Source organism: Tinamus guttatus, unplaced genomic scaffold (assembly GCF_059628265.1).
Source record: "Tinamus guttatus ecotype Peru unplaced genomic scaffold, ASM5962826v1 Tinamus_guttatus_pri_ptg001027l, whole genome shotgun sequence".
NCBI classification, from domain to species: domain Eukaryota; kingdom Metazoa; phylum Chordata; class Aves; order Tinamiformes; family Tinamidae; genus Tinamus; species Tinamus guttatus.
This window is the reverse complement of record NW_028289561.1, coordinates 6052-150230: the sequence shown is the minus strand read 5'-3', so window position 1 is coordinate 150230 and position 144179 is coordinate 6052. Positions and strand designations below refer to the sequence as shown.

Here is a 144179-nt window from a genome sequence, read left to right as displayed (position 1 = left end):
CTCCATTTATCACCACCCTCTGGGTTCTGCCATCCAGCCAGTCCTCAATCCACCTCACTTTGCTGAAGTCAAGGTAGACAACATCCACAGCTCTCCCATCTTCCTTCCAGCCTGTCACCTCATCGTAGAAGGCTATCAGGTTCATCAGACATGACTACCCCTTGGTGAATCCATGCTGACTACTCCTGATCACCTTCTTTTCCTTGACATACCTAGAGATGGTCTTTAGGATACGCTGCTCCATCACCTTTCCAGGGATGGAGGTGAGGCTGACTGGCCTGTAGTTTCCTGGCTCCTCCCTCTTGCCCTTTTTGAAGACTGGAGTGACCTTGGCTTTCTTCCAGTCCTCCGGTACCTCCCCCGGTCTCCATGACCTCTCAAAGATGATGGAGAATGGCTCAGCAATGACCCCTGCCAGTTCCCTCAGCACTCTTGGGTGCATCCCATCCGGGCCCATAGATGTATGGGTGTCCAGTTTGCCTAAATAATCCCTAACCCAGTCCTCCTCGACCAGCAGAAAGTCCTCCTCTCTCCTGGTTCTCTCTCTTGTCTCCAGGCTCAGTACATGGGGACTGGCCCTAGCAGTAAAGACTGAGGCAAAGAAGGCATTTAGTAACATTGCCTTCTCTGCATCCTCCGCCACCAAGGCACCCTCCCCATTCAGCAGCGGGCTAACATTTTCCCTAGCCCTCCTCTTGCTGCTGATGGATTTGTAAAAGCCCTTCATGTTGCCTCTGACATCTCTCGCTAACTCTAATTCCAAACGGGCCTTGGCCTTCCTCGTTGAATCCCTGCATTCTCTGACAATGTTCTTATATTCTTCCCATGTGGCCTGGCCCTTCTTCCACATTATGTACGTGCTCTTTTGCTCTTTGAGTTTACCCAACAGCTCCCTGCCCATCCATGCAGGTCTCCTGCCCGCCTTGCTCGACTTCTTTCTTATAGGAATGCACTGATCCTGATCTTGGAGAAAGTGGTGCTGTAGAGAAATGCTGTACTGAGGATCTGCACCACCTGCGCCTTGCTGATAATGTACAGGGGAGTGTTAGCGAATTGTCCTTGGCCGGCAGGGAATGAGGAGCTAGCCTCTTCGGGTAAACAACTTTGCAGAACTGAGAAGAGCCTATGCAGTCGGGACCTAGCAACCCTCCTAGCAACCAATCATAACGAGCCTGGAAATCCCTCAGATGCTTGTAGGTATAAATATATGCGCACTTCGGCTAATAAATGAGCAAGATTCTTAACTCATATTGAGTGTATGTCTTGGCTCTGGCTGACTTCCTACATTTGGCGCCCAAACAGGGACCTTGGGACTATCTCTTAAATGCGGATGGGGAACTCTATCGGGTAAGCTGGAACTCGCTTAAATGCGGATCGCTTAAATGCGGAAAATCCCCTCGAATCTGTATCCCGAAGATGCTGGTTAAGGAGGCAGACAGAGGGGTGGTTGCTTAAATGTGGAACTGCGCTTAAATGCGGATTGCTTAAATGCAGAAAATCCCCTCGAATCTGCATCCCGAAGACGCTGGTTAAGGAGGCAGACGGAGGAGTGGAAGTCAGAAGCAGGCAGGCGTCTGCAGTAGCAGATAAGCTGGCACGGACCTGCACTGGTAAGACCGCTCTCAAGAATGGATAGGGAAGCGGCACTCACTTTGCTGGGAGAAATTCTCGCTAAGCGAGAGGCCAGCGTGAGTACAAAGAAACTCCATGAGTTGTGTAAATGGGCACAAGAGAAGGGACATCTGCAAACTCCGGAAGTTATGTTTAGTGCCACCGAGTGGCGGAAGATAGGGCACTATCTCTGCGACGCCACCATTGGGGGTAGCAAAACAGCCAAGAACCTGGGTTGTACGTGGCGAGAAGTAATGATAGCGAAGGTCCTCCTCACTCCCGCGCAATATCTGCTATGGGAAAGGGAGTGGGAGAAACAAATCCAAAAGGTGGTGAACGCACATAACATCCCAGGAGATCTGTTGCATGGTGTGACTGTGCAGATGCTTATGAGACGGGGTCTTTATGGTGACCCCGCGGCCCAGCTAACCTACTCGATGCCCATGTATAATGCAGCCGCGGATGCTGCGAAGCAGGCACTGTTTTTAGTGCCATCAGAATGAAAGGCCCCATCATTTACGATGGTGAAGCAGGGATTGCAGGAGTCCTACGGAAATTTTGTGAATAGGCTCGTGCAATTCCTGGAGCAAGCTACTGATGAACAGACCCTCTGCAAGCTTTCGATCTGGTGCAGAGAGAATGGGTTCAAAGCCAAGCCCCACCTAGTATTTGAATCCGATGTGAAAGCCAAAAGGAAAGTGCCCGTCGGAGCCACATCCGCCTTTGCGAGCACTTCAGGACCGGGACCACCGCGCCACCGAAAACCGCTGGTGTCTGGAGATCCATTGCCAACCCCCTCACCCATGTCCTTGCCTGTGCCTGCGGCACCTGCACCATCTGTGCCCCGGCTTCCGGACCCGCCCCGTCGAGCCTGAGGAATGGCCTGGCTGGGTCCAGGACTTGTTAGATCATCTTGAAAAAAAAAGGGAGAAGGGGGGCCGGGGAAGAGAAGGAGTTACGTTGCTGAGGGCTTGACACCAGCCAGGGGGGAGGTGCAGGGGAATTTGATCTGTCTTTTAAAGTGGGGGTTGAAGAATTGTAATGCTTAAAGTGAGGACAGAAACCGTTATTAGGGCTATTATTTCTATTTGCTGTGTTCATCTCTATTAGGTGTTGTATCCTTTGTATATTGATGCTGACGCAAGGTATGGTTGAAAGGTGGAAATTTGTATGATCTGTAGAGTCATAGGACTATTGTGCGAAATAGAATCTAGACTTTGAGAGAGAAGGTGTTTGCCTGCCCGGGCTGAGCGATAAAGAGCGCGGAGGCGGCTGCTTAGCCAGGTTCACAGCCGACCTCCTCCGAAAGCAGTTGAAGGCGGCTGCTCCACCGGGCTTGTAGCCAACTTAACTGAATCTAAACTAGTCTATCCTCTAAACTATCTAGTCTATGCTCTAGTCATCCTCTAAACTAGTTTGAAGGTCAAACACCCGAGAGGGAGGGAGATGAGAAAGGCAGGACCCTCAGACTGACGGCTGGGACCACTTACTGGTATGCGCACCTGCGCAGCCAGGAGGGAAGGTTATGTGACTGAAGGTGGAGTTTGTTCACCCCCCGCTCTGCCTGCTGGCACGTACTGGCCCTATGTGGCAGGATGCACTGGGCATAAACAGACAGTGCAGAGAGAGGGGGGGTGAGACTCCTAACACCGAGGCCTACGATGTCTCTGTGGGGACGCCCGCCAAGTTGGGAGCCTATAAGCAACCCTCTAATCTGCCAACCCGAGAGAATGTTCAGTCTCAGTGCCCTGCCGTCAACCAGTGGAACTCACTAGTGGAGTGCACAGCTACGTGAGGTCGTGCCACTGGATAGAAATTGTGTTTGTGCTGTTTGTGTCTGTGGTCTTTAGATCTTTATTGTGTAATATATATCAGCAGAGAGGGCTGAATAAGCACAACAAGAAAGTGCAGAATTTGAAAGCGGGAAAGCCAGGAATAACTCAGACTGCGGCACGCCCCCCACCTCCCCCGCTCACCACCCCACCAGTGGAGGACTGGGAGCGGCCTATGGAAATCCCAGGAAATTTCTGGGGAGGAAACCAAATTGAAGCTATGCAAACATAAATAGAAATGGAAATAGAGAACCTTCCAAAATGATTGGGACATCTTAATAATCGATTTAAAAGATTGTTTTTTCACCATACCATTGCATCCTGAGGACCATGACATAGTGGAACGTATGAACCAAACGCTCATACGCCAGCTACAAAAAACGAAAAATTGGCAAGAGCAGTATATGTTTTAAACTTTTTGAGATTACTCCAGGGCAGCCTAGTCCCTCTGATGGTCAAACACAGGGCTGGGCTAAAGGGAGCCCTGACAGAAGTAAAGTCGGGTCCGTGTAAGGTGATGCTGAGAGACTGGAACACGGGAAAATGGACGGGACCTTTGGACTTGATAACCTGGGGAAAAGGGTATGTTTGTGTTGTTACAGATACTGGAACCAGATGGGTGCCAGCAAAATGGGTGAGACCTTGGCTGGAAGCAAACTCGCATACATCAGATGTAGCAGGCAAGCAGCCGGTACCCTAGCTGTGGAAAGCGTGAGCCTGCAGAAGAACAACATGGGAGGAAGAAGTGTTACTGTTATTATTAGCTGTATATTGTGGCCTTTAGGAGGTAATGTTGCTTTTAACGCTATTATAGAAGCTGATGCTACTTTTAACAATAATGGATATGTTATGCTTCTTAGGTGTATTGTTAATTATACCCAAATTAAGAGTTGTTGGCTTTGTGGGACAGCAGATCAATTTGATGCACTGGTGTTAGGTATTCCTCTAAGCAACTGGACAGGCCTGAATCCATATAGCCTACTCAATACATCATATCAGTGTAAAAATAAGGGGAAATTGTGGGAGCATATCTAAGTAACGGAGACTTCCCCATAGAAGACGGATACAATGAGCCAGACTAAGACCAAGGCGAAAAGATCGTGAGAAAGTCACCAGCTGCAAGAACACAGAAGTAGGAGAGGAAGAACCTGTGAACAAGCTTATCAGTGCAGGATAGAGACTGTGTGCGGGCCAATCATGTAAACGTGTGCCCCGATATCCAGGAACAATGCATCCATTGCCTAGGACAGCTCATCTCCACCCGGTGGGCAGGACGGCGATGCCCTGAGCTTCCGATATGCCTCGTGGTCGTCTCCAACCCAATCTCCGTGTTTGCCCTCATCATGCAGTGGCAAAAGACAAAAGGAGGGGTGTTGGGCTTGATTTATCAAGAAGAAGCAAGCAAAGACAAACCACTGATATGGGTATATCAAGGAGTACAAAAAACAGCCTTTTGTTCACACCTGAAAATGGCCTGCAAGATGATTGGTAGACTGCGAGAAACCTGCTTGATGGCTACCGGACATGAGCCGGATATATTGGCACTCCCATGGTCAAAATCCACATTAGAATGTTTAATGCCGTCTGAAGAGGCCTTGCAAATTTCGCTCAACAACTTTCCAGGGATGGTTCTCACCGGGGCTGAACCACTATGGGCTGAATATGCCACAGTAGTAAACCTGCAGCTGGAAACCCCCATAGTACTCCAGCTTGGGGAGGGGGAAGGATATACAGGTGGCATACCTCAGAAAGAACAGCAAAAACTTTTAAGTCGAGCCCTTTATGTGTTAAATCCCCATTGCCGTGGGGAAGAATCAGTAACACCTATAAGCGCTCATTTAGGACAAGGAGAAAAAGATAAAAGACCGCTGCCAAAGGTGCGGGTAAGATTTCCTGGAAATGCAGAATGGGAGGATGGTTGGGAGTTGAGGTTGTTAGGAAGGGGATATGCAGCTGTGCAGTTGAATGATCGAACAGAATGGGTTCCAGCACGATGTATTAAACCGGGACTAACAAAACAGAAGAACAATCTATCTCACACAGGTGCACGCTGGAGTGATGATAACCTTCCTTCTAATAATGATCAAGATGACTGACGGAGGGTCCTGAAAAGATCCAAGACTGTACAACCGTCACTATGTGCAACAACAGAATGTCTGGGTAACGCTTGCAAACGCACTTAATACCACACGGTTTTGTGCTAGCCTATCAAGCCCTAGCACTCCCTTTATAACTTGCCTAGTAGGAGTCCCTCTGAATAACGAAACTTGGGGCTCATTTGCAACAGCAGTCAAAAAGATGACAGGCAAAAGAATGTACCCTAAAACCTGCACATCGGGATGCCCGGATAATTGCACTATGGTTAGCCGGGATATATGGGATGACCGCTTGCTTATTAGTCCAGAACCACAAGAGCTTGAGCTAATAGATTCACTAAACGCTTCTCGCTGTGTATATGTTAATAGTACTAGAAAATTATGTATTGCTTCCCCCAGGCTATTTCCTCATCTGTGGTAACCGAGCTTGGAATGGGGTCCCCACCAAACCAATTGGAGGGCCATGCACAGTTGGACAGGTCAGTATGGCTATGCCTTGGGTTCACCCAAATGCAACACAGCGGGTGAGGACCCGACGAGAAGCAGGTAGTGCAGTATTGACAGAACAGTACAACAACACCGTAAAACTATGGAATTGATGGGAGGCTTTCTTTGCGTCTCTTTTTGTACCAGGAGCAGCAGCTGCGCGCGCACACAAGAAACCTCAACACTCTGGCCTGTTGGACAGTAAAGCAGGCTAATGCAACCAGCCTGGTTCTTTCTGAGCTCGCGCTTGACCTCTCGCAAGTTCAGCATGCTGTACTACAAAATAGAGCAGCAATAGACTTCTTGTTATTGGCGCATGGGCATGGATGTGAAGACTTTGAAGGAATGTGCTGCATGGACCTCAGCAATCACTCTAAGGCAATACATCAGCAAATTCGACACTTGATGGATCACACCAAAAAGATACAGGAGTGTTGCAGTTCAAATGGCTGCAGCGACCTGGTTCAGGGATGGCATGGCGAGCACCCCCAAACCACTCGGGCCATCAGCTAGTTGACACCAATGTGGTGGACGGCAAATGGCGTTTATTGATGGGTAACAAGGTGTTATATAGCTAGGTTTACAACGTCACATCCGTCTGCTTACACCATAGACTAAACACTATTGGCTATTAGGGGCCCTATCTTTCCGTACAGCACGATATCTTCCGGCCACCGTTCCCTAACTATCTGCAACAACTTCCCCCCTCCCTATGCATAACAAAACTAGCTAAAATACAACTATCTTATTCTTATTACTATCTTATTCTATTCTTATAGTTATACCAATCTTAAAATTACATATCATAAACTTGATATAAAACATAAGGCACAAAGAAGAAGGCGCGTAGAAGGTAGGGGATGACAGGTAATACCAGGGTGTAGGAATAGGGTGTACCTTGGGATAACTTGGGGGTAATACTGAGTGGAAATATTCTTAAAGCAGTTGTTGGTGTTCTACTAACATGATGTTAACCTTCTCTAGCCGATTCTTGACAAACGGCATGAGCTTATTCAATATACAGGGTCCAAAGATTAGCGTCATCATGATCATTGTGATCGGCCCTATCAAGGTGGATATCAGGGTGGTTAACCACGGCGAACCGGTGAACAAATTTTTGTACCAGCTGCGTTTGGAACAGGGTTCAATGGGTGCTAGTTGGCAAGGCATGGCACTGAAAACTGGTGGCCCTGTAGTTATTTTTGTACTAATTGCTCGAGATTGTTCGATCTGTTCAAGTACCCCATTTAAAGGGCTGGTGTGACTCTACCTGTCCTATAGTGACAAGCTGCAAAATTAAGATAACGCAAAGGCATCGCGGCCCCCTCTTGCGGAGGCTGTTTTGTTGTTTTCTGGATTCGGTCAGCGTGGAACTCGCAGGCTCGGGCGGGACGCTTGTCACCGGGGTGTACGGGTTACGGGGGTGTCCGATGATCCGGTCCTGTGAACAGAAACTCACAATTTTCATTAGTTTTATTTTGAAGGTAACAGCCACCTGAATTGGGGTCAGATGCTCTTCCTTTGCAACATGCTTAATCATGAATGCTCCCGCCGGTTTTTCTTTAATTCGGATGTTTACCTTCTTTTTCTCCTTCCTTAAGTTTGAATCGATTGTGAGCCACTCGTCCTGACTAGTGTCTGATCCGGAGTCGGAACTCGACTGACTGGTCACTTCCGGGCTCCGGTACTTTTTCGTTGGGCTTCGGCGTTTTTTGAAATGTCCGCTCTGATCGGTTCTCGGCCCCTCCCTCGGGCCTTCTCTCCGCCCCTCCTTCGGGCTCGCTCCAGGTCCCTCACTCGGACATCCTCTCCGCCCCTCCCTCGGGCTCGCTCCTCGCCCCTCCCTCGGGCTTGCTCTCGACCCCTCCCTCGGGTCTTCTCTCCGCCCCTCACTCGGACTTCTTCTCAACCCCTCACTCGGACTTCTTCTCGACCCCTCCCTCGGGTCTTCTCTTCGCCCCTCCCTCGGGCTTGCTCTTCGCCCCTCACTCGGACTTCTTCTCGACCCCTCCCTCGGGTCTTCTCTTCGCCCCTCACTCGGACTTCTTCTCGACCCCTCCCTCGGGCTTGCTCTCGACCCCTCCCTCGGGTCTTCTCTTCGCCCCTCCCTCGGGCTTGCTCTCGACCCCTCCCTCGGGTCTTCTCTCCGCCCCTCACTCGGACTTCTTCTCGACCCCTCCCTCGGGTCTTCTCTTCGCCCCTCCCTCGGGCTTGCTCTCGACCCCTCCCTCGGGTCTTCTCTCCGCCCCTCACTCGGACTTCTTCTCGACCCCTCCTTCGGGTCTTCTCTTCGCCCCTCCCTCGGGCTTGCTCTCGACCCCTCCCTCGGGTCTTCTCTCCGCCCCTCACTCGGACTTCTTCTCGACCCCTCCCTCGGGTCTGCTCTTCGCCCCTCCCTCCGGCTTGCTCTCGGCCCCTCCCTCGGGCCGCCCTCAGGTGTCCGGTCACTCCCATTGGTTTCCGGCACCTCACTCGCGCCGGGGGCACCCTCGCCCCACCCTTCCCCTTGTGGCTCGGCGCCATATTGAGGGGCATAGGGTGGTGGCCTGGCCCAGACGTCATCATGCTCTGACTTCTTTTCAATGTTCCTAGCTTCCTCGGCTAGCTCGCTCCAAACAGATTTCGGCTGTTTCTGCTCCTCTGTAAGCGGGGCGGGGTTCGGGGATGGAGGGGATGTTTCACCCTCTTGCTGACCTTTAGGCTCAGCAGAATTGCCATCATCTGGGGGGTCCAAAGTCTGCGCAGTTGTCCCGATTCCCACTTTGGACATGGCCAATAAACAGTCTTTTACTGCTACCCAAGTCTCCTGCTCTTTCATAGCTTTCTGTAAGGCTTGTACAACTTTTCCCCAAGCCTTAAGGTTTTTCCCACAACCTGAGAACATTGTCTCCTCAGCTAATGCCTTAGTACATTTGTCCCACAGTTCAGGGTGGAGAATATCCACTGGCTGGTCTATAGCCTTAATTTTCAAAAGCCTTGTAACTGCAAGAGTAAAATCTTTTGGCTTACAATCAATCCCCCAGTACTTATGTAATTGCGATACGACCTTTATGAGGGCTTCCATCCTCCTTGTTGATTCGGTAGTGTCCCCTTCGCCGGGGTGGTCCACTTGCTCTGGCTGCTGCTCACGCTGCTCGCTCATCCAGGCGATGACGTTCCCGGGTTTCGGCACCACTTGTTGCAGTTCAAATGGCTGCAGCGACCTGGTTCAGGGATGGCACGGCGAGCACCCCCAAACCACTCGGGCCATCAGCTAGTTGACACCAATGTGGTGGACGGCAAATGGCGTTTATTGATGGGTAACAAGGTGTTATATAGCTAGGTTTACAACGTCACATCCGTCTGCTTACACCATAGACTAAACACTATTGGCTATTAGGGGCCCTATCTTTCCGTACAGCACGATATCTTCCGGCCGCCGTTCCCTAACTATCTGCAACACAGGAGGATCTGGGGTTTTTTGGTCTGGATGGACTCACGGACCTTTTCGAACTAGGGGGATGGCTAAAATCTATAGTTAAGACAGAAATCATGCTCTGTATTATCATAATAGTAGGCGCTGTGATGCTTAGCTGTGCTTTACGCTGTATAAGACAATTAATAATCGTCCACATATCACAATTTCTGTTAATTCCGCAACGCAAGAAGCAGACACTGAATAAACACTTGCATGGGGAGGGGGAAATGTGGACGGATATATAGATATAGCAATATGGCTTTGTGCTTGACATAAGCTGACTTGGCCTGACTTAGGCTTAGGGCCTGGCGCTCGGAAGATCTCGCGATGTTACGGAAAGCAAAGGGTTAACAGAAATCAAGGCGAGTCAGCTGTCTTTGAAGAATCAGTACCTAGCCATGTGGGGTGGCAATGTTGCTGATTGGTGGCAGAGCAAGCTTCCGCATTCGCAAGGAGTATAACTGTAGTGAGCGGTAAACAATAAACGGCACTCCAACCATATTGGTGTTACGTGGTTTGTCCCCTAGCGGGGTAGGATGGCCCCGGAGAGCCCGACCTCCGGGTAAACACGTTACGTTGCCGAGAGCTGAGACCGGAGACTGCACGGCCAGAGACAGCGAATGGCAACAGGTATTTTTAGCAATGCAACCAAAAAAGAGTGTTCAAACTCGGATGGAAGCGCTCGGTGAAGCAATCAAAAAGGGACGTTCAAGGGTCTTGGCGATCCATGCCACCTGTGTTAATGCAGGCACTCCCACTAAAGAAATGATGGTTAATTATCGTAACCCTAGAACAGGGATCTGGGAGGGCCCCGCCACTGTCATATTTAATGGTCAAGGGCATATGTGTGTTTCCACCCAAACAGGTCCACTGTGGGTACCCAGCAGGTGGACTCGAGCCGTACCAGAGCGGAACGACCATCCCGAAGTCTGCCACCCCTTGACAGAGACCACACCATGCGTCGCCTTATATGTGGCAACCGGGCTTGGTCCGGAATTCCATCAAAGCCCATAGGGGGTCCATGTACGGTAGACCAAGTACGTATGGCTTTGCCCTGGGTTCATCCCAACAGCACCAGCGTCAAGAGAAGAACTTGGCGACCGGCGCGTAGCATAATCCAGACGGAGGACTGTGATGACGAAGTCTGCCTCTGGTCCAAGTGGGAGGCCATTTTCGCATCTTTTTTCGTTCCAGGGGCAGCGGCAGCAAGAGCCCACAAAATCTTAGACACCCTGTCCTGCTGGGTAGTTAAACAAGCAAATGTCACCAGTCAGGTCCTCTCTAATCTGGTGCTGGATTTATCACAGGTACAACACGCGGTGGTACAAAATAGAGCGGCTATTGACTTCCTGCTACTGGCCCACGGACATGGATGTGAAGACTTTGAAGGAATGTGCTGCATGGATCTGCAGGACCATTCCAGAGCAATCCACCAGCAAATCCAGCAGCTGATGGAACACACCCAGAAGATACAGAAAGACGTGGGCTTCTTTGGGCTGGATGGGTTAACTGATTTATTGGGTATTGGTGGGTGGCTAAAATCCTTGCTTAAGACAGGATTGATGCTTTTGATTGCTTTTTTGTTTTTTTTTTTGTTGCTGTTTTGATTGCTTTTTGTCCTATGCTTATTCAGCTGTGCCTTCGCATGCTTAAGGCGAATGCTATCCTCCCTTACTAATAAAGCCTGGCCATTGCAAAAGAAAAATGGAGGACTTATAGAGGAATGGCTTGAAGATTGAGGACACTTCATGGCTCCAGGCGGTCTGCACAACCCCGGCCTTGAAATGATTGAGAGTCCTTGAACTGTCCATCAACAGATCAATAAACAACGGATGCTGCGCAGCACGACGCCGGACTCTTCAGCTGGAAAGACTTTGCAGACCAACATGGACTTGGGGATGGATGCACGCATTAGTAAAATCGGGGCTAATGTTACTAGTTTTACTGTTTATGCTTTGTATCTTTAGCTGTGCTTTTGCATGTATTAGGCGTATGATATTCTCACTCACCATCAAGGCTTGATTGGTGCAAAAGAAAAAAGGGGGAATTGTAGAGAAATGCTGTGCTGAGGATCTGCACCACCTGCGCCTTGCTGATAATGTACAGGGGAGTGTTAGCGAATTGTCCTTGGCCGGCAGGGAATGAGGAGCTAGCCTCTTCGGGTAAACAACTTTGCAGAACTGAGAAGAGCCTATGCAGTCGGGACCTAGCAACCCTCCTAGCAACCAATCATAACGAGCCTGGAAATCCCTCAGATGCTTGTAGGTATAAATATATGCGCACTTCGGCTAATAAATGAGCAAGATTCTTAACTCATATTGAGTGTATGTCTTGACTCTGGCTGACTTCCTACATGGTGCTTGAATAGTAGCCAATTCTCCCGGACCCCCTTCCCTTCTAGGACCCCTGCCCAGGGGATTCCTCCAAGGAGCTCCCTGAAGAGGTCAAAGTTAGCTCTCTTGAAGTCCAGGGTTGCAATCCTACTTCTTGTCCAGCTTCCTCCTCGCAGGATCGTGAATTCCATCATCTCATGGTCACTGCAGCCAAGACTGCCCTCAACCTTCACATTTCCCACTAGACCATCTCTGTTGGTTAGTATCAGGTCTAGCAGCGCCCCTCCCTGTGGGAAACTGAGAAACCGTGAGAAACTGTGGGAAGCTGTGGGAATGGTGAAAGTTAGGAGTGAGAAACTGTGAAAGTTAGGAATAACAGATTAGCAGATAGAGAAACCTAAAACACAGGCCGGACGCACCAATCTCTGGTTGGTTACCTGTTGTCTGTTAGCAGGATTGGACCCAGATAGCAATAGAGTCAAGGAATTGGCTGGAGGCAGGGGGAGGGAGAGCGTGGACAGCGCGTGGACAGTGTATGCTCACATACTCGGAGAATTTATGTTTGGTCTGATGCTCAATAAAATGGCTTCTGGTCCTAAACCTTAAGCCCTTGCTCCTTTCGATGACTCCCACACCTCCTCTTGTTGGCTCATCAACCACCTGCATCAAGAAGTTATCTGCAATGTTCTGCAGGAACCTTCTGGACTGTCTGCTCCTAACTGTGTGATTATCCCAGCAGACGTCAGGGTGGTTGAATTCCCCCATAAGGACCAGGTCCTGGGATGGTGCGGCTTCTTGCAGCTGCCTGTAGAAGGCCTCATCCACTTCCTCTCCCTGGTCAGGAGGCGTGTAGTAAACTCCCATGACCGTGTCGCCCCTGTTGTCCTGCCCTTTAACCCTCACCCACAGGCTCTCAACCCGCACTTTGTCCTCCCCTATGCTGAGCTCCATACATTCCAGTTGCTCTCTCATGTAAAGAGCAACTCCCCCACCTCGCCTTCCTGGCCTGTCCTTCCTGAAAAGCCTAAAGCCATCCATGGCCACATTCCAGTCATGAGAGCTGTCCCACCATGTTGCAGCTTGGAGCAGGTCAGGAATGTCAGACAACAACTTCATAGAAGCTGGAACTGACTTCATTTATTTCTCGTTACGTATCACAATATATAGCAATTCGCATAGCAACATCTCGGTAGAGCATCAGTAATTGGTTACAAGCATTAACGTGCTAACATATCATAGGTTGCTAAGCCGTATCCAAGCGCCTAACTGCAAGATTTAAAAACAGCATCTCAGTCCTAGGAACTTCCTCAAGTACAGGAGACACTTCCTTAAAAGTTGTTTACCGAAATTCAGTGATTCTGCACGTCAGCCTTTTCAGTCCAGGTTAAGGACGGTCAAAGGCACCCCCCTGTACAATGTCCCCCTACACCACCATGTCTCAGCAACTGCAATGAGATCATGGCCCTGCAATTGCACACGCATCTCCAGTTCCCCTTGTTTATTCCCCATGCTGCGTGCATTTACATAGAGGCATTAGAGCTGGGCACCCAACGTGCCTCTCTCTCTAGCTGGGGCAGCTGGAACTTGACCATGTGGGCCTTCAGAAGTTCTCTTATTTTCCCATTTAGCCTCTTCAGTCTTAGGACATCCTACACAGGCTATGGAATTAGGCGACTGAGTGGCATGACAGGCCATCGCCTACCCCATAACCTGTTTCCTCGATGATACCCCCCCTCCCCCCTCAAATCTAGTTTAAAGCCCTCTCGATGAGCCCTGCTAGCTCATGTCCCAGGGTTCCCTTTGAGAAAGATGGATCCCATCAGATTCCATCATGCCTGCCGCTGCGTAAGGCTTCCTGTTATGGAAGAAACCAAAGTTGTGGCGATGACACCAGCCACGGAGCCATGTGTTAATGGACCATGTCCTCCTATTTCTTTCTATATTGCTGCCAGCACTGGGAAGAATGGAAGAGAATATGGAAGACACCAGACACCAATACAGGCTGGGGAGCGACCTTCTGGGTAGCAGCTCTGCAGCGAAAGACCTGGGTGTCATGGTGGACGACAAGTTGACCATGAGGCAGCAGTGTGCCCTCGTGGCCAAGAAGGCCAATGGGATCCTGGGGTGCATTCAGAAGAGCGTCTCCAGCAGGTCGAGGGAGGTGATCCTGCCCCTCTACTCAGCCCTGGTGAGGCCACATCTGGAATATTGTGTCCAGTTCTGGGCTCCACAGTACAAGAGGGATGTGGAACTGCTGGAGAGAGTCCAGCGCAGGGCTACAAGGATGATCAGGGGCCTGGAAAATCTGTCCTATGAGGAGAGGCTGAGGGAGCTGGGCCTGTTCAGCCTGGAGAAGAGAAGGCTGAGAGGGGATCTGATCAGTGTCTATAAGTACCTCAAAGGAGGGAGTGAAGAGGATGGGGCTGGTCTCTTTTCAGTGGTGGCTACTGACAGAACTAGAGGAAATGGCCGGAAACTGAAGCACCAAAAGTTCCACATGAACTTAAGGAAAAATTTCTTAACAGTGAGGGTGACAGAGCGCTGGAACAGGCTGCCCAGAGAGGTTGTGGAGTCTCCTTCTCTGGAGATCTTCAAAACCCGCTTGGACGCAGTCCTGTGCCACGTGCTCTAGGTGACCCTGCGTGTGCAGGGGAGTTGGACTAGATGACCTCTAGAGGTCCCTTCCAACCTTAAGCATTCTATGATTCTATGATATGACCTGTGCGCCTGAGTTCCTAATTGTCTTCCCCAATTCCCTGAAGTCCCTTTTGATCACCCTCAGGCTGCGCGTTGCTGCTTCTTCTCCTCCCACATGTAGGACCGTCAATGGATAATAGTCAGTGGGTCTAACCAGGCTGGGAAGTATCCACATGACATCCTTAACTCAGGCCCCAGGAAGGCAGCAGACCTCTCTTAGAGGGGGGTCGCGCCTACATATCGGACCCTCCGTTCCCTGACCTGAGGAATCGCCCACAACTATAACCTGCCTTTTCTCCCTCATACCTGTGGTAGCGATACGCAGGGTTTGTCTTTCTGATTGTGTTACAATTTTTGGAGGGGAGGGATTCTTGCCTGCCCTATCTACTGAGTGCTCTTCCTCCTCCAGGGCCTTTTATCTATTGGCCAGGGGTACTAGATTGGGTAAGATGGGAGGCGTTTTTTTTCTTACCACTACGAGCCTGGACTTTTATCCATCCCTTATGGGGTTGCTTTCTTTCCTCTTGTGTTAGCTAGGGGATGGAGTCTGTGGTTGATTGTTGTGGTGCGCTTCCAGGTGCCTGTCCCTGTTTCTCCCTCTCTGACTTACAGATACTTCTTAGCCTTTCAACCTCCTCTCATAACTCAGCTACCATGCTGAGCAGATCTTCCACCTGCTCGCACCTCACACAGTTGCTCTCCCCCAGGCTGTCCAAAGGAAGTGCCAGGCTATGGCACTCCTTGCAGCCTGACACCTGGACAGCCTCATGCTTTACCAGTCGATCAGTCTGGGTGCCCGTCTCCTTCTTACTAAGTGCTGGCGCGGCCCTCTGATGAGTAATTGCCATGGTAGATGCGCCCGGGAGCTCGCTGCTGCACACCCAGCCTGCGCTAACTGCCGCGCCACGCCCTGGCTGCCGCCCCACGCTCTGCTCCTGGTCGCTCTGGTCGCTCGCGCTCCCTGGGGGCGGCTCTTGTAGGCGAGGGGCTTGAGTCGTCTACCCTGCTGACTTCGCCGTGCTGGGGCTAGGGGTGCCTCCCTCTCCCTGCTCTGGGGCTTGCGCTTCACTACGTGGCTTCTGGCCGACGATTTAGCTCCTCTCGGAAGGGTCTCACGGCACGAGCGTCCGCTCCGGAGACGTTACTTATGAGGAATGAGATTGAAGTGCTTATGAAATACTTCATAAGTACTTATGTCCTTAAGTACTTATGAAGTACTTCATACTTCATGAAGATCATGAAGTATGAATTTCATACTTCTTGACATTCACTGAGCCATTCATTTGCACATGATTTGTAGTTGCATGAAGTTGTGAAGCAGTGACAAGCCAGGCTGTCTGGACAAATGTGTGGTTTTGCCACAGATCACTTACTTGACTTGAGAGAAGAAAAGTAGAAGGAAACAGCACACACTTCACATATACCATAACTTGTTGACTAATATCTATATTCATCAGCCTGCTGGAAAGACAAATTCCATCTTGATAACAAGACCATCCCCAAATATGCAAGTATCAGGGTGATCTTTCTGGAGACTGGCTCATACCCAAACACAATCACCAGTGTCACCACCTATCTCAATGTTAAGAGTAGTCTACCACCACCATCCTGGTAGAAGTGTGTTTTTATTTTCCTCCAGCTTATGACTAGACTGTAATCAGCCTTAACCAGTCAATCGCTTTCAAAATGTTTGGGAACTTTGTCAATGATCCTGGAGAACATATGGAGAAGCTACCATCCTTGACTTTTCTGATTGTGCCTATCACTGTCAAACTAACAGTCTTCAGAAAACCATCAAACTACAGCTTAGCAGAGCTACTGCCTCTGAACTTGCAGCACTATAGCTCTGGGGAGTGACCTATATTATGCTCTGGAGAGGACACTGCAGTTAGTTACACCTACTCCAACCACCTGGCCATGAGACAAAATCCTCCCATTCTCCACTGCAGGAGCAGGAAGATGAGGCCCAGAAGGCCTCATCTGAAGAGGACATATTGAGGAATGGTAGCCTGAAAAGTCAGAGAGGACATAAAATATATAGATACAAAAAAATGTATCTATCTCCTGACTCTGACAGGTAAGTGACAGTGTCATGGCTTCACCCAAGGAGAAAAACATTTGGAAATCTCAAGTGAAAAAAAAAAAGCTCAGACTAAGCCATAAGGCACTCAAATTCAAAGATTTCAGTGAGACACGTGTGGGAAACTGTGGAAAACTGTGGGAATGGTGAAAGTTAGGAGTGAGAAACTGTGAAAGTTAGGAATGTGCTGAATAACAAATTAGCAGATAGAGAAACCTAAAACACAGGCTGGATGTGCCGGTCTCTGATTGGTTACCTGATGGCCGGTAGCAGGATTGGACCCAGATAGCAATAGAGTCAAGGAATTGACTGGAGGCAGGGAGAGGGAGTATGTGGACAGCGCGGGGACAGTGCATGCTCACATACTCGGAGAATATATAATTTTTGGTCTGATGCTCAATAAAATGGCTTCTAATTCTTAGCCTTGAGCCCCTGCTCCTCAGTGCTCCCACAGACATGCATCAGTTTCAGAAGTGTACAGTCCACAGCACAGAAATAAGGAGTGTACTAATTTGGCGTCATCCACTACGGCTTGCTGGTGCAGAACTGTTATCTTTAACTTGAAAGTCCAACCCTGAATTTTGTAGTTGATGTATATGTATAGTTTATGGACAATGTTAGTTTTATGGGTTAGGGTTATGTTATATTATGGTCGTGAAGCTAAACTCATAGGACTCCTGGTTTTTGAAGTAGTTGAGGGAGGAAAATGTTCCATCTTTCTGCTTTCTATCTGTGTTCCAAATAGCTTTATAATTTTGGCTTTTAGTTTTTTATTTGTTTGTTTTTTGCAGACATATGTACATTAAGTTCCTCAGGTCTCTTGACATGACTTATCAGATTGTCTTCCATCTTCTACGCATTCCAATGGGTTCATTTACACATCAGCCAAGTCTCTTGGCATGACAAAACTAAGGCCTGTATGTATTTTCCACTAAAAGAATAAAGCAAAAGAAAAAAAATGCTGAATATTGCTAACAGCTTTCCTAAATATCTTGTGGATAAAGCAAACATTTCTACTTTATCATTTCTCTGCCTTCTTAATAAAAGAGATGGAGATAAAGATGATATTTTGGAGATCTGTGATCCTATTCTGCTTATCATATTGTAGATTTCATTCTCTGTCACTCTGGATGTGTTTAAATCATCAGTTGTATTGCTTAAGTGAAACTTGCTCTTATTCTGCACTGTTAGATTTCTACATTCCTCAAGTTGCTGGTGTGAAGGGGAGGAAAGTTGTTTAAGGTAAAATCCATTTTATTTATGTCTTAAAGGAGAGCAAGTAATACATAAACTCCAATTCTTCACTATTGTGTTACCTTGCTACATTTTTGCTTCGTTAGTGGATAGGCAACTGATTTTCCAAGACTACAGATTTTTCTAGAGCCAATGAAAAACTGAGATACTCCAAGCTGAACTTTTCTTATGTATTGTTGAACTTGCTGAGCTTGAAAACAATTTGTTTGCAATCCCCAGCAGGAACCAACCCACTAACAGTTAAAATTATTTATATCCGTTATTTCTGTGTGAAAGGCAAATTTGGATTAGTATGCTGTGTCTGGGAATATAGTCTATCAATCAAGGGCATTTTTTAGAACTGAATATGGTTTGACTTTACTCACCAGGCAGCATAGCAAAGAGTTTGTTGTTAATAAGTGAGTGACACCCAAGGTCCCAAACTGTTTTGACCTTTGGAGGAGTTCCAGGGTTCCTTCTTCCTCTGGTCTTTCCTGTAAGATAACTTATTTATAACATTAGGGATCATTTGTTGTGTTAGGTGCAAAGATTATTTTCACCTAAAAAGTAGAGATTCTTAGGTTAAAGTCTGTTCCTAGGCAAGGAACCTCAGTTGGAGTGTGTCCAACATTCTGGAAATAATGTTTTGGCTCCTGGCACTAGGCTGATTTTAAGCTAAGATGGACAGACAAAGCCTCATCTCAATGCCCTTGTCTTAAATCTGCCTGGGTTATCCAGAGATTTAAAGGCCTTGATATGAAATTCTGGCTGGGAATATGTCAGCTCCATTTGACTAAACAGAAGGATTTTTTATTTCTTTCCTTTTTTTCAATTCAAATAAAGAGGCCAGTAGCCCAGACTCTCATTTTTAATTAGGTAGAGGAATCTTTTCCATCTGTATTTCAGGAAATGCTTACAGACTGACCATTTCAAGGAGGAAGTGCAATAAAAGAATCTTCTTAAGAGCTTGATACAAATCTTTGAAAGATGTCGGCTGGGTCACAAGGATCATTTGTGAAGTGCGTAGTCATTCTTCATCACTATCTTACTATGAAAGTATCCTCAGGAATAACATGTCAAATTCAGTTACTTGTTCTTCACGCAGCTTGATCATCTCCTATCTTTTCCAGCACTGAAGAGAGAGCTAGTTATGTGCGTGTGTTCCCTCACCTCCCCAAAGATAAATGTCTGACACCCTTTGCTCTCAAACCTCATTTGTTCTTACCTGGACACTTGGTTTCAGAATTTGAGTTTCCCTTTCATTTCTATATATCTTATATATCAAAAAAATTTTCTGTTAAGAGAATGCTTTCTTCATTTCTTTGCTCAAGTCAACCATAAGATTAATTGCTATCCTATCATAATATTTCCATTTATTTGAGATAGATTAATACAATATAAATTCCTTGGATATTAATATTTGTTTAATTAATTGCACACAAACTAACAGACCTACATCTCTGCTACTAGATCTTTCAGACTTGTGAAAAATAAAACTACTAAACACTGGAGGAAAAAAGTGTGACTTCTACAGTACAGTATAAATGGCTCTGCATCAGAAGTATTAAATGCAAAATGTTATAGCTTTAGCTCCTAGCTCATTGGAAAACATGATCCTAAATCCATTTTAGAATCTGGTGTGTTTTTTAATCTTCTATGTTTGTTTGTCAGATATCAATATCAGCATTAATTGCTGATAAGAGATTGTCATGAGGACAGCATTCTGCACACACTTTCTGACTACTATTGCACACTAAGAAACTGGAGAAAGTGCTAGAAACTAAGCAGGAATTACCTTTTTTTCTTTAAATAAACCAAATTTGAGGGGTTTACATCTCATTTGTAGAATTTTCATGTCCAACTCTCTCAGAAAGAATGAGCACTCAGTAGAAAATAGATGCCACCTTCCTTCAGTTACATTTTGGAGGTGTTAGCACATGGAGAAGGGGGTAGAATATTAAATAGATAAGATAAGATAAGATAAGATAAGATAAGATAAGATAAGATACAGTGAAATAAGCTTCATTAGAAGCTCAGCTTCTCAGTTTAACTCAGAGATTAATTGTGGGCATCTCCAAATAAATGTGGAATAAAGACTTCTCATTTTATCTACACAGTCTTGTTATGGTATCCCAAAATTAAAGCATGAATTTTGAGATCTGGTATCTGCTGAAAATGACAAGGGTAAAATCTAACAAGGATTGTGAATCCACGGCATTACAAATTTCAGTATAATTGCTCAAAAGACTGAATGCTACTATCTCCAGAAGTAAAACCATACAGACATTATCCTGCAGGAAGGTCTTCAGAAGTTGTACAAGGTAATAGTGTGGGAGTGCAAACAGGTCTTCAGACTCTGATAATACCAGCACAGTTGGTGCTTTTGTAATTCATTGCCCTCAGCAGACTAAACAATAAACAGCGGATTGACAACACTCATTTCAGGGAAAAAAAGCAATTTATTTTACACTGTCTTCTGCAGCTGGTCACCCCCTTTGGCCCCTTGGAAAGATGCAGTCTGAATTCCCTGTACTCTTTTAGGGCTGTAATTCACACATTATTGCATTTTTTTATTCATTGAAAAGGACTTTCCACAAAGTGCAACAATAATGCTACAATGCATAATATCTAAGCTCTTTACAAGTCATATGGACCATGTGCAAGAGTATTTCTGCTTTAGATGTGGAGAAAAATGGAAAAAGTAGTTTAATTTGGAAAAAATTAAAGAAACAATCCATGTACACTTCAGTGTGTACTTTTGACCCTGCTAGATACGTAAAAGCTAGAGGCATGCCAATTGAATTGTAATAAGATTCAAAGCGTGGTTCCAGCTCACTGAAACTCTATTTAGTATTCAAAAAGCTTAAGACTTCTAGAATATGTAAGACCTATGTTATAAGGAAATGTAATAGATTTGTGCTTTCCTGTTCACAATAGTTACAAATGTATTTGGATTGATGCCAGTTACTTATCCTTAAACCAGTTATTGCTACACAGAGCACATTTTACAAAGTCCAAAACATTCTTTATTTGCCCTGGTATTATAATTGACATTATTTATAATTTGTCAGCAACGGTAGATGAAATAATAGAAGCAGAGAGTTTTATTCACTGCATTACCAGTCTAGAGCTAATGTCTATTCCATTGCTGATCTTTGCTACAGATGCATTTATCACTTTATTACTTGCCAGTAGGTTTGCCTTAACACATTAATAAGATGCAACTATACTGCTTAAATTCTAACAGAGTAAGAGAGGAGGAAATCAAGAACAGGGCACTACAGTCAGAAGTTCAACAAATCAGAAAGGAATCTCTCTGAATGTAGCTTATTATAAAAGTTACATGCATAAAAGCCATCACCTTTATGCACAGGTAGTCTTAAACAGATTTGGTATAAAATCCTCTAAAAAATGAATTTTATGAAATGCATAAGATGATAACTTATTATCTACTTCAACAGATAATCTGTTTCCTGGTCCAGGCATAACCTGGGGTTGAGCTGGGATGGTACTTTATTTTTAATACCTGTAAATAAGGTAGTCAGCGTCAGTGAGAATCACCTAGCTCGTACAAGTTATCTATCTGCTTCAGCACTTCATAGTGACAATGTATTAGCTGAAGTTTTCTGCCAGTGATTTCTTGTGGCTTTTGTTTGCTTTTGTTGAATTTTCTCTGAGGAAGTTAACCAAGTGAATTGATTAATCCATCACTTCAAGGAAATATTTTCCACAAGCAGGTAGGTTAGTAAGCCCCTGACCAGGTGCAGGAGGCCACTGTCAAACAACCAGCAACTGAGAGCAATTTGCAGCTGTATCTTTCAGGCAAATTTCCTGAACCTCTCATAGATTATGGGTAAAGGAAATATTTAATCCTGTAAACCTCATAATGATACTCTCTCTTATTTTAGAGCCATGCACTTTTGACATATAGGTTTTGAGCACAGGGTGTCTTTGTTTGCATATGGTGATATGTATTAATAGCCTACTGAGAAGATTTCTGGAAATTGGATGAGGGTCAGCAGTACAGTTTTTCCACTCAGAGGGAATAAAGGTCCCAGTGCAGCTACACAGAAAAGATGAGGAGGCACAAAAATACAGTGATTTGTTTTAGTCCCATGCAATGACTGCAATATTAACCAACTTGATGCCGCTATTGCTGCTGCAGTGCTAGTGGTTACACTGAGTACTCTCCAAGATGAGGGACTTTAAAGCTGGTTATTTCTTGCCTGTGTGTTTAAGAGGGGATTTACTTTAAAGCAGAATGCTACATCAATCAGGGGACTCACATCCACTGCATGGCACTTCAAAGTCAAGACGGTGGAAATAAATACACCCACACTGCTGCCTTGTTAGTTTGGGCTTTCGCAAGGGAGGAAGGCACTCTGTATCATGACCTAAAATTTAAGGCATTCATTAACCTCTATGCTTTTTTTTCAGACTATGACATTATTTGTGTTACCATGTCTTTAAGCAGTATAAATCTTTTCTTTCATCCTTGCATTTAATTTCAATTAATTAGAAGTAGTGCTAATGCTAGCTGGATTATGCATGGATTAAAAACATAGTACAACCTCCAGTAAGAAGGCTTGGTGGCTTTCAATGCCACACTGCACCACCCAATGAGTGAGGAATCCCTCCCCGATGTACATCATCTGACCAGCACAGGGTCATACACACGAGGCTAAAGCATTCAGCGGGATTTAATAGGAATGATTTAGACCTAAAATTTGATTATTTTTGTACTAATTAGATAAGTTATCAGTTTTGTACTGATTAGATAAGTACAACTTTCACTTTAGTGACAAAAGATCGACTCATTCCCAGAAATGAAGGCAAAATCTACTTAAAAAAATCATGATAAATGAAAGAATAAGTGCTTAGTGAGCAAAAAAAGTAACATTTTCCTATCTGTGTAACTGTTCTAGGAGAATTTTGCTCTTTCATTATCCCAGCCTATTTCTATTTCTAGTTTTGCAAGTACTGCTGTTTGGGAGTCTCACAACATTTGATAATTTACATGTTGTCCCAGATATGTCTTATTTTATGTGCTAAAATATATTTTCAGTGTTGCATTTTTTTCTACTGACTCTTAATACAATAGCAAAGGCAGGTGCATGCAGAAGTTAGATAAGAAAGTTGTTAACTACCCTGTAATATTCTTTTATCATTAATATATTTTTTGTATCTATAGAAATATTTTCAATATTTTTCCCAGAACAGGGGGCTGAAATCTGCAACGGCTTAAAATCTCCAACTAAGATACATTTAATCGGAGTTGCTTTAATAAAATCTCATGAAGTCATTTGTTCAGATACATTTAATTATTTTGCTAGGGATGAAGTGGATGTTCAGAAAAAGACTGCTTGGGTGGTTGATCTTAGGTTTGTATTACATTCTGCAAGATGCTCTCTAGACCTTTATATTAATGCCCCTCACTGTAGGAAAGGGAGAATGAGGATATATGCCTTGTAAATTGCTGTAGAAAGATGGAAGTAATTACTAAGCCAGAGCTAGTCCTCAACATCCTCAACACTGTTACTATTTTAGTTCATCTTCATTCTTGAGCCAGATCATCTGATATATAAAAATTGTGGCTTTAGCCCCAATCTCTTTAAGCGCTGTCACTGAAATCATTCATCTTTCAGAGTACTTTCTGGATAAGGATATCTGATTATTAACTTGTTACATTTGTGTCCTATTTTAGGTGGAAAAAATCTGAGTGTGGCTAAATCGGATGCCACTGGAATGTCTTTAATCAAGCTGATGATCAGCAAACCTGTTCAGGCCTGTCACCATAGACAATGTAAAATTATCAATTTAAAATGTATTGAGCAACACCAAACCTAAAAGACAAAACACATATTTTTGATCTAGCCTTTTAAGCAGCATTCTCCCACAAATTTCCTGCTCATTAAAAAAAGCTTTGTCTTTGTATTAGCAAGGAAAAAAAAAAAGAAAAAAAAAAGAAAAAAAAAGAAAAAAAAAAAAGAAGGAATCTTTATTGGTTATAGCAGTATTTGGAGTAACCTCCCCTTCTTCACCTCTCCCACACACACATGCTTGGCTCAGGTTCATCCTAATTCTCTTACATGACAAATGCCTAAAGCTTCGCAAGGCCACTGGAAAGGAGAGAGGTAATAAAGACAACAGAGGAGAGGGGAGGACATTGGGAATTAGAACGATGTTCCCAAATGGTCCCCTGAATGCGTTCCTGAGAAGGGGTCCATCAGGCTGCTCATCTTTTCCCACTATATGCCTGAAGTTTAAGATTAGATTCACAGTAACAGACTAATAAAGCGAACAGAAGAATGCACACACACAAATCTGGTAAATGCAACAAATAATGTAGCACAGAAAAACTCATGATCACATTGGTCTGTCTTTATATTGATTTACCCAGTAAGATTTGTACATATACAACAATTGTGCCCCTTTGTAACTATCCACATATAACATTATGTAAACCATCTGCTTGCAGGCTTTTCCAAATTGCTTGCTTTAGACCCACCTGTGCCTGGAGGTAGCGGCTCCTTCCAGATCTGGGCACTTTGTCATCTGGCTTGGCTCACCTACCATGCAGTGCTGAAGTCACGGAAAAGACAGATTCTACTGTAACAACCAATTTGTCCATCTCTGTGCTACTAAATCAGCTATTAACTCAAGGGATATAGGTGAACACTAAAACTCACCTTGTCTGAAGTAGGTACAGAAGGAAATTGGACCTGAAAAAGAGAATATGACACAACTGAAAGCGAAGAATGTCAAGGTCAAAAAGAGATATCTGTGGAAATAGTGAACTTGGGGAAATATTTAGAAATAATAGAAAATATATAGGAGATGAAATACTGCATAATTAAAGTATGAAAAAGCATTTTTTTTCAATGCTTATAAGTTTCAGAATCTATTAACTGGCCTATCTGATTCAGTGCTAGATAAACAGTCATAAATATTAAGAACATTTATACGGCCACTTTAACCACTAAAACTAAATTCTATTCTCAGATTGCACTAAGAGATTTAGACTATTATCTTTATTCGTGAAAAGAAGCATATATTTCTACAGGCAAAAGTTACTTGCAGCAAAAATAAAACCTTATTGTTCTGTTAACTAATTAATATGCCATTTTACTGCATCTTTGTTGACAGACAAGGAATTTGTACATGAACAAAAGAAAAAGTAGCCCCTTGATTTTCTCAAATCTTATGACATTTCTATTGGAGAGACATAGAATATGAGACCTAAATGTGATGCAAACAATGAATACACAGAGAATACAATACTCATATTTATTAAAGAACACTCCTGAGGAGGGAAAACCTATGAATGCCATAGTCTCACTAAAGCTTGAGAAGACATATATAGTAGTTTCCCCTTTTCCTGGTTTCTCCTTATTTTTCTTAGAAGCAAAATAAATTGAATGCATGTAGTACTTCAATACTGCACCTTATCTATGCCATAATTCCTTATGAATCCAGGTAAAAACAGATCATTCTCAGGCCTTCGTCTTTTATGATGAAATTATGTTCTAATGGCTTCACCTAGACTCTAGTTAAGGTGCAATTATATCTCAGACCTCTTCTAGGAGAAAGGTGCAATTTTTACTGAGGTTAATCAATACTAGTAATTAAAATCCTAGTGAAGATAGTGAAATAAGGTTCTAAAATAAATTATGAGGTTTCCTTGAACCTCAACCTTTCTAAAAACTACCAATCCCCTTGTCTTCTTTAAGACCTTATATGAACAACTAGGTTTTAACTAATACAATCTGGGGTTTGTTGTTGTTGTTGTTGTCTTTTTTGTTTGTTTTGTTTTTTACTGGTGAAAAGACATGCAAATTTTATTTTTACTTCTCATGCAATCCTAAGTAATGGAAACTTGGTTTTATAAATGTAGCTGATATTTGAGTTAGAGTTTAATGTTATAAAACATTTTGAAAATATATGTGTTCATCCTCTGATGGCACTGTGGGAAGACTGATAAAGCATCATGAACTGAAGAAGCAAAGACAGATATAACTATTTTTAATTGTGTAGGGCAAGATACTGGTCAAAAATCCATATAAATGGTCGGTACTCAGAGCTGGGGATAAATTAGTCACTTTTGGTGCAAGGATTTATCTGTAAATATTTTTCATTGAAGTAGCACATTTTATGCACTACTAAGTAGCCTGGGAACCATTGCTTAGTTTGAAAGCATGCTATTTTCTTTATTCCAATTAAACATGTTTTCATAGATTGTGAACAGTTTAATGACAAGTGATGTGTTACTACCTGACAAAATAAGGATGATGACACTTCTCTTAATATACCTGTGAGAACTCCCTCGATTACAAGCATTTGGAATCTGTCCTCCTTCAAATACACAAAATTCTCAATTCAGTGGAATATACAAATTTGCTTAAATAAAGGATTACGTACTTCTAAGATGACATCTAAGACAGGGAAAGATAAGTGTAGCTCCTTGATTTTTCATGTTTGTGGTTTTCAGTTGTTGAGGTTTGATAGGGGGGCAAATTTGTTAAGAGATGAATTCCCTTGCATTCCAGTTGATCCTCAAAGGTTAGAGAGATTGGGGATGGCTGGACTCATCTCTTAATAGGTATACCAAATACTGTGTTAGCTATGTGCCCAACTCTGGCAGTATCAGATTCACCAACACTCTGTTGACCGTCGGTCCGATCGACTTCCTAGGAGCGAATCGATTTCCCCAATAGTGTGATCCACTATAAGCTTGATTCTGGCCGTATCAGATTCACCCACAGTCTGTTGACTGTAGGTTCAATTGCCTTCAAGACAAGTGGTCGGGTTCACGAATAGCACAATTTATTCAAATTAAACATTTGGAAAACAGGTTTTGGATGTCAGTATAGGAAATTCTCTACTACAGCGTGGGGTCCTTAGCTAGTGCCTAGTGTACAAATGTGCAATCATCACTCACCCAGAAGATGGGAGAGAGCTCTCAATCTTGAGGAGTCTCCTCAGGCAGTGTCCTGACCCGAGGTGAGGAAAGGGGTTCAGCATGTCGACTGATTCAGAAGTTATGATGGAATCTTCCCTCTCTCCTCTTCCTTCTTCCTTAGTTCCTCTTCCTCCATTCTTACCGTCCCATTCTTCCTTTTCGTTCTTACCCCATTCTTCCTTCCTTAGTTCGCCTTTTATATATTTTCTTTTACATTTAGGTGGAGCTTGAGTGACTCTAGTCATACTTACTTTTGTTATTCATTGATTTAAAAAAAGTCTCTCGAGTTAATTGAAAATCTAGAGAGCATGCTCAGTGAGGAGTGGTCGTTCCTTGGAAGCGGGTAACTGTCAGAGATTGCAGCTGGTCTGTGAAATCCCTGGCTCCCTTAGCAGAGAATGTTAACCTTGAGAAGATTAGAATGTATCTATGAGATAGGGAGTTCACACCAAGACAGCAGACAGTTGTTAACAAGTTTAAGGAGGTTTGGCCACGGAGCAGAAACTGGCCAAGCTAAGAATCATCCAATCATAAATCTGTTACTAGCTACTGTCCTTTATAGCCCTCACCAATAAGCAGCAGCCACGACGAGGAGAGCTGGGTATAAATAATGTACCTAAAAAACAATAAAGCGTAGTTTGCGTTGCATCTACCCCAGTTGTTTGTGTTTTTGGCCACCACGACTGCGACAACTGGTGACCCCGACGTGATAATAAGAAGTGGACCGCCTGGCGACTGGCGGTGGTGGCGGAGCCCAGCGGAACTTGAGAGCAGCAGGGAAGCTGCGTGGTCCGGACCTGTGATTTGACTCCTTGTGAAGGTGAGCCGCCGGGAACGGGATTGACACCTCTTGAAGGTGCGAGTGGGACTGTCACCTCTTGAAGGTGCAAGCGGGACTGTCACTTCTCGAAGGTGTGCTGCAGAGAGCGGAAATACACAGATATGGGGCAAAACCTGACAAAGCAGGAAGCCCTAGTTTTATCTACATGGAAGACCTTACTTGCTCAGAGAGGTATTAAAGTTACTGACTATGAGTTACGCCGCCTGTTGCTCTGGTGCCGAGGACAGGGGTTTGAAGCCACTTCAGCTGTTGCATTTAATGTGAGCGCTTGGCAGGTCGGTGATAAGCTGTGGGATGCCCTTTCTAGAGGCTCTAAAGAGGTAGAGGGTTTACCTACTACTTGGCGACTGCTGCAGGACACTTTGGAGGATTGGGCAGCGGAGCACAACCAGGAGAGCATTCCTGTGATGCCAGAAAGTACCCCTCTATTAGGGGAAGACAGAGAGGACCAGGAGAAGCATCCTTCTCCTATAGAGTCTGTTACGGAGCAAATGGACGCTTTGCAGTGCTCCACGGGCGCCTCTGGGTCGTTGAAACATGAAACCAACTTGAGTCGTAAGTACCCCTCGCCTGATGAGCTGGTTAAGATGCGGCGACGGGGGAAGTCTCCCAGTGAGTTTTTGCCCCCCCTCTATAAGACACCTGCGCAACAGTTGGCCGAGTGGAACGCTTTAAATAAACCTGTGCTTCCCTCTGCTCCTCCTGAAGAGGGGGAGAAGGAAAATGATGAAGAAATCCGCAGTAAAAAACGTTTCCCACCCCCTCTCCCCCAAGACTCCTCGGATGAGGAGGAGGAGGAGGCGGTTTCTGCTGTTCGTCCTTCTGTGAAAGAGACTATAGGGAGTTCTCAATGTCGGACCTTGAGATTAGCAGCTGAACCCTGGACTCTCCCCCCCGTCACGGTGACTGTGTTGCCGCGACAGCCTGGCAAATTCTGGGATCAGGTAGCCGAAAGGCAGCCGAAATGGGGCAATGGGATTTGTTAGATAAGATCGGTTACCCCTCAGAGGCCTCCACTCAAATTGTCGGCTGTGGTTTGGAAGCTTTTCCTGTGTTTAAGGCGGCCCCCAACTCGGGAAGAAGGGATGAACATAGCACGATTGCCTGGAAAGTAGTGCAAGACCTGCAGACATGTACATCAAAATATGGTATTAACTCTTCAGAGGTAATGCGGCTGATCCAAATTATTAATGCGGATCTTTTAGCCCCGTATGATATAACCCATCTTGCTCAGATTCTGTTCCAGCCTGTAGAGAATCAAGTGTTTATGGAACACTGGAGGAGATTAGCTGAGCGGGCTGCACTAGATAACATGCGATTGCCGCAAGGAGATCCGCAGCAGGGAGTTGGCGTTGACGCTTTGATGGGAACGGGTCTTTTTGCTAACCCTGATCTTCAGGCTCAATGGGACCCTAGTATTCTTGCACAGGCACAACGTTTAGGTATGTCAGCTCTGACACAAACTATGGAGCTGGCCTCGCCCCGTCCTAGATATACAGCAATCAAGCAAGGGGTTAAAGAGCCATTCTTACAATTTGTTGAACGGATTGCTACATCATTAGAAAAACAAGTAGAGGATGATGATTTGAGAGAGAGACTGTGCACTCAGCTAGCTAAAGATAATGCTAACGAAGATTGTCAGAAAATAATTGAAGTGATGCCAGGGAATCCAACTATTCCTGATATGGTAACAGCTTGCTCAAGAGTGGGAACAATAACACAATAACACAACATCCAATCATAAATCTGTTACTAGCTACTGTCCTTTGTAGCCCTCACCAATAAGCAGCAGCCAGGACGAGGAGAGCTGGGTATAAATAATGTACCTAAAAAACAATAAAGCGCAGTTTGCGTTGCATCTACCCCAGTTGTTTGTGTTTTTGGCCGCCACGACTGCGACAGGTAACTTCTGGGATGGGGTTGTGTATTGGTATTATAATGAGATTAGAAGGAGGAGAGTTTGAGCAAAGTCTGTTGGAAGGGACTGATCCGCCACCATTGTTGGCCCAGCACCAGACATCACACTATGTGGTTTATCAGCTGCACGGTACCACCAGGCTGCCACCTCTGCAGGGAGTACAACAGAGTTTGGCCGCCATGTCTTCACTTCACTCCACCCTCCATTCTCTCGTCGTCTGCACGGCACCATCGGATTATCCCTTCCGCAGGGAAGCCAACAAAGTTTGGCCATGGTGTCTCCGTTCTGCTCCACTCTTCGTTTACTCTTATTAGTACGTGCTAGGAGGGCAGATTGTGTTGCCTAGGGAATCGTGGAGAAGTAGATTCCGCACGTACCAACCATCCTGGAAGTGGTAACTGTCTCTCACCTCAAGCAAGCCTCTGTAATGCCATAACTTCTGTTAGGCTCTATTTTTCTCTAAGTTCCCTTTTCTCGAGAAATTCTCTCACATCAGTTCTTCAGTCAACTCAAAAATTATATTAGGACCTTCAGAGATCTGTTCATCAAGTCGTTGGGCTTTTGAACACCACAATGACTATTGGACAGTTAAAGTTGTGTCAGGTGTATTGTGACCCTTAGTCACAATAGTTCTGCTGAAAGTAAGTTGTCAGGAAGAGATAAGAAGAGAAGAATTTCGGAAATGCACTTAACGCCCTCTTTAAAGATCAAGGAAAATTCAAAGGAAACTTCATCGGAGAAAAAAAGCAGTAACTTTGTGTTCTATTTTTATTTTCTAGCCAAGACTGATTATCTAAATCTCTTTGTTTCATTTCTGTTCTGAGATTCAATGACAAAAGATATTATTAATAAGAAGAGGAAATTAGATATTTCAAGAAATTCTTGCAAATCTTTAGGTATACACATTAGTAAGTGTAACTGCCCATTTTCTGTGCATGTATCATGAATAGAAAAGCTTTTTATACAAACATCAGGAAGAAATGGATAAAATGAGTCATAAATACTATCAATCAGCAATAATGTGTCATTTTATTCAAATTACTTGCATTTTTACGTTAGTGCACTCTTTCTTTTACTGAACAAATTGTTCTATCAAGATGGTCAAAAATTTTCACAAAAAACAGCTTCTGCTATCTGGAAGTGAAAAGTCGATATATATTAATATGTGAAGAATGAAAAATGTAAAGCAAAAATCAGGGCAGCAGAAAATAGATTTGAATTATTGAAGTAGAACGTTTTTTAAGAGTCAACACCTTAAGGAGTGGTTTAAGGACTGTTTTCCAAAACACTTAGAAAACTGTAAGATATAGATACTGTTCATGTACATAAAGGTACAAGAAAAACAGTGTCTGCTTATTGTTTCTTCATTGACAGAGCTGATGCTCAATGAATCTGGGGGTCTCATTACTGACATTTATCACAGCCCAAGGGCCAAAGCCTCTGGTTTTGAGCTGGACCTCACCTACATTTGCTAAGTCTGCTGTGCAGGTGACCACCCCTGCCTTTCACGCAGACTTCCCAGCACATGTAGTCCTCTTCTGAAGGCACCGCTTCAGATTATGAAGTACAGACACACTGCACACTTTATACACCATAATCTTAAATGCTAATCTGGAACAGATCTCCAAATCTGAATAGGCATTGTCTATGTTTCAGATATAAATTTTGTTCAAAAGTAACCACATCACTGAAAGGAATATTCTTTTTAGGAATATTCTTTTTTTCTGCTCTGTAGGTTGCCTTACTTTGAAAAATAATTAAGCAAATGTAATTGAGAGGAACTCAGCAGCATTCAACAAAATTACAACTAAAGGAGACATACTATTTTTCTGTACATGTATTTGAAATGTGCATCTCAAAGGAGATGTTGACTTTTATCGTTTCGGGGCATCATCTAAAGATAATAAGATAATGCAAAGCAAACAGCCATTAACACTCAACATTTAGAGCTATTAAAATCTGGGAAACTTTCTATGCAAAGCTTCTTCACACAGAACACATAAAAACTGACATAAAAAAAGGGTGAGGTAAAAATCTAGCACATCATAAACCAAGCAGAAAATCTGTAAATTGTACTGAATCAAAAGCCACTAGCAATTGTTGGCTCAGCTATGTGATAAGAAAAATCAGATTTCAGGTCCTGTCCAAGCATATTGTGTCATGTAACCAATGAGGGCAGCATCTTTGAATGCATGATTAAGTAATAATTTACCTATAATGCTGTTAATTGAAGCCTTCAAATCAGAAAAAAAAAATGTTCGCTTTTTGACAACTGTCACTTCGGATCAAGTATGCATTTTTTTCCACTGAAAATGGGGCATACTCTAAAAAAGAAGCAATAATCAAAATCATGCACTAAGAAGAGGTATTGCTGCACAGAGATGACCAGTTATTGATCGGAACCTATACAGGGGTCCAATATTCATCATTTGTGATGAACTGATGCAGAAAAGCTGTGACGTACAGAAAAAAATATGTTTGCTAAAATTCATCCTAACTTCTGAGCTGTGTCTGAAGAGCACAGAGTGAGATTCCTGAGGGGTATATGGGTGCTCAGTCCTACACACAGACCCCAGTGCTATCCACAAGAGCCTAATCATAGAATCATAGTGGTTGTAAAAGACATTTAAGATCATCAAGTCCAACTGTAAACCCTTCGCCACCAAGCCAACTAAACCATCTCCCTAACCTTGCTGTAACCTCTTGGCTCCTCAGCTAAGGTTTCTAGGCTCTTAGGCTTCTCCCGCTTATTTTCCCCATGAATAAATTCCTGGTGATGGGGAAACCCATTGAAGCATCCAGGCTATGCATCTAATTCGCACTTCAGCCCTAAGAGGTCAGTAACAGAACTGCATGGTGCAGTCCATGCTATGGCACAGGAGGGAGGCCCAAGTGCCTTGCGCACTTACACGTTGGTGTAGTGTGCACCACTGCCCATTTGGGATATGGGAGAGCCGGGCTCCACGTTTCCCTTGAAATGGAAATTTTAATCTAAATTTTGCACCTCTTAGGAAAATGCCTTATGTAGCAAGCTACGAGATAAACACAACAGAGCAATTTCAACTGGAGGTGTTAAAATCTCACTCTGCAATGCCCCAGGGATGGAGGTGCTCATGGTTATCCAGTGAAGCAGGACATCTCTGTCATGCTGCTGCTCAGTTAGAGGAGATGGAGTCCTTTATATCCCAGATGATTTTTTATTCATTTATCTGGCAGAAAGCCTTAGGTTTCAGCCAGAAATGAAGGTCTATCTTTGTATAGGTGCCAGATGAGGGTTCTCTGCTATGAAACCTGAATGATGGAAAATGTTTCTCTTTGGCCTAGGAAGAAATATGTGGCTCAGCATTGCTTTCTCTGGCAAGAGCTTTGGCTTTCTTTTCTCCTTGAAATTTTCTATAGGGTCAAGCCTCCCTCTGCTCAGTCACAAGTTGAACAGGAGCCTATTCCTAGGCAGCCAACTCTCCTCATATATGACAAGAGAGTCCAGTCAAGGTGAATTCAGCGAAAAATGGCCTAAAACAGTGAATTAACAGTGCTGGCTTCCATCTCAGTGAGATCACCCCAAGACATTTTCAAGAGTCTCTGCCAAAACATGTCATCTAAAGTGATTTAGATTGCTAATGAAATGAATGCCAATGAGTATCGCACTTCCTCAGTCTATCAAAGAGATGGTTTCTAAGTGTATGTAAGGATAATGCATACTTTAAAAATATACATAAAATTTTGTAGCAGGGAAGGAGTCTGAATTTGACAAGCTCACCTCACATAAATAAATTTTCATTACTTTGATTTTTATTAACTTGGGTTTTTAAATATGAGTCTTAAAATGCTGGGAGAAGGGAATTCCAAAAACAATGTGCTTTCCCACATAGACAGCTATTTGAAAAATGATGATCACAAGGGGCTACAAAGTTTTTTCTATGATACCATTGTGCTTGATAAAAATCAAAAATTTGAGTCGAAATCTCTAATTCTGGCAGACATAAAGAATATCAAATGCTGACTAAGGAACACAGTCAATGCAAAATTCCTCCATTCCTCTCACATAAAATTAATAGACAAATTTGAATAGACATTCAAAGTTAATAAAAGCAGATTTTTTAAGCTGTACATGTAGTCTTACATTTGTATATGACAAAGCTGTCTGATCTATTTTCCTTGTTCGAGATGAGTGAAATAGGGGGGAGGAGGGAGGAACAAATTAAAAGCATGAATGCTAGGAATCAGCTTTATTATTCACATTCTAACTCTAAGCTGTTATTACTACCCCAAAATGAAAGACTGAAAAATCATTTCAAATTCCTGGCAAGCTATTTTTTAACACTATATGTGGCCAAAACCATATTAGTTTTAAAGGGGCAAGACTCCCACAGTCTGATATCTGCCTGCGTAGAGATGACTGTACTACTGCACAGGCATAAAGGTTTCACAATTTATTTACAGTTGGGTTGCACTGAAATTATATGTCAATTGCTCACGTATTCATATACAGCTGGAGCAAAGGAATTGCTGGTACTATTTACCAAAAGATGCATTTAATAAAAGAAAATGAAGATTTTGTGCTCTTGGCAGTGTATAAAGGTATTACAAGATTCTCCATGATTTACATTTACCAATATTTTGTTAATTGTTGTTCTACTTCTGACTTAGCTGGCTGCATCCAATTTCACGGTTGAATTCCTAACATAATTTCTGAGCTTTATTAGTAGTGATCTAGTTATTAAGAGCCATATGGTGAATTAAAAAAACAACAAAAAAACCCCACTAACTTGTTAAAAGAAAACCAGTCTATTAAGTCAATGGAAATTTCCTTTTGACTGTGGATCAAGCCCAGCATATAGGCCTGCAGTTATGCTGATAACTACCTACCTTCAAACTGCCTTCTTCCAGTACTGTCCTGGAAGCAGTTTCTTCCTGTTTCTTCCCTGCTACAATTTTTCAATCGTAGTATTAAAGAGGGCCATTCTATTTTGTTATTTTATTTATGATTTCTCCAGTTTCAAAGCAGACCTGTTATATTTCAAAATAATTCTCAGCAATTCATTTTCCCTCAAAAACCTCCCCACGAGATCCCACAGGTCTACCTATTGCCAACACTTTGAATCATTGCTTGTCCTTTAATCAACTTTCTTCCATTAAATCAATACCACTCCCAGCAGTATATATTTATTTTGTCATAAAGGGCATTGATATAGAAAAACAGTGACATTAAACAACCATGTTACTGCAGTGAAAAATGAACTTGTGTAGTAAAAAAATAGAGACATGAATTATATATTATACAAACCAGTATGTATTAAAGTCACATGAGTCTCATTTAGGATACTAGTATAGACATACATATTTTATTGTTCTAACTTAAATCCACTATGCTGGATTAATATCACTCACCCCTCTCTATAGCAGGAGACTCAGATTTTCAAATGCTCCTAACTAGATTTTTGGAGGATTTTACTGCAATGCCTAAGTGTATTGGCAATGAAAATTTCTGTGATCTGTAGAGTCATAAAAATGTCCTGTGGGAAGCAGAGGCCAGACCTTGAGAAAAAAAATTTTTGCCTGCCTAGGCTGAGCGATAAGGAGCACGGATGCAGATGCTCAGCCCGGTTCACAGGCAGACCCGCCCCGGAAACCTGTTGAAGCCGGTCGCTCGGCCGGGCTTGTAGCCAACTTAACCACGGACGTCCTCCAAACTAGCTTTGGAGGTCAAACACCCGGAAATGAGGAAGAAGAGGAGGAAGGCAGGACCCTCGAATTGAGGGCTGGGACCTCCGACTGGTACGCGCGCCTGCGCACCCAGGGGGGAGAGTTGCGCAACCAGAGGCGGAGTTTGTCTGCCCCCTGGGCTGCCTCCTGGGTCGTACTGACCCTACGTGTGTCACAGAAGGAGTGGTGGTGGGGGTGAGTGACACAATGCACTTCACTCATGGGAAAGAAATAGGAATAGGTTTTATTGGTAATGACAATGGTTTCACGAGATTCTATGGCAAGGTCACTTATTAGTTACTGCATGGAGGTTCAAGATACACACAGAATTATCAAGGACACCCTCCCTTTGGGTCACGAGGTTCAGATTGGACCCCCTTGCTTTCCAAACTCCTTCTGAGAGGAACCTGGGTGCGGCTGGATCCAGTCCTAGTCCCAGACCTGGTCAACGGTTTATGTCTAAGGGATTTGTGCACAGTTACAAAGTAAGGTTTACAAATTCAGAAAGAGAAAGGCGCACTATAGTCACTTACCACGAATCTGTAGTGGGAAGGATCTCTTAACCTCGAGGAGTATCCTTGAGAGGCGTCCCTGAGTCCCTGCTCAAGGGGAGATCCTGGCATGCAGCCCACTGCCATGCAAGGAGAGCTCAATGGGCTCTTGGGCTGTCCCTGTATTTATGGGATAAGATGATGATTGACTGATAGTCATTCTTTCAATTCAGAAATGACTGTTGGCTGGTGTACTCACAGTTGGCCTTATCTCTCCATCAGGAAAGGGCCATCAGGACTGTTATTGATGGTTAATGTCTGGGTGGGGGAAGAAATCAGGGAGGCAACTACCAGGATCAGATAATGTGGTAGTTAACACCTGAACAGGGATATGTGTGAGAAGTCAGGATGAGCTGGGGAAGGAGCATATCCATCACACTGTGCCAGGATGCACCAGGCATAAAGAGGACAGTGTGGAGAGAGTGGGGGGGGGGGGGGAGGAACTCCTAACTCTGAGGCCTATGCTGTCTCCGCGGGAGCCGGTCAGCAACTCTCTCTGAACTGCCAGCTCGAGAGGATGTTCGGATCCAGTATCCCGCCGGCAGGTATCACCTCGTGAGTAGTTATCCATACTTTTCTTCTTTTATGTGCTTTCACCTGAATAAATGCTCGATGTAGTCACCTCGTTCTGAAGTGGTTATTGCAGAATCCCGAGCCTATCCAGAACATAATTGGCGACGAGGATGGGATTTGGTAATTAAACAGTGGAACTCACTAGTGGAGTGCATAGCTAGGTGAGATCGGGCCACTGGATAGAAATCGTGTTTGTGCTATTTGTGTTTGTGGTCTTTATTGTGTGTGTGACATGCGGTGGTTCTTTTTCGAGAGAGCTGCAGGCAGCACTGGCGACTGTAGGGAGGCTGCGCCTCCGAGGGAATGCCCTGAATGGGGGCCAGAACCTTGGAATGTTCTATGGGACCGATGGGAGACCTGCACCCAGGTTTCTCCAGAACCATGGACCCAGAAGGACCCCATGGCGGTGTTACAGTATTGGGGTCCGTTTGTAGAGACTGACTGTACTAAGAACTCGGTCTGACTGGAACATGCCAGTCAGATGGGAGGTGCTCTGCTGTATGCATGTAAGATTCTAGCGGGGCAGCTAAAGGAGGAACAGGAGAGGAATCAGCTCCTCCAAGAGCAGTTACAGGCAGTCCGAGCCACCCAGGTGGTGCAGAGGCAGGCTCTGCTGGAGACGAATGATCAGAGGGAGTTGGATCAGGCAAGGAAGAAAACTGGGGCAGAAGGGGAGCCGCGTGCGGACTATTATCACCGACCCTGAATGGGACCTGGCGACTTGGGATGGGGATATTTGGGAATCAGACGAGGAAGTCCCCACACCAGAGGAGAAGGGCCCATCGCAGGACGAACCAAAAAGGCGAGCCGCCCCGGTAATGCAAAGGAAAGCTGTGCTGCCAGGGCCAGGACAAGTGGTGTGACAGGATGAACTAACCAATTTTACCCCCGAAGATATTAAGAATCTGCTAGCAAAATATAAACAACAACCCGGGGACAAACCACAGTGCTGGATGGTAAGATTAATGAAAGAAGGGGCCGATTCGGTGATAATTGACAATGTCGATGCCTCGAGGTTTTGGGGGTTAACTAATGACATGTATGTACAGTCCGCCCTGCGAAGCATGGACGGAAGCAGCAAGAGTCTCATTGCTGTGATAGCCGAGGGTCTCGCTTACCGCCACACTAATGACGGCGATTGGCCCCCATCCAGCCCCTCCCGTGTAACTATAGGACAAGCATGCCAGATGCTTAAGGCAGAGGCCATGAAGATTGCTATAGAATTGGGAAGTCCAGAGCTTTATCTACAACAGCTGTTGCTACCCCGGATGCAAAATAAGTTGTTGGAGGGCTGCCCAGGAGCGTGGCGCCCCTATCTCATTCCACTTCTGATGTCAGAACAAGGAAACCCTATTGAGAACGTAATTGAAAAGTTGCAACAGATAGGGGACCTTCCAGGATTGGCGTTAGAGGTGGATGGAAAAGGCGGCAATGAGAAAAGAGGGCTGAGTGGGAACGTGGGGTCGGAATCCAGGGAGCGAGCTCGGATCTTCCGTCTGCTTTTACAGAAGGGCGTTGATAGACAGGAAATTGATGGGAAACCAACAGAAGTATTATGCCAGCTAGCACGCCGACATAATGTCCGTGCGGTCCAAGCTGTGAAGCAACGCTCAGGAATAATGTCCAAGGCTGATAGATCACAGGTGTTGCACCCATGGGAGGATGTAAAGCAGACGGTGTTACAATTCAGACCGAAGGAAGAACTGGAACCAGTTTTTCTCCCTCAGGAGGGGCTTGGACGTCCAAAACAAGAATGGGGAGGCGGGGGGAGGGGCAAGCTCCAGTGTCCAAAGGGTTCCAATGTAACATCGCTCGCCGAGATGATCGATCGTTCATTACACGTGCCATTTATTGTTCGGAACAAAATAGACAAATGGTTCGTGCCTTGGTGGACACGGGAGCGGAGGTCACAGTAGTGCATGGGAACCCAGAAAAGTGCAAGGGGGAAGTAATTCCTGTTTGGGGTTTGAGTGACCAACCTGTCAAGGGAATTCATGCATTCTGGCGTGATTATTGCCGAATCCCAAGCCCATCTGGAACAGGGGTCCAAAACTGAACACAATACTTCAGATTCAGTCTTACTCCTAAATAGAGGAGAAGGATTGCGCCTCTCTGCCCACTGGCTATGCTTCTGTAAAACAGCCCACTACCCCAATTGCTGCCTTTGTTGCCGGGGCCTAACCCTAGCTCAGGTTCAGTTAATGTTGTTCTCCAAGACTCTAAGGGTCGTTTCTGCAAAGTTGCTTGCTACACAGTCAGACTGCAGCCTTAGTGTTGCTTAGGGTAACTTCACGGCAGGTGCAGGCCTTTGCATTCACTTTTGTTGGTCTTCATGAGGTTCCTGTCAGCCCATTCCTCTGGCCTGTCAAGGTCCCTCTGCACAGCCCTGTCCTCCAGTATATTCATTCCCATTCCTCCCCCCAAGACTGAGGTTTTTGGAAAACTTGCTGAGAGTGCACTCTGTCTCACTATGGATGTTGTTAATGAAGACATTAAACAGTACTGGCCCCAATACCGATCCTCCAGGGACACCACTAGTTACTGGCCACCAGCTGCACTGTGCACCTATCCCACAACCAACATAGTGTATGCATGTGTATCATTTGAACAGTTTGAAAATGTACATGAACACTGTGAATAACCTGTGTTTGTCCTGGAAAGAGAACAAAACCCCACCTGGTGTCTGGAAAACTGGATAAAGCGGTGCAGGACAGCTGCATCTAAGCTGAAGGGCTGGTACCATAATGACAGTGTGGGAGCAGATGTGAAGAAGTGTTGTTTGTAGTGCATGGAAGAGTGTGAGATTTCTTTATTCTGTCTCTTAAAGAGATCACTCTCGTTCTATCAGATAAGGATTTCTATTTTTCTTTTAAACAGTACTGTTGATTGCCAACAGGAAATATAAGAATTAAAGGTAATAACCAAAACTCAACCATATTGATGAGATTTCAATCTTAGAATAAGGAATAATGAGGGTGATGGATGCTACTTGCTGAAAAAAAAAGTCTAAAATGAGATGTCTACAGTATTGCATTTAATATTTTAACATCTGGCAACAATTTAAGATTATCAAACACTTTTGGCTAAAACATTTCCCTAGGCCTAAAATTTGGAATCAATAGTTTTGATTTTCAGCATTCTTCTGCTTGCTAAAAAACTGTCTTGTCAGCTCCTGAGTCTGGTACTGCATCCACTTAGCAAAGGTGAAGATCAGAGAGAGTTTTAACAATCCACCTAATGTGTATTTTTCACATTCAAGATGTAGAAATCTGTGCTACAGTGACGTCTGCAGAAAAGACCACCCAGGGATTCTAGATTTACATTACTATGTGTTCGTTTTCTTTCATTCATTATCTTTTAGTTTATTTTACTTTCTTTATACACTACTGGATAGGTTCTCATCTTTTTGCTAGATGGGCATACCTTCAGAGTGCTAGTGCCAATACACTTTTAACAAGTTTTCACAATGTTTATCAATGGAAGATGCTTTATCACAAAACAGAATGTGTATGAGTGTTCTTAGATGTTAATGGGGTGGTAAACATAGTGGTAATATATTTATTCATACTAGACTTGCTCATACTATCTCTAATGAATTCCGCTTTTCCCCAACTGCAAAGTTAAAACACATTTTAATGTACAAACAGATAAATTCAATTATATTCTCAATGTTGTTTTCTAGATAGATTTCAAAATAATGCTCTGTTTACCCCTAATATTTGCAGGGCACACTATGAAGCAAGTAACCTGTTCTGATTATACTCTGTGGCCACCAAAAACTCTGAAGATTATCGTATTTCTGCAGAGTACTGTCACGATTTGTTTTCTTTCACCACCAGTTCAGTGATGTTCTGGTTTCACTCCCAGAAGCCAACAAATGACTTACAGGATGTGCAAAAAAAGAAATGGGAGATAAGCTGGCCACAGCAAATGTGGAAGATAGGGAATGTGTGGGAGGGTAAGATTTGCTCTGAGTTAGAACAAATCTTTGGAAAACACATATTTGGAAATCTTACATGCTGGTTAGGCTGTGTTGCAGCTTCTGCTATGTCCTTATCAGCAGTATTTTTTGGTCATCTCTGAGGCTTTTGTACCCTCTCATAGTCATATTTCACCAGCCTACCATGGAGTTTAATTAGCTCTGTGGATAACACTTGCACATATTTTCCATGTTCATAAAAGTAATTTTTAGACATATAGGGCAATGCTATTATAACATGATAAAAAAATTACCACAGCATTTTTCAATTTGCACCAAGCATGCTAAAAGGATGCATGGGGCCAGGGATGAAAAGCACCCAGAATACCCATCTCTGATATCAACAGAAGGCAATCAAAAGGTTCTATTTGCTTTCAGTTCTCAAAGGAAATTGAATAAATTTCCTAAAAGAAGTCCATATATTTGTGACGGAAGCACAAGAGACACTGACTTCTCTCCTACTCCTTGTGCTTTATTGTTACTCTCATGACAGAGCAACTTGGCAGCCCTAAATAGAACATGACATGTTGTTATCTTCCTTCCCCTATCCTTTCATGTCCTTCAGGGAACCAAAATACAAATGCCTGATTTCAAGGAAATTATTCCATTGCTGGCACTTCTCTTCACCTTTCTTCTATTCACTGTTACTGTCACTTTTGCTCTTTTCATTGCTCCTTGGAAATGACTTCGGTATGTACCTATTACTATACCTATCATCCCCAAAATATCTGAGAGACCATCCTGGAAAAAAAAGAGGACAATAATTGCACTTGGCACAATGTATCTTATCACCTATCACAGCTGAAATTATAAGAAACTGTTTTAAGGCAGAAAAAAAATCTGCAAGTTCCAGATATCTAGTACGTCTGTCTTGCACAGGATTACTTGGAACAGGATGAGGGAGCAAGAAATGACCCAGAATAGCACCACAATAAACAATACACGACCTCCTTGGCAACAATGGATCTGAAACAGCTAGAGTAACTGGGACCCACGCAGATGGTGCTGTGCTCAGCGCTGCCTTCTGTAATAACACTGCCTACACCACGGAAGTTCACTCCAGATATGTCAGTTTTAGCCAACTATTAACAATGCCAAATATAAAATATTCATCTTGCCAAACTCCAAATCTAAGAGATGTCTTCTGTGAGACATCTTCATTTAGAATAATTCATCTCATAAGAGCCAAAAGCAATGTACTTGTAGTTCTTATAGATGATCAAACCTAATGGATTAATAAACTCACAGACATTATATTTCTAATTGGATTTTTTGTTCTGAGACATTGCATACAAATAAAAGAGATGAAAAGCCCAAAAACTCAGTTTCTTACTTGCTGGCTCATAGGTTATCTTTCCTCTAACCCAAAAAACTAAACCTTATTGCACAGGGACTAAGGACACATACTATCTTCATTTATTTTTACAATGGTCAGAAACATTTTTTTCCTTATACCACTGCCTAAAAGCTTTTTTTTCCCCTGATATTATGTGCCAGATGATGCATTTTCATCTGCTCTCTGGAGGACGTTTGTTTCTCTGTTTGGTAATTGATTAGTTAAATCAAGTGTTTAACTACTACATATAAATCGTGTCCATATTTTTTGTCTTGAAAAGGAGCTAGTAACAGAAGCAAAATCACTGAGATGGCCAACCTAGATTCAGAAGCATCTGGTGAATCTAATAAATGACTTCTTGCTACTGGAGAAAGGAAACCAGATGTGCCATTTATTCTCTTGATTTTTTTCACAGCATTCACCATTTCTGGCAAGAGACCAATATCTGAGATATAAGACCAAAAGCCCAAGTGAATAAAATTACCCAAGATCAGCAGAATAGTGATTGGTAAAATGAACCACAATGCGATTCCTTCATAAGGTTTTAAAACACACTTTTTTTTTCTTAATCTTTCATCAACATACAGCTATCAGCTAAACTGAGTGAAATACATTGGAGATACAGTGCTGACCCCAAATAAAGGTAAACATCTCTTGCAAAGATGACTTTGCATAGGATGAAGACAACTTGTAAGCAGAAAGGACACTGGTTGCCAGAGCAAAAAATTGAAAAATTGAAGCTTTGCAATAGCAATATAATCTCCTTTGATGAAGAATTCAGACACCAGCTGATCAGTTCAGATCAGACCATCCCTAATATTGCTGCCCCTCTTCTCTACTTAATGGGAAGATTGTCTGTTCCAGTGACAATGTCTTAGCACCAGTTAATCGTCACTCACCTCTTGGATAGACTATCTTAATAGGACATAAAACCTCTAATACTTAGAACAAAAGTAATTAATCTAAAATGCTGCAGGCATCTCCTAAACAATTCAGACTATGTTGGTGGTATAACAAGCATGACACATCTATTGTGTTCATTGACTTCACAGAGAAATCAAAATCAAATTCATAGAATGCCTGGGTCTAAAACTCGGAAATGACTAACTGTCCAGGATGAGGTCTACATTTACTACCCTTTGATACCTTGGAGCTTTTGGCAGAAAAGTTCAAAATTGTTCTCTACTTCAAAGCCAGGTCTCTCCCTTTAGAACCCCCACACCACACCAACAAAACAGGACACTCATTGCATATTTGGCTCCCTAAAGAAAATGTGAAGTAAATCCATAATGATGGTTATGGTTGGTATATAAATCAGTGGAGGTCTCAGATTTTGTGTTGACAATCACAATATGGAACCTATAAAGTGCAGAATAGTCACTTAATGTAAGAGAGAGAAAATTCCTAGCTAATGCAATGAGAATTATTGTCTATGGTCATATAAGCTTTTTAGTAACTGGAGTTCAGAAGCAGCCAACATTGGAGATGTGTTTTTCCCTGGACTTTGGGTTGCTGGGCACCATGATGCAGTATCAAGATCTTGGTAGGGTTCTGGAAAGGGGAAGATGATTCAAGTACCGGCTTCCCTTTCATATACAGGCTATTTTGAAGAATGACTTTAAATTTGGCATTTGGCATCTTCTTTAACTATTCCCTGTAGTTTTGTTCAATTGAATTTTGCTACTGTCCTTTCAGCAAGAACTACCTCAGCACTATATGCTGTCTTCAAGGTGGAGATGGAGGGAATCATACTGCAAATATGATATGTAAAGCTGGAGAATAGTAAGAAAAACAGTATCACCTGCAAATCGTTAAAAGAACATCCCTTATCTGGAGCTATTTTCAAGGGTAGGGCAAAATTTAATTTCTGTTCATATGTGAACTGGAAACTTTTAGACCACAGGCCAAAGATCATCTGAGTCACACTGTATAATCTAGATCATCTAATGGAGTTGGTAAATGTGGTTTTCATTCACATACAACATGTGATTTGTATAAATTGGGACATATGCAAGTATAATTAAAATATGTAAGGTACACAGATTAATTTAAAGTCACTTCAGGAAGCTTGATAGCCTGCTTAACTAGTACCTCTTGTTTCTGTTTCCTACGTTTCCTTGTTTGATCTGAACATTCCAGTGCTATCGTAAGTTCTTAAAGATATAGCTTGGATTCACAGAAGTGATGGAAACGTCATCATAGGCCAGAAATTAAGCCATCTGACTCTATGACCCACCACACCAATAAACGTACTGAATATGCAAGAGTGCAGGGTGCTGATGATTGCTGGTTAACCAAAAAAAAGTATAGATTCAATGAGATTTACAAATCATATTCTTCACAGACTATGTTCTAGAAAAGTTTTAATACTCTTATTCTTCCTTGCAAAAAAAAAAAAAAAAAAAAAAAAAAAGTGGGGGCAGACAAATCTGCTCAACAAAGAAACTGCATATCAAATTTTCAGAAGGCGTCCTAGAATGTACCACATTACGCTTATAGCTTAGACCCAGAAGTTATAAGGAAAAACAATTTCTGTTTCTATCTTGAAACATTTTTCTTTTGTGAACAGTGGACTTTGGAACAGTAGAAATTATTAAAAAGATTGCATATTCCCAGAGCAGTCAAGATGCAGTTGCTTAAAAATCCAATATCTTATTTTTAAAACAAAACAGTTTTCTTCACTGAACGATGTCACCATGTTATATGAACGACACCTGTGAATGAAAAATAACTCCCATGGATAGACATACTAAAGTCAGTGAGAGAACTGAATGCAAGTAAATTTTGAGAAAGAAATATTAAGCTTAACTCTTGATGTCATGCATCAAGACATAGTAATTTCCTGTTTAAAATAAAACTCATGCTAGTTCCAGTTCTGCTGCCATTGCCTAATTCAAATTCAAGTACAGGTCAGCTGAGGTAGCGATAGATATTAAGAACATATAACAGACATTTCTATACATTCATTGGTGTATACGTATATATATATGTGTATCATACATATCATATACAGCGGTATAAAATATTGTGTGAAAACAACCCTTTTACTTTTTGGTTTTGAACAAAAATATGTATGAAATAATACAACTGAACCAGAACAACAAAGTATATCCTGTTATCTACTCCAACACCTGTGCAGTGTTAGAATGGAGAATAGGATTTTGCTGTTAGTCAGGAAGTTTCCAGTAAAATCCTCATCCTTATTACTGCGGGTGGATTGGATTTATATCACAATGCACTTCAAGTTGCAATTTGAAAAAGCAACTATTCATGCTTGCTTATAATCACAGTTTATCAACGAAGGATTATTTAATATATTGCTACTAATGAAGTTGATACCAAAACACATACTATTGTTTTGAATGGATTAAGCTTTTTCATTTACAGTGACCTAAAGTGTCATTAATGAACAGTCATTTCACACAAATATTCCCTTGAAATAAATCGTAGATATTATACAGTTCAGAGGTATATCACTTGGGATTGGCACATATAGTGAGATACGTGTTGATGAGATTATGACAAAGTGCATTTCTCATAAATTACACCAACAATTACATGGTATTCTCCACTAGCATATTTTAGATTATATATATATATAAACAAAGTCTAGGTTCTAATATTTGTGTTCACAAAATATTACAGTTTATTGATAGTGGATTAATCTGAGCTTTGTGGAGATAATGTTTTATAGCACAATGAATTCCTCAAATCTACAGAGGAAATATTGCTTAGGAATTACTTGAGTATTTCAGGTAGTATCTTCAAATTTGCCTATTTTTCCTATGGTGCCCATAATTACTCCAGCAGTTTTCTCCCCACCTCCCCATAGCTAGTGCATATAAATTTGGGCCAAATAACAATGAAAAGACAAAACCAAACAGTTCTTCTTTCATAATAAGGCAAAACTTGCTCAGCTATAAACATATTGGAACCAGAAAATATTAATGGTTTTATTTTTTATATATTTTCTTCAATTTATTAATAATCTTTTATATATATTTATTTATGGCTTTGAGCAAAGACAAAAGAAAAAAAAATCTAACTCATCCCTGATCATACAGTTGTAAGAATCAGATCTATAGTCTTTCCAGCAGGAGTAAGATCCAACCTTTTTCATTAATACATTTCATCCTGTACAGATGTGAGATTCCATACTTATGGGCTTACTTATGTACAGAGAAAATAAGTCAGTTCTGAAACTAGCAATGGACCTTTATATTACAGGAATGTGAGTAATTTGTTTCTTAATCTAAGTATATACATTCATTCATACATACATATATATATATATACACACACATATATATTTTTTTACCCTGTACCATTTTTGTTGAATTAACATACAAATTCTAGATATTGTCCACTCTGTTACAAAGTCATTAAAAATTATTTATGGTTTCACTGAAAGACCATGCGAGTTAATATTTCTTTATAGTGCTTAAAATTAAAATATATATAAAAATATTTCGCTACTAACCCTTCTGCTATCAAATGTAAACCTTAAACAGTTTGAAAGATCAGAATATGATCTTAATTGACAGGATTTGTTAGTATTTAAGCAAAATAAGGGGTATTTTACTGATAAATAAATGGTCTTGCAGCGTAGCCATAATGTTCCAAACATTTTTAAACAATTGCTTCCTCATATAATATTCTGGGCCACTCAGATTAACAGCAGCAGCATGCTAATGGGTTAATTACATTGGTTTGTACTGGGAAGTAGGAGTCAGCAAAAACTGGTGATTTTTTTTAAAATTTTTATTTAATGTACCACTTCAATAAAAGGTGTAACAGGCAGCATGGGCTGGAGCTCTGTTAGCTTTAGAATATTTACTCGTCTGTCAAGTACATCTGGATTCACTGCATTACGTAGCCCGTGATGTGATTTAACTTTTCCATGCATCATTAAACTCAGCATTAATGGGAGAAGACGAATGCTTTTGCATTTATTTCCCTAACATGATTCAGTTGGGTGTTAAAGAACAGAATAAATGCTTACATCATAGCCATAATGCTGATTTTTCAATGAGTTAAATCATGACGCACTTAGTTTCAATCTCTATTTAATGTGACAAATCAGGCACAAATGATTATGAAAGGACTTCTTTTGTATATAAGATAATGTGAAGATTTGAGCAAAAAAAAAAAAAGTTCACAAAACGCTATGCTTTCACTCTGCTTTCTGTCACCATTTCCTTTCTGTTTTGAAGACATAAAAAAGAATAAACCTCATATCTATGGGCTATGTTTGAAACTACATGCCTTAGGATATACTATCCATTTAATTACGATATACACAGAGCAAATAGTGCATTTCCAGACAGACTTGGATGCTATATTATATATATATTTTTTAAATTAACACCACAGCCAACTACAAAACTACAGTGAAGACACGGAAAGCACCTGAAAGCCTAAAACAAGCTGTGATTTACAAATAATCCTTTACATGAAAAACCTCACTTCTAGCCTTAAACCAGAGATTCAATGTCAGCATTATAGGAATTTTAAGGTAGACACAATTAATTAATGCTTATTATTTTCTAAGATACCATAAAACCTTTTCCTACAATGGCTGACTGAACCTATTTTTATAGCCTTTTTTTTCAAAGCATGCATGGAATATTTTCAGATACTATTTAGGGCAAGGAGAAGAAAAGTGATGGTATTGGTGAAGTACAAGTGGTTTACAGGATCAAGCGTACAATTTTGCATAAAACATTGCATGTAAAAGTAACATTGTAGGTTTTAAGCCATTATATTACAATTTAAGAGTTGTGTTGTACTTAGCTTCAACAAATTTTAAAACTGTAAATTTTGAAGTGAAGAGCTGAACCTAAATTCCTAAACAAAGACCTTGCAATGGTACCCCACACAGCAGCTATTTTTGTTTGAGTCTAAAAAGTTATTTACAATGGCAATTATAGTCTTTGTAAAAGTCTTTAGCAATGCGAAGATTGAAGTCCACCCAGTTTTCTGAAACAACAGAATGGTTTACATGGTTGGAGATTACAATCCATCCAGAGCAGTGCTAGTGCCAGCCTTCGGACTGCAGATGCTTGCAGTATATTTATTTTTCAATCTAATCCTGAATGGAAAGCCTTAAAATATGAAATGCAATGGGAAACAACAACATAAGAAATTAATAGCAATGTGTACGAATAAATGAAAGGATGAAGGTTTCAAAATATCACTCAGTAAGTGCTGTTTTAGTTTGATCGATTATTTTTGTGTTTTGTTCTTGTTAGAAGCTTGCTATTGTGTTGAAAATTTCCCATGAAAACAGGAAACCTTTTTATAAACAGTGAAATCTGTTAGACTGGTTTTAAAGTTGACACATTAAAAATAAACAATAGTTCAGCAGAATTTCGACTCCTTTAATGGTTACGAGAAAGGAAGACATGAATTCAGATAGGTTTTCTTAACTCCTTTTCTGGATATATATATATATATTTTATATATATATATAAATATATATATAATTCTTACATTCGTTACATAGGGCAAAGCTGTCTAAAATTCGTAGTAGACTGCTGGGGTACATTAGGAAACAGGCTAAAAGAGTTCCTGGGATGATTCTCAGTTCATTATGAAGTCTGTTTTTTTTTTTTCTTTTTATTATTTCCACAGTTTCCAGGGATCATAAGTTTGATGCAAATCGCGGTTTGTCTCCCTCGGGATCTGTGCTTAAGACTGTGGAAGAATCCCTTGGCAGTGGGGCTGCGGGCGGCGTGGAGTCCCGGTTTGGCAGGATGGCTCCCGACGACATCTGGCGGAAGAGTGAGACCCGCTGGGGCACGGTGCTGCCGCGGGCGGTCAGGGCCACGCCAGGACCCCCCGGCGCAGGCTGCGGGAAGGAGAGGAGCGACTCGCCCATGCTGGGGTGAGACCTCGCCATCAGCGTGGAGATCTCGTGGGGCAGGGAAGGCTGCGAGGCAGACAGGGGCCGCACATCCCACGTCAGGTTGGTGTCGTGCAGGGTTTGCGTGCTCTTGTGCACCTCGCTCTTCTGCGACGAGCTGGGCTGCAGCAACGGCGGCTGTGGCCCCTGCTGCATGAGGGAGAGCTGCGACGCTGTCGGCAAGGCGTACTGGAAAGTTCGGCTTGCCAGCGAGCTCTGTACGGGCGGGCTGCAGACGGCCATGGTGTAGGAGCATGGCGAGAGGATGACAGCTTGCTGGGGGGTCTGTGTGCTCGGCGAATGCAGGTTCCCGTGGGAGAGGCTGGTGACCGTGTAGACGGGAGGAGACTGCGTTCTGAGGCGCGAAGATGACGACATCGCGGAGATGCTGGTGTTCAGTGTGGGCAGCTGCTGCAGGCTAACGGGCGTGATGGTCTGCACCATCTCTCTGTCGTGCTTCACGATCTGCTTCAAGATCTCATTCTCCTGGTTGTTGAAGACACCCATGTTGAGATCTTTCTGGAACTTCTGCAGGAGGATCAAATTCTTCTTGCCTTTACAAAGAAGCAGAAGGGTTAGAGAGCCCCAAACGCAGATTCTCACTCTGATTTAGCATCCTAGCTCCTACTAGAGGGATATCTCAGCAGCCTAAAAGCTAGGAAAACACCAAGCCAAGCACTGGGCACACAGCATAACCCAGCTTGGCACTGAGATCCTTGTGGCACCAATCATCCCAAGCGCGTGTTCCTTGACACAGAACAAGCTGAGCCGAGCCGAGGGGCCGCACGTGCAGCTCTCACCCACCAGCCCTCCTGCACATCTCCCTGCTGCGCTCTGCACCAGAGCTGCATGCGCTAACACCCTGTTCTTCACAGATACCTGAACTCTCGGGGCCTCTTCACTTATAGTGCACTTCTATTACTACAATTATTTAGAAAATGTAACCATGGCAATTTACTGAACAACAGGGTGGAAAAAGCAACTGGGCTCTGCATGTGTAACATCTTCCTTTCTCATTACAAAACTGTCCTAATTCCCTGCACACTAAACTGTTACATAAGTTATAAATACATCTGCCATTTAGCACATTCCCTGGAACTAATTATTAGACATTAGTAACCAGTGACCACTAGCTTGCAAGAAATCATCTTTTTAAAGTGCTGGAGAAGTAATATGAATTCACTGCTAATGTGATACCTGGCTGAACAATAAAGATTTGCTATAAACTGTATCCTGATGTTTTCTCAAAGGATGGTGTTTGCTTGATGATTCTTAGTATCTGCAAGATGCCAACACTTTTCTGTATCATCAGACACACAGGAATACAATTCCACATTTTTTTTTTTACATGAGACAGTTTATATCTTTTTTTTTTTGTCCTTGTGTAACTTTGTTATTGTAACCACAGCAGTTCAGATTGGATTACTGCTCCAAGAGTAGACTGGACTTGACTACTAATATTTTTTAAGTACGTAATTCCAGATAATTTTGAGAGACAAATTGTAAGAGTTTGAATAGTCTTGATTAGAAAACTTAGTTCATTGAAGGTACACAATCTCCACAATACCTATACAGAAATCTATTAAATATGAGAAATCTGCATATATATATATATTCAATTTATATATTTTCTACTAAAGTTACTTTTTCTGCTTAGCAGAGACAGCACATAGCAGTATCATGCAATTCTTTACGTATTCACTTAGAAGAAACTGCAAACACGTTTGTATCGAGAGTGATATGAGAAAATCCTTAAGTTAGCAGTGATCACAGCATACTCCATTATCCACAATGTGTACACTTCTGCCTAGCAAAATTCAAGTATTTTATCTAGTATGTCCTGTCAGAGGTATCCAGAACACCTGGTTGCACAAAGGCAGACTTTGATAATCCACTGTGTCACTCTGTGGTTCACTTGGATTTTTTTAGCCTGCTTTTCTGCAAGCAGATCTGAGTAGCTCCAGTGTGCAGTCGTCAATGCTAACAGTGCCCATGTTGTGAGGAAAATGAGAGCCCTGCTGCAAAGGATTAATTCACTTCAATAAACATGGATTTTATGTGTCCTGAGAAACATCACCTCTTCCCAGCATTACAGACATAATCTGTAAACTATTTATGTAGGAAAATGTCATCTACTTCTCACTAAACTGCATAAACCCTATGAAGTAGCAAAAGACATATGCAGTATTAATAAATAATATTAATTATTATCAAAGTATACAGAATAAACCTCTGAGGCCCATGAAGTATAAAATACTAAACATCTGAGGAGTAGGAGAGCTTTCTAAAATTCAGTTTTATATTATTTAAAAGTGATATTGCAGAATTTCTTCTTTGCACAAGTCATATTCATAGAACAACAGAACTTTTACTTTATTGTGACAGAAATGATTTTTTTAAGAAGGGTTTAAGGCATTTTATCTTTCAAATTAAGGAAAAGAAAAAAAATGGTTCTAAGGATTCCAGTTACAGAAAAAAATAATAATACCTATCCTGTCCAGTCTATCAATCGCCACTGTTTCAAAGGCCCTTCTCATCATGGGGTACTCTTCCAGAACCTCATTGAAGTTGTCCACGGAAAGGGAGTACAGGCGGCAGTATGTGTCAGCTCGGACGCTGGCAGTTCGACGGCCCTTGGTCAAAAGGCAAATCTCTGGGGAGGCAAAAATTCAGCACACACAGGAAACAAAGAAGTTAGTCAATCATGTGAAACTTAACAGCTAGGAAGTGACTCAGTGCTTACAAGTTATTATTCAGCACTCAGCGGCAATTTTTCTATTGCTGTTTAGGCAACACTGCAGGGACAATTCTGAAGGTGCTTGATTCTATTTTTGCTATTCTGGAAAAATAACCAATATATTTTGAGACTTGCTTATAGTTTTTCTCAGTCTAGACTCTGATTTTACCAAACTTCTTTTTTTTTCTTTAAGTTGTAAGAAATAATCTATCAGCTGTCAAACATGGTTTGCTGACCCAATTAACCCAAGTGATTCTCTTGATATTTGGAAATCATCAGCTGACATAAAAGACCAATTCATTTAATGGTCTACCAGAGTTACTAATCTAATACAATATAAAATGATACTTGAATATAAAAACTATTCTAAGAAAAAATACATTCAGCATGGAAGTGCCTCTCTCCTTGCTTTTTATGCCCTAGGTATTTTTAGAGAGCAAGTTGATCATTGTGGACATTTTTTCTCATTTGGCTAAACAACGCAACCCTTTAACCTCTGTCACAATAAACCCCATTTGACTGGTCTAGTAGACTTTCCCTGCAAGTGCTTCCAACTGGAATTCACCGTTGTGGAACACAGGTAACCAAGGCCAAATACAGAGTCCCCAAAAACCTGTCCCAATCTTGCAATTGATGATTCTTGAACCCACACAGAGATTTACTGAATAAAGTCCAAAATCAGCATCACATGCTTGTAAAAAAAATTAGGGTGGAATGAGAGATGCATGAATTCCTCTTAGGGAAGTTTTCCAGTTAAAGTATTCAGCATTCAAACATGTTATATAATTATTAGTCCTCTCATGTCTATAAAGTTAACAAGTGCACAGAATTGCTGATATGCAACCTTTAAAGTGCACGATTCTTTTCCTCACCTTCATCCTTCTTTTCAATGAAAAATTACATTAGTTAAGTGAGGTTTATTGTTGTCTGAAATAACGATGTTCAACACAATGTTATATAAGGTGAAGTTAGTTAGAAATATATTTCATCAAATATTTCAGTTAGCTAAAAGTGAAGCTGATTGCAGGAGACTTCACAATTAAAAGCAATTTGATTTTTTAAAAAATTGTCTATCCATGCCCTCTAAGAAGTAAAATAAAATATTTTCTTTCAGATCAAAATGGGTATTTTATTTAAACATTTAAGCTATTTTATATTAAATTATATAAAAAAAGAGTTAGATGCATTAGAAATGTTTGTTTAAATCCCATTTTCAAGTTTGGGATGAGAAAACACTGAGATACAAGAATTCTAGGGTTCAGACAGGGTGGGAAATAGTTTCCCTACCCAATTCTAGTGGCTATGTTCAGTAAGTTCATGTTTAGTCACAGCTCTTTAAGTAAGTACTAGGAATAGACTAGGAAACTGTCTCCTATACTGCTTGTATTATCTATCAGAAACTAATTCTCCAGGAAGTGTGGAAATATTTTTAATTAGCAAAATAATGAATTCTGCAGGCTTTACTTCAAATACAAAGTATTAGTATAGTGTTTTTTTTTTTTTTGGTACGTTCTTAACAAAATACATTTTTATTGAACTAGAATCTAAAGAACCCTGATGACTTTTGGTATCTCTTTTTTTGTTGACAGATTTCATCTGGAAAGTATCTTTGTCAAAACTCTGCAGATTTTGCATACCAAAGTTGCAGTTCTAAAATCCTCTGAAATCTAAAGAAATATTCTAATTAGCTTCTACAAGCTTTGAAGAAAGCTATGTGGAACATATATGCATTCTATGTACAATCTAACATGCATTTATCTCCCCATGATGTGTAGGTTCTTCCAGCTGAAATGAGAAAAGAGTAAATTTCATTCCCTCTACCTTGCATACTTGAATACAGGCTTGATAATTTTCTGCCCACAAGCTATCCTGAAGGCTTGGAGGTAAGATGCTTAAGTAAGAATGGATAAACCAAAGTATATCAATGGGGAACTGGAACTAATATGCAATATACTTAGAAACTCATACAGCTTTGGGAAGAAATTATAATGACCAAAGGCCACTGTACCCCACAAAACCTAATTCCCATGAAGCAGCTACAGACAGTTTATTGTAAAGAATAAGCCAGGCCGAACAGATTTTGGTACATTCTTCCTCCATTCCCTAAATCTGACTGACCCCCTGTTTCTTCGACTGAAAGCACTGCATTCTAGTTACAGAAAAGACCATTTTGCCCAAAGAAAGCAGTTAAATACAGCAAATGTCTGCTCCACTTCCTAAGACATTCTTTATATCTCATACACAATAAAGTTTTACAATTCATGGTTGAATTCATGAATAACTAGCTGGAAAATCTGTGCGACTAATAATGACCTCCTGATTTTCATCTTTCCTCATTTAAAATAGCTGCAGACAATACTAAAGACATACAGAGGTGTCTTTTGCTGTACTCAGCAAATAAAAGTACATGAGTCCACATGAAAAAACAATGCAGAAACTACTGGTTTCATCACTACTGTTCTGTTTCTGATTGTACTTTAGATGACTTCAGGAACAACAAGACTGGAAGGAAACCATTCTGGATTTTAACATGGGACTGTGGAATTTGTGGATGCTACTGCAGTAGATATCATTATTTTTCCCCTTTCTCCTGTTACTCTTTTTTAAGTAATGATACTTGAAATAATCACTGTTCTGAGAAACCTATTCTTCTGGTTGAAGAATACCTTTTAGGAATGGTTCTAAAACCTGTTTTAAAGTCCATGCAGTCAACAAGAGATGAAAACACATGAAATGTGTTTCTGACAATGTTTCTTGATGGATTTGAGTTTTATTATAGTCATCAATACATCATCTATATTGCTTTGATATACATACCAATTATATCATTTGTACTCTATGCTTGTTTTGCATGTTTTAGAGTTAACATGCTTGTTACTTATGCTCTACATTTTATTTCATGTCATCTTATTAGCTGTGTGCTTATAGCAGAAATTCTCAAGCATAAGAAAACAGATAATCTATAAAATCTCATTTACTTGGAGAGGAGAGCAAAAACACAGAAAGCCAAAGTATTTGTTCTATTCAAACATTTGTGTTCTGTTAAATAAATCAAAATATTTTTAACAAATAAATAAACAATAGACTTTATGAAGAGAAATGAGTAATGAAAGTATCCAAGATGTATTTAAAATAAGCCTTAGTGGCGTCAAATACACCAGGTGCCCTCAACAATTATGCTCTCCTTGATGTTAAATTGATTTGAATGGACTAGGAAATACAAACAATGGCACAGGAGTGGGCAGTGAAACACAAAGGCCATGAACTATTTTTGCACAGCTTGGACAAGCGACGCGTTTTATTAGGATAAAAAGAAAGTGGCTGTAGCATATTACTCACTAATATTCCCATCTGTGGTTGGCATGGTGCATTGACTTCATGCTGACTCTTTAAAAGTGTCAAACACTTTTATCTTTCCTTTCCATATCCTTTATCCTTATCCTTTATCCTTTCCTTTCCTTTATCATAAAAAAAGTTTTAAAAAATCACATGTACTTCCTTATGTCCAAGATACGTGAAAGCACTTAGAAAAAGATCTTTCTTTGCAATGTGGGTTTTAGTTAGTCTACAAATTGAATTATTGAGTTACTTCAAGTGGCATAATACCAGAAAATTCTGTATAAACACAGGTGGGAAAACAGATGGAGAACGGAAAAGGTAGTAGGGACAGAAGCCTTATCTTGTATCCTTTGTGGTAGAGGGGGATTTTGCCAGACTTCAGCAAGAACAGGATGAGACCTACAGTGAATAGTCAGACATTGCATTGGAGATGGAAATTTCTGTGATCTGTAGAGTCATAAAAATCTCCTGTGAGAAGAAGAGGCCAGACCTTGGGAAAGATGTTTGCCTGCCTAGGCTGAGCGATAAGGAGCACGGATACAGCTGCTCAGCCCGGTTCACAGGCAGTCCCCCTCGGAAACCTGTTGAAAGTGGCTGCTCGGCTGGGCTTGTAGCCAACTTAACCGCAGACATCCTCCAAACTAGCTTTGGAGGTCAAACACCCGGAAATGAGGAAGAAGAGGAGGAAGGCAGGACCCTCGAATTGAGGGCTGGGACCCCCGACTGGTATGTGTGCGTGCGCACCCAGGGGGGAGAGTTGCACAACTAGAGGCGGAGTTTGTCTGCCCCCCTCGCCCAGGGCTGCCTCCTGGGTCGTACTGACCCTATGTGCCAGGATGCACCGGGCATAAAGGTGGACAGTGCGGAGAGAGCAGGGGAGGGGAGGAGAAACTCCTCACTCTGAGGCCTACGCTGACTCTGTGGGAGCCGGTCAGCAACTCTCTCTCTCTTTTATCTGCCAGCTCGAGAGGATGTTCGGGCCCAGATCGGCAGGTATTACCTCGTGAGTAGTTATCCATACTTTGCTTCTTTTATATGCTTTCAGCTGAATAAATGCTCGATGTAGTCACCTCATTCTGGCATGATTATTGCCGAATCCCGAGCCCATCTGGAACAGACATCCATCCACCAGCAAGAAAGCAAAAGCAGTGACAACAAAGACCTGAATGTGTTCCCAGAAATTCTCCATTTGGAAGTTCTACTTAATGCTCACTGGTTGGAAAGCGGTGGATTTATTCCTTTTTTTTTCTCTTGGTAGGAGCCTCAGCCCCAATCTAACGCACCATTTAAGCACAAAATGCAGTTCTGCTCATGCTTAAGTGGATCGGGACTGCATGCTCAGATTATTTCTAATTCCACAGAGCTGGCGGCTGAAGGGGAAAGGAACATCATGCAACCAGTCCCGTACATCAATGTACTTTGCAGTAGCTTTGGGACAGCTTTAACCTTCATGCCAGCTCACAGTGGTAACAACCCAGCGAGTTATAAAATGGCATAACGCATCTATTCACATTTTTTTCCAAGTCAGAGCCTTGCATTCCCTGTAGGGGAGCGATGTGAACCCCTAGGGACCCCAGGACTGGGGCTGGGCACACGCAGAAGGGTGGCGGGTGGCAACCTGCCAGGGAAAAAGGCCTTTCCGAGGGGCCAGGAGGACGTGCAGAGCCACAGGCTGGTAGGAAGGGAAGACGGAAACAGAACATTTTGAGCCACAAACAGGCAGAACAGTTGTTTCACTGTTTGGGGCAGGAAGAGGCAGCTGTACAAAGAATGGTTTTGCAGGGAAAATACAGTTTTGATCACATTTTTAGAAGCTGGTTGCATTTTCTACTGAACTGCACCAAACTGTGGCCTTAATTCTGTACAACAAAAAGCAAGTAAGTGTGATAAAAAGAGAAAAGATTGTACTGTTTTACATACTTGTTGGGAATAAAACTGAGCTGGCACATTAACTTACAGATTTTGACACTATTGACTGAAAAAAGTGTCTGGGTCAGGAAGACAAGATCTTACTGCGATATTTAAGGAGCCCTAAGAGCCATATGCAGAACCAGCTGAGTAAGAGGAAGGAATTGTTAGAAAGACAAGAATTTTACTAAAATAAACTTATCTTCAGTAAGTGGGTATGACAACACTCTCATGTTTATTGCTGCTGTTAATCACGGGACATTTTGAATCATCAACATATATAATATTATTATGCAGTCATTCTGGTAACATACTACAGCAAAAATCAGAACTCATTGGTATCAGTGGTATCACACTAGTTTATAAAAGTGAATGCAAGTAATTAGTATTAGGCTCTAGCAATATTAAGCATATTTATTTCTGCTCTGAAAACCACAGTAAATGATGTACTCTGTGCTTCTCTATAAGTCACTAATATTCTTGTGCATCATCTGTAAAGGCTTCAAAACCTTTGCCTTTTATCAATTTGATATTTGTCTAGTGAGGAAAAGATAAACAATCTGTCGAGTCAGTCCTCCTAATATAAAAAGGTCTTTTAGTAATTTCTAATACAATCCTCTGGTACTCAGAGAAAAGATTTGATAAGATCAAAACCTAGCAATTTCCTCCCTACCATTTCCTACTCATTATGTACTACAATGCAGAATTTTGAGTATTGTAAACTCCAGATATTCAAAAAAAAAAAAGGGGGAACAAGATGACAAAATCAAATAATCCATAAACCATGGATGTCAGAACATCCTCAAAATACGATTGCTTACAGCTTTTCCCCTGCCTCCTGATTCTTCTCCTTCAGAGGAGCACTGAATTCAATTGTGTTCATCTCAGTTTTACAATTCAGTTTAGTTACAAACACACGTGTCATGAGGCTCCCTTTTTTGTCATTTGAAAGGGGAGCTGTATGCTCCCTTCTGCTCCCTCCCTAAGCGTATGTCCAACTTTCTGTCCTCTGCAGGTTTTCCTCCTGTTCACATGCTCCATTGCTCCCTGCACTTTTCTGTCTTTCCCATCAACCTCATGCCCACATTGCCCTGCACTCCTGCTTTCTCTGCTCCCAATTTTTTTGCATCTCTCACAACTTGACTTCTACCCAGAGTCCTCATCTCTCTATTTGACCCCAACCTGCTTCCTAGTCTCTTCTGACCTCCCCTATCTATGTCTCCTAGGTACTAACACAGACAACTTTCTCCTGACTCTCTCCTGACCCTCCTCATTCTCATTTTTATGTCTCGGCCTGTCCTACACAAGAAACTAAAAGTGAAGGTTATAATTTTCATTTTTCCATTTCAGGGTGGCCACCTTGTTTCACCTCAGCTGCAAACTCTTGTCAGTCTCAGTGGGAAATGTTCCATTCCCTCTTATTTATAAAGAGAAAAGATGTATTCACTGCTTTGCTGATGGTAGCACCAATTGATTGTTATTACTGAGGAAGTGGAGGCCACTTTAGAAAATAGAGGAGAAAAATGAAAGAAGTCATCTGAAATTCTCAAAGATCTTTAGGAAAACTGAATATTGCCATATTTGCTTGAAATACCAAGATGTGGAAATGCTGGTACCTATGGTTTACCCCATTTCACTTATATAGAAATAACTATATAACTGAACAATGTAGTGAAAATTACTAACATGTACTTCATTCCCCAACTCTTGCCCCTTCTCTAAAACCCAGACAAGCATGCCACAGTAGGACAAGGTCTGAAAGAAAGGGCACTGAAGAATAGAAGTTACAGTTTTTACAAGTTCTAGTAAAAGGCAAAGGAAACGACTTGCCTAAATCTTTATGAAACAATCCTTCCACTGATAAATGTCTACTCAATACACAATTTATGACAATTTCTTTAAAAGATTTTCTTGTGGTCATTACTGTGTTTAAAAGTAGTGTTACATAATCAAACCCAAATCACACTTTTTTTTCCCCTAATATATTTATCATACTTTACTATTCCAAAATTCAGGGGATATTATTTTTCAGTATCTTGACTTCAGATTTGATAGAGTATAGATTGGTCAGCATTTCTGCCTTACTCAAAGCAGTTTTCCCTGTTGCATACTTCGTATATCCATCAAAAGGTGGGAGGAAGACAGGGAAGGCCTAGCAAAAAGAATCATAACAGAAATTACTTTGAAATTCCTACTTGTAAATGTAATAAATTTGTGGGATGATCGTATCCTTCAATTAGCAGCATGAAAAAACTTGTTGGGATGAAAACCAGCATTGTACATTGTGCTGGGCTTAAAATGCTCCTGCATCTAAAGTTCAAGGTTAAGCGATGCTCTTCCCAAGGAACTAACATAATGTCACTGTGGCTGCTGCCTTGTACTTCTTCCATCCTCAGGAGAGAAGTCAGCATGCCCCTGTGGAGGCCCGCTTCGGAGACGGGAGACGGTAGTGCCAGATGCCTTGGTAGTGGACAGGTGACCACAAGGACGAATGTCTTATCAGCGAGGAGCAAAGCAGGAAAAGGAGGAGGACTACAACCGCATGTGGAATGTCTTGTCAGTAGATGAGGAACAAAGCAAGGAGAAGAAGATAACCACAACTGCACGGCTGGCAAGATGCTGACCGGTTGTAATTTTAGCAACACTTGTGTTAAGAGAGTATAAAAAGAAGTTGGTTTGAGAATAAAGTTGTCTCACTCTGCATCCCAGACTGAGTCCGTTCTTTCGCAAGGTGCAATAAGTGGTGCCCAACATGGGGCTCGAAGACTAGCTGTCTCTCCGGTTGCACTGCCCAGTTGAACTCCCGGGATTCACACTGAAAGGCAGTGTCCTTTGTGCGCACATCAACGCCTCTTGAAAAGAAAGAGGTAAGCGGCTGGGGACTATGGGGTTACACCTAACGAAGGAACAAAAAGATGTCTTAGAAATCTTTCTTAAGATCTTAAAACAACAGGGCAAGAAATTAGATGAGGAAGATCTACAAAAGGTTCTTGCGTGGGCATCTAAAAACGATCCTTCGGTGAACAGTAAGAATGTATTTGATCTGGAGAAGTGGGACCAAATTGGGGTCCGATTGTGGGACTGTGCCACTCGCGGTGATAAGGCTGCTTCTGGCCTGTTGCCACAATGGCAAGTTGTATTCGAAACATTTAAATCTCACAGTGGGTCACAGTCGAACACGAATGATGGGTTCGGGGCCCCTGCCATCTCCTCCGCGCCTCCATTACCTCAATCATGTCCTGATGAAAATCAGAAAAGAAAACCCGCTGCAAAAGCCTTTGCGGTACAGCCACCTGATGACCAGGACGATGATCCTTTTGACCCATGACCTGTTGACCCTGGAAAGGAGCCAGACCTATACTCCCCGAATCCGCATGATAAATGGGCCTCAGTGAAACAAGGAGCAAAACAGGCGGGGGATGTGGGGATGCTGAAAGCCTTCCCCGTTATCTATGCGCCGGACCAGAATCCGCGTTGGGAAGGTTTGTTGTATAATCTTATTAAGGACGTGCGGCGCACGATAACGGATCATGGCCTTGGCGTACCATACACCACCCATCTTATACAATCTCTTTGTGATACTTCGGTTTTTACTCCCCATGATTTTAAAACTTTGTTTCACCTCATTATGACTGATATGCAATATACGATGTGGGAGTCGAAAATGAGACAGCTTGCTCGAGCACAGGGGGAGGAAAACCAGCGGCTGTCGGGTGGGGGGGGGGAGGGGGGAAGGTCCCTTAAGGGCTGTTACTGTGGACATGCTAATGGGGGAGGGTGACCATAGTGCTACAACAACACAAGCAGGAATTCCCCCTGAGGGCCTGCAGCAAGTTAAGGCACTTGCTCTCCCCGCCCTTAAGGCCATCCCAGAGGCTGGTAAACAATGACAGCCTTTTGTTAGTATAAGGTAAGATGCGAATGAGCCATATATGAAGTTTTTAGATTGGCTTAATGAGGCTCTGGAGAAACAAATTGATAATGAACAAGCCCGAAGCTACATTTTTAAACAACTAGCAATTGAGAATGCCAACCCTGATTGCCAGAGAGTTTTGTGGCCACTAAAGGATCCTACTATTGATGACATGCTGAAAGCGTGCATTAATGTCGGCTCTAAACTGTATGAATGCTCTCTGATGGCCGAGGCATTTGCTACAATGTCTATGAAAAATCCATGTTTTGCTTGTGGTCAATTTGGGCATATCCGTAAATACTGTCCAAAAATGCAAGCAAACAGAGGAGGAGCGCCCGGAATATGTCCGCGCTGTCACAAAGGACAACACTATGCTAATCAGTGTCGATCAGAATTTGATAAGGAAGGTCGACCGCTGACCCCTTCGGGACACTTCAAGCAGAGCGCGACGAGGGGTCGTGCCATGACAGCAAATCGCCCCTCAGAGTGGCCTCAGCGGGAAGCAGCCGCCACCTGTGCGCCAGCACAGGTGGCAGCCCTGGGGTGGACTTGGCCACCACAATAGAAGTGCTAATTACTGATACCTCAGTTGTGCTAATTCCAACTAGCATCCGTGGCCCCCTGGGGCAAGGAATGGCAGCATTGTTGATTGGGCGATCTTCGACAAGAAGACAACGGCTATTTGTGCTACCTAGAGTTATGGATGCAGATTTCAAAGGAGAAATTAAGATAATGGTATGGACTCCGATACCACCATGTACTGTGCCAGCGGGGAGCCGAATAGCACAATTAGTATACTTTTTACCACAGACACCAAATGCTGCAAACACTAAACGCGGCATAGGCTCTTTTGGGTCCACAGGACAACCTGAGATTTTCTGGACTCAACAGATAACTACGAATCGCACACAGATATCCTGTACGCTACAAGCAGGAATGATAAAGTTTAATGCACAAGGAATTTTATATAGCGGAGCGGTCGTTACAGTCATCGCCGCCTCGCAATGGCCCAACAGTTTACCCCTAATGAATGCACATACATCGCATTCGGGAATTTGTGGGCAGAGTACCCCAATGCAAAGCGAAAGACTGATGAATATTATTGGCCCAGAAGGGAGAACCGCAACCATTAGACCATTTATATGGCCTGGATCCATCACCTTGTGGGGGAGAGACTGTTTGAGTCAATGGGGCATGCAGTTATGTACGGATTTTTCTTAGGGGCCACTATCCAGCAGCAGGTCCCACCCTTGATCTGGAAAACGGACAAGGCGGTGTGGGTAGATCAGTGGCCCCTTCCACGAAATAAACTGCTGCAGTTACACAAGTTAGTAGAGAAACAATTGCACGCTGGACATATAGTTCCTACTACAAGCCCATGGAACACACCAGTTTTTGTAATTCAAAAGAAAAATAATTCCTGGAGACTGTTACATGACCTCAGGAAAATCAATGAGGTCATCGAAGATATGGGAGCCTTACAGCCCGGACTCCCTTCTCCAGCAATGTTACCTCAAACATGGACTTTGATAGTAATTGATTTGAAAGACTGTTTCTTTACTATTCCACTTGCACTGCAGGATGCACCTCGGTTTGCATTTTCTGTACCTTCTATCAATGCTATGGAACCCCATAACAGATATCATTGGAGAGTTTTGCCACAAGGCGTGAAAAATAGTCCTACATTATGTCAACAATTTGTGGCAGCAGTCTTAAGCCCAGTACGCAAGTATTTTGATAACGTCCTCATCTATCACTATATGGATGACATTCATTGCTGCAGAGCAAAAGAAACGGCACAAGAGGCTCTGCGTCGGGTTACGTGAGCAGCATCGGCTGAAGGACTGAAAATTGCAGAAGATAAAGTACAGGAAACTCTGCCTTGGCGATATTTAGGATGGAGAATTTCTGATCATCAAATTCGACCACAATCGCTGACCTTAAATACAGACATAAAGACTTTAAACAGTCTTCAAAAACTTTGGGGAACTATTAATTGGATCCGTCCCTCCTTAGGGATTTCCACAGAAGAATTACATCCTCTATTTAAGCTTTTAGAAGGGGACATGAGTTTGACATCCCCGAGGAAGCTTACTCCTCCCGCGCAAGCTGCGCTTGACAAATTTGTGGACAAACTAACCACTCAGACTGTTCACAGACAAAAGCAGAATCATCCTATCAGTCTTTTTGTTTTTTATTCTAGCTTCCAATCTTATGGCCTCTTAGCACAATGGATACCACAGGATGCATGTCCATTAATAATCTTAGAATGGGTGTTTCTACCTCATAATTTTGGCAAAGCTGTCACCACCGCTATTGATATGATTGCGATGGTTATTCAAAAAGGAAGAGCGTTTGATGTTTCTAGATGGCACAGAGCCTGATATTATTTCTTTACCACTCAGTACAAAACAATTAACCTTTTTGACTCACCAGTCTTTTGTTTTACAGTGTGCCTTGGCAGATTATCCAGGACAAATAAGTATCCACTTTCCAGGACATACAATTATACAGTCTTTCAACTCTCTTTCTCTATTACCTGTTTCCCATTTGAGCCTTACGCCAACACCTGATGCTCTTACAGTATTTACTGACAGCTCAGGTAGGACAGGTTGTGCAGTTGTAGTTTGGAAAAATGGCGAAGGGCACTGGGAGAGTGACATACATGTCATCACAGGCTCACCGCAAATAGTGGAATTATCAGCAGTCGTCCGCGTCTTTACACGATGGCCCTCTGCAGTTAACATTATAACAGACTCTGCCTATGTTGCAGGGTTAGTCCCTAGGTTAGAACACTCCTTTTTAAAAGAGGTTTCAAACGAGACCCTCTTTGAGCTTCTCTGGAAGCTTAGATGGCTATTAAACAGAAGGATTTATCCATACTTTATCCAACATGTACGCTCGCACACCTCGACCTATTAGTGAAGGTAACGCTCAAGCAGATAGCCTTGCAGGGGCTGTAGTTCTGCCGGATCGCTTTGCACAAGCACGTTTGTCGCATGACTTTTATCACCAAAATGCAAAAGCGTTACAGAGGTCGTTCCAATTGACTCAGGAACAAGCTAGACAAATCATACAGTCTTGCCCAGACTGCCAGCACATTTTACCAGTACCATCCATCGGAGTAAACCCTCACAATCTTTCGGCGCTTGAAATTTTGCAATCAGATGTAATGCACATCCCTGAATTTGGCAGATTTAAATATGTACATGTTTCTGTTGATACCTTCTCGTCTTGTATTTATGCCTCAGCACGTACGTCAAGACGATGGTTTCACTATTTTTGGGAATCTTTTTGGGAATTTAGGATTAGCCGCGTGGATTAAGGGAATATTGCAAATAAGTTTGATGTGCTTGATAATCTTTGTTTGCCTTTTAATTTGTATCCCATGTTTGTTAAAAGCAGTCCAATGTTTAATAGACCGTGCCTTGAAACAAGCATTCTTTATAAATAAAGAAGGGGGAGGTGTGGGGGTCTCAAGGACAAACTCGAGAGTGTTGGTGGAGAGACCTTGGGAAAAGGACAGTGTTATGCTTGTTGGAATCAAACCATGGGAGTAAACGTGACAAACTAAACAATCTTTTGCTTAGCCATATTAACACAAAGTTTCGAATTATTGTATTAACTGTATTTTGTTCATTTGTACTACCCGTATTTTGTACTAACTGTATTTTTTTATTGTTAGTGTATCATCATCTGCTTTATTTCTTATTATGTGTTCAACAATTGATTGATTGATCATTTAACTAAGTCATGACTATTCAACTAAAAACAAATACAGAAGGGGGAGATGTGGAGGCCCGCTTTGGAGACGGTAGTGCCGGATGCCTTGGTAGTGGACGGTTGACCCCAAGGACGAATGTCTTATCAGCAAGGAGCAAAGCAGGAAAAGGAGGAGGACTACAACCGCATGTGGAATGTCTTATCAGCAGATAAGGAACAAAGCAAAGAAGATAACCACAACTGCACGGCTGGCAAGATGCTGACCGGTTGTAATTTTAGCAACACTTGTGTTAAGAGAGTATAAAAAGAAGTTGGTTTGAGAATAAAGTTGTCTCACTCTGCATCCCAGACTGAGTCCGTTCTTTCGCAAGGTGCAACATGCCCCGATGAGGAAAGGGGCTGATGGCAGTCAAGCCCTGACCTCTGAAAGCTGCCTAGAGGCACTACCCTGTGTTTCCCTCAAAGTCAACTGTGTGCACTTTGGCTGGTACTGACGATGCTCTTTATACGATGCTCCTTGACTAAACTGGTCAGGAAGCTCCCCTTAGACTCTGATACATGGTTCTCTGGAGATAATTTTTTTTTTTTAAGGATTTTTTTTTCTTTGATAAACTGAATCTTTTCAATTAGCAGTTATTAGATGTGTAACTTGTTTCTTCTCTTTTCAGCTGCAATATTTTGGGCACTTTTCAGATGCATTTGTCCTCGTTTTTACACCCTGTGTCCCTATGGTTTGCATGAGTAAAGCTCCTTTGGTACACAGTGTAATAAGTTCCTGTGGTGTCGGGATATTGCAAATGGCTTATTTTTATATGCATTTGGTTAAGAAGGGTAGCAGATGAACAGGATGATCTGAGCAGTCGTTTGGACTGTAACAACAGGCTGACAGTTATGTAAAATACTTTCATGGGGCAATATCATCTGATCCTCTGCTGGTTCAGAAGAGTATTATAGCCAGATTCAGAACACAGGCACTTGCAAACTCATTTTCATAAACTGAGGCACTGCTAAGCATAGAGGGAACAAAGACCAAGGTCGCTCTGTTTCTTCATCCTCAGCATTTATCTTCTCTTTCTCCTTAATCTCCTCTCTTCAGCATCTACAGTTTAAGTCCATGGGATAAGCACAAGACTCATTTATCAAAATGCTTCTGCAAATACTGGTGCAAATCACCTTGCAAAGGCTACTATGAAATGACAAGGCCTGTTGGCCAGATCACCAGGAGTTTTTTTCAGTATATTATTCTAAAGTGGGATTAGTCGAGTAACTCTACAGCCCAATTCAAACACTAACTGAGCCCGATTCACTTTTCTAAGCTCTCCACTTCAGTGTACCAGTTAAATGCCACTGATTAGGCTTTCAATTTAACATTTTCTAAAAGGCTTTGGACTCAATTCTGAGATGATTCATGCTATTCAACAAAAATTAACAAAAAAAATCAGCTAACTGTAACTGTCATGGGCTGTACACACAAATGTTCGATCAGCTTCTGGAAACCAGCCGTGCTGCTACACCAAGATGCAGACACCTGTTCTGCTTTGCAAAGATAATTTACAATCACAGGAACATGATTTTCATATTGGTCAATTGCTATATGTAAAAAAATATATATATCCAAATATGAATATTCAGATACCTTCATCTAAATGAAAATCTATTTTTCATTAGGATTAAATTCATTAGGATGAATTTAATTTCTACTAAAATTCATGTCTGTTTCTCATTATTATGCCTGTGTCAAAGAGCTATCTAGTCAAAGAGGGAGTCCACATTCTTTACTTTCTTATACTGGAAGGCTAATCAATGCTGCATGCTAAAATTCAGCAAAAATGCACTAATAATAGTCTGAAATATTCATGAAGAATATCAAAATATCCCATATAAATAATGGTCTTTTATCCACTTTCTATTTTTGCAATTATTATAATGATTTTTACCTTTTAGAAGTGCTTTATATTCATGACTAAAAATTGTTATCCATTTTTAAAGATGAATCCTGTTTATTTTACCTTTAAATAGTTGCAAAATTACTGTGCAAATTATTATATTTTTAGCAAAATGCAGTCTGTTAAATAATAGCAATCTTAATTCAAAGTCACTCCAAAATTCAGGACAATTTAACTGAAGGCAATATTTCAAGAAGGTTATCTATATCTTCAATAGCTATCCTTTCAATAGCAAGCGAACTCGAAGTGTCTTATTCAGAGATACTTAATGCACTCTTCCCTGCCTTTGGAATTACCCGGGCAACAGACATTCAGACTTATTCTAATGTCTCTATATGTCTGATATTTGAGTATTTTTTATTCTAGTGCATTCACTTCAATGTTATCATTCATTTTCTTCCTACTTACCTCCAAAGTAGGAGCCATCTGTCAGCTTCAACTCCTTGTTGGATTTGGTGATGACTCCAGCGACACCATGCTGAATGAAATACATCTTTTTACCCACAGCCCCTTCTCGAATAATATAATCGCCAGGCTGGAACACTTCAAATCGCAACTTGCTCAACATGGCAGTCACAAAATTTGGGTCTGCATTAGCAAAGAGAGGCATTGTAGCAACCAGCTTGCGACAGTTGAAGTTCACAATCTCCTAATTGGGAAGGAAACAAAATGATAAGAATAGTCAGCAAATAAATTCATTTTATGATGGTCAATGATGGCTTTTTCCATAAAGTATTTTTATGCATTTATTGGATTTTTCTGTTTTCATTTTTTTTGCCTAACATTCAGTCTTCTCATTAAATTTTCATCTCTGTTTCCAGTGAAGTGATTGAAACAATAGTGTAGTAATGATTTATTTTAATAAGGTCAAATGTTGTCTTTTTAGGTGATTGTCACAGGTTATTTATTATTCTCCTTGCCTTTCAAGAAAAAAGTGACAGAAAGATAAAAATTTAATAGGAATTACACTGGCTGCCACACGGAAAAGAATATGGATAAGATTGGTCTGCAGTAGATCTATTTATTAAGTGACAAAAGTTATCCCAATAGAAAGTTTGTGTTTTTAAATATTACACCAATAACATCTTTCTGATGTTGCTGCAAACACCACTGAAAGTGCAGTGATAACATAAATGCACATCATATTTGGCTGTGGAGCCATTGAAATCAACAGGGGTCTTCTGAGTAGACTTGCTGCTTGTTTTCTGTTCCTGAAAGTGAAAAAGCTCCCTCTTGCACCTAGGAGGCAGAGAAAGGAAATCGCTAACAAAAAGAAAAAAGGAGCTCAAATGGGAGAGAAGCTGCTGAATAAGCACTGAAAAGGCAGGTAGAGTGAAAGGCTCAACTAGCCATGATCAGAAAGAAAGAAAAACAAAACTAGGTGGAGTATCACTGAGATGAAGAGAATGTGAGGAAAACAAAAAGAGGAAATGCAATGGATCTAGAAGAATCCACAAAGGAGACAGCAAGGTTGACTTCAAAGAAGAGACTGAGAAACTCAAGTTCCTGAAAGAGTGAGAGCACAGGAGCTGGGCAACAGGTGTTTAGAATAAAAATGAAAAGTGGAGCAGATGAAGAAAAAAAAAAAGGAAATAGGAAAAAATCAGAGAAGTTATTAGTAACATTTTAATAACTTCATAGCAGAGCACAGAGGTGAGAATGCAGGCTTCCACACAGACCCATCCAAAAGAAGGAGAGGAATTGCTCTCTTCTGAGGAAACACAGCAAAATACCCACCATACTCTACTGCTATACAATCTATATCGAGATCCATTCATGTATATATATATGTAATCCACTCAGTCCGAGTTGTCTAAAGAAACTACAAGCATAGCTGCATATCCACCCTACTGTGGTAATTAGTTTTCTGTGCAAGTTTATGCTAAAGTACAAACTTTCCTTATTTAAGATGTTAGAAGGTGGAAAATTACTGAGGGAGAGGAAATGTGTCATTTTTAAATGCTTTGTTTTTCTATAGTGTTCTTTTATTTAAATACAAGACCATTCAGAGCAAGCAAAAAACATTTCTGTGAGTCTTAATCATGGGCAGTGCCGTAATTTCAAGTTCTTGTATATTACTTTAAATAGCATCTAAGGGAAAAAGAAACAGCAAAGATTATTAAGAATGTTTTATGTGATTCAGAAAGCACTGGGAGAAGCAGTTTGGTGTTTTAAAACAAAGGTAACAGTAGAAGAAACTATCAAAATATAAGTTGACTTTTTTCTGCGCAAAGAAAAATTTTTCACTCATATTTTCTTTAATTCTTTGGAGTCAGATTGCAAATTCTTTGGAGTCAGATTGCAACCAGCTTATGCTCTAGAAAATGATTTATTAATTAGAACAAATAATAAAGCTTTTTTTCTTCACTTCTACAACAAGAAAACACTAAGTGAACCCTTAGGAAAGGATTAGGAAAACATTATATTGCTAAAGTGGTTAAAGGGAAAGAATGATTCAGACCTAAATGGAGCAAGTGTTGATCTAGTTCAAATATTGATCCATTACATAAGAACTAAATCGGAGGTGCTACGGTCTGCTTTATGTAAGAGATTAAGTTAGGTAATTACACTGTCTCCCTCTATCTTTAGTACTCATCTTGGGCTTCCTGGCCATTTTCTCCAGGTGATATTAAATCATCAAAAATTATCATTTTGCATGGCTTCAGTATACCTGCCATTTTTGGATGACTGCACCAGCATGTCTCAAGATGTCACATTTAGAGGCAGCCACCAGGCTGCTTTGGCTGTAACCAGGCTGTGACCAGCACGGAGCCTGGTGCAACACAGTGCGAGGGAGCTGGAGGGAAGGCAACTGTGGCCAGGAACCAGGCACGGTGCTCCAGCTCAGGGCAGTGCTCACACTGGGCTGCCCCACAGACAGGGATGGAAAAAATAGACAAAGTTCTTGAAAGACTTGTGTGCCTGAAAGGTTGTCCACTATTCCAGTTAGTCAAATAAAAGCCACTGCTTCCATTGACAAACCATGTCCTTATATGTTGGCCATCAAAGTCTATATGGCTACATGAAAATAACTTCATTAGGTCATTTCTACATAGTACTGTCAAAATCTGGTGCATTTTTTTCACTGAGCATTTCCTGGGAGAGGAGAAAGAATGGAAAAGAAACTGAGGCAGTCTTAATTTCCTGGTCACTAAAAGGAATAACTCATCTTATTGAGAAAGCTATTTCATCTCTTAGCAATAAATCATAATGGAAAAAATACTGAGAAAGTAATTAAGGGAGAACTATGGGAAAAAAAGCATGATATTGAGGGATTTGGGGGTATATGAGCAGATTAAATATATTTAAACTGTTTTTTAAGGAGTCATACACTGTATGTGGTCTTGCTTCCCTGTAAGTTTTTAATCCATTGGTCAATTATGGTCAAATTTGTCAGAAAGGAGGCATTTCACAGATCCTAAGTTCAACAAGTTTTACAATAGGCAAAAGAGCGTTACAATAGGTTTGATAATAGGCAGTCGGGAGGACTAGGATTAGTATCCTTATTGAGGGAATGACTATATAGCTCACAACTTGTTTAAAGCCAGAAAATCCATATGGAGCAATATTCTTAATTTTGGTGCACTTGAAATTGTTTATTCAATTTGCATTGTTACATTGCATTTAATCATCTATACAGAATCTACCACTTAAAAACATTTTGCTCATTCAGATAAGTAAAAGTAACATATGCACATATTTCTTTTGAACATGGCATTTTCATGACTTTTTCATTTTTCAGCTGCATTAATCTTTTTCTAGAGTTCTCTTCAGGGAAATACAGCCTAGTGCTTCATTGTGGCCATGCTGGAACAAGGGCACTTTTAACATGGAGACCTTGCTTGGACTTCACTTACAGTAGGTTACTCTATGTGCTTGGATACCATAATTTATGCCTAGAGGTACACTGAGAAACACAATTCTCTTTTCTTCAGGATTTTTATATTTTGATGCTTGGTTAACATAGCTGGATATTGCAGATCAAGGCACATAGCTACCCTCTGGCTATATCTTAGAAGCCCAAGAACCTCTGATCTGAGGTAACCTACATGCATGTTTCACCGACAGACAAAGCACAAATCCTGAAAATACAGTGATCTCCAGGGCAAAGGCCATCCACATAATCTTGCATGCCTTGAAAACCACTTGGCAGCTTGTGTATTTACATTTCAAAGCACTGAGGTCCCCAAGACCTTCAGAAAACCATACATCAGCTGTGAGATTAACTGACTTAAGCAGTCAAAAAGAAGGGGGGAATAAATATGCTTTCCAGCTAAATGCTTAATTAAATCTGCAGCTTGGATTCTGTCAAAATTGAGTTGAAACTGCTCTTTTTCTTTTTCTGTCCTGATCTCTTCACCACAACTTGAGACTGCCTTAAAAAGTGCATATGGTAGTATTGCTGTTTCCTAAGAGAAAGTAATCTTTTTATGCATTTGCAAGCGGAAGGGATATAGGTTTGATCAATTATTTTCTTGGCTTCTTTGATTAAATGTTGGGCCTTCTGTATACTTTTCTATCATTCCCTACTATACTAGAATTTTATATTCAATGCCTTATGTGCATTTTTTATGCTTCAGAATTATTATTACATTAAATTCAAATGCAGACAGGATAATCCTTTTGAGAATATATGGTTCAACCAAACCTCCAATAAAGTCAGTCTGATGAAGGATATCCATTTTTTCTTGGTTTGTTAATTGATTTAATTGAGGTTATGGGAGAGCAGTTCTGAGCATCTTATGCTTCTGTGGGTCTTTTAAATATATATAGAAAATTAAACAAGAGAGAAAGAAAGAGAGAAAGAGAGAAGGAGAGAAAGAGAGAAAGAGAGAAAGGGAGAAAGAGAGAGAGAAAGAGAGAAAGAGAAAAAGAAAGAGTGAAAGAAAGAGAGAAAGAGAAAAAGAAAGACAAAGACAAAGAAAGAGAGAGAGAAAAATAAAGAAAGAAAAAGAGAGAAAGAGAGAGAAAGAAAGAAAGAGAGAAAGAGAGAAAGAGAGAGAGAGAGAAAGGGAGAAAGAAAGAGAGAAGGAGAGAAAGAGAGAAAGGGAGAAAGAGAGAGAGAAAGAGAGAAAGAGAAAAAGAAAGAGAGAAAGAAAGAAAGAGAAAAAGAAAGAAAAAGAAAGACAAAGAGAAAAAGAGAAAGAAAAATAAAGAAAGAAAAGAGAGAAAGAGAGAAAGAAAGAGAAAAAGAGAGAGAGAGAGAAAGAGAGAGAGAAAGGGAGAAAGGGAGAAAGAAAGAAAGAAAGAAAGAAAGAAAGAAAGAAAGAAAGAAAGAAAGAAAGAAAGAAAGAAAGAAAGAAAGAAAGAAAGAAAGAGAGAAAGAGAGAGAGAGAGAGAGAGAGAGAGAGAAAGAAAGGGAGAAAGAAAGAAAGAAAGAGAGAAAGAGAGAAAGAAAGAGAGAGAGAGAGAAAGAGAAAAAGAGAGAGAGAGAGAAAGAAAGGGAGAAAGAAAGAAAGAAAGAAAGAAAGAAAGAAAGAAAGAAAGAAAGAAAGAAAGAGAGAAAGAGAGAGAGAAAGAGAGAAAGAGAGAAAGAAAGAAAGAAAGAAAGAGAGAAAGAATTCTGAATCCAGCCTTCGTCACTGGTTTATTATGTGAACAGGGACACATTAATTATGAAACCATATTAATTGCCTTCTGAATGAGACTGCTGAAAAGACTGTAGATATGTAGACACAAACATTATGTATGTAGTGTACATACATTATGTATCATACAATATGATATGTTGTACATATGTAGATACATACTTTTTGACGCAGGTTGTGGAGGAGCCAACAAGGAGAGGTGGGATACTGGACCTCGTGCTAACAAATAGAGAGGGTGTATTGGAGATGGAAATTTCTGTGATCTGTAGAGTCATGAAAATCTCCTGTGAGAAGCAGAGGCCAGACCTTGGGAAAGAAGATGTTTGCCTGCCTGGGCTGAGCGATAAGGAGCAGGGATGCAGCTGCTCAGCCCGGTTCACAGGCAACTCCCCCTGGAAACCTGTTGAAGCCGGCCGCTCGGCTGGGCTTGTAGCCAACTTAACCACAGACGTCCTCCAAACTAGCTTTGGAGGTCAAACACCCGGAAATGAGGAAGAAGAGGAGGAAGGCAGGACCCTCGAATTGAGGGCTGGGACCCCCGACTGGTATGCGTGCCTGCGCACCCAGGGGGGAGAGTGGCACAACTGAAGGCGAAGTTTGTCCACCCCCCCCGGCCTGCCTCCTGGGTCGTACTGACCCTATGTGCCAGGATGCACCAGGCATAGAGAGGACAGTGCGGAGAGAGTGGGGGGAGGAGAAACTCCTAACTCTGAGGACTACATTGTCTCCGTGGGAGCTGGTCAGCAACTCTCTCTCTCTGATCTGCCAGCTCGAGAGGATGTTCGGGCCCAGATCGGCAGGCATCACCTCATGAGTAGTTATCCATATTTTGCTTCTTTTATGTGCTTTCACCTGAATAAATGCTTGAGGTAGTCACCTCATTCTGGCATGATTATTGCCGAATCCCGAGCCCATCCGGAACAGAGGGACTTGTAGGAGATGTGAAGTTGGGGGGTAGCCTCGGCTGCAGTGACCATGAGTTGGTGGAGTTCAGGATCCAACGAGGAGGTGGCAGGGCTGTAAGTAGCCTTGCAACCATGGACTTCAGGAGGGCCACGGAAGAATCGCATGGGCTAGAGCTCTAGAAGTAAGGGGGGCCCAAGACAACTGGTTAGTTTTCAAGCAGCACTTCCTCCACGCCCAGCAACAGTGCATCCCTGTGTGTAAGAAGTCAGGCAGAGGGGGCAGGAGACCTGCGTGAATGAGCAAGGAGATTGTGGCAATGCTCAAGCAGAAGGCGGCGGTATATAGAATGTGGAAAAAAGGACAGGCCCCCTGGGAGAAATACAGGAACGTAGTCAGGGAATGCAGAGATGCGACAAGGAAAGCTAAGGCGCGTTTGGAACGCAATCTGGCAAGGGACGTTAAAAATAACAAGAAAAACTTCTTCAAATATATTAACAGCAAAAGGAAGATCATGGAAAACGTGGATCCACTGGTGTACAGGGTGGGTACCCTGGTTACGAAGAACACAGAAAAAGCAGAGTTGCTGAATGCCACCTTTGCTTCGGTGTTTACCAAGGGCAGCCCTTTAGAGCCCCAGGCCCTAGGGACAAGAGAAGAAGCCTGGAGAGAGGAAGACTTGCCCTGAGTAGAGGAAGATTGGGTCAGAGAGCACCTAAGGAAACTCCATACCCACAAATCCATGGGCCCTGATGGGATGCATCCCAGAGTGCTGCGTGAGCTGGCAGAGGTCATAGCTAAGCCGCTCTCCATCATCTTTGAAAGATCCTGGAGAACGGGGGAGGTGCCAGAGGACTGGAAGAAGGCCAATGTCACGCCAGTCTTCAAAAAAGGCAAGAGGGAGGACCCAGGCAACTACAGGCCAGTCAGCCTCACCTCCGTCCCCAGAAAAGTGATGGAACGGCTCATACTGGCCGTTGTCTCCAGGCACATGGAGGACAAGAAGGTGCTCAAGAGTAGTCAGCATGGATTCACCAAGGGAAAATCATGCTTGACTAACCCGATAGCCTTCTATCATGGAATGACCGGCTGGATAGATGAGGGGAGAGTGGTGGATGTCGTCTATCTCAACTTCACCAAGGCTTTTGACACTGGCCCTCACAACATCCTCCTGGGCAAGCTCCAGAAGTGTGGGATAGATGAGTGGATGCTGAGGTGGATTAGGAACTGGCTGGATGGCAGAGCCCAGAGGGTGGTGATCAGCGGTGCAGAGTCTAGTTGGAGGCCTGTGGCTAGTGGGGTCCCCCAGGGGTCAGTCCTTGGTCCAGTCCTGTTCAATTTATTCATCAATGACCTGGATGAAGGCACAGAGTGCTCCCTCAGCAAGTTTGCTGATGATACCAAACTGGGAGGAGTAGTTGATACCCCAGAGGGCTGCGCTGCCATCCAGAGGGACCTGGACAGACTGGACAACTGGGCGGTGAAAAACCTCATGCAATTCAACAAGGCCAAGTGCAAGGTCCTGCACCTGGGGAGGAATAACCCCAGGCACCAGTACAGGCTGGGGACTGACCTTCTGGAGAGCAGCTCTGCAGAGAGTCATGGTGGACGACAAGTTGACCATGAGGCAGCAGTGTGCCCTCGTGGCCAAGAAGGCCAATGGGATCCTGGGGTGCATTAAGAAGAGTGTCTCCAGCAGGTCGAGGGAGGTGATCCTGCCCCTCTACTCAGCCCTGGTGAGGCTGCATCTGGAGTATTGTGTCCAGTTCTGGGCCCCACAGTACAAGAGGGATGTGGAGCTACTGGAGAGAGTCCAGCACAGGGCTACGAGGATGATCAGGGGCCTGGAACATCTGTCCTATGAGGAGAGACTGAGGGAGCTGGGCCTGTTCAGCCTGGAGAAGAGAAGGCTGAGAGGAGACCTGATCAGTGTCTATAAGTACCTCCTCAATGAGGAGGATGGTGCTGGCCTCTTTTCAGTGGTGGCCACTGATTGAACTATAGGAAACAGCCAGAAACTAAAGCATCAAAAGTTCCACAGGAACTTAAGGAAAAATTTCTTGACAGTGAGGGTGCCAGAGCACTGGAACAGGCTGCCCAGAGAGGTTGTGGAGTCTCCTTCTCTGGAGATCTTCAAAACCCACTTGGATGCAATCCTGTGCCACGTGCTCTAGGTGTCCCTGCGTATGCAGGGGGGTTGGACTAGATGACCTCTAGAAGTCCCTTCCAACCTTAAGCATTCTATGAGAGATACATGAGCATTGTGATCAGTTATAAATGAAAGGGTGAGACATGGAGAGCTGCCTCCAGAAAAAAAAAGAAAATCAGATGATAAATATTATGATGAAGTCTCTGTGAATATCTTTGCAGAGTGACAGCCAGACAGCCCTGAAGATAGAATTTGCTTAAAAGTGCTATTTTGACTAATATTGGTAGCTGCAGGGAAAAGAGATGCATCAGCGGCACAGGAGGTATAAAGAACATAAGAAATTCTGAGGAGTGCGAGTAGGCAAGAACCGCCTCAATAGCAGATCATGCGGAGGAAAGAGGAGTCAAACTGTCAGGAGGAGACTAGTCTATGTGAATTTGTAAAATATCCAGATTAAAAGTAATGCATCAGATTCTTTAAATATCCAATAACCAGACAAGCTTAAGGATGGCAAATCTTGGAATGGTTAATTTGTCTTGGATAAAGATATTTAGTTTAGGAATATCATTAGCTGTAGAATAGGTACCATATTGAAATATTCTACATCAAAACTGAAAAAAAAATTAGGCAGTTGTTTGAGACTTTACACTAACTGGTGTTAGTGTAAAATATAAACAGGATAAATGAGAGTGTATGGTGTCATAGTAACAAATGAATAGTTTCATTACCACTAACCGCCAAACTACAGTCAAGACTTGTCAGATTAAGGATGCAAGGGATACATCCCTAATATCTGTACATCCTGAGTATATGTCTTCCAGGGAATAAGAAAGGAAGTGTCTATGTAAATTATATACCCAAGAGGGCAGGGGAGATAACCAGTACCTTTCTATCATCCATTTTTTAGTAACTAGGCTGTGTCTCCTCTGTGCATACAATCACTAAAACCTTATATATTTGTGCCTGGGCTTCCCTTACAGAATTAGACGTGCACTAGAAGCTCAGGAGCCTAATGATAGTAGTGCTCTCAGACACTGTGATTAGCTCCTACGCATGATACTCGCCAACTGCAGGAAGTAGGTGAATATGCACCGGCACACTTCTTACATCAGTCAAATATTCTTTTTTAAAACAATTTTAGTTCATCTGCTGGTCCAAAGTTTAGCATTTATTTAACTGTTAATAGTGTTTTAGTATAAGCACATTACCCACTTTATGAATTAAATATAGGCTGAGGATTATTTCCATAAGAAATTTGTTCCTATAATTTATTCAAAAAGGTTTTCAAATTATTTTAAGGCTATATCCTAATCTGTGCTTTTATGAATACTTTTATCTATATTGATTCTATTTCATAGGAAAGTCCTTAAAGGCCTTGTCATTTAAGGTCATATGTTATAACCACAGACTGATAGCATAGGAAATGTGTATAGAGATATACTGTGACAATGAGAAACATAACGACTACACAGTTTTATGTAATGTAATGTATGTGTTTACAGAGTATTATGCAGATGTATTGACAGAGCATTATATAGGAATCGGATTCCCAATTTTTTCCATACAAATATCTTATACACGTGTGTTTGCATGGATGTGTATGCATGTGTGTGCATCCATTTATCTATCTATTTAACTATTTACATATAAATATATACATAGGTCTACATATATATATGTATATGTATGTGCATGCGCACATTTGGTCAGGGCTAAGCTTTTGGTTCAAATTGTATTTTTAACATAATGTGTCCCATTAGAATTATACTTGAAATTACTATCAGTTGAATATTTCAGAGGTTAATATAACTTGTGTAAAAGTGTGTGCTTGTATAACTAAAGTTCTAATCTGCAAGCAAAAAGGTGAGAGGAAAGAAGATTCTGCTCCTAGTCCCAATTATGTTCTTTGGAAATGAAATGTCCTGATGTTCTATATTCTGCAAGGACACATGATCTGTATCTATTTTCAGCCAACATCATCTATCTCACATGGTGGTCTAAAAATAGGCCAGCTATGAACTTTAAATAAATGGCTCAGGAAGGGTATTAACCTCTTTCTCACATTCTAAGTTTGTCATAGTGCTATAAGTATCAATATTATACAGAATGTATCTGCTGCTGGAGAATGACAAAGCAAACTACATATCCCTCCAGTTCTGCTCAACGCCTCTACAGATGTCATTGTCTTTTGTTTCCTTTCAAGGTCTGTCATGTTTTAAAGGCATTTACACATAATACTGCCAGTACTTTACTTTCTCTTGGTAATGTCTTATTTTCTGTCTGATGCTAATAAACACAAGCTATTTTATTTTCAAACCCTACTGACTGGAGGACTTTCTACTCCTGGTAGAATGTGTCTTACTATGAAACCTTGTGTTTACACAAATATGCAAGTAGTTATGCAACATGAAGCAATGATTGATAGAATGATAAACTAGAGTTTTGTTAGATGGACTTTGTGTGAAAAAAAACACACAAATTCATGTCACTGCAGCAAGGAAAAGATAGCTAAGTGGTATTCAGTTGCACAGTTAACTAATAACTGGCAGAAACAATCTAGGCTAAAAGGAAAGTTGTTAGTTACAAAAAAAAATGAGTCTTTTCTTTATGATACACATAATCACAAAGATATTTACCACAAAGCATGGGCGACATCTACAAAATAATTTAGCCTTTCAGCAAGGCACCATCCATTGCTTCAAATGTGCTGCAGTAACCAGAACACACAGACATGCAGTGATCAGTTCCTAAAGCCTCTAACTGTATGTGCTCTGGTCCCTTTATTATTATTTCTACTTTTGACAAAAGAGAAAAAAGAAAGTTATTTTTTTCACTAGAAGATTAACTAGCCAACTCCAGCAGAAGAAGCTGGGAAACCTCTTAGGAAAACTCCTCCCTGGAGGAGCTCTAGTGCTGTCAAGGTGAGTTGGGGATGCACTGTTACCACTGCCTATGCCTGGCAAGGTATCACGAAAGGCATGGACACACCAGATAAAATACGTTACCTTGGGCTCAGGAAAAGGAATTAATGGGAATTTTGTACCTGTACTCATCGTGTCAGATTCCACGTTTTACACCAGGTTTTAATTCTGTAGTCTCTAACAGTATCACGGTAGTTTAGCCCCGAAGTGAGAATGTGTCTTATTCATCACTGGAAATACCAAATATTAAGTTCCTTCAGTGCTTGGCACTTATCTTTAAACAAGTGTAAAGTCTTCAGTAAGTGTAAGTCTTCAGTAAGTGTAAGTCTTCAGCACCTCATGCAGCAAGATCTACACTATATGTCATTATCTTTCCATTAATAAGTTATTTTAAGCACTTTTAATGGAAATACAGATAATTCCATTGAAAAGCCAACATGCAATATTAGAGGAATATTCTGTGAATAAACAAAAAAGGCTTTTTCCATCCCCATATCTATTTAATCTATTATTTAAAGGCTCTTCAGCAAAAGAAGGCATTATATGGATATTATGCCTTAAAAACATTATGTTTTGGCATTGAGGAGGAGAGTCCCTGCTTTTTCAGGTAGCAGGACTTAAGAAAATAATCAGTCTTCTACCTTTTGCTTATCTGGAAGTGAGATAGTTTTTGAGAAAAAAAAAAGTATTTGTATTTGCTTACTGCTAAATAACAACAGTCTAAAACTACAGTGTAGACACTGAGTTTTGTGCTCATTCTAGAAAAATGCACCACTTCTTTGTTCAAGCAAAACTAGAAAAAGAGCGAAACAAGGATCTAGCATTGCCATGTTGTGCAACACTTTGATATCCCCCACAGCTTTAACAAGATTTACCTTCTTAAATCACCAGTATATCTACTGAAAAATAGATCTATCAGTGTTCATTCAGAATAGATTTTATGCTCCATTGGTTTCTGTTCTCTTTGCCTTGCCCTTATTTAAAGCCCATGCTTTTAAAGGGAACTCCAAGTTATGCATGGGAAATGCTGTGTACCTTTCTGCATGTGGTTACTACCATCCCTAATGTGAGAGCTGGATAACATAACACAGCAAGTCCATAAAAATACCCACATGCATTTTCTTCTGTATCAGACAGTTCATGGTACATTTATCTCCTCTTGCTGGTAAATCCCAGCAAATCTTTATGGTGAGTTTCATGGACATTGGCATCTTTTAAGGGTGCCCACTTAACACAGAAACTTTACTATTAAATGATCCCCAAAGTGCCTTTACCAACTCTAAACAAATGAGGTGCAGAAAGAATTTAACCTGCACCTAGGTCCATGATTTAAATTTTACATTAAAAACAAAAGGAAAAGATGTTCCCTCTCACAATCTCCAAGAAGGAGATAGAGAAGGAGTAAAGGGACAAGGGCACATTCTTGTCATGCATCCCTGCCCTCCCTATACAGCAGCTTCCCCTTTGTGCTGCTTGCAAGATGCTCCCCCTTCCTCTGCCCACATTCCCCTTACACAGGCATGAAGATTTTTTGCTTCAAGAGCACACTATGGGAAAATGAACCAGTAATACCTTAGCAAGTAATACTGATGCACAGTATTAGATTGCTATCTTGTAGACAGATCCTGCAGTTCCTAATCTTTAATTAAAACAGACCATGTAATTTCAGACACTGATCAAGAGGGTTTACCATTATTTTCCTAAAGGATTCAGAGAAACATTTGTTAAATCCTGTTCCATTTTGACAAAAGGACTCAAAGTCCTTTCAAGAACTAGGGCAGAAGATCATTATAGCATAAGTTGAACAACATAAAATTTCCAGATCCTGCTAGACAGAACACTATCCAAAGAAAAAGTAAGCACAGTGTTAAAACAGAATGTGTTTATGTAGAGAAAACTAAACCAGAAGACAACTAATGTTCTTTGTTATTTTTTTAATCTCCTGGAAATCAGCAACTCCATTTATAACTGCAATAGTACATTCAGCTCTAGTAGGAGTGAACATGCTGTGGTCAGCACTGCCTAATACCTATTAACTTTGTTGGCTTTAGCAGAAGTTACATGAAAAGAAGAAAATCAACAACAACAACAACAAGAACAAGAGGAACAACAAGAACAAGAACAAGAACAAGAAAGAATAGATGCCTGCCTCTTCCCATCCCCTCCCCTAACATTTTCTGGGTAGCAGCTACAGGAACAGTCTTTCACTTCCTTAGACATGGAGACATGGACTGCATGAAGCAATGGTGAGAAATTCTCCCCTGCAGGACAGCATGCCCGTGGCAATAGCTGTTGTCCTCTGAATGAAACAGCAATTGTTGCCCTTGCTTATAGCCTGTCTTTCCAATTCTGCTCTTCAGATGCTTGACTAGCAGATGATAAAGTAGCAGACACAGAGTGGACTTATCTTCTCTGTCTTTGATGTCTTACAGCATTCAGCTTTACTAGCTGAATGCTTAGCTAGCATTTTGCTTCTAAATCTTCTGCCACTTTTCTCAGGTAATTTACCCTTTTAAGAAACAAATCAACTACTGCTCTAAAAGTATCGGATTTGATTTTGATTAATATATTTGAGGAGCTCATGAAAGAACTGTCATGTCTGAAATGTACAGTTTGGTACCATGTCACACCTTGTGGACCACAGAATCTTAAAACACAATCATTGAACCTGTACTGATCATCTGCCAATTTCCAAAATTAAAATGTCTTTTTTTTATTTATAAAACTTATTCATAATCTTTTCTAGGAGATTTTTAGGGCTTTGTTTAAGCCTTATATAAATTGACAATTATTTGGACATACCTCGCACAAAAAAAAAACCAGCAATACTTCTTTTTTTAGCATTTTTTAAAAATGCTGTAGTATATGATCTTTTATTTTGCAAGATTCATGTGTTGCATAGTTCATCAATGATTTCGGTCATGCAACTAAAGTCATGTTCTATCTGAGTCTACGTGATAAAACTTTAATATATCCACTCTCTCTGTACAGCTACATAAAGATACACCTAAATGAGTTCCTCTATGCTACATCTACGATTCTGATGCATTTTATATTGTTCGCTTCAAGCTTCATATCAAGCTTCAGTGAAAATGAAAATGTATGAAATTACAGTGGATTATAATGAAACAAATACCTCTCAGTCTTCTTTGACCTTAAATTTATGGACATAAGTTATTATGGAAACAATAATTTAATATTGATGCTGATATTTTACAGTTTTTAAACTAATTTGATTTTCTGTTGTTATATTTATGTTTGATGGCCTGTATCCAAAAATCATAATGACTGCACTATTAAAAAAGACCGATGTTTACTGTTCTGTAATCACACCATATTGTGGCCTCATACTATTAACTCTGTAGATGTCTCCTCCTTTGCTCATAAGATTATAGTATAAAATTCCCATAAAACTACAAATTTTGTCATCTCTAAAGATAAATATGAAACAGAAGGAGAGATATTATAAAATTAAGCAAATTTTAATGGGGAAAATTAGAAAAATTAATTGGGAAGAAGAGTGAAGTTACTGAATTGATCATTTTAAGAGTATCAAATACCTTACCTAATAATATACTTGCCTACGGGTACCAAACTGATCTGGTTTTAGTGCTATTTTTACTTAGATGCAATTACTTTTAGCAAATTATAAATCCAATAATGGAAGCCTTGCACTATTTCGTTATTTGAGCCCCTTACTTGCAAGAACTGTCCCAAAATGCTACTCTTGATGTAATACTAAGCAGTGTACTGGATCTTTTTCAGAATTTCAGATTCATATGTCTTTAATAGGCACCATAATGTACTTAAATCCACTACTCCTATGGGAACAATAAAGGCTAAGAACTTCACTGCTTGACTTCAGAAAGGGCACTGTGTACAAATGAATCTCATTAAAATAAACTAAAATGGGCCTCTTATAGGCTGATTAGAGATTACTGATGGAGAGAAATATTAAGCAATGCACATAGGCATATATAGTCATGTATCTTTTATCACTTAGGACTTAGAGTAGGTACAGATCTGGTGGTCTCATCTCAAAAAGGCTATAGCAGAGCTGGGAAAAAATAGAAAAAAGGCAGCAAGGGTGGTCATAGGGAAGAACTGGCTTCTGTGGAAGGAAAGTTTACATGGAATAGGATTCTTTTACCTCAAAAAATATAGTAAAAAGAGGGATACAGAAAACTACAACATCTTGACCGGCAGGCAAGGGGTGGGTAGGAACTGGCTGTACCATCACTTTTGGTACAAGAATCAAATTCCCAAAAGACAGTGGGAGCCAGGTTCATGGCCAAGAAAAGGAGGTGGTTCCTCATGCAGCAGGGAGTAAAGTTGAACTCCTTGCCAAAGGATGTTGTAGATGCACGGAGATTACAGATTCTGGAGGAGAGTAAGTAATTTATTCAGAGAGACACCTCTTAAGGAATGCTAAATAGAGAAACAACATCAGGCTTATAAAATCAGAGCTGAAAATAGTTGGGAGTGTAGGGGAGTAATCAAGGGAAATATCACGCTTTACCATCAGCTGTGCAAAGATGCAGCCTTTTCTCTAAACTAATCATCTAGATTTTCTCTATAGTAAGTAAGGATGGCAGAGGTGCAGAGTGAGCCTGGATGATTAACTCAGGTTTGGTGCTGAACTTTTGTATAGCTAAAGCTAGGTCAGAAGAATACAACCTTGCATGGTTTGGCTAAAGCAATTTTAAATTATCCATCTGTACAGACCAAGTAACTGCCAGGAGTCTCCTGACTATTTGACTCTCAGGAATGTTTGACATTTATTATCATGGAAGTCTACCTGTAAAAAGGGCTTATGATTATCAGTAAGAGCAAAATTTCTAAATTTAATGAAAAGACACTTTAAGCTTGTGAGCAGGTAGTAGAGCGCAGCACATGTGGCAGTGCGAGGGTCACACAGTGTGTAGAGCTGAGAATATCCAACTAATTATATTACCATGTAACTAATATACTCAAATTGTGCAACTAACTTGATCAGGGAGTAGATATGCTTTTAAAATTCTCTTTACTATTAAATGTCTACCTTTGTTCACTGCCATTAAGGGAAATTTCTTTGTTAATTCAAGCTTATCTTTGACTGATATAGGTCAGCTATTACTTGAGAAATGTACGATTTACTCAGATATGAAAAACCTGAAGAACTCTGAAAATTTATTTTTCTACTTTAAAATTTAGAAATGCCTAGGGTCCTTTTTCCATTTTGGTACAAAGCCTAGCTTATTATCCGTAATTAGCATGAGTATATTTTTGTTACCAAATAAACCAAATAAAGTTTCCACTCACACATATGTACACACTTTTTCTTTAGCTTATCATTATTTCCTTAATCAAATATACTATGAATATTTCATAGCAGATTTTCAGAAGCTCAATCAACTGACCATCAATTCTGTTTTACCAGAAGTCTTACCTGTGTTGTAAGTATATACAGCAGTAAAAGTAATGTTATTTTATGCAAGACATCCGCTCCTTTTTTTTTTTTTTTTTAAGTTGGAAGATCTAATTTATATAACGCATAATTATTTCCAACTTACTTTTCTACCAGAAATGAGTAAGTCTAATTTTTAAAACATGGACAAAAAATCTCAGCCCATAAAGTAAACAAGAATGGCTAAGAAAAAGGAGAAAAGAAAATACTTTTATAGCTTTCAGTAATATTCATGCTACAATTATTAGGTCGTTTGTGTGGTTTCTTTTGTTCTGCTTATTATAAGTGAGGAGATTGTGGTTTCAGTTGAATGTCTTCATCAGAAACTACGTTCATCTTGCTAATTATGCTCCATCGAGATGCTGAATGTTTTCTTCTCACCCCACATTAAACTGAAGGTATAATAAAATATAATATTCATCAAGAACTTAAAAAAAACACAACAAATATTTATTCCTGAATGATGTAATTATGATATCTGTGCTATCCCCTGGATGTTACAGCCTCATGCGGTTATAAAAACATAAGATATCCTGCCCAAGATCAAGAAGAATTGTGCTCTGTCTTTAAATGGGTCTCATTTATTATTGATTAGTAACACCAAAAAGCCACTACCTGCACTACAAAAGTGTGGATAATGAAGTGATAGCTAAAACAGTATTTGAAACTGCTAAACAAAGCAAATGTCTAAGTGGTGTTTTCAGGGCATAGTACATGAAGTGCTGCCAAAATTCAGATAGAATCATTGGGAAACCTCTTCTATCTTTGCCACTGTCCAGTTTTCTCATTTTCTTCTTGACATTTTTCTGGAACAACCACTATGTTGTCATCAGGACAGTGTTCAACCCGACTGCAATTTCTGATGAAAACACTCTGCTGGGTGGATAAATTCTTCCTATGCAATATGGAAAACAAAGAAATCATGCCACACACAGCATGATCGTAGTGAAAGCAAAAGCCATCCCTTCAGTGATATTTCCTTCTTATTCTGTGTTTTTAATGGCTCATTAATTTTTGAAATTTTCCATGCTTGATCTCTCCCCAGAAATGATTTTTGTTTTTTATGCTTGACCAAATTTTCCTTGCATTCTTACAATGAAAAAATAGAGAAGGAGAGAGAGGGAGAGAGAGAGAGAAGGAAAGAAAGAAGGAACAAGGAGAAAAGAAAGAAAAAGAACAAAAGAGAGAGAACGAGGAAGGAAGGAGGGAAGAAGGATGGACAGAGGAAAGAATTAGTGCTGCAATTGAATTTTTTTTGTCAGTAAAATATTTTGCACTGGAAGGGTATTCAACTTCATTTACAGAGAAATACTTAATCCTTCAAAAGATAAATAGATATGAATTTTTCCTGATGTCAACTGCTGAGCCTGTACATACATCCACTTCTTTAACAGAGGCCAAGATTCATGTTTAGACTGTCACTGCACTCTCTGGATAGTTTCTGGGCTTACTTTTTCTGTCCTACATAATAGATTTTTATGGTACATTCTCCTCTTGTTTCCTCATATGACATTTCAAAAGAACTAAGGTGAGTTCAGGGTACATTGACAGTGCAAAATCCAGAGTCCCCCATCTGCCCTCTGAAACACTTGCAAATATACAGGACTGAGGCTACCTCTATGTTAGGGAATTAAATGGGCCCAGGCACTGAAATTCAATCATCTATACTGTTAAATTGTGTAAACAATCATGGTTTAGCCTTATTTTGACTTGGACCATCTAGTACTGACCCAGCAATTTTGGGCACAGTTCATCATTACCAGTTGGCAGTTTAAAGGGAGGAAGGCAACTATGAGACTTTAGCAACATGGATATGGTCAAACTGTGCCAGCTGGCCTCAGAGCTTCTGAACAGGTATGGCATTATGTCTTATAGATATAGGTTGAATATGCCAACTATTTTAAATACTGAATTTGATTGATTTTGGAATTGGATTATACAATATGTGTCCTTTTCACAACAAAGAACTGGATTCAACAGTGCAGAAAATCCCTTACAGACCTAAGTTCTTATTTGTCTGCAAGCCTCGCTAAAAAGAATAAACTCCCACAAAGCTTTTTGAAAGTACAGATATCATCCTGTTCTCTGTAGGGAGTTAAAAGTACAGATGTCATCCTGCACTCTGTTGGGAGTTATATATGCATGGATTCAGTACCATCCTTCTCATTGCAGGGATATTAAAAGGCATTAGCTGGTATCACCAAAAATTACACAGGATTCATCACACACTTCCTGTTTTTAGGAAGAGTGCCTGCTTTTCTTTTCCCTGCTTAAGCTTTTTCCTCTTTTTTCAACTTCTATTTTTTTCTCTATCCCTTTCTTCTTGCTTTAGTGGCAGATATTAGCCAACTGACAACACAAAGAAACATCCTTCAGTAGGTGGGTCATGGGTATCATCCAAGAGAATATATTCCCATTAAGGAGGTAACTGTTTCAGCTAGATGTAGCCTTACTCCTACACAAATACCTTATGGAAGAAAATTCCAAATGCTTCAGCACAACAGAAAATAATAATTAAAGACAAAACCGGAATACAGTTTGGCTTTGTAATAAAAGAGGTATTTTTCATGGATTGAACATTCTGTCATATTTTCAGCTTCCTGATCTCAAGTAAAGACTTCCTTAGCCAGGGATGCTACTTCCCTTCACTGGTGACTTTCATTGCTCCTATCTGCACAGATATTCTGGTTACAAAGAAGGGAGTGTAGAACGAAGCTTTCATCCAAGGTTGTTCTAGTCCAACCTCTCTCTATTTTAAAGAATGAGAGAAGAGGAAGAGGGTAAAGAGAAATATCAGCAACATGCAAATCAGGGTTTGCCTCAACAACTAAGAATAGGATTTTACTCTCTTTAACATCCTTTTGTGGCAATGACTGACTGACTGGTGGAGAAGACAGTGTAAACATGCATATTTCTTTGTATCAATCCAATCTAACATAAAGTTTATTCAACTGGTCTTTCATTGATCAGGTAAATGGTCAAATGACATTACAGAGTAGAAACAAATATAGCATTTTAACACAGAAAGAGCAAAAGCATGAAAGCTTTCCATGTCATGAAGAATTGCATGGACACTTTAACCTTACCTCCCTAAGGGGATCATTGAGCTCATTGAGAATATTTTCTTCATCAAAAATCTTGCCTTGGTAGCGGTGTTCATAGTAATCATGGATCTTCTGGCGCATTTCAGCAGGTAATTTGTGGAATGACATGTACTGTTCCACTTGTTTGTACTATTAGGGAAATGAACGAAAGAATTAGAAAACAGAAAAAAAAATCGTTTTTCTACAGGAATCTAGAAAATGAAAGTTCATTAATTCATTCATTTAAGATATGCAAATTCCAAAACATTTCTAATATATCAAAAAATGAGCATGCATCCACATTAATTTCTGAATTTTAGAAGCCACTCACACTTGTCATATGTTCCCTAAATTTCCAGTTATATACAGTTCTAAAACTACACAAACATCACTTTTATCTCATTCCATATCATGTATATCTACTCCTTTACTACTGCATTCATGGTTTAATGCATGAAATTTCGAGAAGTGTGTGCTTTATTAAGGTTGCTTGCAAGGAGACTAAAGCACAACATTAAAATCTGTGCTGTTAACAAGATAGAAAGAACACCCCTGTCAGAATGAGGAGGTAAGTGTTGAAGGAGAGAACTAGACATGGCACTAAGAAAAAAGTGGGGTAAAACAGTAAAACAGAGATGACAGGACTCAGGAGACTGGGAGAGCCCCACTCTGCCTCTAGACTTCTGCCCCATCTGCTGTTTTCTTTGCTGTCAAACCTGCCTGCCTGGCTCAGAAGCCTTTTCAAAAAACATCATTTTCAGAGAAGATGGTCCCAAGCTAACGTACATAGATTTGTCCTGTAAAAAAACAAACAAACAAACAAAAAGAAAACAACAACAAAAAACTGTGATACATCTCAGATCCAGGAAATGGTGAAGCTGCCTTAACTGCAAACTGACAAGTACCACCTGAGTGCGACTTTTGCCTCTCAGGCATCCATCTGTGATTCACTCGGAGGAGATTGAGGCGCTGAGACGTGGAAAGAGAAAATCTCCTCCAGGCTTACAGGTGAGTTAAAGCTTGGCAGAAACGTGTTTTCCTTATGTAAACACTCTTCATTTAAATTTTTCTTCTTTTTTTCATGCTTAATTAGGCAATTTTAACTCTGTTTTCAATAAAAAGCCAATGAAGTCTTAATTAGAATCAGTATCTCTGTAGAGCACTTAAATGAATTTATAATGTACATGCACTCCTTATGAACTGTAGACATATCTTTAAACTTGTATAGTTGAAGGCAATTCAATCCTCTGGAATGGAAATTAGTTTTTGCTTTGCAAAGTGGCATAAGATTAGGTGGAATCATGTGTACAACATGCATTTCCTAAATGAGAAGAAAGTAATTTTGCATGAGACTATTTAACAAGTATTGAGAATACAGAAATAGGGTTTAACCTCTCTACAGCTATTTTGCACATATGAAGCAAGGATTTTTCTCTTTCCTTTAAAAGCAGGATTTAAATTTGTGTGTTCATCATTGGTTTCTGTTATGATAAGGAGAAATTTAGCCATGTATTTGGGGTATGAATGAGTTCTGGGACTCCAGAAGACAGTTGCGTCGTAGCATAAACAATGCATTGCTTCTAAAATTATGCTACTAATCACCTGCAGCTAATCTAGGCATGGATTTCTTTGGAGGGAAGGGATTTTAGATCTCTCAATATTCTGTATATCTCACTGAGGTGGTGGAAAAATCCCATGAACTGTGCAGTTCTCTGACTTTTCAGGAGCTTTTCCAAACTAAAGCCAAAGAGAAGGTGCTGTAGTGCACAATGTCTGCTTCACACTTGGTTCCAGCCCTCATGTAAGAAGGACAAGTAGTGTTATCATGTGGGTAATGCACACAAGGGCACAAACAGCTGAACAAGAGGGTAAAGACTGCAATACACTCCTTGACACAGGAGCTCCACCCCTGTAGCCCAGTTTATTTGCATTCTGGTAAGCGTGAGCAGTCCTTGCAAAGAATAATCCCTGCTAATCAAAAATGTACATTAACATGAGATATACAGGACATAATGGAAGAGAGTTGTGAAGGACTTTCATACCAAAATAACCTTGAAAAACTGCTAAAGGCAGTTTGCCAGCAATTTGCACTGCTCACTTTCATTAGTGTTGTTTTAATAGGTGCTTGCTCCCACACAACTCAGCTCTTTTCTCTACCAGGGATTGTGCTTGCATAAGAGAATTTTAGGGAAAATAATAGAAATAATAAAATTAATATGAATCCACTGCCTTTTACTACTGGGTCTAAAAAAGGTTTCCAAATTAATAGCACATGGAATAACAGAAACTTCTGTTTATTAGCAATATTTGCTTTTTCAATCTAAAACTAAGTGGTTGTTCCCAGAAATATTTACCTATCTAAAATACTAGCATGGTATTTTTCCATGTCCAAATCTGATCCTGTGAATGTCCAGTATATTATCACTACCATTCTGAAAATAATCTTTGCCTAATCTTTTTCAGTGTGATTCTGACTCATATTCTGTATCATTGATTCAACTTCTCCCCATTTCTTTACATTCTACCATATTACTAATGCAAAGTGTTTCCTCAAAACCTTTAACTTGTTCTTTTTTTTTTTTCAGCAACTGATAATCTGTCCCTTACTAAATCCCAGTCATGATTGCTTTTTAGTTCTAGAATATTAATCAAGCTTGTGTTTTTTAACCTATTATATGTTATTGACAATATTGAGTATTTGGCAGCTTAGTTGTCATTGTGGTGTCTCACACACTAGGTACAAGGTATGTGCTAAAATCAAGATGCAAGGATAGAGCAAAACTAACATGGTCTTGTTCATTCTGTGTAATAAAATAACTATTTGTTTAAAGTTAATTTTGAAGAATTTTTTCTAGGTACCACAGACAGTAAAAATGTTAGACTTGGAGACATTTTTAACTTTTGAATATTTATTTTGCTTTTTTCACACTCTTTCATTTCAAATTTAATGTCAAAAAAGGTTTAAAAATTCCCACTAGCACCATGAGCCCTTTAAATAAATATGAACATTTGGTAATTTCTCATGGTTTGAGCGAGATTTTACCACTAATGTTGAGAACTTATCAGTGAAATTAAATTTAGTCAAAACTTTCATAGTTGAGTTGGATTTAAAAGAGATTCCAAAGCATCCATCAGACCTGCCACTTGAACCTGGGTCTCCATATGTGAGTGTAATCATTTGCCACTAATGACTCTTCTCACTGCAGTGCGTCTCTTCCCTCCTAGATGAAAATTTTCTTTTGCTTGTTTGATTTTATTATATATGTATATATATATATACACGTATATACATATATGCATATATATGTATTTTATATATATATATATATATATTGTTTGGTTGGTTTATTCAGAAAAGCAACACATTCATTCCACATTTACATAATTCCCTCGGGTTCTTTTTTTTTTTTTTTTAAACCTATGTGAAATAATTTCAATACCACAGCAAGTTCCCTCAAATGGACACTAATTTTCTCCTTTGGCTTTTCGTAAGCCACATGAGAACCTCCAGACTTTGGACCGAGGCCTGCAAAGGCAAGGATGAACATTACCTTTGATTCCAGGGCACTAAGGAGAGAAATAACAGGCATCCAGACTCTTGAGCAGAGCCCATGCTGGATGGAGACATTGCAAGACAAAAGAAAGTTAGGACACAGGACACTCTTTTTAAATGAGAATTGTTATTTTGTCCAGTAACACTACTCCAAGAATGGATTTAATTTCCTATAGAAATAAAAAAAATCCATAAAACCCTAAATGCGGTCCAATTAATTTCACTATGTTTTATTAAAATCAAAAGATTTCAGACTGCTTTAGGAAAACTCTTAATGCATAATAATTAGGTAACTGACTGCTATAAAGGAAAGGATTTTCTTCTTTCTTTTCCCTTACTCATTTGGCTTATACTCTGATGTATGGAGATCAGAAGCCTTACATATCCTACTTTATGCATTTTGAAATACTTTTATTACCCATACAAATACCTATTCATGTATACCACTGTGCTTCGATAGTATCTTGCCTCATTAAATTCTACATATTTTTTGCATGTACAAAGAGCATATTCTTTTGGCACTTTAATTTTCCTGTCACTCAAATTCATTATATGTTGTATAATAGAAGCCTCCCCACCTCCTCAGTATTTTTCAGTGCTGTTTTTTGTACTTGTTGCAAATAAGCATTTCTAGTCTTTTCAGTATCTCACTGAATAGAAGAAATATTGTTCTTTTGACCATAGCTATCTCTTTTCACAGAATCACAGAATGGTTGAGGTTGGAAGGGACCTCTAGAGATCATTTAGTCCAACCCCCCTGCTCCAGCAGGGACACTTAGAGCACATGGCACAGGGTGGCATCCAGGCAGGTTTGGAAGATCTCCAGAGAAGGAGACTCCACAACCTCTCTGGGCAGCCTGTTCCAGGGCTCTGTCACCCTCACAGGAAAGAAGCTCTTCCTCACATGGAGATGGAACTTTCCATATTTGAATTTATACCAATTACCCCTTGTTCTGTCTCTGGCCACCACTGAGAAGAGCCTGGCCCCATCCTCCCTACATTCACCCCTCAGGTACTTCATAGAATCATAGAATCATAGAATGCTTAGGGTTGGAAGGGACCTCTAGAGATCATCTAGTCCAACCCCCCTGCATACGCAGGGACACCTAAAGCACGTGGCACAGGACTGCATCCAAGCGGGTTTTGAAGATCTCCAGAGAAGGAGACTCCACAACCTCTCTGGGCAGCCTGTTCCAGTGCTCTGTCACCCTCACTGTTAAGAAATTTTTCCTTAAGTTCCTATGGAATTTTTGGTGTTTCAGTTTCCGGCCATTTCCTCTAGTCCTATCAGTGGCCACCACTGAAAAGAGACCATCCCCGTCCTCTGCACTCCCTCCCTTGAGGTATTTATATACACTGATTAGATCCCCTCTCAGCCTTCTCTTCTCCAGGCTGAACAGGCCCAGCTCACTCAGCCTCTCCTCATAGGGCAGATGTTCCAGGCCCCTGATCATCCTTGTAGCCCTGCGCTGGACTCTCTCCAGCAGCTCCACATCCCTCTTGTACTGTGGAGCCCAGAACTGGACACAGTACTCCAGATGCGGCCTCACCAGGGCTGAGTAGAGGGGCAGGATCACCTCCCTCGACCTGCTAGAGATGCTCTTCTTAATGCAGCCCAGGATCCCATTGGCCTTCTTGGCCACGAGGGCACACTGCTGCCTCATGGTCAACTTGTCGTCCACCATGACACCCAGGTCTTTCTCCGCAGAGCTGCTCTCCACAAGCTCGGTCCCCAGCCTGTACTGGTGTCTGGGGTTATTCCTCCCCAGGTGCAGGACCTTGCACTTGGCCTTGTTGAATTGCATGAGGTTTTTCACCGCCCAGTTGTCCAGTCTGTCCAGGTCCCTCTGGATGGCAGCACAGCCCTCTGGGGTATCGGCTACTCCTCCCAGTTTGGTATCATCAGCAAACTTGCTGAGGGAGCACTCTGTGCCTTCATCCAGGTCATTGATGAATAAATTGAACAGGACTGGACCAAGGACTGACCCCTGGGGGACCCCACTAGCCACAGGCCTCCAACTAGACTCTGCACCGCTGATCACCACTCTCTGGGCCCTGCCATCCAGCCAGTTCCTAATCCATCTCACTGTCCACTCATCTATCCCACACTTCCGGAGCTTGCCCAGGAGGATGTTGTGAGGGACGGTGTCAAAAGCCTTGGTGAAGTCGAGATAGACGACATCCACCGCTCTCCCCTCGTCTATCCAGCCGGTCATTTCATCATAGAAGGCTATCAGGTTAGTCAGGCAAGATTTTCCCTTGGTGAATCCATGCTGACTACTCTTGAGCACCTTCTTGTCCTCCATGTGCCTGGAGACAACAGCCAGTATGAGCCGTTCCATCACTTTTCCGGGGACGGAGGTGAGGCTGACTGGCCTGTAGTTGCCTGGGTCCTCCTTCTTGCCTTTTTTGAAGACTGGCGTGACATTGGCCTTCTTCCAGTCTTCCGGCACCTCCCCCGTTCTCCAGGATCTTTCAAAGATGATGGAGAGCGGCTTAGCTATGGCATCTGCCAGCTCCCGCAGCACTCTGGGGTGCATCCCATCAGGGCCCATGGATTTGTGGGTATCGAGGTTCCTTAGGTGCTCTCTGACTTGAACATGTTGATCAAATCTCCTCTCATCCTTCTTTTCTCCAGACTAAACAGGCCCAGCTCGCTTAGTCTTTCCTCATAGGACAAATGCTCCAGTCCCTTAATCATCTTCGTGGCTCTCCGCTGGACCCTCTCTAGAAGCTCCATGTCCCTCTTGTCCTGGGGAGCCCCGAACTGCACACAGTACTCCAGGTGCAGCCTCACCAGAGCTGAGTAGAGGGGCAGGATCCCCTCCCTCAACCTGCTGGCGATGCTCCTCCTGATGCAGGCCAGGATCCCATTGGCCTTATTGGTCATGAGGGCACATTGCTGCCTCATGGTTAACTTGTTGTCCATTTAAGATGACTTGTCACCTTTTTTTAAAGATGAATGCTGAATTGTGTGTCCTAAAGCGAATATGTATATTAATTTGATTTATATAGTATGCTACCTTTATTTAAGAAATTCCTATCCCAGTTTTTTATATTCCTCACTAAAATTAGAATGTCCAGTAATGTAGCACAAATAACAAATAAAATGCCCCAAAAGACAAAAGCGAAGTGGATCTCACTGTTAAATAATACTTCATATGATTTAACCAAAAGCAGTATCCAGTAATAACTGCTTCTTGCTGTCTCAGACATCAAATATTCATGTGCTCATTGTATTTAGCAAAATTCTGTTCATTTTTTCCTCTAGCAAAAGGTGAGTAATCCAACATCGGTCATATAAGTTGGTTAGGAAATAATAGCAAAAATAAATAAATAAATAAATAAAGAGAGCAAGGAGAAGACTGCGGTCTTTATTTTTTGATAATGATGTGCAATTAAACAGGGGGAAATATTTTAAAATGAAAGCAGTCTTGCAAAGCAAGCAGCATCCCAGTGAAACAAGTGCAATAGAAACCTGAATGTTGATCTCTCACAAGATGCTGCAGTATGTAAATTGAGCCTATCAGGTCCTTTCCTTGGGATGTTTAATAATCTTTATAGCTCAACACTCAGACCCTGACACAGTAAACCATGCAAAGATATGAAATACACAAATAGGATCATTTGAAACCCATGTAACTAATGCATTACGACCTGTGTACTCAATGGTACCATATGCTTACTGGTATGGTACCTTTACCTTACTGATACCTGATAACACCCAAACTGCTTCAGTTCCCTGAATTCCAAACATTCCAAAATGTTAAAGTCAATTCCAAATTGTCAACACTTATCAGCTCTAATAACTGACTAGTTTTTAAAGGGACGTAGGGTCTTCCTTCTGCACTTTCACTTGAAAAGCTAGCTTGAATTATATAACTTTTACATGTTGGACATGACATTTAACAATGATTTTGACCTTGGTAACTGGGCCTATCCCTCATTCCTAGGAAAGTTCCCACTAAAATCTAAAAACATTGGTAAAAAGGTTTATGTTCAGGTTAATTTTCTTTCCTTTTACAAACAACAAATGCAATCCAGATTTTTGAAGTATATTAGTAAAATATATTTTTAAGAAATATACTTATTACTAATCATAACTAATATTACTTAAAATATTGATTATATTAATATTTTAATGTGCCATATAAGATATTATTATAAACTGAATCACATATAGACAGGTTAGAAGAAAGACAAAAGACAAAATAGTGTATTACCTTATCGGAGATTTATATCTAGTCAAATACAAATATTTTGATGATATGTGCAAATATAAATCCTGTGTAATGATCAATAATGTAAAAAAGAAATCAGAAATCATTTGTAAAATCCTTCTGCTAAATTAAACAAGTTCTGTCCTACAATTTAGATACAACAAATTCAGCAGGATCATACCCATCATGCAAGGGGTGGGTATTGGTAAATACTTGCTGAGTAAGAGCAGGAAGGTGAAAGGAAGCAATCTGATGAACTCAAGGCTTCTGAATAATGAACATCAAATGCAAAAACACCACAAATCTGCATGGATTCTAGACTACATTAGGAAAATAGGTCCCTTGAGTTATTGAATGTATTCCCTTGCTATTGTCAACACATCATAGAACTGCTTATATAAACTGATCAAACCATTTCAAGAGTTAGATTTCTTCAAGAATATTGTTTCAGAAATCTCACTGAACTAATAATTCTGAATCTTATTATAAGTTTCAGTAAAAAGGCACTTGGAGACAGTTTAACTCAACTTACACATCGAAAAAAAATATCCAGCATCACTGAAAGCTCTTCTCTTTTTAGTATTTCTCCTCAGTTTGCTTACAGATGGGAATCATATCTCTTCCCAGTCTCATCCAAGTACTATTCTGTTTTTCTCTCAGAAAGAGCATACTAACCATATCCTATCATCTATCCTAGTTTCATCTATCCTAATTCTTTTGACTTGACTGATTAGGACTGTACCCAACATTTCAGAGGAAGGCTCACCAATGTCTTGTTCAGTGCCATTATTTCTTTTCCTTCTACTGGAAAACCTCTCCCCCAATTGTCTATGATGACATTCCCTAATGCACTGAAATGGTGGCTCAGCTTCACCACCCAGATTCCTCTTTTCCATTGCTACATGCAAATGGCAAGGGCAAAACCACAATATCTTCTAGTTTATAGCATTAGCTCCTGAGACCTTGCATGTTGAGTTACTGAACTTCCTACTACTTCACTTTCCAAATCTCATCCGATTCTTTGAGTATAGTTTCTTGATCTTTCTATAGCATCCTATGCTTTATATTGCCACTGAATTCATCACAGCCCTCAAGATTTATACAGGAGTATTCACAGCACTATTCCTTGAGGCACTTTCTACTAAATGTGCTCCAGCTTGATATTTGGAAAACTATGTGATGAGACCACAGTCTAACTAGGGGAAGGACTGGCAATAGAACAGGTGAAAGCAGAGAAAATTGCTGCCTTAAAAGAGTTGGTAAGAGCAGGGTGAGGTCTACAATCCCAAAAGCAAATTAGTTTAGTGTAGATGATGTGTTATGCTCTGCATAGTTGGTAACACACAGAAGAGATAACCTCTACCTACACATAACAGTTCTTAAATTATTTTATTCTTTGTAAATTTTTATCTAATACTACATTCAATAAATCAAGCAAATCAAAGGCAGCAAATTGGGCTTTAAAGAGAAACTTACAGAATTAAAAGATTAAAACAACTCTCCTGCGCTAAGAGTCTTGAAAAAAATGTGAGCAGACAAGGATTGGAAAGTTATTAGTGCAATACCTAAGTTCAGCTTTCTAAAAGTGTCTAATTTAACCTAGATATCTGGACTGTATTGTCTGTGGAAAGAGAGAGAAGGGGCAATTCACCTCATTCTAAAATTGACTTCTTGCATTCATGGAATAAACTCTCCTCTGTCATGCTTATCTCTGTCTGTCTAGACTCTAGGTGCGGTCTAAATAACTAACATAGACCAATCACCTGTGTTAGGTGAAATGACATCTGTGAAAAGAATTCACAACATGAACTTTAAATGTAAATTTTAAAATACAAATATATTTAAAGATTCTAGATTCTAAAATATAAAGCTTTCTATCATGATACACGCATATAAAGCAGTTGATCTAATAGGAAAATACTGTTCATAGATTAATTTCATTTGTGCATATAATTGTTTTTAAATTTTAAGTTAGTTCATGAAATTTAATGAATACATTTTGTAAACTTTGTTACCAAAAGAAGAAAAGGAATGCTATAGACAGGCACTGACTAGCCTTTAGTTATAAAAAGTCATATATATGTGTGTTTCAAATTCTGTATAGAAAAGCAGACAGCAGCTCTACATGAGGTTCTTTGAGTGAAAGTAAGGCAAAGGCAGTTAGTAAACTGACACTTTACTGAAAAATGACTGACAAAATCCACTGGGCTACAGAAACATTTGAGTTTTCATTTACATTAATTTACTTATCCGTGGGGCTATTAGATCCTTATTTCTTTGCATGCTGTACCCATCAGATAGAAAACCTTACGCCTGAAGAGGAGAGATGGGAAGAGAACTTCTAAAGGCCTGCATGGTCAAGTTCCAGCTGCCCCAGCTAGAAAGAGAGGCACGTTGGGTGCCCAACTCTAATGCCTCTATTCCCCATGCATGCAACATGGGGAATAAACAAAGGGAACTGGAGATGGGTGTGCGGTTGCAGGGCCACGATCTCGTTGCAATTACTGAGACATGGTGGGACAGCTCTCATGACTGGAATGTGGCCATGGATGCCTTTAGGCTGGACAAAAAGTAGGATTGCAATCCTGGACTTCAAGAGACCTAACTTTGACCTCTTCAGGGAGCTCCTTGGAGGAATCCCCTGGGCAAGGGTCCTAGAAGGAAAGGGGGTCCAGGAGAGTTGGCTGATATTCAAGCACCACTTTCTCCAAGCTCAGGATCAGTGCATTCCTACAAGAAAGAAGTCGAGCAAGGCGGGCAGGAGACCTGCATGGATGGGCAGGGAGCTGTTGGGTAAACTTAATGAGAAAAAGAGCATGTATGTAATGTGGAAGAAGGGCCAGGCCACATGGGAAGAATATAAGAACATTGTCAGAGAATGCAGGGATGCAACGAGGAAGGCCAAGGCCCATTTGGAATTAGAGTTAGCAAGAGATGTCAGGGACAACGGGAAGGACTTCTACAAATACATCAGCAACAAGAGGAGGGCTAGGGAAAATGTTAGCCCACTGATGAATGGGGAGGGTGCCTTGGTGGCGGAGGATGCAGAGAAGGCAATGTTACTAAATGCCTTCTTTGCCTCAGTCTTTACTGCTAGGGCCAGTCCCCATGTACTGAGCCCGGAGACAAGAGAGAGAACCAGGAGAGAGGAGGACTTTCTGCTGGTTGAGGAGGACCGGGTGAGGGATTATATAGGCAAACTGGACACCCATAAATCTACGGGCCCGGATGGGATGCACCCAAGAGTGCTGAGGGGACTGGCAGGGGTCATTGCTGAGCCATTCTCCATCATCTTTGAGAGGTCATGGAGACCGGGGGAGGTACCGGAGGACTGGAAGAAAGCCAAGGTCACTCCAGTCTTCAAAAAGGGCAAGAGGGCGGAGCCAGGAAACTACAGGCCGGTCAGCCTCACCTCCGTCCCTGGAAAGGTGATGGAGCAGCGTATCCTAGAGACCATCTCTAGGTATGTCAAGGAAAAGAAGGTGATCAGGAGTAGTCAGCATGGATTCACCAAGGGGAAGTCGTGTCTGATGAACCTGATAGCCTTCTACGATGAGGTGACCGGCTGGATGGATGATGGGAGAGCTGTGGATATTGTCTACCTTGATTTCAGCAAGCCTTTCGACACAGTCTCCCATAACATCCTCATAGGAAAGCTTAGGAAGCGTGGACTGGATGAGTGGAGAGTGAAATGGGTTGAGTACTGGCTGGATGGCAGAGCCCAGAGGGTGGTGAGAAATGGAGCTGAGTCTGGTTGGAGGCCTGTGGCCAGTGGTGCCCCGCAGGGGTCAGTACTGGCCTGGTGCTGGTCAACTTGTTTATCAGTGACTTGGACGAGAGCATAGAGTGCACCCTCAGCAAGTTTGCAAATGACACCAAACTGGGAGGAGTGCCCAACACTCCTGAGAGCTGTGCTGCCATTGAGAGAGACCTAGACAGGATGGAGAGTTGGGCAGAGAGGAACCTCATGAGGTTCAACAAGGACAAGTGCAGGGTCCTGCACCTGGGGAGGAATAACCCCAGGCACCAGTACAGATTAGGGGTTAACCTGCTGGAAAGCAGCTCCATGGAGAGGGATTTGGGAGTCCTGGTTGACAACAAGTTAACCATTTGTCAGCAATGTGCCCTTGTGGGCAAGAAGGCCAATGGGATCCTGGCCTGCATCAGGAGGAGCGTTGCCAGCAGGTCGAGGGAGGGGATCCTTCCCCTCTACTCAGTTCTGGTGAGGCTGTACCTGGAGTACTGTGTGCAGTTCTGGGCTCCCCAGGACAAGAGGGACATGGAGCTTCTAGAGAGGGTCCAGCAGAGAGCCACGAAGATGATTAAGGGACTGGAGCATTTGTCCTATGAGGAAAGACTAAGCGAGCTGGGCCTGTTCAGTCTGGAGAAAAGAAGGCTGAGAGGAGATTTGATTAACATGTTCAAGTACCTGAGGGGTGATCGTAGGGAGGATGGGGCCAAGCTCTTCTCCGTGGTGGCCGGTGACAGGACAAGGGGTAACGGGTGTAAGTTGAAATACAGGAAGTTGCACCTCCATGTGAGGAAGAACTTCTTTCCTGTGAGGGTGACAGAGCCCTGGAACAGGCTGCCCAGAGAGGTTGTGGAGTCTCCTTCTCTGGAGATCTTCAAAACCCGCTTGGATGCCACCCTGTGCCACGTGCTCTAGGTGTCCCTGCTGGAGCAGGGGGGTTGGACTAAATGATCTCTAGAGGTCCCTTCCAACCTCAACCATTCTGTGATTTCGTGAAAACTTTTCAGGAAAAGAGACTGCACAGTGATTACATACAGAATCACAACTGGTTCAAGACTCTTCCATATTAACTACATAAGAGGTTTTTTAAGTCCTTTCATAATATTATTTAAATGTATAAGTGGTTTTGGAAATCAAATAACCACTGAAAACAAAAATATGAAATATTCAGAAAACTTTAATTCCTAGTTAAAAATGAAACAGGTATCAAAATAAAATTCTGATTTACAGTACAGTTATATATCTGTTAATCTCTATTATGCTTAAATTTAGTATTCAATTAAATCTTGACACTGCTGTAATTACTTTGATGAAGACATTTTAAAACTGCAAACTCAATTTGCAAATGTCGAAAAATTATTTGGAAATTATTTTTTAAGCATTATATACACATATTTCTTTTGGTGAGATTTCATCCTTCAGCACATGGATAACTGCATGTGCAGTGACTGTGCACTGAAGGAATATAAAGAGCACAGTTTTTCAGCCTTGTGAAAAAGAGTAATGTAATTAAAATAAGTATTTCATCCAAAGATGCTTTTTAAGATTAAGGAATTAAGATTTGCAAAATTCTGCAATGGGCCACAAAATAAAAATACATAAATACCATTATATAAAATAAAATAATATAAATAATATAAATAAAATAAATAATATAAAATACATAAATACCATAAATACTATTTATATACTATAAATACTATAAATACTATTTTGGATAGAAATATTGTGTATTTTCAGCCATTTGCTAAAATACTTTTACTTGTCATATTTCCCCCTTTTTATGGTATCTATCTCCCCCCTTTTTTTTTTTTTTACTCATTCATTCCATTTAAGAAATTAGATAATAGATTGTTTACAAACTTTTAAAATGAACTCTTAACTGATGTATTCAACAATTCCAACTCACTATCTGAGATCCATGGTGTGCATCTAAATATCACATGATTACTTGCTGAATAAATAATCTAACCTGTATAAATAGGAATAAATCCCTGAGACTTGATTCTCTCAGGAAGAATTTGAATAACATGAGATAATCATAGACCACAGGCCATATTTTTTTCCTGTTTTCAAGAACTTCCAGTCTAAATTCATAAGTTGGTTCTATGTTAAAATAATAATAAAAGACATTAAGTTATGGATTAATGGGAAAGGAATGAGAAGAGCTGTATATGAAGAGCTGTATATGTATATTCTCTATATGTATATGTATGAGCTTATATTTGCTCAATTTTCTTTTGTCACTTTTATTCCAAGAACTGTTATTTTTCTCTTCTTTAACTCCTTAAATGTCTCACCAAATGCAAGCATTATTCCTGATACGCAGTGTTGTATATGAGATTTTAAAAGAGTATTATTATTTTACAAAAGATGAAGAAACCCTATTTTTGGCACATCTATTGTTTGATTGCTGGAGTTTGGCGTGGGCATGTAGATATTGCATGCAATTGCATGCTAATTGGATGCTATTGCATGCAACTTTTTTATCTCCAACTGCAAACAGTGCTATTTAATGTCCTCTCCCCAGTTGCTGTCAATCATACAAACCATTCACAACCTGTGTATATACCCTGATTCACAGGTACAGAACCAAACAGTAATATACTGGGTCTCTACTATACTGTGCTAGTGTGCTCATGCCAAGTCTCCAGACTGGAGCTCAGGTACAGGTAGTTAGAAGAAGGTAAAAAAAATGCTCACTGGTCTGATATCTTCTCTAGTGTGTCCTGCCTCTGTAACAAGCATTCCTTGTTATTGCAAGACCATCACATTATATTAACACAATGTTGGTCTAAAATTTTATCTATTGCACTTAGTTCAGCACATGAACATTTTTTAGGTTACTGGAGGACAGATAGGGGGAACGCTCAAAAATCTCCCAACCTGTAAGAAATTCTAGGCAAAAAAATCCAAAGTATTTAAGCTCAAATTCTATTTAGTCTATTTAGTCACATTTACAAGATTTAGCTTCAGTAGCTGCTACCCCATTACTGCAATTTGCAGTGTACATTTTCTTCTATATCAGCATCGATATTTCATCTGTACAGGAATGGACTCATTGATTCTGTCCTACCATAAAAAATACCTTAAAGTTCCTGTTTCATATTTAGTAAAGGATTACAGAGAATTTCCATCCACTTGGCCATAAGGGACTTATGTCCCCTATCGAAAATTCTACCAGGAATCCCTAAATATTTCTCTATCACTTTTAAGAATTACTGTGCATTTGTTGTTTGTACATGCCCTTGGATTAGAATCTTTTTCATCCTAGAGTTGCCTCAGATTATTAGATGATTACTAGAATGTGAACTGTGGAAAAAAAGAAACGTTTTGAATGTTGAAATATCAGCCTATTCCAGGTGGAGACAAGACTCCAATTCCTGTTCATATTTTGAATGAGTTCCTTAATGATGTTCCCAAATGGAATGCCTTCCATTTCATAAACATCTGTAATTTTGAATAGCTCTTTGAACTATGATGGCAGGCTATTTCATGAACCAGCTGAAGTTAAGATCTAACTGTTGCACAAAGAGACAGCCTCTAACAGAATACTTCATCAACTTAGCATTAACCTTAATATTTACACAAATGATGATAAACTGAGGTTACAGTTACAGGCCAAAAGTGACGATGCGTAGATGCTTCTTCAGAAAAGATTCCAAGTGGTGAACCTGAAAATGAATCACCTAGATACTTCTATAGCCTGCGTTTTTTACTGCTGCACTTAGCAAACAGATACATTCACAGAAGAAAACAAAGTTCATAATCAATAATAGATCAAACTATAAAGTTTCCTGTTGGATAATGTGATAATTTCACTTTATAATTCTTTACCACTGACTGGAACTGAAGTGAATGTTTAGTCTAAAAGCTATCAGCTGTTTATTCTCTATATTTCACTGATTACCCCCAAAAGAGTATTGTTACTTGCAAGAATGCTTTAAGCTGTCATTTTACTTACACACAGTAATTAAACATTTGTTTTTGATTGCCACAAAACCCACAACCTCTTATTATTGCTCTTTTCAATTAGTGTAATTGAGAAATTGATTAAGTTATAGTGATTTTTCTGAATAGGATTTGTTTTCTTCATCTGCTATATCTTGTGCAAATTTGCTTTTTACTGTTTTAAAAGCAGGAGGGGAGGGAAGGATAATGAAAACCAAGTTCATTTCCTGTCTTCACCAAGGCAATAACAGAACTCTCTCATTTAATGAAACATACATCAAAGCCACAGGGAATGAAAGGACACACATCTCTTCTCTGTGCTATGATAGGTGAACTTGCATGAAGTCTAAGGCAGGATGATTTTCTACTTTAATGAGAAAAATACCATACAGATGACAGCTTATTTAAAAATATCAGATATGCTGTAACGACCTCTTCTAAAGTTGCCAATTATGAAGTGAAATTTCACGCTGAGCACAAAAGCAGAGAAGTTTTCACAAAGCACAGAAGAAGAGTATATATGCTCCATTGCCAGTGAAAACACACTACTGCCTAGAGCTATCAGATAGGTGTTAGTCATGTTATGACACAATATAGACTCCACAATAATTTAAAAAAGACAGTAAACACAGCATAATTATTGTCACATTACTGGACAAATAAGTACAATAACATCACGCACTGGCACTAGGAGAGCAATGGCATTTAAGAAAGCCAGCAAGATGAGGCAGAGAGAAAGCTGTGCTGTACGGTCAAAGATACTGAGCTGACAGCTATGCCTATTAAGAATGTTCAAAATTTCTCATAATAAACTTCTGCTTATAGATGTTTATAACTTTATAAAACTTTAGTTATTTTATGTGAAATATGCCATGTCAAGCGTCTGCATCATGTAGAGGAAGATTTCAGTCAGAATGGTTCTACTGCTTGTGAGAATATAGCAGTGCAGCAGAAAAATGCAGTGATATTGACATTTTCAGGGAACGTCTTGGAGCTTGACAGTGCCAGTTTTCTTCCAGGGATTTTCTGTTTGCCATCTGTGTAAAATTAGATTCAAATTTACCCTTTTTAGAACTTTTGATTAGAATACTGTTGTTCATATGTGCTTTACAATGACTCAAATTTTAGTTAGAAATGACCTTTAGTAAGGTCCTTAAAGATCCAATATCCATGCTATGAATAGGTGGTGTATAAAAATAGTCCTAGAGTCAAAATGTAACAATGATCAACCTTGAAGTTATCATACTGCTTATATGACTTCTCCAGAGTTTATTTTCCACAATCCTAATGATAATTCAGTATGTTTTAAACCTGCACAGACAGTAAAACACCATTTTGAGTGGTAATAATCAAATACAGTACTTAGGCTCTCTGAAGGACTATCATGGAACAGAATATTGCTCTGGCTAAAACTTGAGTGTTAAGTAATTAATTTTCAGTAATTAATAAACATCTGTGGTAATCTAAGGATTTTTATAGCCAGAGCAACAGTAAAGTCAAGTGCAAATGTGTGTGTTTTTTTTTTTATTTTTCATGTTTGATACTGACATTTTTTTTAATTGGTATCCAGCACAAAGTGCTCTATGCCATCCGAGTTGTATATAATTTAAGTCATAAAGTTGAGCAGTTTCATGCATTTAATAATAGGGTTAAATGTAAACCCAATGAGGAACATATTGTCTATGACAATAATGACAGTGGGGATAGAAGGACAGGTCATTTTCTCAATCTGCCACAGGACTGGTCCCTACTCTATTCAGTAGGGTATCTTCTAACTGTATTGCAGATTTAAATGCTTCATACAACGGGGCATATATCTAATATTAATGAAATATTCCACAATACAATGCTTTAATTATTCACTTTTTCTTTCTCCTATCTTTCCTGTTTTGTCATATTATTCCATTTAATTTTACTGCTGCACCCCTAGGAAAGTTCTCTCTTCTTTCTACTCTTCTGGAGTAAGTGGCATAGCATCCACAATAGCAGTGAAAGCTATTCTGCTGTCATAGCAAGGCTGAGTGGAAGGTTTAGATAATGTCCATCTTCTCCAAATCCCACAAAACAGATGGTTTCTGTGGAGTGTTTTGAGGAAAAACAGTGTTCTCAGAGGACAAGTGTTCTCTGCTAGATGCAGAGACTAGCTTGGATCAGGGCACAGGAACTGGGGACAGGGCCCGGTAGGCTGAGAAACTGTGAAAGAAAACAAAGGGTAGCTGAAGGGAAAAGCAGGGGAGAGCTGAGGTTTATCTCCTAAGGTTTCAAATGGAAAGCAAGGTGATGTTTTCCTACACATCATTTCCAAGGCCTGGCACTATTTTGCAAGCTTGCATTGAGCTTTGCTAACTTCCCCAAACTATGAGCTCTATGGAGGAAGAACAAGTTTCTTAAGTATGTTAAGAAAGAAAGAAAGAAAAGAAAAATTGAAAATGTGATAATGTGATCTTCCAGTAATAAAGAATTATATTTTATCTACATTTATTGAGTTCCATATATTAGTGATTTTATTGTGCCCTTGCATCTCAAAGTTAGCCCCTTTTTACATTTTGCTTTAAAATCAATGACCCAATACAGTCCTTTAGATTTATTTAATCTCTTATAAACTTTTAATAGTTCTTCTCTCCATTTCTTTATGATTTTTTTTCAAACTTCTAGCTGAACTGCCTGAACAGTAAATTACTGTTGATGCTGCTTCACAAATCCACCTGACAGAGCAGGGACTATCACCTGCTATCTCTTATATCTCTGCTCATGCAACTCAAAATCTCACTGCCTGCTGACTGAATTAGATGGAGTCTAGATAATTTTAGCCATTTTTTGCTGAGCATTCTCACTTCAAGTCTCTTCTGATATTTTATTTGCACCGCCCACTTTTATAAGCCTATGATGCTGAAAATAAGTGAGGGAAACATAGATGGAATTAAAAGACATACCACTATCACTTTCCACAAAGAAAAACAGAGAAAATGCCAAATCTTTTCTGCATTTCTTCCACAGAAGGAAGTATTGTCCAGTCTGAGGCTTTCCTCAGGTCAATAAGTTACATTACAAGCTCCTCCTCCTATCACAATTATCCCTCCAAACAACCTGACTGCCTCTCCTCTGATGCAGCCTCCAGTTCTTTCCCCTGTCCATCCCTCCACTCTTCCCACTTCACATGGGAAGAGTGGCTCCTGCTACTTTCTAGTGTCTTTTTCCCTTTCAGTCATACCATTGGAAAAAGTCACAGGCCAGACATGCCTATTGCACAGATCATCTCTTTGCACTCTCCCAATCTTCCTTGGCATGAGCCTCCTGGACTGCCTCTGGTGCTGGTGGTACTGTTTGCTGAGCTCTGTTTTCATATGCTGAGGCTACCTTGATGCTACCCAAACAAATGCTGAAAAAATCTTGGTACTGGACAAGAGCGAAGACAAAAAGACAAAAAAGAGTGGACAGAAAAAGAGGTGGAATATTCTGCCTAGATTAGTCTGATCATCCTTTTCTATTATCTGCTCCCTTAAGTCTCACCAAAGTCAAAAGAAGTGTTTATGTAAGGAAAAGAAGAATATGTTGAAGAAGGAGAAAAGGTAGAGATGAACCTTAATTAGAAGAATTAACTCCATTAAACTCTGTTTATCAGTTCCTATCAAATGTGTAATAAAAATACACAAAGAATTGCTTTCATTTTTCATTTAAATTTTTCTATGAAACAATACAACATGATTTTTAGGCTTTCATCAAATTCTGCAGAGCAGAAATATACCTGGCCAGCTCTGCCTATAATAAAAAAACAGATAAAAAAACTTTTTCAAAGAGAAAATTATTTAAATGGTTATGTGAGAATGACATTTTCCTATCCCCAAATGGTACAATGCTATTTCATAGTATTGTGCAATTTTATAAAGAGATCTACTTTCACTATGGTTTTAGTAAATATTTAGTGTGTACAAAATTGTGTTCTGAAGGATTGGTTGACTTTCAGCTATAGTAATCCACTGGAAAAGGCAAATCTATGGAATCCTATGAAAACACATGGAGGCAAAAACATTTTCCTTTTATATTTAGTACTGATTTTCCTTTCTAATAGAGGCTTCTTAAATTATTGTTACGATGTTTTTCAAGGTTACTAACCATTTGCACAAGTCTAATAACTTAGCACACACCAGAATCTAGAGCACTCTATAAAGCATTCTTTGGTAGAAAAAAGGTTTCGTTCCTACTATTATTCTGTGCACTCTGTAATCTTTATAAATCCATATTGCCTTTCTTGGTTATACAAATGACAGTATTTTTGAGGCAGATGTGCTGGAGCTTTAATTACTCAGACCTCAGAAAACAGAGTGAGGTAGGGAGATAATTATGATTTAAAAGTAGAAGACAAAAGTAATCGATCCTTATTTCTTTGGTTTTTCCCCTACGAGACAAAGGAAACAAAAGAATTGGCATAGTAAGGATTCTTTTCTCACCTGTAATATCATATTATAGTGAGTGTTATTTCCTTCTACACATACAGGACAGAAGCAGAATCATTCTAGTGTAACTGGTATAATTGCTACCAGTTATCTCCATCTGGTGTGAATCACACAGTCTTCTATAATTTGTGCTATATTCTAACACAGACTTTGAAAAACAAAAGTTAGTTCCTTGGTGTTTTTTTTTCTTTTTTTAAATATATAACCTACCCTATGATAATTATTTCCAAAAGAAAGCTGGTCGTTCATAAAATCCGACTCCAGTATAACTTCACATCTTCAAAGCTAATTTTATATAGTCATCATGAACACGGCTGAAATTGTAATGAGCTTGCTCTGCATTTTCATATGGAAAACTGTTAGAAACCTAATTCATAATGCAAGGCAGCAGAACACTTTATAGGTAAATTACCCACAACACAGCAATAAATCAAAGTAAGTCCCATCTGTCATTTTAGAAGTGGCGGGAGTCTATTACAGATTGACACAGGTATGATGCAGCCAGATGGATAGCACTTGGCTTGCACAATACATGCTATTGGTAGAAAACAATTGCCTTTTTAAAGATACAAGGCAAAAATAGCCAACCTGATGTAGGGTACGGCGCTCGGAAGATCTCGCGATGTACGGGAAGAATAGGGAACTAAGGCATATGCCATATTAGGTAAAGAGCAACGCTTATTGGCTATATAGGCATGCTTCCGCCTTTGCTACCTTTATAAGATCCAGCCTGCGTATATTAAACGCCATTTGCAGCATCCTCATATTGGTGTCTGTGCTCTCTGGCCCGGGCACGGGTTGGACGTGCCTGGCCGCCTCGGCGGACGGAGTCGATTGCCAATGTCAGGCAACAAGTGGTGACCCCGACGTGATACTCCGAGGCGGCGGACCGCAGGCGGTCGAGGGATCCGGATCATGGAAGGGATAATCAAGGTCGTATTATCGTTTGCTCGTGAATGGGGGATTTCTGTGAAATCGAACGCAGTTAAGAGCTGCATTGAGCGGCTCCTTGAAGAAGGGGCAGTTAACAGTGCCGGGGAAGTTTTATTCCCCCAGCACTGGCAGAGATGTACCACCGCGTTAACGGAATATGGTATGTCTAAAGGGAGTGCGAAAGATCTAAAGACATGGGGAGTGATACGGCAGGTCCTCCAGAGAGCAAGGGAGGAGAGGGAGACTTGGAGGGCAGCACGGGAGGCGCTCGGGAAGAGCGAAGCAGTGGGAGTGCAGACAGAGGCTGATGAACAGACCCTCTGCAAGCTTTCGATCTGGTGCAGAGAGAATGGGTTCAAAGCCGAGCCCCACCTAGCATTCAAACCCGATGTGAAAGCCAAAAGCAAAGTGGCCATCGGAGCCACGTCCGCCTTTGCAAGCACTTCAGGACCGGGACCACCACGCCACTGAAAACCGCTGGTGTTTGGAGATCCATCGCTAACCCCCCCGCCCGTGCCTGCCTCTGTGCCTGCACCTGCGGCGCCTACACTGTCTGTGCCCCCGCTTCCGCTTGTTAGATTGCCTTGAAAAAAGGAGAAAGGGGGGCTGGGGAAGAGAAGGCGAATGAGATCAAGGAAACTTATGTTGCTGAAGGCTTGATGAAAGCCAGGAGGGAGGTGCAGAGGAATTTGATCTGTCTTTAAAAGTGGGGGTTGAAGAACTGTAATGCTTTAAGTGAGGATAGAAACCGTTATTAGGGCTATTATTTCTATTTGCTATGTTCATCTCTATTATGTGTTGTATCCTTTGTATATTGATGCCGACACGAGGTATGGTTGAAAGGTGGAAATTTGTATGATCTGTAGAGTCATAAAACTATTGTGAAAAATAGGATCCAAGACCCTGAGAAAGAAGATGTTTGCCTGCCCAGGCTGAGCGATAAGGAGTGCGGAGGCGGCTGCCCAGCCAGGCTCAGAGCCGACCTCCTCCGAAAGCAGCTGAAGGCGGCTGCTCGACCGGGCTTGTAGCCAACTTAACTGCAAACATCCTCTAAATTAGTTTGAAGGTCAAACACCCGAGAGGGAGGAGATGAGAAAGGCAGGACCCTCAGACTGACGACTGGGACAATTTACTGACATGCGCACCTGCGCACCCAGGAGGGAAGATTATGTGACTGAAGGCAGAGTTTGTCCGCCCCCTGGTCTGCCTGCTGGCACGTACTGGCCCTACGTGGCAGGATGCACCGGGCATAAACAGACAGTGCAGAGAGAAAGGAGGGGTGAGACTCCTAACACTGAGACCCACGTTGTCTCTGCGGGGACGCCCGCTGAGTTGGGAGCCTGTCAGCAACCCTCTCATCTGCCAACTCAAGAGAATGTTCAGTCTCAGTGTCCTGCCGACAAGTAATGAGTAATTAGGCATACTTTGCTTCTTTAACGTGCTTTCACCTGAATAGCCGTAGCCACTTTGTTCTGTGTGATTATTGCCGAATCCCAAACCCATTCGCAACCTAATTGGCAGCGAGGATGGGATTAGGCAATTGAGACAGTGGAACTCACTAGTGGAGCACACAGCTACGTGAGGTCGTGCCACTGGATGGAAATTGTGTTTGTGCTGTTTGTATCTGTGGTTTTTAGATCTTTATTGTGTAATATATATATCAGCAGAGAGGGCTAAATAAGCACAACAAGAAAGTCCAGAATTTGAAAGTGGGAAAGTCAGGAATAACTCAGACTACGGCGTCCCCCCCCACCTCCCCCGCCCACCCACCCCACCGATGGAGGACTGGGAGCCGTACTCTGACTTGTATCCTTGGAAAGAGACTAGGGAAGTACTTCAGCATGGGAAACAAGAATGAAGTGATGGCCAAGCTCCAGTGCAACTGACACAGAAGGACCTGCAACAGTCCTTACAAATTGTAAAAGCCTCAATGCTACTGGAGCGGAGGCCTCCTTAATATACAGAAATCCCAAGCAATTTCTGGGGAGGAAACCAAATTGAAGCTATGCAAACATAAATAGAAATGGAAATTGAGAACCTTTCAAAATGATTCGGACATCTTAATAATCGATTTAAAAGATTGTTTTTTCACCATACTATTACATCCTGAGGACCATGACATAGTGGAACATATGAACCAAACGCTGAAACGCCAGCTACGAAAAACGAAAAATTGGCAAGAGCAGAATATGTTTTAAAATTTTGAGATTGCCCCAGGATAGCCTAGTCCCTCTGATGGTCAAACACAGGGCTGGGCTAAAGGGAGGCCTGACAGAAGTAAAGTCGGGTCCGTGTAAGGTGATGCTGAGAGACTGGAACACGGGAAAACGGACGGGACCCTTGGGCTTGATAACCTGGGGAAAAGGGTATGCTTGTATCGTTACAGATACTGGAACCAGATGGGTGCCAGCAAAAATGGGTGAGACCTTGGCTGGAAGCAAACTTGCATACATCAAACGTAGCAGGCAGGCAGCTGGTACCCTAGCTGTGGAAAGTGTGAGCCTGCAGAACAACAACATGGGAGGAAGAAGTGTTTCTGTTATTATTAGCTGTATATTGTGGCTTTTAGGAGCTTCCCCCTACAGGAACGGCTGGTGGGATGACCTCACAACCCATACACCTCAGTGATGGAGGATTCGACTGGACCCCGACCTACTAAGAAAGCACCTTGTCCGGTTGAAAAGGAAATATTGGAGAACAGCAAAACAAACGATCGACATGGCAAGACGAGGAAAGGGTCTCTTTGCGTTATCCTGCTGATACAGGTTGTATGGAGTCGACCAGGAAACACAGAATCCTAGGCCCGACAATGGGCGAGGGCGAGAGGCGCATCCCATTATTGCCTCCCCACCGGGGTGGAAAAAGGGGAAAGTCCTGATCTCAACCTGTGTTGAAAATGTTGCAGTTTGAAAGCCGTAGTGGTAATGGTGGTGGGGGGGGGAAGGAGGTATCAAAAAAGGTATCGGATTCACGAACAGTCTGTCAACTGTAGGTCCGATTGCCCCCCCCCCCCAGACAAATAGTCGAGTTCGCAAACAGTATGATTTATTCGAGTGCAGCATTTACAAAGCAGGTTTCGGATGTTAGTACAGGAAATTCTCTACTAGAGCATGGGGTTTTTAGCTAGCTCTGATGTACAAATGTGCAATCATCACTCACCCCAGAAAATGGGAGAAGACGTCCAGTCTCGAGTCTCCTCAGGCAGCGTCCCGGCGCAAGGGGAGGGAAGGGGGCTCAGCCTCTCAACTGACCCAGGAGTTACGATGAATTCTTCCCTCCAGACTTTTCATCCTTAGTTCACCTTTTATACTTTTCTTTACATTCAGGTGGAGCTTGAGTGACTAAAGTCATACTTAACCTTGTTGTTGATTGGTGGAAAAGTTTCTCGCTTTCATTTAAAGGTACAGTCAACCGAAAATCTAAAGCGCATGCTCAGTGAGGGGTGGTCGTACCTCGGAGGCGGGTAACTTCTGAGATGGAGGTACGGTTTTCACATTATAATGAGCAAAGTTTAAGCATCATTTGCCACCTTTGCTGGCTCAGCACCGGACTTGTTATCGTATATCTCTCATTAGACAGCCACTGTGCAGCTTATCAGCAGCCCAGCAAAGGGAGTGCAACAGAGTTTGGCCGTGGAGCTTTCATCCCGCTCCATCCTCCGTTACTCCCTTTTGCAGCTGCGAGGAGGGCAGATTGCGTTGCCCAGGGAACCGTGGAGGAGCAGAGTCCGTGCATACCAACCATCCTGGAAGTGGCAACTGTGCAGCACCCCAAGCAGGCCTCTGTAATGCCAGAGCTATGTGAGGCCCTAGTTTTCCTCTCAGTTCCTGCTTTCAAACAATTCTTCTACAAACGCTTCTTCCACACAATCCACTAACATGCTTTGCTTTTGTAAGTTTTGCGGCTTCGCTAACAGATAACGCTTTATGCAAATTAATGGCACGAAGAGCAGCAAATCTCACAATACTGCCTAGTGGGACAGTGTATGGGGAATCATGGTCACCATATGGGTCATATGTTAATGTGACATACCGCTCCCATCATGTGAATTTCACAGAGTACCTAGAGATAGTCACTCAGAAGGCTCAGAAATGGGAGAGAAAGATTACATCAGATCCCTCTGCCACCTATAATACAATAAATATAGGCAGAGGTGTGGGAAGATTTAGCTGCGGGGATGATGAAGGAAACAGGGAGTGGATTATACCCGAAGACTTGTTTAGACACTCAGGTACAAGATGGACGAACGGTACTATAATTCTCCCCACCTGAAACGTTTCCTGCTCTAGCGCGCTATGCTTGCTGGCTGCTGCATACCTACCACCAGACAAAATACCCCCAACCCTTGTAAAATTTTTTGCCCCCATGTCACCTGATGTCTTTTTACCGGGTAATATGAGCGAGGCACCATTCCTCGTCCTGGTGAATGCTAATATTACTTGCCTCGGCCCGATTTTAGGATCAACAGGGCTATACAAAATTCAAAGCTCGACCTGTCACTTGTTGCGGACGAATAAAGCAGTAAACACGTTGTCTCAACAGATAGCGGCAGGTCTTAGGGATGTCAACCAGATACTCAAAGCACATCACGAGGCCATCAACGTAATCTTCGAGATTCTCCAGGTGGGGGGAGGCCGGTCCAGAACATTCAAAAACCTAACATTTTGTTGCCTGACCACAAAAGACTACGAGAAGATCGGCAAGAGGTCGGAGGCCATTCAAAACGTAGGATCAGATCTGCTACAGATGATAAGACGTAACCCAGGAAACTGGAGATGGCTTGAGAACATAGGCAACAGTATCTGGACATGATTACTATCCTGGCTCAATTGAATTGATTGTGGAAGCTTGGGTTGATTATCATTATGGTATTGATTGGTGTCTTTTGCGGCATGCCTATTTTGTCATGTATAATCCACTATGTATTGCATCAGCTACGACGCTCACAGAAACAAGGCAGTCACAATGTACGCTATTAGCAGCTTGTTCAAAGTAGTGATATTTAGGATATTTAGATTAACATGGGGAGGGGGAGATGTAGGGTACGGCGCTCGGAAGATCTCGCGATGTACGGGAAGAATAGGGAACTAAGGCATATGCCATATTAGGTAAAGAGCAACGCTTATTGGCTATATAGGCATGCTTCCGCCTTTGCTACCTTTATAAGATCCAGCCTGCGTATATTAAACGCCATTTGCAGCATCCTCATATTGGTGTCTGTGCTCTCTGGCCCGGGCACGGGTTGGACGTGCCTGGCCGCCTCGGCGGACGGAGTCGATTGCCAATGTCAGGCAACACCTGATTACCCCAGCAAGATTGAGTGTAATAAGAGCTGAAACACAATAATGAAGGATCTGGACAAAACAGGAGACCAATGTAGTAAGAACATTCTGATTGATTTATATTCCTTTCCTAAAGCCTTTCCTTCTAACAGAGTGTACTATTCAGTTCCATTGGAAAGAAAAAGATACAATTATTTCGTTATCACTTATTTTGTATTAATGTGTTTTTTAAAGGTAAACAGCTTCTAATTATCATTTGGGCAGTGGCAGGAGGGATGATAATTTCTCTTTACTTGTTACAGTAGTATCTACTGCACTTCCCTATTTATATCTTCAGAAGGTTATAGTCAAATTAAATATCACAACTACACCCAGCAAAAATTTAAATAATTATAATAAATGAAAATTACTAGATATAATGACAGAAAGACAATGCAAGTGAAGTTAGTAAACGACCTGTTCTGATACACCAACATTTTCACATTCAAGGTATGGGCCTCTCTGCACTTGAGCTCTAGAAGATGTGTTTACATATGTCAAAGGGTTGAGTACATGGTGGTCTTAATTATGTATCAAAATATTTAAAAGAATACACACAAACAGAAGAATTAACATCTCTCAAATGATACAAGCCTATCGCCCTTTGAAAGAGAATGTCTGAAATGGTTGTTTTTTGTCAACTGAACTGCAATCTTTTGTTCATTTTCTTTAGGAATGTTTTGTATTTCTGCAGCTATCAAATATATTTTAATAATTTGGGCTGGTCTAAGAAATCTCAGTCCATTCTACAAGGATTAATAATGCCCATAGAAGACAGGAAGACTATATCCATTTTGCAGCATGACACCTGATGTTCACAAAAACAGCATTAGATGATACAGTACATCAGATAGAAAAAATCCAAAAGTCAAGACTTCCAGACTCTTTTCTAACAAGAAATTATTCTTCCTAATAAAATCAACAAACTAAGAATTATCGCTACCAGAAGCAAGCCCAAATTTTGGCTCATCCAGTAATTTATTCCTAAATATTTATGGGATAATAGTGAACTTTCCTCTTCTCAGTCTTATGATAACCATAACGCTCTTGGTACAGTGAACACTCAGTTATTTCTGGAGATGTGGGGCTATAAGAAACTTTTAACAAATCTTCTATTTGATCACCCATAACACTGATGAAACATTGCTTACTATTTACTAAATATCACACTGTAATGAAGCTAAATATGATATAAATCTGAGCAAGCTAATGAGATTTTATAAAAGCTTGCAGAATTATAAGCTGATGGTGACAAGATTTCACTCTCTCCCCACTCTTTTTTTTCTTACAAGTCATAGTAAACCATGCTTCGTTCTCCAAAATAAATAATTTTATTTGGGGTGGCATACATACCATAGCACAGCAGCACAGAAAAGATTTATCTTCAGAATGGCTCACCTGTGCCAGCAATCTGAACATGACATGACCTATCACTAAAATTATGCTGTCTAAGTGAAAATGTGCTATTGCTAAGTAAAGAAAAGGAGTTGAGACGAATCAGAGAATAGTTTTGTGTTACCCCATTTTCAGGCTTTCCAAAAACCACTTGCAGCAAGAAAAGCAAAAGTTCCATTAAAAAAAAAAAAAGTGAACATCATGAAAAGCAACTAAACTTATTAAGCAAGCCAGTATTTCTTGGGAATATTTACTTATCAGATCAGATCCATGTGTTACATGTTAAAACCCCAGTATTGCAACTTCATCTGAAAGTCTAAAATTCAAGCTATGCTATTTTTGTTTCTTACATCTCTGCAGTTTATTAAAAAATACCAGAACAACTAGAAATTCAAAGATTCTTAATTCATGAATGGTACATAAAAAATGTGGGCATCAGAAATTCTACTTTCTCTTATCTGCTTCACACTCACTCCATCTTATCCAACTCTGGGCTCCAACAAGGGAAGACAAAACCACACACACACTTTTCTATACATGTAGGTGTATGTATATAAATAATGTACCAAAAGTGGTACAAGCCTAATTAAATTGTGATGTTCTCCTGTTATTTGTCACCCGTCTTCCCTTTCTACATGTTTGTATCATGACCTAATACTGGAACTGCTAATTCCCAAACTCCTGCTGAACTGTAGGTTGCTGATATTTACAGAAGTCTACAATTTTCCAGAAAAGTCTCCTAGGCACCAAAACTCTACTAATGAGCATATCAAGAGCTTGATGTTCATCTTCCAACCTGTCTTTAACCACAAAGTGATGGAAACTTAGGAAAACATGGATTACTTGCTCCTTTTGTCATAATAAAATGCAGAGCCACCACCTCCCTGGGTGAGTGCTAGGACACCAAGGTGTAGTCCATGGCAGCGTGTCCCTCACTGCCTTTGGCCCTCTTTGTTGCACACAAAAATGATTGAGCAGAGTAGAAAGAAGCCTGACTCTCCATACTGGCATTTAAGGTGTTCACCTGAGAAAAGAGAAGCTAAGGTTTCATCCCTGCTAGCAGCACTGCCTGGAGCTTCCGAGGAACCACTTACAAATGTCCCCGTGAAAGCAGGGCAGGACACCTGACCTTCACCTTGACCCCCTTGAGCACAAGTCTTTTGTACTTTGATCAAAGCAGTACAGCTGAATGGGTGAGATGAGGTGAAGTGAGGCGAGGAGTCTCCTTTTCACTTTCCTTCCCATCTGCTTCATCTTGTGACAGCACAAAACACCTGGCACGTGGCAGGAGGGACACGCTCCTGCTTGAACCGTTCAGGCGGCTGTCGGCTTTCAACCTGCTTTTGCCGCTTCTGAGAAGAGTTTTCTCTTCCCAGGGTGAAACACCAGCAGGGGAGGAAGCGCCATCTGCTCTTCTGGCTGCCTCCGAAAGGAAAGGTGATCCCTCCTTGCCATTCTGAGAGAAGGAGCTCAGACACGCAACTGCCCAAGCTGCCTGGATTACGTGCCTCTGCCTCACAGAGCGGGTAGAAGGGCAAGATGGAAATTCGCTCCAGCTGTTGCTTCCTCAAACCAGCTCAGCAAGCATGCTGGCTCTTGTGTGTGAACTGTGGAGGGTCTGGCTCTCCCCATCCACTAGGCACAGAATTTAGACACTCAAATCAGAGCTGTGAGGGATGGGCTTGAAAGTTGGTGCCAGCCTTTGTGCTGTAAAATCTAAAGCTGTCTCCTTCCTTAACCCTATGTCATTCATCGGTAAAGATTTCCTTGGATGCTTACAAAGAAAATTAAAAATGAGCTTCTGTGCTTCAAATCACCATGCTGTCTATGTAAGAAGATCCAACACCAATTAGCAAGTTGCTTTTAAATTATTTTTGCATGCAATTAACTGCTTTTTCTCTGTAGAAAAGAACATTTTAGATCTTCTCACTTTGAGATTTAAAAGATCTATTCTCTTTGAGTCTGGTGATCGATTTAACAGAAGACATGCTAAAAGACCATAAATTAATAGAAAAGCTAAAAGCATAGTATGGGCTAAGAAGGAGATGTGATGTCCTTTAGGATATTTAAAGTTGATGTCAAGTCCAGAATACTTCCTCATCTTTAATAACAATTTAACATACCTTCGCAAGAGTAGGACAGCATCCCTTATATGCAGGCAGTTGTAATTTTTTCCATTTGCCTTTTTAGTATTTGCAACTGATAAAATTGCTTTATCTGTTTATTTTGGAAACCTTGTGTGGTTATTAGACTTGTTTGCCAATAAATAAAAAGATATAAATGATAGCATAATGTAAATCGATCTAATAGCTATCACTTTATCAAGCCAATTGTATGCTATACAATCTGTATGCTTACAAAACTATTAGTTTATGACAGATCCTAGATCTTTCGTGCTACTATGACAGACTGGAACAAAATAAATTTTAACTATTCTTTTTCAAGCTTATTCAACAGCATCCAAAGCATTAGGTGATCATTTTCCTGTTAAAAACTATAAAAATCCAAATGAAGAGTTATTATACCAGTGGTCTTCAACTCTTTGTCTAATGACTTTTATTTGCCTGCTTTGCTTTACAGTACATTTTTTTTTTCAGATGCTGCCTGTGACTTCCTGGATATTAGAACTTCTATGTACTTCTGCATCAGTCTTCCATTTACTACTGATCCCGTTTATATCAGAGATTTATATCAGTGCTAAGTTGTCACTGATTTTTTCCTATTCTTTTATAAGACAGAATGGTCTATCAGATTTTCTAACTGAAAAGGTCTGACACGCATTTCTTCTTCTCCGCTAACATTTCCATTCATTTCAGTGGAAAAACCTATCAAGTGTTCCTCAAAGTGAGCAGAATGTAGCAATCATCCTTTTTTGTACCAGTTCTTGGTACATGGTTTTATTGTCCTCCCTCAGCATTTGCCAGCTAAGAAACACTGTTAATTTGTGATAAAATCTCTGATAAATTATGTTTTTGGCCTATAACCATACGCCCAGTGGTATTTGCTTTCTTCATCATACTTTGATTTCTCTCAGCATGCAATGATTGGCACAGGTAAAACTGATGCTCTTTGATGATGTCTCGCATATTTGGCTTAACAAAAACTCTTTCTTGTCTTCTTGGGTTTATTTCTTCTAGTTTGAATTGTAATGCTTGTTCCAGTTTTGCATAACATGATCTTTGGGGGAATTTATACAGGGAAGATGTGGTGCTTTCGGCAAATATGTCACTGCAAGCTACTTTTGTTTATTTCAAGAAGTACCAGAATTCGATAGTTCTAGTTTCTAATTGAGTGCTACAGATATATTTATGAAAAGATAGCTGAAGCAGAAGAAAAAAAAAAGGAAAAAAAAAAAAGAGAGAGAGAAGATTTTGATGACAGGGCACAATCTGACCCAGAGGAGAATCTAAGACCATGTCTCTGGCGACATTCTATATTCTCAAGCAAACCAAGCTAATTCCATTATTTTCAGTATCTCTTATTACAGAAACAATGGATCTTTGAAATATGTAATGCTATATATTCAAGACTAGCAAAAAAAAAAAAAAAAAAAAGATGATACTGGCATTTAAGCCCAAGAAAACTAATCAAGACACTCTCCTGATTTCTCCAATTTTGAATTCCAAACGAAGACACAGCAATGCCCTAAACCAAAGTATATTTTTACATTTATAATAAAAAATCTGAATTTTGGGGGTGAAGATTTGATTTACCTTTTCCTCAAGTTTCTGCTAAGTAAAATATAAGCTATTTTTTTCTGTCAGTAATTTAGAAAATATGCTGACAAGATAGCTAGCATAAACTGATCTTTGAAAAAAAACTGTCTGATTTGCAAAGTAAAGACACATTATTAGAAGTATAAACAATACCCTTTTGCAGTATAGAGTAATGGTTTCATAATTATTAGACCACATTCACAGACTCATTTCAAAATATATGATTAAATTCTGATAAAGTAATAGGCAAGAATAGGCAAACACGTCAGCATAGTTTTTACAGCTGATACTATACAAATGATTTCAGGGTCTCATAAATCAGTAGAAAATTTTCTTTAATTACAGTAAGTTTTAGCCCTAGCATATAATAATCACCATGCCAAGGACAGCCAGAATGACAGAGAAATATTTTTACAGACTAGAAACATGCAATTTCTGGTTCATTTCTTTCATTCTTGATTGACAATGCCACGTTAGGCTTTGGTCTATGATGTAAGGAGACCAATGGTAAATAAGAACTGAAAACAAAGAGAATGTAAATTCTCAGAACCGCAGAAAGTGAAAATTGCCAGAAATTTCCATGTTATGCTTAATAAAATGTGTGTAAAAAACAAAAAGAATAAAAAAAATGCTTTGCTTGTTGTTATATGAAACATGAGAAATGCAATAGGACTTGACCTATTCCTAATCCTCCCTGGATTTTAATTTCCACAACAACCTCTAAGTGAAACTGACTTTACTTAACACAGTTTTAAATATATGAATATTTGTATATGTTTACAATATTCCTGAAACTCTAAAATGTATATCAACAAACTTACCATATCAATTAATTCATATTTTTGAGAATAATGAGTTCTGTATTATTCATATTCAGATATAAATGTGTTTATGAACTAGACATTCAAATGAAATACATGAATAATAGACTTCTCTTTGTTTAAGGATTTCTTTTTCTTAGATTTCCTCTTGAACTTAATGTTGAAAATAGCATATTTTTAGGTAACCATGCCAGTATCCAGGCATTTTTTTTTTAGGAAAGAACACTGTAATACTATGGTGTGACCACGAAAGTCTGAGGATATGATGAGCTTTCAAGCTGATACTGTTTTCACATTTGTGTGCATGCGTGTGTACATATGTTTGTCCCAACCTCCAATGAAATAGCAGTTATACAGGTCTAAGGTTTTCTTCTTTATGTTTTCCATTATGGTTAACTTGTCCTGTCCCATAGCTCCTTACAAATGTCTCATTCTGATAAAATTGATTCCCCTTGAGATGGCAGAGCTGGCTCAGGGAGTAGTCCCAATAAGACCGTTTGTTAGATATAATCACCTAGCAGGATTAGCCCCTTGATTTTACATTGAAATGGATTAGGAGATTTCACATAGCCACTGATAAAACACAGATTTCTAGAGGTTTTAATGCTCACACCCTCTCCTTCTAAACCTCTCATCTTCACTTGTTGTTCAAGATAACTCCAGGTTTGCAATCTTCTGTTTTAAACAGCCATGAGATTAATGTGTCAACTACCAGCTAATTTCTCTGTTACTGGCATTTTAGCACATCCCTTATCTCTGCATGCCTCTGAGATACTGCCTCCAGTTGTCTTGCTGTGACTTCAGTTTAACAAAACTGAATGTAAGCTCTTCATTGATACACTCTTGTCTGCCCTTCCCCTTGCCTGCCTGTAAAGAAAACACCACATTCTTTCTGCTCTCAGGTCTTTTGGGATTTTTTCCTTTTTTTTTCTTACCCATCAAACTCAGGCCATTCCTTTTCATCTTCAGCAATGCAAGGATCACTCTCTCCTCTACATACTCCTTGCCAGGTTTCTCCCCCAGGCTTACGTTACATTACACTGGGATTTCTGCCCAATTTGCCTTTCCTGACTCCCTTTTAGAGGAATGCCAAATACTGTTGCTCGGGCCATGTTTCTTACTTGCTGGTTTGAACTCTCTGAACTCTCTGATTTGACTAGTTTGTTCAGCTGACCTCTCTCCTGGCATGTTCTCTCTAGTTCCCTATTTACTGTAACATCCAATTTTTGCTTCTTTTAAGCATCTCAGTAACTCTGCACATCTTTATCATCTTTTGCTGAGGTTCATTCTGATTCCTCACACCACCATTCCTACCATCACCACCTGGTTTCCACGCATGCTTACATGGAATATCACAAACTCAATTCTTGTATCTGTTTCTTAATGAACTCCCTATATATTTATTTCCCTAAATTATCCCTGTTTTTCTATTTTTCGGATGAGTGCCTTTTCGGCTAGTACTCTTCGGTCCTTGGAGACAACCTAGCACATTATTGATTATAGTATAAACAATATTATGATAAGGCAAATAAAGACTTCTTTTAAGCACTTCTCTAAGGTAGTTTCAGGCAAGACTAATTGATCAGGTGTGCTCCTCATTTAAAGGCCATTCTTATGACAAGCTTATGCCTATACTGCAGTCCAAAGGAATGACAGCAACCTCTATAGACAAACCCAAATGACCTTGTTCAAGTTCCTCATTCAAGCCACTTAGTTCAAGCACCTACAGAGTGAAGCACAGTCTGGACCAGGAGATGGAGTTTCTGTGTCAGATATTACAGAAGTTTCGAATCCAAGATTTCATTCAGTGCATGGGAGATGTGTAGGTTCATGCAGGGATACATTTAGCCCACAGTGTTTTCTGAATTATTCCATGTTCAGTGAAATTTGCTGCAGGATTCAGATTACTTCTTGCAAAATTGTATAGCTTTTTCCACATTCAAAACATCTCATTAATTTATCTCAAAACTTTAAAAGGTTGCATTAAAAATAATTACCTTCTCTTGATATTGTCGTCGTGAAGAATCCAGAGACTGAATTAGGGCAGTCGCGTGACCAACAAACATGGCATAACAAGTAGCCCCCACAATCATGCTCAACATGGTTATCCAGAGATCAGACATGCTGACGGGGGCACGGGCTCCATAACCAATGCAGAGCATATGGCTCATGGCTTTGAAGAGTGCATAGGAGTACTGCTTTCCCCAGGAATCATTCTGCAAGAAAAGAGACAAGTGACTGAGCCAGCAAGCAGCTGAAGGAAAAAATACTTTTGCGCCTATATAATAGGAATTTAGATTACTGGCTTTGAAGGAACAGCCTGGTAACACATTCTCTGTGCATGAGAAGAGATATTGTTCCTAAATTAATTGCTAGATAAAGCATCAGAGATTCTGTCAGATAGTGCTTAGCATAGAGATATGAAATAAATTTGACTATTTTTAATACACGATTGTATTCTTAAAGCTGGATGTTAAACTAATTACAAGGAGGCTAAAAGTCAATTTTATTTAACACTCCAAGGCAGGGGGATTAGAAAGAGCTGAGCATGCAGACTTATCAAGTGTGGGAAAGTGGCACTTTGTTTTAATATGCATTAACATAGTCCCATGGCCCCATTTCTTTCTTTTCAGAGAGTGGTCCATTTTAACATACCACCATATTTCATCTTATCAATCAGCTTCATTTCCCAAGGAGAGAAAAAAAAACTCCTTGATTTTGCAATTGTTGCTAATTTCTGTAACATTACTATTTGTTGTGTGTCTGTTTATCCTGTTCTTGCAGTCTTTTGTTTATACCAGAAATACCTCAGTTCAAAAGAACTTTGTATTCTTTATGCTTAACCCATGCCCATAGCTGCCATTTGTGAAACATATCTCAAAAGAACAGGTAAATTCCTGGGTTCTGCACTCTTGACATTTAGCTACCCCTCTGGATTCTTTCTAGGACCCTGCAGCTCATTCAGAGGCTTTAAAAGCTACAAAGGTGATGTCAGCATCTTCTTTTAGCTTTATAGAGAGTCAGTCAAAGGGGATGTTCCCAGAGAAAAACAGACATTTTAACACATTCCAAAAAGCCCTGGGAATCCTAGTTGATTTATTTTTCCTATTTTCCTTGCCAAGGGAATGAAATGGGAACAGTTTTATTGCTGTTTATTACTCATTGCCCAGGAAAACAAATTGTGCTTGGAGGCACAGAGTGTACATGAGAAAATACAGTATTTGTCACAGAGAACTGAGAATAATTTCAGAAACGAGGAAGTAAAGGAGGATAACATTAATAGGATCAAATAGTTACCTACTATGGCATACAATATACAGGACAAATCCTGTATACATAAACAAATCTCCAAATCACATTTATATATAAAACGTGCATATAAAATATTAGTATTTGCATATGTGTTTGATTTTTTCTTTCTTTTCTCTTTTTTTTTTCTCCTCAAAGAGCTCCGGGCTTTTTCTCTTGCCATCTTAAGTGCCAAGGATGCTAACTACTCTTGCTCTTTCCATCTATTTAAATATTTTCTTTTCTAGACCCCTATCAGCTAAAATAACTGGTAACAGGGAATAAACTAACAATTCTCGGATTGCAGATGACAAAATTAATATTTATCCACTGGTATAATAATTATATAAATCAACGATTCCTCTGTCTAGATTTATTTCATTTTCTTAGTTTATAAGCTTTTCAGATTTGTGAACTGCTTCTGTCTTTACAAAGGAAACTTGTATTGCAAATGCTGCTAAGAAATAATTTTCGGTGTCTGTACCAAGAAAAAAAATTTTGCTGAGTTAAACTAAAACTGCTAGGAGTTTCATTGGGTAATGAAGAAATAAATTTCCTCTTGTTTTGGAGTTGTAAAAAATACTCATAAAATGAAAGAACTGGAGATGCTTCCCTTAAAAAAAAATTCCAGTTTGGGATTCAGATACCCAGATGGAGCACACAAAACCTCTCTGTCCAGGACGGTGTGGGTATTTTCATCCAGGTCCCCTGTCTCCTAGGAAAGTGCCTTTACCATGCTCAAGGTATAGTGTATTTTAAAAGGCTTTCCTTCCAGCGATCCTTCAGGTATCAGTCTCTTTTGGATAAAAGTAATTGATACGGGAATTAATACAGAACCATACCAAATTCATTGCAGCTGACAGTTGCAGTTTTATGTACACTAAATTGGGCAAAATAGGCTACCTGCTGTGAGGGGAAAAAAAAAGCCCTACTTCGAGGCTACAAGTGGTGTTATTAATGTCACAGCATTCAGGAGGATGCATAATCATGACCTTAGCTCTTGCACAGCTCCATACAGTGTATCTTGCTCCTTAACTATTTTGTAGCATTACCCTATTACAAGTATTAAAAAAAAAAATGATTGAATTGTATATCCAAATACTTGGATGAATGTTCGATCTTATGTTTGATCCACCTGTATATATATTCCAACAGGATCTCAATCTCAGTGTCATGAATTACATCTGAATCCATACTGGAAGTTATTACGTAGTCAGCATTAGATATTATCACAGCGCAAGCTAATCACATTTCAGACATGTATGTGGTCTATCTATGGTCTATTTCATCTCAGGATAGAAAGGGCTTAGCAGAAGGAGAAAAAGGCCCCATGAAAAGGACTGACAAATCATTTAACTCAGCTTGGATTCGCCTGGGGATTTTGTTGCTGAAAATATTTGTCAATGTTTTTTGATTTTTTTCCCTAGTAGTCAATAAGCTCTTGTATAAGCAGTCTCACATACTGTTTTTTTTTTTTTTTTTTTAGTTTCTATGGGGATTTTTAAAAAACTTGATGCTGAATTAAAAATGCGAAGGGTAAAAAAGATAGTATTGCTTTTTTTTAATTGAAGGGTACAAATTTCAGCATTTACTTGTTCTTTTTTCACTGATTTAGGTGACGCACAGAAATACCTTAAAAGAATCACTGTTTCTAATGTCAAATTCTATAAGTCATGTACACTACCACCAATTTAACTATATAAAATCAGAATAACAATAATTTCAGTATTTTTCAGTTTCTGATGTATAACCAAAGGGTTTGGCAAGAGCAACTTTGTTCAGTGTGACAAGTTGGAATTTTCCACAACTGGACTCCAATGTGCTGCTCTTTGCTATATGAAAGTGAGATGCTACCATTTCTCTGTTACTTGCATAGAAATTTTTTTCATTACAAAGCATTTTTGCACTTGCCTCATAAGGCAATTTTTATATAACACATTCACAGATAATATCCTTGAATTGCTTAAAACCCATCTTATGAAATAAAGACTGCTGTGTTTGTTTACATATTCAGCTTTTCTTTAAGATAATTGTTAAATATTAATAATATTTATTAGGTAAATATATTGTACACTAAATATCTCCCTAAATATCTATATTTCCAATGTATAGATTAAAAAAAAACATCAATGAGATGAAAACAAATTCAACTATCCTGTAAAAAAGGGCATTTAATTTCTTAGTTGACAGCTGTTTGATCACTGGTTCCAGATTAGCAGTAATCAGTTTAAAATGTTTTAAATGAAATGACATTAATTTGGAAAAACTATTAAAGATCGTAATTGTGAGAAATACCAAAGCTGTTTATCCAAGGACTGATTATATAATCTAGCTTGATGACATTAAGAAATCCTCACATTTGTACAAGCAACAATCACTGATCATTTGTAATTAGTTTTGTAAGTATATGCATTAATTTAGCAGTTATCCTAAAGAACAATTTAATCACAGGACACACTTGATTTTTGCGAGTTTGTTTTCAAGCCTGTTCTCTGACTGGAGGTTGTTATCTTTTACCTCATAATTTCCCATAAACCTGTTACAAATTCCTTTTTGTAACATTAACTTTTAAGGTCAAAAAATAAATCACAAAAAGGCCAAATGGGACCTTTTAAAGGGCAGAAAGAAAAGGTGAATTATTTTTTCTCGGTTGGATTAAGAAAAGGTTTCTATGTTACTGGAATCTATGGAGGTTATTACTAGGAGATTTTTGTTGTCGTCAGACAAATCATTTCTACTCCCACATAGTAGTTATTTCCCCAGGCACAGCTTATCTTCCCTAAGCCATACCCCTGCATGGAGATATAAATTGATTTGAAAATCATGTAAGAGGAAGCTATTGCAGGGATGCTAGTGGCTTCCGAATTTTGACTGGGTTGGTTACTTTTTCCTTTTCCATCATGATAGCGCGTGTGTCACAGATGCTCCATTCAGTTTGCAGGGACAAAGACTCAGGAATTAAATGACATGATCCTGAACCCAGATTCCTCATTCTCCTTCGGAGACGTGAAGCTGGAGAGGGGAAGCAGCCTTTCCCTACCCAGAGCTTTCCTCGTTATCAACAGCACACGGGTGCAGTGAGGTCCATTGTAGCCTGTGGGTTCTCATGAAAATGACAGAGATCTGAAGAAGGGAAGATAGATGTTAATCTTGGCAGGTTATAGAGAATGTCCTACACAAGTAAAACAACAAGGATCAGAGAGCATTTCCAAGCTCTGTAGCTGCTAAATATGTTCCTGGCATGGTGTTGGTCCACTAATACCAAGCCTACCTGGGAGCTGATAGGGGCAACCTGGAGTTAATAGGGGCAAGAAACTGTTTTTCTTATCAAATCCTATATCATCTAACTTCACTGGCAAATCTTCCCAACTGTTAACTTTCTATAAAACATCTATTGACCTCAAAATGTTCTGGATTTGCCATCTACATGTCTACAAGCATTGATTCTGCTCTCCTACATTTCAGGATAACAGTTATGTCCATTAGTAGTAATACATCCATAATAAGACTAGAATCAGGTCATTATACAAAACCTGTCATTTCAACATTCATATATATATATTGATATGGATATACAGCTTACATACTTGCTCATCAATCAAATATATAATTTACTGCCTGTGACTTTATACAATACCTTAGAAAGTCACTGAAATCTCAGACAACAAATCACACCAAAACACTACCTATGTATTTCAACTTTCCAATAAGTTGTTTGAATATCACAGTGGATAATCCAGTCAGCCAAAGGAGAAATTTTGCAGCGATCATTGTTTCAAAACTTATGCAATGGTGAATTGGTGAAGCTACTACCATGCTGAGTCTATATTCCTTACCTCAGCTACTACTACTACAAATCTCTAGTTGTTTTCTAAAACACAGACAAAGACGAGGTGGAATCAGACTTGAGAGGATAAATATCTGCTGTTATTCTAAAAATCTTAAGAAGTGTCAGGAAGAAGCATATATTTTAAGTGTATGTACATACGATTTAAGGGAAAAAATAGTACTGTTCAAGAGATTTAAGAATTCTGAGCGTATTAAAGATACCATATCTTTTTCTCTGCTCTTTTCAGTTGGTGGAAGGAGATGGATCTGTTTACTTAGCAAACCTTGAGCACAGAATCCAGCCATTTATGAAATGCTTTTGTAATGCAACCACTGAGAAAAGCTTTGTATTTTCAGCAGTAGTTATCGGTAGTCAAGAATAGGCAGATGATAATGCGAGCTTAATATAGCACAGCTCTGGGAGACAGCTGCAGGAGTGAAGTGACATAAACCTGGCTTGTGATTCCACAGCATGCTGCTTTAGGAAGTATAAACTAGAATTTCTACTGTCACTGACGATATTTACAACCAATTTAGAAAAAGGAACTCAGCAGAAGAAATTGCACCTCTGTATTCCATTAACACCCCAGACTAGACAGGGGATTATGTGAAGTCTCTGATCCCAAAAAATAAAATGACATCTGAAAATAAAATGCTTTTGAGAATGGACATTTAACATTCTGAGTGCTATCACCATTCTCTGTGAATCAAAGTAATTTTGAAGATATACAAAAGCAATGAAGAAAACTACTAACCTTAGTAAGTCACAGAAATATTTATTATTAGGAAAAGGTCAGGAAGACAGTTCATACAACAGCTGAAAGGTAGATAAACACAGATATATGCAAAATAATAGCATCACAACACTGTCTCATTGAGAACATCTCAAAATATTTAAAGTCTGCTATCTGATTTCCCTAGTAATACCTTCATACTTGTTCCATATATATATATATATATAAGCAAAATAATCTTTCATTGTAAGTATTTTTAGGAACATGTCCTTAGAAATTAAAAAATATATATTTAATTGTAGATTACAGTAGATTAAAATGGACTAACATAATCTACTCATAAAACCAAATATGTCTACACAGGGTCGGAATATGCTTTAATCGGCTTAAAAATGAATCAAGGTGAATCATTTCTACTTTCACACAAGGAATACCATAAGAGTTGCAACAACAATTCAAGGAGTTCCAATTTACTACATTACACTTTAAAAGATAGATCTTTCCAAGGCAAATTGAGGTTTTGTATCCCATAGGCAAATTCAAGTAGCTTTCTCTTTAAAGATTTTTTTTTTTAATCAAATTCTGTCTTCCCTTTAAGTAGGGTAGTTTTTAAGCCACAGATTCAGTGCTGCTTTTAAAATTGTAATAGTTCTTTTCCAGCTAGCTGGCATTGAAGGCAACACTTTTCTTGTCTGGTTTTTAATTTGCTTCCTGATCAGGTGCCTTTGAAATATTAGGCTACTCCTGGTTAGTGTATAGTTCGTCTAAAAAATGAACTTACTAAATACATGAGCCCTCAAGAGGCCAGCCTGTTTTCTGGTAAATCACAGTCCTTCATCAAATGCTATGTAAAGCTGTGAATGATTTTATTAGGAAGTGACAGCGTGAAATAAAGAAGTTTTGTATCTGAAATCCTACTTTAGCTCTACAAAAAGAACAAACTTCAGTGTCAAATTGGGCTGGATCTGGGTCAGAGGCTGTTCTTTCACTGCAAACTCATCTGAGTCTATGAACTGTTCTTACACTCACATGCCCTAAAACTGCAGGTGCTTCCAGTGTTTGGAAGACTTTCAAGGTAATAAGGAATAAAAAGACAAAATGATTTAGTAGTCTAAAACCCCACCCCAAAATGATTGATGATGATGATGCTATCTGTTTTTTGTTTGATTGTTTTTTAAAAAAATAGATTGGGAACTAATAAAAATTCAATCGCTTCTATGTTTTAACCTAAAACATAGAAGAAAGTTCTAATTTTTAGAGTACCAACTACTCATTCTGAGTGAGGAGGAGAGGAACATACTCCTTTTCTCTGTTAAAGCTTTTCTGTTGTCCTTGAAAGACCTGACAGAGCATTACCCTGTAGCACTCGTCTGATACTTCAGGACAGAGACTAGGAGTCATAAGGGTACAGCTCGGGTTCTAAACCAGAGTTTGGACATTACCTAATCTCTGAAAAACCACCCAGGGTTCAGGACTAGGACCTATATGGGATCTTAATCTTCAGACAAAAGGTGATGCTCATCGTCCTTTACTCTCCCTGCCACAATAGTTCTTTTCTGTGAATTGGGTAGCTACATACAAGTGTGATCATAACGGAGCCTATCGGTGGGTAATTATCGCTGGGTCGTTAAAGCTCTCTTCCAAGCTGGGACATGGGGGTTTGAGGGTAGGTTGAATACTCCAATTCATGATGAAACATTTGGAACTGAGTTACTGTCTTTTTGTAAAAGATACTCTCAAAACAAAAGCAAATAAAATATCAATGAGAAGCAAAACGTGTTATAACCTTTTGAGTATGAATACCCGAAACTATATAGATAATTAAATTACTTCTGGAAGATTTGTTTCCTCTCTAGTGTCTGAATTTTTCTTCTACCTCTGTTTCAAGGTATGAAAGTTACCTTCTTCCTCATTTGAAGAGCCAGTAGCCAGTTTGAGCCCTTTGCACTGCACGTAACACTGAGTGCCTAAGAGCAACAGAGTGAGCGCAGACTGTACAATGACATGATAGTCAGGCTATTGTAAATTGTAAATGTAAGTAATTTTCGAAGTTGGTGAAATGGTTCTCTGTGAGCACCTACTTTGATGGACTGTTTTCAGTTTTAACTCCTTTGTAATACAAATGATCACGGATAAAATTAATACTTTCACTAAAGTTAAAAAAATTATGAAGCTTTATATCTCCCTGTAAATGATTTTGCACATTTGTTTTTCACCTTTGAAACCTCTATGGCTCAATTTGCTCGTGTTACTAGCATAATTACCTCAAAATGATAACATGGGAATGAATGAATGTGAGTAAGCTGTGAAGATGAATATCTTCATTGTCCTTTGAGATTATTACCGCTGAGGCTTGAGTTTCACAGAATCTATAACAGTAAAACCAATATGTTTATTCTGCATTTCAGATTATCAGAAGAAAAGAAACCCTTGCCCTATAGCAGTGGTGTATCTTAAACAGAACAGATAAAAGAAGCATTAAGAAAGAGCTCAGAACAAATAAATATCATTTTTAGGGAAAAAAACCACCAGCCATGATGGTAAAAATACTTTTAAAGTGGATGCATACTATGAAGATACTGTGTTGGTCACAGAAACTTCCGTAATACTTGTGATCTATTTCCTGTTGGCACTGATTAATACACAGACCAAATACAAATAATGAAATGCTTTCAATAATTAGGAGGCACAGGGAGCACTCGTGCTCTGGTCTAAGCACATAAGAAAACTACTCTCAAAAATAGACAATGCAAAGTACAGGAGACATCAGCAAAATAATGTATAAAGTCATAGTACAGGCAGAAAGATAAGAATAAAAAGTTATTGTTAATCCCTTTTTTTAAGGGATGTTCTAGGTCTGCAAAATTAGATGACCTTTTAACCTATCAGAGAACAGAAAAAAAGCTTAAGCCAAAACTCCTGTGGTCTTCCTAAAACCTCAGCAACTATCGTAAAAATGAGAACTTAATTTGTTCTCCTCTTCACTGATTATGACACACTGAGTTAAATCAGTGTCCTCAGCTACCCCATTTCTCTAGTACTGGCTAGCTTAGCATAAAACTTTGGGATTGCAGCTAACACTTGTCTTCATTCTACATTAAGCATTTCGTGTCATTTAGCACTTCCTGTCTACAAAATTTTCATCTGCAGTTTCTTTTAGCATCATTTCACATGAACTAATATAATCTCCTGAGTCAATATATTTTAGGCCCACTTCTTGATCCCTAACCCCTTGAAACAGGCCATAAACTGTACCATTACTTCATCATCTTGATGCAGAAGGAAGTGTTTTGACCATCAGAGGTTAAAACACTGTTGTATGCAAGAGTGATGAAGACCAAATAACTGAATTTGAGACAATTGCTCATACCAGAAGAAATATTATTTTTCAATGTAGAATCTCAAAATCAGTTATCTTAATCCTAAGAATGGCAATTACATTCTAATTGTTACAAAAATATGTTACAAAAAAATGTTACAAATTGGTAGAAAATACCTCAGAGTAATAGCATATCTCAAGAACTCCTGAATGACTCTAGTGGTCAGATGTCTTGTATGCTCCATATTTTCTGAGCACTCAGTTTCAAATCATGGGATTTGATTTACACCAGAATTTATTGCTCAAGGTGGCAAATAAAGCCTGGCGAATCTATATTTTAAACATGTGTTTAAACATATGTTTTTAGATATGTGTAATGCTTTAACAAGCATGCAATGATGACCATCATGAAATGATCAAATGCAGAAAAATCTTATGATATTTTCATGAGGTTTTCTTGATTGTCTTAATGACTAACCATAATGAAGAAGCTACTATGACAATACATTACCAAAAAGGAGAAAAATCAAATATTGAATAACTCATCAATGGCTAATCCATTCCTTCAGCTTCACTGAGTAAAACAGATATCCTACTGAAAATAAAATACGGGCTCATATAATTGAAAATGGTTTCCTTGCCCTTGTGTTCCAAGTGAAATCTTATCAAAATATTTCTTTAATTATTTTAATTATTAAGAAATGTTTAGAATTATGTGTATGGTTATTATTTTGTTGCATACTATATATATGTTAGCTTAAATTTAGCACACTGTAAACAGCGTTTATGAATTTCCCTATCAAGTCTTAAAGTCTTCATTTAATAGGTAAAGGCTTTCAGACTTGGCAGCAGAAATTCCCAAATCCTTCTTATTGGTGATACTGTCAGAGATAATGATATGAAGTCAAACTTTGGGCTTCCCTTGCCCCTGAACAAATGTGCATACACAGGGGAGTTAAGATAATGCAACCCCTCCTCCCAGCAAATCCAAAACCTAAAAACAATACAAGAGCTGAAGCAATCTGACCTCAAGGACAGTGAGGAAGAAACCAGAATACCTCAAGGGTTCTTGCTGAGCAAACATTGGCAGACTGCCATGAGAAATGCCAGCAAAGCATGGCATTCTCTTCAAAAATCCCTTTTGGCTTTTAAAATTCTACCTTCAACTTAAATTCTATACTCCCAATTAAATTCTACAGTTTCATGATAGATTTTTCTCTGAACATTATATACAAAAAATATGGAAATTGGAAAATTCAGGTAAATGTCTGCTTAAAGGTTTGTCTGTTTTCTTAGTCATACAATTATTTTCCTAGTCACACAAGCAAATAGAATCAGGAAAGGAGAAGTTGTGGGTCTCTGAATATGGTTACTTCAAGATCGCACACACCTTTGAGACTTTGTCTCAAAAGGCAAGAGCAAAGCAAAAGGGAACTGCATTACAGAGTACAAATACAAGCTGGGCACATTATTACATTGAAGTTAATATCTCAATGCTATCTATCTGAACTTTTTTTTAATATGACTTAGGCTGCAGACTGGTACAGTATTAGCCAATGGTGGTCATATTCCCTTCACATAAGAGGCTTTCTATTTCATTTCATAGTCTCTTTCTAAGTCCACTGTGACATTTTTAACACACTTTCAAAGATAAAAAAACAATCTATTTGTTTTTCTTTAATTGCATTCAGTCTCGTTGTTCAGAAAGGAAAAAGGAAAAATTAAGGAAAAATTTCTTAACAGTGAGGGTGACAGAGCACTGGAACAGGCTGCCCAGAGTGGTTGTGGAGTCTCCTTCTCTGGAGATCTTCAAAACCCGCTTGGACGCAGTCCTGTGCCACGTGCTCTAGGTGACCCTGTGTGTGCAGGGGGGTTGGACTAGATGACCTCTAGAGGTCCCTTCCAACCTTAAGCATTCTATGATTCTATGAAAGGCGGTAAGAAAAATGCAGCTTGATTTCATTACCCTAATGGTTGCTGAAGTTAAATTTCTTAGGCTCTCCATTTAACCTATGTTATTTTTCTTAACAGTGCTTTCAAAAATAAAATCTGATTACGTCTATGGAATATGAAGCTCCTACAGAAGAAACAGCTTTCAGGCAGAGGCTTTTAGGAGAAGTTCTTGCACTGTGCAGGCTGAAAGCAGCTAATGTGCAAGGAGCACAGGAGGCAGCTAGGGCAGGACGAGTACATTGTGCTTTTTGGATTTAAGAGACAGCATGTCATCCTCATGACATCCTTATTTCCTTTGCCATCAAGTTAACTGCAAAAGCTCTAGCTTGCAATCAAACACTGTCCTGTTCCATATCAAACAATAACTTTTTCTGGCTGAGCCCATACAGGTTTAAAAGAGACTTTAAGTCAGTGCTTTAATTAACCAATTAAATCTTATTTCTAAGCAAGGCTAGTGTATTATCCTGAGATCAGCCATGGCAATGATGTTTTTCAGAGCAGCATACACTGGACTCACATTGTAAATCCCTGAGAATGTACCCACAAAACCTCCATCACTCTAAGAAAGAAAAAAACACCAAGAGGGTTCATTTTGACCTTTCTCAGAGTAATCCTACATCATTACTGGAAGAGACAGTTGAACCAAAGTCCAAATGTACTTAGATGCAAGGATTACCTTTATTTAGTAAACTACTAAAATCTCTGAGAAAAATTTATGCATAGAAGGGTATACCTTGATAGAAGGGTACATTAGCTAGAGTTACACATATTTCTTCTTTCTGACACAAGATGTCCCTTTGGTGACCGTCATCACCAGTTCACAGATAAAGACCTCCGGGTCAGAAGAAATAACGAGATACCTTATCTGACTTCTATGTCAACAGCATTTCAGTCCAAACTCCAGTTTTAAATGCAGTCATTTTAGTGAGAAAAGTGTTTAAATACTGACCAGATTAAATTGTTGGAGGCTACAGCACACCATGGGAGTATGATACCCCATTTCCTAAAGTATTTGCAATCAGAATGTGATACCTTTCCAAATTCCAAAAGCTGAAGTTAGCAGGACTCTGAATGCACTAGCATAGCATACAATAATGATAATTTAACAATAACAACAACAGCAACTTCCTTCTATTCCCTCTATGATTTCAGAGGACTGATATTCATTAATTGTTTCTTTGGCTGTATTCAGTTCTGAAGACTTCACTTCCAGAGGCTGGAAAATAAAGAGGAAATGTCTCCTAACATTTTAATGAAGTCAGAAGAAAAGTCCAATTGTTTTCCCCAACAGTGGCCTTAGATATACTGCTGATTCCAGACTGTCAGGCTGTAACCCTTTCTCTTGCCATATGACTAGAAGACTGCATACGCTGTGAAAATAATCTTGCTCAATTTTCAGATGGCCTTGTAATATTTGTTATTAGCAACAGATTCAGCTGCCACAGAAAAAAAAATGTGTACTCAACAGCATGTGGCCAGTTAGGAAAGAGTATTGTTTCCATAAAAAAGAAGCAGGCAGAAAGAGGGGTCTCCATGTGAATGTGCACTGCCTTCTTAGACTAAATGTAACTCTTTTTATGGTACAGAGACAATTTAATAGATAAATGTTCTGTAAAGGTTAAATATTTCAACTAAGTGTAATACAAGGCTTATTTCCTCTTACTCTTTAGCATGACTATCATCCAGATCTTTGGCAGTCTGGCAGAAAATGTACCCTTTCTAACTGTGAATGAAAGATATTACAAAGCAGAATCCAGAATGCACCAAAACGCAAAGACATGCCAGTCAGCATCCTGGTGACCTACTTTTGTATAGCAATTCCATTTTTGAAGATATGCCACTATATTTTGGGTGAGAGCTGCACAATGAGGTGTCAGCAAACATGCTGCTTATCATTAAAGATGTTGCTTGACGACTGCAAATACTTGTCTGTATGACTGACATTCTTAGTCATCGAGCTCCCACAGTGATATGGGGTATCAGATTCCAAAAGGAACAAATATGTTTCTACAACAGTTATACACAGAACTGAGCAAACTGCCTATCTACTTATGACAGGAGTAAAGGTACCATTTCATGCATTCTAAAATTGTAAAAACTGGAAACATTTTTCAGGTGCTTTGACTCATTTCTATGTTTGGCTTTTTTATCAGTTTCTCTAATATTCTTGAATTTTAATTTGGAAGCAGCTAAGGTCCTCTAATGAATGTGTCTGAAATATTAGAGAGTTGTTTGGTTTGTTTAGATTTTGGGGGCGGGGGGGGGGGCATAGGTACATTTCAACAACTTTCTCAGCATACTTCCTACTATAATGTTTTATGTTTTACCTCATACATAGTCTGATTTATAACTAATTCTTCACAGTCATTGGTCTCTAAGGCACATGTAAAACAAGCCCAATACTGTTAACCTTTGGTATGAATAAGGCATGTCCAGAAGGCAGCATTCTGCCCTTGAACTGTCTGTTCATACAGACAAAAATATAACAGAAGTAAAACTAATTCCCACAGCTTACTTACAAAAACTTGGTAAAGGGTTTCATGAGATGATTCAGAACTTACTTGACAAAACAGAAGACAAAATTAGATGAAATAAGTTAGATAATATGATTTCACGAGTATTTTGAAACTATAACCATAATTGACAGTGCTAGTCAACTTATCCCAAATTACATTTTTGTGGCTTTTTTGAGGGAATGAGGATTAAAAAAGTAAAATGATCTGAAAACTGAAAGTATTTGTTACATTTACTAAGAATGATTCGATATAACATTATTGGTGATGAGGGCTGCAAAAAAAATATTAGCTTATTAGCAAGCCAACTAACAAAACAAAAAGCAAGCTTGAATAAATTGTATAAAGTGTGTTACTAAATATGCTGTTTAGAAACTGTTTAGAAAAGTAATGTTTAAAAAGCACAATGAAAAATGAACAATACTTACAACCATACCATTTAGGGACACCCAGCAATCTGGTGGGAAATCCTGGAGTAATGGTACTAAAAACTGAAGACAACCATCCCAGTGGCAAAGCAGCAACATCATTCCAATGAGATTAAAGATTCTCACTACAGCACTGGCCAGGTCATATGTCATGTGGAATATCTGTAGAAAAAATGTTAGATTATTTACATGATGAAACATGTAGAAAACAGAAGCACAAACCATTTACTTGTCATCCAGGTAGGTTAAAGAAAAAATAAGTACTGTGCTGAAGTTCTAAAACAGCACAGATCTCTCAGTAAGGTTCATAAATTTGAGCACACTAAGTTGTGCACAGAGCCATGCTGATAAAACCAACTATTTGGTGCATGTAATAGTTATTGAGGTGCCTGAAAAATGCTTATTTTGCATCAGAATTCACCATATAAAGTACTTAGAGCCTTCTTTCAAACTTCTTTCTTCTTTCAAAGGAAGCAACTTTCACAACTTGCTGGACTCACAAGTGCAGACAGTCCTGATAACAGGACGTAACGGAAATGTTGTCAGTGAAAATAGGATTTCCACTAGAATATCTCCCTGAAAAGTCAAGATTAGACAGAGTTTATACATATTTTAAACAGAGATCACAACTTCAAGAAGAATTTCCTGTTGCTTCAGAAAACCAAATTATTACATCTATACAATGTGGCTGGATAAAAATCAAATCCCTCTGTTTCATACTGTCTCAAGCTTCTCATTAGGCTATAGTGTAAGAAATCAGATTTTCAGAATAATTCACTGAATTGGATACTCAGATTTTGAGTTTTGGGGTTTTTTGATGAATCACAAATATGATGATCAGAGCAATGCTAAGCACTAACATCTTCACTCCTTTATCTACTTAGGCTACTTAGAAACAGAAATTTGCTGAAAATATGCACGTATGCATTTCTGCTAAGCACATGAAAATCTGTTTCTGTGAAATGTCTCAAAGTCCACAAAACAGGGCTTTCATAGATATAGAATTCCTGAAACCCGATCCTGCTTCTGTAACTATAAGTTTAGGTTTATATATAGGCTTATATTGTGCATATATACTGCAATCACAGCTGCACAAAAATGATTATTCTGTGGATTTTTCACTGGAATGGAGCCCATTTGTGGCATAGATTCAAATTAAATAGAAGGTCTGAATTGCAAAACTCACATCTTCAAATTCAACCCAAATAGCTGGAGCACTGTGCTCAGATTAAAGGACCTTGCTGAATCAAAGAGGTCTGCTGTTGATTTTGGGCTTAGCATGACTGAATAATTGTGTTTGTTTACTTCCAAGTGAGTAGTATCTACATTTGCATCAGTAAGAATTATTAAAAATGCATAAACATATTCCAGGTTATTATTTGTCTTTCTTAACATGGTAATATTATATCAGGACTTCAGCAATAGCATCCATTAATTTTAACTGCAGTGTTTTATTGTTCATTTTTTGTGTAGTCTAATATATGTATACTTTATTATAATAACTGATAAATGTGTATTAAAGAAAACTATTTCACAGGGCAAATCTTAAGTAAATATAGAAAAATCTTTTTAAACAGCTCTGCATATTCAAATATTTTTCCAGTAAATAAAAATTTGTTTTTTTTTTTTCTAAAAGAAATTTACCATGGAAATATGTGCTTGGTTTAAAAAAAAAAAAAAAACACACACACACATTTAAATGACCAAAACATACACTGTAAGTGAACAAAAATATTTGCTTACAGTATCATATTGACATCTTTAGGTTTGGAGGGGGAGAGGTTTTTTTTTAAACTAATACCCAAACATCCCCCATGGACTAAAGTCATATGTTGTATGTCCAGTATTTTGTTTTTCCATTTCTGAAAGATCTATTATAACATTCAAACAAAGGGGCAGAAGAAGTCATATTTTTACAGCATTTTTGTTTTATAATTTTGAAATAATAAATTACAGTGCCTACATTAATGAATTAATCCTTATTATAACTTATAATTTAGATCATTGGAACATCGAAATTCAAGAGGCTGATACCACTCATTTCAACAAGTAGTGACTTGCTAATAGGCAACCAGTAGGTCAGGAAGAAATTTGAGCAGATCACAAATCGATGCAGATATCCTGATTTCACAGTACAGGTGTCCTACGCATTTAAGACAAACCTCTTTGTTTGAAGAGACACCTTAGCAAGATAATACTCATAAAAAAAAATCAAAAAATCAAAAAATCAAACAGCTGCATGTGCTGAAAGTTAGCGTCTTAAACTCATTACTCAGGTGCCAAAACATAGGTAGATAGCCTGGTTTTCATTAAATGCTCACCATCCAGAAACTCTACGCAAGTCAGCAGAAGTTGCAGATATGACAGATTTGAAATTGTGGCCATTTTATTTAGATTTCTTACTCCATACCGAAATATTCAGTTTTTCCACCAAGATATCCAACTAGAGTTACATGATATCACTGCAACTGAGAAAAAATAAGGTTCCCTTGAGAACTAACTCTTTCCACATTATTATTTCAAATAATAGAAAATATTTAATAGCCATCTCTTCATTTTATTTACTACTCAATTTCATGTCAATTAGACTTGATAGTTTTCATTAGTATCATGCATTTGTTTTTTCTTCATTAGAATAATGTTTCCATTTTTGGTTTCCATACACTTCAAAATACTGTTTAATAATAAATTCTGATTTATGAATTTATTTCTGAAAAGTCACATAATGTCTTCCACTCTTTATACTCTTTTCTCAATATCTTGGAAATTTCAAAAATTGGCTTAAAAAAACTTATAATGCCTCTGATAATGTCTGAAACCACAGATTTGCAGTTTTGAATGTTTTGACAAAATATTGCTCACATGTTTTATATCAGTTTTTGCTCGCATTTTATTAATGACACTTTTTACTCCTCTATGTGAAGCAGGAAGCAGACTATTCCTTCCTCACGTTTATATTGCAGTGTAGACTTTAAAGTAGTTCTGCTATTTGAGCCTGAGACAGAAAAACTATTCCAGTCTTGCCAGCCCACTTGCTTAATAACACTTGAGGGCTGTTGTGGGAGTCATCGAAAGGAGCAGGGGCTTAAGGTTTAGGACCAGAAGCCATTTTATTGAGCATCAGACCAAACTTATATATTCTCCGAGTATGTGAGCATACACTGTCCACACGCTCCCTCCCCCTGCCTCCAGCCAATTCCTTGACTATTGCTATCTGGGTCCAATCCTGCTAACGAACAACAGGTAAACAACCAGAGATTGGTGCATCCAGCCTGTGTTTTAGGTTTCTCTATCTGCTAATCTGTTATTCCTAACTTTCACAGTTTCTCACTCCTAACTTTCACCGTTCCCACAGCTTCCCACAGTTTCTCATGGTTTCTCAGTTTCCCACAGGCTGAGATAAACTATATATGCAATATTAATTTACTAACTAAAATGAACACAAAATCTGTTGAATTGCTGTCATGAAATACACTAGGTTGCCTCTTCTGCCTTCTGATATTTAGATTTAATATTTGTTCATTTGTAATTTTTAGTTAAGCTTGATTTCTACGCTCGTTTAATATAAAATGCTTTTAAAAATCTTTCATTTTTAAATGATTTTACTTCAAGAAAGAAAATAAAAGAAAACCTGGGTTTATTCAGATACCTCTTCTTTGCAACCTCTAAGAGGTACTAGGGGTGCTTAGAATCATAAAGCTAACTCAGGCTTAATCCTCAATTTATGATTTGCATCATGCCTCAGGCAATATGAAATGACACCCAAACTAAAAGGAAGCTATATGGAGCCTGAAATATTAAATACTCACTGTAGAAAGACAGAAATAGTTGCGTTTGTACCATGATTCTTGAGATCATACTGAAAGTAGTATGAAGTAAAGCAATAGAACTTCAGGGTAGATCATAGGCAAAAAAATAGCAGTAATTAATAAAAACTGCAATGCATTTTTGCTTAATTTTCTGTGTCAGTTTAAAATCATTGGGGTTATCCCTTATTGCACCAGCTAGAAAGGGTTTATAAATTGTAGGATCCAAAGTTTCCTACCTGAGCTAAATTTTCACTGCTAAGATAGTGGTGGTAATAAAGGCCCCAAGAAATAAAAAAATACAGAAGGTGGAAAACTGAAAGCCTCTTTTTTGAGCATCCTTTTCTCAACCTGCCTAACCAATGAAAGACATGCATGATTGTTTAGCCATATTCTACAAATTGATTTTAGAAGACATTTCTATAAATATCATTTGGGACACTATAGGTATGACCTAATTTCTACTAAAGCAAATTTCTTTGGGAGTTGTGGATTAGTACACTCTACCCTGAAAGGATATCTGCAAAAGTAGATGCAAGTGTCTATCGATTGAAATGTCTAGCTATGCCTACAGGGTAACATTTTACACGCTACTGACTCATGATGTATATAGTTAATTTTATTATAAATAATTCAGAGTTGATAATTCAGAAGTGGGGAAAGGTATATAGCACTATTTAATCTAGTTGTATTAATGACATTAAGCTGATGACAAATGTAAGGATCTGCATTTGCGTAAGCTGACCCTGGAGGAAAAAACTTGGTGATTTAATAAACAAAAGCTAGTTTTAATCGAACATATCCAGGAAAAATAAAAGGGCTGAGTGTGGCCTATTTTATGTGACCTTTAAAAACTGTTATTTTCTAGATGCAGTCAATCTGACATTAGGTTTTATAATAGAAGTCCCATTTATTCCACTTCAAGGCATGTACAAATGTAAGCCAGTTTCTGTAAAGCAAAAAGAACATCTCAACAACATTTAAATGTGACTTTGCAACGTCCAGGTTAAACCTGAAAACATTAATAAAACCACTTTGCTGAAGGAAGAAATAGGTAAGCCTTGGAAATGTCAGGTATAACAAGGAAGCAAAAATTATTTGCTATATATATTCTGCCATATATATTTTGTGCTGTAAATTTGCCAGTGCCATTCTAATATACTACCTCTCACACAGAGAGCATGGCTTCATTGATTTTTTTTTTTTTCCCTTGTTGTGATTAATGAATGTGACCTATTTGGATATCAAAAGAATGAGGAACAATCACTTCAGGTCTACAGTGAAGAAAACAAGCCAAGACTGATCCAGCCTCAGGACCCTCCAATAAATAATACAGTGCTAATCTTCACTGTGTTTTTGCAGAGGTGGAGGTCACATTCATTATTTATTTTGATGAGAAGACATATCTTATTAGACCAAGGGTTTATTTTTATTGCTGAAGTGAAGCAAAGTTTAAAAAAAAAAAAAAGTTCTTAGCTTTGAGAAGCAAGCAAATACATAACACTAACAGCTTGTCTCCATGACAATATCTAGCTCAAGTTACTATCCTTAAGTTATGGTGTCTAACAGAGTGACCATATGGCAAAAAATACTTGAACTGTACATGCGCAGAGAGATTGAGTTTTGCAGAATGCCTGCATGAATTATGCTGCAGTTTCCATACAACGTTATTTCAACTATCAGCATCACCTGAACTTCAGCTCAACCTTCTTGATGGGCCACGTAACCAACACAAAAGCACCCCTGAACCCATACTAGAGACTTCTGTGAGTAGAGTTCAGCTATAAGCAAGATTTCAGTTATTATATTAGATAATTACCTATATCCTGCAAAGAAGATAGGCTCTGGATAGAGCCTGTCTGTAAGTGCCCCCAAAATATTATTTATAATTTATTTTACTAGCTGAGTTTGAGCAGCCATTTCTTACATTCATGTGCAGAGGTATTCTGTCAGCAACAAAAGGAAAGAAGTTACTTTCTCCCTCTCATCCTCTCACAGAAAGGTCAAGGCAGGGTGTCCCTCAGGTCTGAAAAAGGCAGCAGAACAAGCAATATAAATCCTGAAAAATATTACCACCTGCCACATTTCAAATAAAAGTGCTTAAAGTCGGATACCTGATTGCAATTTTAGATATTAACAGGAGCTTCAGAAGTCTAAATTTCCAAATTTTAAAATAATTTAGATGTTTTAATACTTACTAAATGTGAAATAAAACCATAGAAAGAGTAAATAGCAGCAATGTACTTGAAAAAGAAACCTACCACAAAATGTGTTATAAATGTTAAAACACTGAGATCCTTACGAAATACCAAAGTATTCCGTGTCAGATAAAATTGCATTTCACATCATTTATCATTATTCAGCTGTCACAAACCCTAGGTGCTTTGAATTTCTGTATTTAAGCATGCAAGGTCTTTTCCATTGGCTCACGTTTGGAATACAGGAACGGGCAGGCAAGAACACAATCTCGGCTTGCAGTTGCACTGATCTAACAGTAAAACAGAGCACAAAAAGTGGTCCCTGTGATCCCTTTTGTGCTCCTCAGACCCATCTGCTGTGCCTACGAGCTAGGGTCCTCTCTGGAAGCTACCCGAATATGAAATGCATCCCAGGATATTTCAAAGAATGGTCTTACTTAGGTAAGTAAAAGCATGTAAAGAATAGCATGTCTTTAGGTTTAATTGGCACAACCATGGCAGAAAAAAAAAGAAAGATTTATACTCATAATCAGTAAAAATGAATAGCCACAAGGCTGTTATGCTGCAGAAAGTATTTATAAATGCATACAGTTTAACAGAGCCCCCTGAACAACAGATTATCCTATCAACATTGCACCAGCGGGGCACAGACAACCAACTACTTCCAGCATCAGTATTTTCCTAGGCTTCATATAGATTTCTTTTTAATTAGTCACATTTTAACTTCAAAACCCTGTGAATGAGAGATGAAATCAGATACTTTCTGAAAGTTGAAGAAACTGTAGAAGTTTTGAGGTACTCAAAACTAAAAGTTTGAATGTTTATAAAATATTTATTTGAATCTACTGTCTCTGTAAAACAAATCTCTGTTTTTCTTTTTCACTGAATTTCCTGTATGTCGTTACAGGCCACAAATACCTCAAGGAACTTCTCTTATCTCCACCAGAACCAGACTACTGAAACAACTGAAAGTTCATGAATAAAAGGGAAAAGAAAAATTTCTCTCCTATCATCGTAAACCTCAAACAGAACCATTTTGAGCTTTAAGTAGATGATTCATTAAAGTTCTTAAACCACAAATTCTTTCAACATGAGGCCTACTCCAAGGTACCAGGACTCCTGCATTTCTAAGCTTCAAACTAGCTCTTCTATTAAGAGTATATAGCAGCATAATGAATGAACAATTGAAATAGTGAGGAATATTTATTTATTTTAAAGAAAAAGAAGTTGGTACCTTACTGAAGCCTCTGAGATATTAATCTTCTAAACATGAAAATAATGTGCAAGAAATTTACAAGAAATTGAAATAAAAGTATTGATGTTAAATTTCTTGTGGAATAGAAATTCTGAAACCAAATTGAATCAGAATGCTTTATTTTAATAGCATATCATATCTTCCTTTTAATAGGCCTCAAAGCAACTTTGGTATTGCTACATTCTAATGGTTATATATTTGTGTTTTTAAGATTAAATGTAATACGTGAATACATGAATAAAATACATGAAATTCCTTAAAAATAAATTCCATAAAAATCCTAATTTATTAGAATTTATATATTTTATAGTCAACTAAAAATAAAGGCATCCTTATAAATCCTTATAAAAATAATACTAAAAGTTCAGTTGCCTAATAAAAATTTCATTATGTCAGAAAAAAAAGTTTGTTTAGTATGTAAAGCTACTTTATATAGAAATTTCAGATGCTTAATTAATCTTTTTTTTAAACTGTGGTAAACATTTGGTAAATACATGACAATCATTATAAAGAGTCCTCACATATCAACAAATATAATTTACAACAAATGCGCAAGTTAAATGGTGTTACCACAAATCTTTACAGGTAGTCTATGAAAAAGGGAGGTTTTGAAAAGAGAAGCCATACAAGTAATACAAGTCATAAAAGTAATATCAGAAAAGAGGTACTACATTAAGAAGAGAGTTACTCATTTTGAGCATTATTAGGGTTGTCCAATTCCTGTCTACTTCCAAAATTTTATTTTAAATGCTTCTTGCTTCTGATGGGTAACATTTCTGAGGATTGAATAAATGATCGTTTGGGATTTTGTTTTAATGCTATCAGTAATATGATGAAAAGCTGAAGAATAGAGGTCCCTGTAGCAGTTTTTTTTGCATTATTCTTTTAGAATACAGACCAGTAGAATTAGTAGATTATGGCTATGTTAAGGTAATTTGAGGAAGAAAACTTAGCATACAAGAAGTCTAATGTGTAAAAATGTGGTATCTCTCACAGTACTTTGCAGTCTCTTCAGAAAGAGTTTACATTTGGTCATACATACTTTTAAAATAGTACCTCATTTCAACCTGCAGTTTGACAGATGTAGTACATGACAGATTGCTTTATAAAGGACACAAAATGTCAGTCTATGAATTTGAAAAATACACTAAAAATATGACTAATATAATGGGAATCATTATTTACAAAAGCACATAAACAACAGATCTGAAATTACACCAAAAAACAAATCTTGGTCATAGTCTGAAAATGCCACTGTAAAGTAACTATAACAATTTCTTTTTATTCTAATTAAAAACTCCTTCTACCCCTATTCCTCCTACCCCTCAAGTTTTTCTTCCTTTATGTAATCATTGGCATGTAAGAGAACTGCAAGATGTGCGACCCTCCCCCGAATTTCTGGCCATGCCAATATGATAGTCCCTCTCCAACCCATCAGCTTTTGTCACTGCTCTCCCTGCAATGGGACTCCTGAGCATCAATCTGTCCCCGTGCTCTTTGTCCTGACTCATTTGTGCTACACACTACCTGCTTAACTAGCCTCATCCTGCTTTTCTCTGATGGGTCACAGCAAACACCTCTCATGGGAAGCTTGTCTACAGTCCAGCAAGCTCTGTGTTAGGTTTCTTATTGCTGAGGGTACACCGTGACAGCCCATCATGTCCTGATACAGATCTCTATTTGTCTCTTTGCAATTGTCTCTTTAACTTTCTATTATTTTCTAGCTGATCAGATGAAGGAGCCTTGCTCTCAAATTCCCGTTTGGCTATAAATCACTTAAGTGAAATTCTCTGCAGCAAAACTTAAGTACAGGATGTCTGTTTGCCAAGACTGACTTCAGTTTCCTACTGCAGTTCATCCTTAAATTGGAGTCTTCATCTCAGAGGTTGTATGAGGTAGAGATCTGATGTTGAAGACTACAAATAAACACCTTTTCCACAATTAGCGCTACTTCTGTAGCCTAATTGTGGAATTGGCTATTCATCCTTGGACTTGACCATATACCTACTGATTTGTCCCAGGAATATTTCCATTCTATTACATATTTTTATTTAGGATATCAACACTTTTCCTAGCTAACATTGTTGCAAGACCTTAATTTAGAAGAATATTTAAGCTCACTATCAAGAGAACCAAGAGTGCTCCTTGGTAGCAGGATCAGTCCTCTCTGCACTTATTCCCTCATTCCTTGCAGTCTGCCCTACACAGGACTATGAACAGAGCTGCCAGGTTTGTCTGCTGCCCTCCACCACAGATGCAAATGTACATCCAAAAACTTGCTTGTGGTTTGAGCTACAGAGCATGGTTATGCTGGGTTCCCAAAAGTGCTTTCCTTAAAAGCTTGGCCACTCACTGTGCACTTTATTGGGTTATATCCTACTTTCAGAGGGCTCACTAATTTAGTTTGTATCCCTGAATTCAGCAGTCACCTTCTAATTGTGCTTTCTTATGGCATATTAACTACAGGTCCAATGTGTATAAACACAAAAGCAAG

The 144179-nt window shown here is 40.0% G+C and overlaps 1 protein-coding gene across 1 annotated transcript; it reads right to left on the bottom strand.

Annotated features, from left to right (window-relative positions):
• Positions 1 to 48222: 48222 nt before the first annotated feature.
• LOC104565757 (potassium/sodium hyperpolarization-activated cyclic nucleotide-gated channel 1-like) lies at positions 48223 to 136242 on the bottom strand. The gene is made up of 7 exons (XM_088538353.1): positions 136228 to 136242; positions 134427 to 134588; positions 120361 to 120579; positions 86252 to 86398; positions 66567 to 66807; positions 51081 to 51245; positions 48223 to 49146 (listed from the first exon to the last, which is right to left on the bottom strand). The coding sequence occupies exons 1-7, from the start codon at positions 136240 to 136242 to the stop codon at positions 48332 to 48334; spliced, it is 1764 nt and encodes a 587-aa protein (XP_088394479.1). The 3' UTR covers positions 48223 to 48331.
• Positions 136243 to 144179: the final 7937 nt, after the last annotated feature.

What these genes read in the sequence shown, in the direction of transcription:
- LOC104565757 (XM_088538353.1), bottom strand. An exon ending in TGTCCCTAAATGGTATGGTT is followed by an intron (nt 120,580 to 134,426) that starts GTAAGTATTGTT and finishes CTTTTCTTGCAG; the next exon opens with AATGATTCCTGGGGAAAGCA. An exon ending in GACGACAATATCAAGAGAAG is followed by an intron (nt 86,399 to 120,360) that starts GTAATTATTTTT and finishes TTTCCCTAATAG; the next exon opens with TACAAACAAGTGGAACAGTA.